Source organism: Arvicola amphibius, chromosome 12, assembly GCF_903992535.2.
Source record: "Arvicola amphibius chromosome 12, mArvAmp1.2, whole genome shotgun sequence".
Taxonomy (NCBI): Eukaryota; Metazoa; Chordata; class Mammalia; order Rodentia; family Cricetidae; genus Arvicola; species Arvicola amphibius.
The window spans coordinates 106,545,918-106,690,096 of record NC_052058.2 but is presented as its reverse complement, the minus strand read 5'-3'; positions in this window follow the sequence as shown (position 1 = coordinate 106,690,096).

Here is a 144,179-nt window from a genome sequence, read left to right as displayed (position 1 = left end):
TGAGCCATTGGCATGGTCTCAGAGTACTCTCTTTCCGATCCTGAGCGGACACACAAACATCCAGTCCCATAAAAGCCATTGAAATCCTGTAAAGCCAGAGTTTGCACTGGCGGCACAGCACCAGGAAGCCACATTTATAAAATGACTCAGCTTTTTCTCTGCCACTATTGCTGAAACAGGAAATCTCTCTAAGGCACGTCCTAGCAAAGAGCAAAAAGCTGGGTTAAACTCTTTCTCTCTCTCCTTTATTTAAAGCCCTCTCAGGTTTTTAAGTGGATTTAGGCCCCACATTGGGCACCAATCTGTAGATGGAACGGTGGGGCTGTGCCCGCCACCCAGCTAGCTTTACCCAAAATAATTACACAGAAACTGTATTCATTTAAATACTGTCTGGCCCCTGGCCCGTTATCTGTAGCTTCTTATTGGTTGATTCTCATATCTTGCTTTAACCCATATTTAGTAATTACATAGCACCACGAGGGGTGGCTTACCAGGAGAGATCTTAACCTGCATCCATCTCTGAGAGGAGAGGCATGGCGACTGCATATGGCGACTGCCTGAAGTGTTGCCCCACTGCCTGCTACCTAATTTTCTGTTCTCTTAAAGGGCCAAGGCACTTTTTTTATTAATAAAAGTAACACATAGACATTCCTCCATCAACACACACACACACACACACACACACACACAGCAGGTTGGGGTATATAAAGACATTCATTTTGACCAGCGACTGTTTATTAAGGACTCTTGTTCTAGGCAGTTGGCTTAATTACAGTTATGAAGAGACAGTGGGGGGAAAGTTGAGTAAGTTTTAATAAATAATAATACTTATTTTAAATTCAATCTTAAGAGATGGATGTTAAAACTGTGGGAAATTATGCTCTGGGAAATTACACATAAGTTGCTGAATGTTCTCTATGGTCCAGGAACCATATCTGATATTTCACCTGATCTCTGTGATATAAGGATCACAAGAGGCCTGAAAACCAGTGTGCGAGAATTTCAAACTGAAAACAGCAAACCTGCAGCTGAGAACTTAGTTCCTAATCAGCGTGACAGAAGAAAGTAGACAAGAATGTGATGGTAGTGTCACTAAAACAAGTCTTGTTATCATTTATAAAGAGTTTCTATGAGAGGCAGCAGCTGACCACCCAACGTTGATGGACCACTCTAAACAGTGGTGGGTGAGAGACAGATATACCATGCCAAGAGAGCTTGGGTATAGAGTTTATTTAGTGGATATTGTCAATGGTATAAGAGTAAAGGGTTATGAAAATGTGGGAAGAAGAGGAGAGAGAGAAGGGAGGACAGAGAAAGGGAAAAGAGAGAGGAAAGAGAGAGAAAAGAAGGTGGAAAGGGGAAAAGGTAGAGAGACAATAGTTATCTCTTCAGAAGTAGGTCAGAAAGAGAGAGCAGACTAGACAGGAGGCAGGAGATCTGCTTGCCAAAGTGAAAGGAGGGGAAGTAAAAGGAAAAGCTTGTCTCTTAAAGGGACAGGGTACCCAGGTGACAGACCAGGCCAACAGATTACATTTTCACCTTTCTCTTATAATAAAAAGGTGGGAAGTTAAACATGATAGGTTGAGGAAATTGGGGCAATGAGTTCTCAAGACTTCTTCCCACATATTTGTGAGTTTTGAAGTTGTTTTTTGGGGGGGGGGGTCTGAGAAAGCTGGGTGCTAGTCACATCTTGGGGTAGCTGGTCACTTTACTCTTGTCTCATTTGTGGTGTGGAGCTCTCCAGTGTCTTTTGGACCTAGGAAGGTATTGGCAGAGCAGAGGATGAAGTTAAGTTTAAGAAGAAACAAATTTTTCAGTACTAGGGAATTGAGAGGATTGTATTTGACCTGTTTAAAGTAAATCCTTTAATTCAGCTTCCTGGAACTCACAAAAATTCTTTAACTTTGTGAAAACATAAGTTATAGGCACATACATTGTATAAATAAAAACATATTTATACCAGAATGGCTGTGACAAACGTTTTTGAACAATGAAAAGTATAGAAATTTGATAACATACATTTGTCCTCAAGCCTTTATAACTTGCAGATACACACCTTAATAACCTGTATCTGTATATCTTAAAACACCTTTTATTTAGAACATGTTAAGAAGTTATACTGAACTTTGTTTGGAGAGGTTGTCCTTTTATATTGACAAAACCTTTCAACTTTTAAACTGCATCAGAGATCTTTGAGAAGAAAAAAATTTACTTGAGTTATTGATTTAAAGAATGACAGACAACTTACTTGATTGGCTACCTAGAGCCACTCCTTAGGATCCTGTATGGTCATTGAGGGCAGGGACTTTTAGAAATGTATTTGTCTTTTACTGTTTAGTGCAGGGCCTACCAGGTTTCAGAAGATCCTGTCCATTAGGAAATTTGTTGGAAGACAAGCCTACCTTGACCTGAGCAGCTAGGCTGTTGAGTCCAGCGAGTCTGTCCACATCTGGAGATCATCATGAATTTAGATAAAAGGCATTTTTGTCCATTGCTTAGTGTTTTCACTTGATGAAGCAAATTGTGAATGGATGTTGTTCTGTGTCCATCTGTCTTCAGTCTTCATTGGAGGAAATAGAGTTCTGCTGTTAGGAGACAACCTGTATCTCTGTTATGAAAAGTTTTTTAATAATTAAATATTTGAACGACATATTTCCCAGATCTCTGAGCAGTTAAGGACTGTTTATTGAATATAGCTAAGTTATAACTACAGCACAGAATCTGCCTGGAAAGCTGGGTCCAAACTTGACTGTACTGTTTTTTAACTTAACAGGTAAGATTTATACTTGTTAAAGACAAAGAAGAAAAAAAAACTGTTTGCAGTAGAAGTTTAATGGTAGAACTGACAATAGTGGAGAAAAGCTTAATTTATTTTAAAGCAGGGTTGAATCACATATACAGTATCTTTGTGTATCTTTGTATGAGATTTAAAAGTACATACCAATTAAAAATATGATTATGAGGCTTATTGCTTTTTTTAGTCTGTAATGAGACACAATGAACAGACTATTTAAAACATTTAACAGTAAGTATATGAACATTTACACACAGTTGAACTTAAGTTCTGCATAAAGTTAAATGAAAAGTGAGTAAGAGAACGCTGGCTTTTTTTTAAATCAGGAAAGTAGAGTTGTTGCAGGCAAGGAGATGCATTGCAGGTGAGTCTCCGAGTGTAATGTGCACCTCAGCGATGGCTTAAAGGTAGCTGGTCACAGGTCATGTAGCTGGAGGCAGCCAAGCCACTGCCCGAGTAAGGTTGTGAGTTAGCAGGCTGCCTGTACTGTTTGGTTAGGGGAGCATCATATGGAGAACCTGCTGCAGACACTCTTTGGCTAGGGACCTCTCTTTGTTAAGTTGAAAGAAAATAGTGGCAGTTAAGGTTATCCATGTGGTGTAACTCTTTACATTTAACCATCCACTGGCAGAAGTTTAAAATGTCAACGTGTTTTCTTTCCATGGGTGAGGGTTTGTTATCTATTCATTCACAAAATAATGGGGTCCAAGAAAGGACAGTCACTTGAAAGGCACTAGGCCAAAAGGGAACATTATCCTGAAAAGAAACTACAGATCTGAGGGACCCTGGGCCTGACAAATGAATGCACTCCTCAGGGAGTGCCGTGCTAGGCAGAGCCCAAGAATGCTGCTTGTGGGAAACCTCAGAGGTGATCTTACCAATTGTCTCAGCAGATGATGGAAAGTTGGAATGTGGGCTGGTAGAAGGTACAGGTTTAGGATTTTCACCTGCTGCGTAGCAGTGGCAAAAACAGGGCTCCGTGAGTGGAAGAGAGACAGATTCCACAGCTGCAGTAGGAGGCAGCACAGGGGGTTCCTGTGGGACAGAATGCCTATTATGCCACCAAGCAAGGACCTGAAGCAGAACCTGTGATGTGGAGTGGGGCCCAGCAGCAGCAGGAAAGTTTAGCATGGGTGTGATTACATGCCAGGATCAAAAAGTAGATAGAATAACATAGAAAAAGTAGGCTGCATTTTAAAGTAACAATCACTGGCAGACTATAAGCTGATAATAGGCAGCTATGTAGCTTGATATCTTGAAGGGGTGATTGACACAGGTTTCAGGAGTAAGGCAAGAATATCCAGAAACCAAACTCCAGCATCCCAAAAGTTTAGCATGGACTGTGTGGCTCAAGCTGACTTGGATCATCACTCAAAGATCAGGGGCTGTGAGAATGAGTGGGTACCAACTTAATCCCTACAACGTTGCATAGAGTCAGAGGCCCAAGAAAGGGGTTTTAAACCTGATGAGCAAGTGGTTGACGAGCACTGCACTGCTTTTATGTGGGGGAACAACTGTCGAGTAATTGAACACTCATGGAGGCATGCCCAGATGTGTGGGAAGAACCTACCATTTGATGCTGGATATACAATTTCAGTGATTTTAAGTTGGAAAAATTACCATATAGAAGAAGTGTTAATAGGTTACATAATTCCTCAGCTGCAAGGGATAGCCTGCAAAGTTCCTAACACCGATGTTAACACTCATAACAGAGGTGACCCAGGGTTGGTCCCATGAGGGGCAGTAGCGGGTCACACTTAGGCCTCAGCAGGTCTTCTGGTGGGTGGCCTGAGACCTTGATGGAAGAGAGACAAACATGCCAGGCAGCGAGAGCTGGGGTATAAAGTTTATTTAGTGTGTTATAGAGGAGGAAGGGAAGGGGAAAAGAAAAGGGGAGAAAAGGGAAAAATGAGAAGAGAGAGAGGCAGAAGCAGCATTTCCAGGAGAAGGGCAGAGAGAAAGAGAGAGAGAGAGAGAGAGAGAGAGAGAGAGAGAGAGAGAGAAAGATGGGAAGGGGAGAAGGTAGAGAGACAGTAGTTACCACTTCAGAAGAAGTCCTGGAAGAGAGAGTGGGCTGGAACAAAGGTAGGAGATTGCCTCAGCAGAAGCAGGGAAGGTTGGGAGTGGGTAGATCTTGCTCTTAAAGTGACAGGGCACCCAGGTAACAGACCAGGCCAACAGATTACAGCAAGTCTTTCCTGACTTACTGCTTAAGATGTATTTCAGAGGAAGTTGCCATTGGAAGAATCTTACTTAGGGGCTGGGAAAGTGGTTTCATGGGTTTAGTGGTTTCTGATGGAATTTCGGCCCTACCAGCCTTCTCAATCAATGAGCTCCAAGTTGAGGAAAAAACAAATCTCAAAAGCTAAGGGGAACATGATCATCTCATTAGATGCTAAAAAAGCTTTCAACAAAATACAGTATCCTTTCATGATAAAGGTCTTGGAGAGAGCAGGGATACAAAAAAAATACCTAACCATAATAAAGTCAATATATACCAAGCCAACAGCCAACATCAAACTAGAGAGAAAATCACAGTGATTCCACTGTAATCAGGAACAAGACTAGGTTGTTCACTCTCTCCATATCTATTCGGTATAGTTTTTGAGGTCCTAGCTAGAGCAATATGACACCAAAAAGTGATCAAGGGGATAATAATCAGAAAAAAAAGTAGTCAAACTCTCACTGTTTGCTGATGATATGATAGTTTACATGAATAATCCCAAAAATTCTACCAAAAACTTCAACAACTCATAAACACTGTCAGTAATATGGCAGGATACAAGATTAACTCAAAAAAAAATCAGTAGCCCTCCTGTACACAGATAGATTGGAAAAGAAATCAGAGAAACAACACCCTTCACAATAGCCACAAATAGCATAAAATATCTTGGAGTAACTCTAACCAAAAAAGTGGAAGACTTGCATGACAAGAACTTTAAATCTTTGAAGAAAGAAATCGAAGAAGACACCAGAAAGTAGAAAGATCTCCCATGCTCTTGAGTAAGTAGAGTTAACATAGTAAAAATGGCAATCATACCAAAAGCAATCTACAGATTCAATGCATTGCCCATCAAAACCCCAGGGAAATTCTTTACAGACCTTGAAAGAACAGTACTCAACTTCATATGGAAAAGCAAAAACCCAGGATAGTCAAAACTATCCAGTACAATAAACGAACTTCTAGAGGCATCACAGTTCCTGACTTCAAACTCTACTACAGATCTACAGTACTGAAAACAGCCTAGAACTGGCATAAAAACAGACAAGTGGATCAATGGAACTGAAACAAAAACCCAGATATCAATCCACACACCTACAAATGTCTGATTTTTGTCAAAGAAGCAAAAAATATAAAATGGAATAAAGAAAGCATATTTAACAAATGGTACTGGCATAACTGGATATCAACATGTAGAAGAATGAAAATAGACCCATATCTATACCATGCACAAAACTTAAGTCCAAATGGATCAAAGACCTCAAGATAAAGCCAGCCACACTGAACCTCATGGAAGAGAAAGTTGGAAGCACATTTGAATGCATTAGCACAGGAATACTTCCTTTAATATATAACCGCAGTAGCACAGACAACACTGAGAGAAACAATTCGTAAATGGGGCCTCCTGAAACTGGGAAGATTCTTTTTTTTTTTTTTTTTTTTTTTTTGGTTTTTCGAGACAGGGTTTCTCTGCAGCTTTTTTAGAGCCTGTCCTGGAACTAGCTCTTGTAGACCAGGCTGGCCTCGAACTCACAGAGATCCGCCTGCCTCTGCCTACCGAGTGCTGGGATTAAAGGCGTGCGCCACCACCGCCCGGCAAAACTGGGAAGATTCTGTAAAGCAAAGGACATGGTCAACAAGACAAAATGGCAGCCTACAGAATGGGAAAAGATCTTCACCAACCCCACATCAGGCAGAGGTCTGATCTCCAAAATATACAAAAAACTCAAGAAATTGGTCATTAAAAGAACAAATAACCCAATAATAAATGGAGTACATGCCTAAACAGAGAACTCTCAACAGAGGAATCTAAAATAGCTAGAAGACACTTAAGGAAATGCTCAACATCCTTAGTCATCAGAGAAATGCAAATCAAAATAGCTCTGAGATTCCATCTTACACCTGTAAGAATGGTCAAGATCAAAAATGCTGATGATAACTTATGCTGAAGAGGTTGTGGGATAAAGGGAACACTCCTGCATTGCTGGTGGGAGTGTAAACTGGTAAAACTCATTTGTATATCAGTACAGTGATTTCTCAGAAAATTTGGAAACAATCAACCTCAAGACCCAGCAATACCATTTTTGTATTTTTATGTACCTAAATGATGCTCAATAGTACCACTAGGACATGTGCTCAACTATGTTCATAGCAGCTTTGTTTGTTATAGCCAGAACCTGGAAACAACCTAAATGTCTCTTACCTTAAGAATGGATAATGTAAATGTAGTACATTTAAACAATGGAGTACTACACAGCAGAAAAAAATGATGACATTTTGCAATTTGCAGGCAAATGGACAGAGGTAGAAAACATCATATTGAGTGAGGTAACCCAGACCCAGAAAGACAATTATCCTATGTACTCACTCATAAGTGGTTTTTAAACATAAATCAAAGAAAACCAGCCTACATATCACAATCCCAGAGAACATAGACAATAATGAGGACCCTAAGAGAGACATACATAGATCTAATCTACATGGGAAGTAGAAAAAGTCAAGGTCTCCTGAGTAAATTGGGAGCATGGGGACCATGGGAGAGGAATGAAGGGGAGGACAGAGAAGGGGAGGGGAGCAGAGAAAAATGTGTAGCTCAATAAAATAAATTAAATTAAAAAAATCTAAAAGCCTAAGGTGATCGCGTTAGAGAAATACTCCTGACATCAACATATGTCCTCCACAGACACACATAAATCACAGAGGCACTCACATATACACACATAAACACTTGGTTTCTTATGAATATTTTTAACAAAACCATTTTCATCAAGTAGCTGCTAGTATTTCCTGTGTCTCAACAGCAAAGTATATAAGTTCTTCTCTCAAAGAATTACTAAAAGTACTTTCCATAGTAGCTTCATTAAATATTTGATCAATTCCTTCAAAAATCATGAGTTATTTATGACAATTTTATTTGTGAAGTTAACGAGGAAAAGGTTCACAGACATTTGTAGCAACATCAATCTGTCATGACAGCTATTTTTAAAAATAAAATTAACTCCAGGAGGTGGTGGTGCACACCTTTAATCCCAGCACTTGGAAAGCAGAGCAAGTGGATCTCTGTTATTTTGAGGCCAGCCTGGTCTACAAGACCTAGTTCCAGGACAGGCACCAAAGCTACGCAGAGAAACCCTGTCTCAAAAAAAAATAAAATAAACAAACAAATAAATAAAAAATAACTTCTAAAATTGCAGATTTTCACCAAAGTAAATACTTTTTATATTGTAGGTGGGCCTCAACATATCAGTTGAAGTTCACAGGAAAAACCAAACTAAAGTCACCCAAGGGGGTAGAAGGAAGCGGCAGGGCTGCGTCCCACCACCCGGCCGCCAGCTAGCTTTACACCCGAAATAATTACATGGAAACTGTATTCTTTTAAATACTGCCTGGCCCATAGTTTCAGCCTCTTATTGGCTAATTCTCACATCTTCCTTTAACCCATATTTAGTAATCTGTGTAGCACCACGAGGTGTGGCTTACCAGGAGAGATCTTAACTTGCGTCCATCTCAGAGAGGAGAAGCATGGAGACTCACTATGGCGACTGCCTGAAGCGTCTCCCCAACTCTCCCAGAATTCTGTTCTGTCTACTCCACCTACCTAATTTTCTGTCTCTTAAAGGGCCAAGGCAGTTTTCTTTATTAATAAACCAATGAAAGTAACATAGACAGATAACTCTCCTCCATCATTTCCCCTTTTTCTGTTTAAACAAAAAAGAAAGGCTTCAATTTTAACATAGCAAAATTACATATAACAAAACAGTTATCAAGCAATTATTACAGTTACAATATTTAGATCTATTTTATCTTTTATCATAAGTAAGGAAAGCTATAACTATTTATTTATTCTTCAACTCCATCAAAGACTCCAGAAGGATATAATATTACCTAAGTAAACAAGTCATATGCAACTTTCAAACTGTAGAAATAAGCCGGGCGGTGGTGGCGCACGCCTTTAATCCCAGCACTCGGGAGGCAGAGGCAGGCGGATCTCTGAGTTCGAGGCCAGCCTGGTCTACAAGAGCTAGTTCCAGGACAGGCTCTAGAAACTACAGGGAAACCCTGTCTCGAAAAACCAAAAAAAAAAAAAAAAAAAAAAAAAAAAAAACTAGAAATGACAGAGACAACTCGCTGCCTGGACAGTCACCCAAAGTTCCTCTGTACCGTTGGGGCATCCATCTTCAGCCTACAGGCCCATAAGTATCCAGCAGACATTTCCATGAAGCAGGAAATTCCAAAGATAGTTCAGTCACTTTCTGCTGTGTCCTGCAGAACATCTCACAGACTCTTTAATGAATCAGGAACCCCAAAAGGCCATCTCACCTTTAGGCAAGTGCAGCAGTCCTCTTTCTGTGGGTTCCTTGTGTCCAGTTTATGCAACAGTCCAGGCAAGAGCAATTTCTTGCCCAAATGGCTACCAAACTCCATAAGTAGCCTCTTCAATGCCCATCTTCCTCTTGAAGTAGCTGGTGCTGCCAGGAGCAGATATGTCTCATTGTCATGAAAAACCCTAAGTTATTAAAACATTAAATGCCATATTCTGCAGTCTTTGAAAGATATGAAGAATGCCTATCTGAAATATATCTGTGCACATCTAGAAAATCTAACCAACATGACTACAAGTTTGACTATTGAAAGATATGAAGAATGCCTATTTAACTAAAGTATATCTCTATATATCTAGAAAATCTAACTAATATGACTACAAGCTTGACTATTATCGATGATTATCCATTAACAACCTATATTTCCTAATTATACATTACAGTTTTTAAAATGAACTACACAATCAAAATAGCTTAATCAAGATCAGAAATACATATACATATAACAAATTGACCTTAAAATCCATACCACTGCAAATTATTCATCTCTATATCATATCCCCCTTTAAATGTAAAAGATCATTTATAAACAACATTTGGGAAAATGGGCACAGTTATTTCTCTCCAAACTGCTTCCTGCTGAATGGGGGCGCTGTTAATCAGATCTTTCACGATGTAACTTGTGTGCCAGGTTCATCTCAGTCGGCAGTTGAGTGAAGTAATTTTTTGAGGGTGTTCACAGCAACCTTTCAGGAGGGCATGGTCTATCATACCATATTGGGATAGAAGCAATCCACAAAGTCTCGTCCTCTGTGAAAACAAAAGAAGAAACTCTTTTCCAAAGCATCATGTTCTTAGATCCAAATCCTGAAGTCATACCGTTAAGATGTCCATTCTGGTCTAGCCTGGCAGCCTATATAATGAAATGTCTCTCTGTATTTAGCTCCTTTACAGTCAAAAATTTTAAAGAAAACACAATAAAATACACAATCCAGACTCTCTGTGAATTTTCCATTTTTACCTGGCTTATTTTTACTCTATCACTTCACTTTATCCTATCTCTTTAAAGACTTTACACTTTTTTAAAAGGCATTAACTTTATTTTCTATATATTTATTTTCTCTCTCTCTAAAGCCTACGTACAGTCATCCAACATTGTGACCCATATGGGGGGTCTTCTATGTCTGAATTTGTCCTATTGTGAATCTGTAATTTTTTTACTGTCGAGAAACATGTTTGATTCGAGCCTTTACATTGCTAAGTGCTTAAGACTCTGAGCTGTGACATTCCTAGGTCAAAAACAGGTACTGTGTGCTTGCCCCGCCCAGTCCAACATGGCGGAGCCACTTGTGACTCTAAATCAGTTGCACCTCTGAGCTGCAGAGCCACCAGGCTGTTCTGATGTTTGCTCCACCTCTCTCCAATTTCAAAATGGAGGATGTACCATTTTCTACTAGCTCTGGGGCTGCCAGGTAGGAGCCGCACTCAGCACATTAACTCTGAGACTGAGCGTGCAGCACAGAAACTCTTTTCATCCAAGTTACAGCCAAATCTGATGTGCAGAGCACTGAGCAGTCTGAAAACATCTCTCTGTATTGTGGCAGGAATCCGCCATGCTCTCCTGCTCACCTAAGCCTGATTCCGCCATCTGCCCAGGTGCAGGCAGGGAGCTCTGAGCCATTGGCATGGTCTCAGCGCACTCTCCTTCCGATCCTAAGCGGGAACACAAATATCCAGGCCCATAAAAGCCGTTGAAATGCTTTAAAGCCAGAGTTTGCATTGGTGGCACAACACAGAAAGCCGCATTTTAAAATGACTCAGCTTTTTTTTTCTGCCACTATTGCCGAAACAGGAAATCTCTCTATGGCAAGTCCAGGCAAACAGCAAAAAGCTGTGTTAAACTCTCTCTCTCCTTTACTTAAAGCCCTCTCAGGTTTTTAAGTGGATTTAGTCACCACGTTGGAGTGCCAATCTGTAGAAGGAAGCAGCGGGGCTGCGTCCCGCCACCCGGCCGCCAGCTAGCTTTACACCTGAAATAATTACACAGAAACTGTACTCTTTTAAATACTGCCTGGCCCATAGTTTCAGCCTCTTATTGGCTAATTCTCACATCTTCCTTTAACCCATATTTAGTAATCTGTGTAGCACCACGAGGTGTGGCTTACCAGGAGAGATCTTAACCTGCGTCCATCTCAGAGAGGAGAAGCATGGAAACTCACTATGGCGACTGCCTGAAGCGTCTCCCCAACTCTCCCAGAATTCTGTTCTGTCTACTCCACCTACCTAATTTTCTGTCTCTTAAAGGGCCAAGGCAGTTTTCTTTATTAATAAACCAATGAAAGTAACATAGACAGATAACTCTCCTCCATCACAAGGGAAAGTGACTTCTGCCTCTGGGATACCTTACAATTTAAAATGCAACAACTTACACCAGCATCTCTTGCCAGTTGGTCTACAGATTTCAGACTTATCAATTTATGCAACTGCAATAGTCAGTTCCTTAAAGCAATTATCTATCTGTATTTGTCTCTAGATTAACAGAACTCATAAGATGAATTTATATATATATAAAATATTTTGTTAAAACAGTTTACTTAGAAGTACTAGATCATCTGAATCACACCTGAAGGCCAAGACCCTGGAGTTTCTTGGTCCTGAAGCTAGTGCCTCAGACTGGGGGTACACCCATGGTGACTATCTTATGAGACTGGAGGGACCTGACAGTCCAGGAGTTGTCTAGTCTATGGGGCTGGGAGCCTCAACAGTCCTAATCTGATTCTGAAAACCTGGGACCTTCCTGAAGAGCCCTAGTCCTCAGTCAATGATGGAAACTTGGAAGGTTCTGATCAAAGAACCAGCAGTAGCAATACCAGGGTAGATCAAGCCAGTCAGATTTGGGAATAAAAATGAGCAAAGGGAATAATTGTCCTTTAGCCGTGCCTTTCTTATCTGGCCAGCTACCAGAAAGCATTATCCACATTTGAGGTGGGCCTTCACTCATCAATTAAGGCACCTGAGGTTAATTCCTCAACTGAAGCTTACTACTCAGGTGAACCTAACTAGTGGCAAGTTGACATTTAAGACAATCTCCATACTAGCTGTCACATTTATCTATCTACCTACCTATCTATCTATCTATCTATCTATCTATCTATCTATCTATCTATCTATCTACCTGTCATCTATCTCTCATTAGAGAATGTATACTAAAGTGCTAGCAATTTCCTTGGCTGTTATGGGATGGAATTTATACTGTCTAAATCTATTTCCAAAGAAGAGACAGCAGAAAAGAATATTTCTAGGATATGTGATTTTATGGTTCTGATATATTATTGTTGATACATAAAATACAAGATAAAATGATATTAGGTATAATTTTAAAACTTCATTCCATTTAATTTTTTAAAAATATATTCAAGACAAAAATGGATATAAAAACATGAATTTGTACTACTTTAGCTAATTGCTTGCTGTGGGAAAAAGTTATTATTTTCCAAGCCTTATCTTATTAAAAAATGTAATATAAAACAAATTATATGAAAACAGGTGATGGTTTAAATGCTATGGTATATGTGAGCACTCAAATAATTTGCAGATATTAAAAATCAAGTTGAGAAACATGAAGGTTATAAAACTGATGATTTAATAAATTAGAAGCCACAAACCACATTATGATTTTAATATGAAAAGTTGTGCACAGGATAATATTTTGAACACTTTGTCCCCAGCATAACAGCCTATTTTGAAGACTGCGGAGAGTTTATTACTTAGAGCATAGCTCACAGAATTAGGTCAATAGGAGTGGCCTTTGAGTATACCTACACTTGTTTCTAGCCTTTTATTCTATTTCTAGCCCTTTGCTTTCTGAGAAATTTTTGCCACATGCTCCTACTGTCAAGGATAGAGCTGGTCTGCCATGTCTTCTTCACTTTGATGGATTGAGGTGTCCCTGAAAGTATTAGCGTAAGTAAATCTTTCCTGCTTTAAATTGTTTCTATCAAGGATTTTGTCACTGCAATGAAGAAAGTAAATAATACCATCCAGAATGCAAATTCATGAGTCTTCAAATGATGTTAAGCATCTCCAGGCACTATAGAACTCTGTGCACCAAGATTTTTGACTATTTTGTTAGTATATTCTCTTTCTGCAATAATATAGCATGCATGTTACATAGTTCCAAATTTAAATAATATGATAATTAAAAATTTCAAAATAAAGGACGCTAATGTGTGAATTAGAAAAGAAAGCAAAGAGTTTCAAATTCTGTAGCATGAATGAGCCAAGGAAGAGCCTGTGATGGCCTTAGGCGCCCGTGGCTGCATGGGTAATGTGGTCATTACTCTCACTCCCCAAAACCGTGACTATCGGAATATTGCAGACACCATGATGGTGAGTTGAATTACAATGAGTATAGCATCAGTTGTACATTTCTACATCTGTGCTTGTGAAGCAATGAGAGAGAAAGAGAGAGAGAGAGAAAGAGAGAGAGAGAGAGAGAGAGAGAGAGAGAGAGAGAGAGAGAGAGAGAGAGAGAGAGAGAGGAAGATAGAGACAGAGATGGAGACACACACACACAGGTGGATCTTTTGTTCAAATATTTAATGTCCAAAAGTTAAAGTCAGTTCAAGAGACTGACCTGGAACCTCTGCACATGTGTTGCAGCTGCATGGCTTAGTCCTCTTGTGTTATTCTTGGCAGAGGCTGTGGTTGACTCTGTTGCCTGCTCTTGGAACTCTTTCTTCCTGCTGGATCGTCTTCTCCAGCCTTAATAGAGGAGGAGATGCTTGGTCTGGGGGCAACTTGATATGCCATGTTGGGCTAATATACATGGGAGCCTACAGTTTTCTGAAGGGAAATGTGAGGGAGTGGAGGGTAGGAGGTGAGGGGAAGGGTTAGGAGGAGTAGAAAAGGGGAGGGGAAACTGTTATTAGGCTAGCGTCACAAAATTATTAAATAAATTAATTGATTAATTAATAAAACACATCTTAAAAATAAAAGTTAAAGTCAGTATTCAGTCAAATCTAAAATCAAAACCAAGAGCAATTTAAAGCTTGCCATTAGTTAAACTTCTGCAGTACAAGATACCACAGAGAAAAATGGTGACAAACAAGGCATAAATCAGTTTTTCTATTTAAATATCAATGCCTAAGGTGAAGACAAAATGATCTCCATCTCGTACATAAGATTTGCTTGATGGCAATTGTGTGACTTCATTCAAATCATTTCACACACTGTAGTTTTTTGTACTGATTTAAAAAGAAAATGATGTTTGGATATTTTGAAAAGCAGACATGAAACTTTATTTTCTCATTTTTAGTTAAGATGTTTGTATATTGTGGTTTGAATGTGAACTGTCCCCAACAGGCTCCTATGTCTAAATACTTGGTCATCTGGTAGTGGTACTACTGGGGAAAGCTGTGGAACCTTTAGATGGTAACCTTGCTGGAGGAAGTAGCTCACAGAAGTGAGACCTTGAAATTTTATCACCAGGTCACACTTCTTGTTTTTTCTCCACCTCCTGAATTCAGTCACAACGTAACAGTCATTAGAATAGTTAATAATCACATGGCTTATTCACCTCTAAACTTGAAATCCTAAAAACATTCTTTTAGAATTATTACATCAACAATTAAAGTATTTGGAGTCAAAGCTATGAATGTAACTCACGATATAATTGAATTCAGAGATTTTACATATAAAGCAATACTATTTAAAGTATTTTAAATACTTTAAAAAAGCTATTGCTGTTTTGTTCATGAAATTTTCATGTTAATTAAGACTATTTAGTTGCTGTTTTACAGAAAATTTAACAACTGAATATTGAGATACAGTTCTTCAACATTCTTTTAGTTAAAATTACATTTTCAATTCTCATATACAAAGTTATAAGAATGAATGTTGCGCCGGGCGGTGGTGGCGCACGCCTTTAATCCCAGCACTCAGGGCAATATGCATATTGTATTCATATGTATGTGTGTGTGGTATATGCGTATGTATTATATACACATGTATGTAATGTATATGTGTATAGACAAATGTGTGCTATATATGTATGTGTGTAGTATATGCAAATGTGTGTAATTATGTTGTGAGAATGCAGATACATTTTTGTATAACATTGTTCCTGAGAAGACATTAACAAATACCTCCACATACCAGAAACGCAAACAAGGACAGATCAAATTAAGTGTACAGACAAATTTAACTTTCATTGATATTATTTAAGGGAGTATGGGTAAGGAGTTACTTACAGGAACCGAAGTTACTCAAAGACAGCTACGTAACCAAAGTTTGTCCTAGAATGGGTTATAGTTCATGAAAGCTTGAACTCTGAACCTCACTGCTTGAGTTGTAGACAGTTCAACACATCACAGAGTATCTCTTCAGATACAGTATCAGTCTTGCTGGTCTGAGCCACTTCTAGGCATCAGGGCTTGTCTGAGAGTGTCCCTTAGCAGTCCTTACTGCATATGTATGCCTGAGGAGGGACAAATCTAGTGAATCTGGTCGGTTTCAGCTTCACCCTGAAGATTTTGAGCTGTCTGCTTTCTGAATTTTAAGTAGTTTCCCTGGAGGGTGGGATGTTTTACATCTCCTCAGAAGATCCAGCCTCTAAAGGAATTTCCCTCCAGCATGGAAATTACTAGTCCACATGTAGGTGCATCGAGGTAAGAGAAGAATATAGATGTCTGATTCTCTTATGCTCCACTCTGTTCCTTAAAGACACAGTTTCTGGTGCTATACTGTAGTTTTGTTAGGATCTGGGAGCTTCCTAGTCCTGGCTCCGCCCTGCCCAGCCTCAGGGGTACAGGAATGTAGATGGCTTTGTAAATGTGTACTTGGGGTTCAATATTATGTCCTTGTAATTTGCATGACGCTCTTAACCACTGAGCTGTGTCTCCAGACCAGGAATTAATACTGTTTATTAATCTTTCCTGAATTAATATTAAGTATTAAAAGAATTGTTCAAGAGGATCAAATTATTCTTTAGAAAAGGTATCCAGTAGACAATATACTTGAAGTAGTTTCTTAATTCAGCAGGCTTTACATGCATTAATTTATCAATCTGCATAATAAAATTTGTACCTAAATCTAATACATATTCCCATAATTATTATTAGCTAAGGCATTTTAATAATTTGATAATAATTAATATATTATTTCTCCATATCCATCAACTAAGTATAATTTATTTCAAGATATGACTTCTTTTTCCTGTTTAAAGTTTAATCTTGAAGGGTTGGCTCAGTGGTTAAGATGACTTTCTGCTCTTTCCAAGAACAAAAATTAGGTTCCTACCACCTGTATGTCTCACAATTGTCTATACACCAGCTCCAGGGGATCTGACATCCTCTTCTGGCCTCTCCAGGTATTCACGTTCAGGTGTCATGCACTTACTCAGACATACATATATTCATATAAAGAAAAATTGAAAATATATCTTTAAAATTTAACATTGAGTTGTAAATAATAAATCAAGTCATTAGGTTGTTTACGATTGTGACTAACATAGTAACTAGACACGATGTTGTTTACATTATCACCATTCACGTATCATGTTCAGGGATGCGAAAGAAAAGAAACTTGTGATGTCAACAAGCTGGCTTTCCAAAGACTGAGAGAGAATCTGAAGCTGAAAAATATATAGAGATAGTAAGACTGAATCTGAGTTCTTATACAATGTGTACATTCACCAGAAGAAAGGACAGGGCCACATATTTAATAAACACTTGAACATTCCATATGGTCAATTGATATTCTTGACACACAAAATATACAAATTGAAACCTTGGTAAGGCCCTGTGCTCACACAGATGAGTACATGGGTGAAGAAAAATGATGGAGAGGCCATCTATTTTATGTGACTCAGAGCACTTGGCAACATTTCAAAGAAAAGTCTTGGGGGCCAGCATCAGTGCTCTGTGAATGATTATTCTTGGGTAAGAATACAGATAAAATACACACTAAGTGCAAAGAGAACAATGTTTCCTGTTTCTCAACCTTCAGAAGGCTGAAACAATCTTAATGTGAGAGAAAAAATGGTACAAGATTGGAGTGATGGGAGCTGGGATGGTGCATCATCACAGTCATTGTATAGATAGGCACATGGGCTAGTTAGCTGCTGCAGAGTTCCTTCACCTACCCAGTTAATGTTGACTGAGATGCATGAATTTGACTCATGCCAATCTAAAACATGAACTTTAATAACAAGAATACAGTGACCATATTGTTCATCCTTGAAGATCACTTTTACATAGAAGAGGGAAGGGTTTGATGGCTAAGTGACAGATGGGAGATAGGGAGGACAGTGAGTCATTGAGTGTGACACCATCCAAGTAAAGCTGAACCAATGTAATGAGTCATGTGCCCAGGGCATAGATTTGGAAGGTATCAATGAGGTAATTTCCAGAAATGTTCCAGAAGACTACGGAGACAAATTTATTGATGGGCAATGGGTTATATTGACATAAATGAAAGTGCTTGTGTTTGTATTCTTGATGATTTTGAGTTGTTTCATACAGGGTAGGCCAGAGAAGCAAGCTGTATTAAAGTCGATAAATTGCTAGAGAATCCTAGCTATTATTAATGTGTGTATGTGTGTGTGTGCATGTGTGCATGTGTGTGTGTGTGTGTGTGTGTGTGTGTGTGTGTGTGTGTGTTTCTTCAGGTACACTTGTGTGAAAGAGTATGCATGCATTTTGATGACAGCCCAATAACAACCTCACTTTTGGTTCCAGAAGCAGCAATTCACCTTCTGTTTTGAGACCGAGTTGCCAAGTAGGCTAAACTGATTTGTCAATAATCCTATGGAACATATCTACTTTTGACTTCTCCGTGCTACAATTGTCAACATACAGCACCATGTCCAGAATATTTCACATAGGTTCTGGTATATTAAAGTCGTGTCTTTAAGCTTTCTAGCCAAGTATAGTGATATCTCTACTGCTGTAGTGTGATTGAGTTTGCTTTTGGTTTTTGATGTTAGCTGTCTAATGCGGTTAGATACATACCATAGTCTGGTTAGGATGATATAACAGAAAGCAATGGACTGTAAAATTAATAAACAGAAATTTGCTGCAGCATTTGAGTCTAGGAAAGCTAAGATCCAGATGCTATCAGATTGTGTATCTCTTGAGGGTCTGTGTTCAACCCTTGTACCTTGGAAAAGAGCAACAGGCATAAATTTTGTGGACACAACCATACAGATCATAGAAGTGAATGGAAGCATGGAACAGAAAAAAGCTAAAGCTAATAATAAAGAGAGTGTGTGTCATGGTTCACAGAGAGCTAGTTTTGGTGTTTCCACATAGTGCCAGGAGACAAATCTATGGGGTCTCTTCTCAGAAGGCATTAATTTGAATCTCTTTCATAATGATTCCATTTTCTCAATAAGCTCTACCACCTATTGCTATCACCTTAAGTCCAAGTGTCATTTTTGATGCAATGATAAGTTATCACACAATAAGCAATTTATAAGAGAAAGGGGTTGTTTTAGCTTTCAATTACAGGTTATAACATTATTGTAGTGAAATCACAATGACAGACTCCTGAGGCATCATGTCCACAGTCAAGAACAGAAGGAAATGAAGACGTGTGTAATTACTGGTATGCCTTCTTGATTGTACACAGCTTGACTTCCTCATTCCTACGCAGCTCAAGGACCCCTGATTAGGAAATGTTGCTACCTATATTGGTCTGTCTTCTTACACAATTAGTGTCATCAATATAATCTCCCACAGATATGTCCTCAGTCAACCTTCTCTAACCATCATTCCTTGAAACATTTTTGTTAAGTGACTCTGCATTGTTTAAAGCTGACTAACACTAATAATTGCACCTTTGAAATTAGATGTCTAAGCATGAATTTTGGAAGCATAAACATGAAGACCATAGAAGTAGGTGGAAACATGGTACAGGAGACAAAATGGATCCTATAAAGAAGTCTACATAGCTGGTAGTGGTAGTGCACACCTTTTATTCCAGTACTTGGGAGGCAAAAGCAGGCAGATCTCTCTGAGTTTGAAACTAGTCTAGTCTACAAAGTGAATTTCAGGATAGCCAGGGTTGTTCTACAGAGAAACAGTGTCTGGAAAAAAGCAAACAAACAAACCAACAAAGAAAAATAAAATCTACATATGTCTACTATAGAAATTTTTCAAACATTTTCATGAATAATTATTACAGGCATCATACTGTGAGCAGAGACTGTTCGTTCATTTCCTGGCAACTCAGACCCAAATAATCACAGAGAAATTATATTGCTTACAACACTGCTTGGTCAATAACTTAGGTATATTCCAGGCTAACTCTTATCTTAAATTAACCCATTTCTATTAATCTGTGTATCGGCACAAGGCTGTGTTCTACCAGTAAAATTTCTGAGCATCCTTCTTTTTTGGCAGCTACATGGCATCCCCATGACTCCACCTAACCTCTCTTTCTCTCTTTCTCTGTTCTGACTTCTAGCCTGCCTTTACTCTGCTAAGCCATTTTCCCAAACAACTTTATTCATCAACCAATAAAAGCAACACATATACAGAAGGATATCCCACATAATCACACATCAGAGAAGACATGAGATCAAGAGATTTTTTACTCTTTTAAAAATATTTGTGTGTAGGTGTGCATGTGTGTGAGTGTGCATGTGTATTGTGTATTATTAATGTTCTTGTATATAAGTGTAAATGTGCATGTATCAAAGCTTATACCAAACTCTTAGATGTTGTTTCTTGCCTTCATTCTTGTTTAAGATAGGTTTTCTTGTTTAGAGTTGTGCATTTAGCACTATCTGGGTTATGTGTCTTGCTTTCATTGCTTCTCCTCACTCTGTCTCCTGTCTTGCTCTAAGAGTGCTGAGATTACAGACATGCACTACCATACCTCACTTTCTATGGGTGATGAGGATCTTCACTCAGATCTCCATGCTTGTGCAGCAAATGCTTTCCTCATTGAGCCATAGCCCCAGTCCCTGGGTTTGATTTTGAAATTAGGTCTTGAAATGCAGTACAAGTTTGTCTTATACACTTTGTTCCAGGCCACCATGTTAAACTTCACACATTGATACTGGCTATTCTTCGTATGAGACAAGACGAGCTTAGCACAAAAAACAACCTTTTTTCATCCTAATGCATTTAGTATTAAGGTTGATATAAAAAAAAAAAAGTATACATGGAAAGCATCCCCAATGGGACTGGGGAGAGCAGTTAAAGCCTTTACCATGAAAATGAGTTTAGATTCCCAGGAAATCATATAAATGCTAGGTGAGATTCATAGTCCAAAATACTAGCCTCCCAAATCCAGAGACAGGGTGTGGTGATTTGAATGAGAATGTCCCTCAGAGGCTTTGGCATTTGAGTATGTGTTCCTCAGTTGGTGGTGCTGCTTAGGGAGATTAGGTGGTATTGTCTTTCTAGAAGGATTATGTCTCTGGAGACAGGTTTTGAGAGTTAAAAATTCTCAGCTATGCTAGTTTCTTCTTTCTGCTTGTGGTTTAAGATGTGGACTCTCAGCTTGTTGCTCCAGAAGTTATTCCTGACTGATGCCAAACTGCTTCCCTCTAGTGGTGCTGATGCACTCTTTTCCTGTTGTTTTATCACAACAAAAAGGTAAAACACAGTAGATTCCCAGAGAAAACTGGATGGGAAGACTGGCCATGTCAGTGTAATCTGAATTTAAAGGAGAATCCATACTTCAATGAATAAGGTAGAAGAGTTATGAAGGGTGATTGCTGGCATTAACCTTGGGGTTTCCCATACATACACATGCACGCACACACACACACACACACACACACACACACACACACACATACACATAATGCACCCTCACATACATATACACATGTGTGCACACATATGTGAAAACACATCTGTACATATATGTGTGCATGACACACACATGAGTAAACTAACATAAAAAGGATGCTAGTTGGCTTTGTTTATTTCTATCATAATTATGTCCTTCTTTCTTTTCTATGAGTGTAAATTTAAAAATTGTCCTGAAGGAAGGAAATGCATTTGAGAGCAAATGATGTTCTAGAATGACTTCAGTGACATTCACTGGGGATAATGAAATAAAACTTCATCACATTATATACAAAATATGGTCTACGCGATTTTATGATTTGGGCCAAATTTCTTAGCATACCATAAGTCAAGCATCTAAGGCCAATGGTAAGGCAGTTCTGTTTGTGTCACACAGTTACCTCTCATCATCCCAGAGATTTTTGTATGTGTATGCAGGTGTGTGTGTGTGTATATGTTACACATCTCTGAAACTCTTTTCACATACACACATACACAAAGAGGTCAGACACTGGCCTCAGGATCTTCCTCAATTGTGTCTCTTTTTTGGGGGGGTTATAAAATTTTTTAAAATTTTTATTGCTTTATAAATAATACAATTCATGATCTCCCCTCCTCCCATTTTCCTTCCGCTCCCCCCTTCTCCATCCTTCCTCCCCCTCCAGTCCTAAGAGAGGGCAGGGTACTCTGCCCTGTGGGAAGTCCAGGCCCTCCCCTCTCCACCCAGGCATAGGAAGGTGTGCATCCAAAAGACTAGGATCCCAAACCTCAATTGCTTCTTTACATTGTTTTTTTGAGACATGGCCTTTCACTTAAGAAACAGTATGCCAATTTGGTCATCAAGTTCACAGGATCCTGTCGCCATGTCCCACCTTTGTGGTGGGATTATAGATAGAACAGGGACAATTTGATTTTATGTGGGTGCTAAAGATCTAGACTTTAGTCTGTGTGTTTTTTAGCAAGACCCTTATTCACTTAGCCACCTTTCATATTGTCATATCTTTTGTTGTTGGGTAGACATAGATGTGAGCTCTAGTTTGAATAAGTTTCTTGAACTTCCATGGCCCATGTATCTTTGCTACAGCCTGCTTTCCATGGGGCTCTAAAGCTGATTTTATCTACAATCTTTTCAGAGCTGTTCTTCCTACCTGAAGTTTCTACTGTGCAGAAATCACGAGACAGCAATGTAGAAACTTACAGCAAAAAAGAGAGAACATCTGGAATCAAAGGCTACCCAGACTGGCTTTCAAGTTTTTAAGTTGATATTATGAGCTACTTAACTGGAATTATTTCTAGGGACCTGAGGGATAGTCATTTCTAATTAAGATTAAAAAGTAATTGGTGAACAACTGTGAGGTTAAAATCTATAATGCCTGCGATCCATTTGATACAGTGTTTATATGTGATAATGACTTCATGTTTGATCATAATAATGTCATTTCTTTAATTAGTAAACTTAAGACTGCAATTTATATTAAGGTTTCATAAACATGTTTGTTCTCCAGATCCAAATACAGAGGGGGTACAGACCAAATATGACAACATGATAACAAGCAAGTGCAATTTGAGGCTGTCATGAACACAACCTTCTGTGTGAGTTTGGATGAGTGAGCTCAAACCCCACAGCACCTTTGTGTGTGTGCATATGTGTGGGCGTGAGTGCGTGCATGCGCTCGTGTGTGTGTGTGTGTGTGTGTGTGTGTGAGAGAGAGAGAGAGAGAGAGAGAGAGAGAGGTATGCATGTGTTCCTGCGAGTATATGAACCCATGAAGGCAGGTCCATGTGCACATATCTGCCCATGGAGGCCATTGGCCAATGTCTATGGGTCAATGTCCAGTATCTTCCTCAACTGCTACCTTATTTTTTTGAGACAGGGTCTCAGACTAAAACTAGAGCTCACCAACTGCTTAGGTTGCTTGGACAGGAAAGCCAAGGGACCCTACCTCCTGTGTTAGGATTATGGTTGCATACCACATTTCCTAACCTTTATGTGGCTTTTAAGGATTCAGTGCAGGTACTCATTCTTCTGCTGTAAGTATTTTATCAACTGAGACATCTTCTGAAGCTCCCCTAACTGCTCGAGTGGAAGTAACCTGCTATCCCCTAGAGTTCTACAAACAAATTTCCTCAAATTCTTAAAGAATGTCTTGAATTCCTTACAACGAAACAGAGGGCCTAGTACATCAGCTCTGTTGTGGGAGTGTGCATGCACGTGTGCATGTGTGCATGTGTGTCTGTGTGTGTGTGTGTGTGCGTGCATGCGTGTGTGTGTGTGTGTGTGTTTCTCCCTGCTTGCTTGAGCCTATGTGCACAGTACATATGAAGGTATCTAAAGCTGCTAGAAGAGAGAGTCAGAGTGCCAGGAACTTGATTTGCAGGTTTTCATGAGCTCCTATATATGGTCACTAGGGATTGAATTGCAAAGCAGTAAACACTCTTAACAACTGAACCATCTCTCTGTCCCATGCTTTAACTTTTTTATCTCCATCTTAGAATCTCTAAGCCCCCTCTATTTTCATATGTGTTGGGTACCTGACGTCTAACTTTTGATCACGTTCCTTTCCCATGAACTCCCTTCTCCTTTTTCTACAGTGTACAAACTGATGGATCTAACTCTCTGTCTTGCTCTTTAGCCAGCCATTTAATTTGCATTAATCGTCCCATTCTTTGTGTCTCTGCTTCTTCCTCAGTGCTTAAACACTTCCTTATGCTGTAGGTTTTTTACTTGCATAACTTTTCACTGGACTTCCCTGATTCTTGTATGCAATGTCTAGTGTAACTGATATGGCCAGATCACAGAGCTCCCCAAAACAACTAGGAGACTGAGTCCCATATGTAAAAGCAAAGAGCCTTTATTCTTTCACAAGTTTGCAAACTCAGACCCTCTGTGTATCCATCGTATTAGAGTGATTGGAGAGTCCCAAGCTCAGTTAGAGTTGGATTTTTATAGTGGCAAAGGTGAGTGATGTAGGTGTGTCTTCTATCTATTTGATGACTTCATTGGTTAATTAATAAAGAAACTGCTTGGCCTAATAGGTTAGAACATAGGTGGGTGGAGTAGATAGAACAGAATGCTGGGAAGAGGGAAGCAGTGTTTAAATGAATACAGTTTGTGTCTTGTTATTTTGGTTTGTTTTTTTTTTTTTTTCTCTTTTATTTTTGGTTTTTCGAGACAGGGTTTCTCTGCAGCTTTTTTAGAGCCTGTCCTGGAACTAGCTCTTGTAGACCAGGCTGGCCTCGAACTCACAGAGATCCGCCTGCCTCTGCCTCCCGAGTGCTGGGATTAAAGGCGTGCGCCACCACTGCCCGGCTATTTTGGGTTTTAAGAGCTGCCGGGAGCAGGGCAGAGGGAACGCAGCCCACAGCTCTACACTACAGGTGAGAGTGAGGGATTTCTAAGGTTCAGGACCCCTGATTGGCTGACATTTGTCTAGGCGTATCCTGTTGAATGTGTGCTGGCAGGTGATCTTATATATAATGGTTAGAATGTTAGGAATTTCCTTTGATGCTCTCTCCCTGGGTGGTGCCTGGGTAGTCTCAGTTCCTTGTCTTTCTTGGAACCAGAGTAAACTACTGAGACTCAGGCCTCTATTGAGCTTGTCATGGTTGGATCCTATAGTAACTGCATATAATCAGTCTGCAGGAGGACTTAATGAAATAAGATGAACAGGATTTCATCATTTTTTGTTTCAAGTGACAAAAGAAATACACCAAATAAATGTGATAAAGAGCAAAAATCTTGTATTTTATTTTTCTATTCAACTAAAAATGTCCATTGTGATGGAATCCAACTATCCCATTCTGAAATATATAAATTAAAAAGAAAAACAAAGTCAACACACGAAAAAGACCTAAGCCTCCATGTTTACCAGCATTCACAATAGCACAGAGATGGAGTCAGCACAGACGTCCATCAACAGAGGAATTAAAAAAGAAAATATCATATTAGACTACAGACATGTGTAAATCTATCATCCATTCATTATCTATCTTCATATGCATGTATATTTTTTACATTATTGAGGGAAAAGAATTCAATCATAAAATGAATGAAGTCCTATGTTATGTTGGAAAATGAATGGTACTAGATGAAATAATGTTAATGAATGTAATGTAGATTTATAAAAACAAATATCACACCTTCTCTTTCTTACATGTAGAAACTTTAGACATACGAAAGGAAAAGCAATGCCTGAAAATAGGAAGGGGACTATTTGGGACTATAAAACGGATGTGAACTGAGCGGATGGAGGAAAGTGTAGAAGGGAAGAAAATACAAGATGGAAGGGTGATGAATTAGGATTCTCTAGAGAAACAGAACCAATAGAATAAATGCATAAGATAATTCATTTCATTGGCTTACATGAAATACTCTGGGTAGCTCAACTACAGCTGTATACAAGCTAGAGAGGCTGAGAACTCAGTAATGATACAGTCCGTGAAGCTAATGATTCAGTAGTTACAAACTGATGCTGAAGGAGCTAGAGGATTCCTGGGAAGCTGCTGGTATTTGATCAATATTGGGGTGCAAAGAAACTGGGTTCAGGTGTCAGTAAATGGTGGCAAGTGCAGTGGAAAAAGAGGGGTGGATACAACCACAAGCAAAGGCAAAAGCACATAGGCAAAAACAAATTTTCCCTCAGACATTTTTGTCTACTGGCTACTGATGGATGATATTTTGTACTAGAGAAAGTGGCCATCACCCTTGGTTAATTCTTCCTGGTATTCACTCACAGACATATCTGTCAGTTGATATGATCAAATTTTCAATTACAGATGGTCATTAGTAACACACAATGTAGCACAATGAACCCCATTCGTTTTTCACTACTAATGAATGCTAATAATAATCATTTCAAAATTCTTTTGATTTATCAAAGATCAAAATACCAATAACCTGTCCTTTTTATTATTTTTTACTTTTATTTAATACTTTTTTTGGTTGTTTCGAGACAAGGTTTCCTTGTAGTTTCTAGAGCCTGTCCTTGACCTAGCTCTAAATAAAAAAAAAAAATCCAGATTCCCATTTCCTCCCTTCCTCCTAGTCCCCTCCCACTCCCTCCACCCACCTTCCCACCCTACCCCCTCCAATCTGAAGAAAGGGTAATGCACCCCACCCTATGGAAAGTTCAAGGCCCTCCCTACTACATGTAGGTTGGGCAAGGTATACATTCAAAGAGAATAAGATTCTAAGAAGCCAGTACATGCAGTAGAGACAAGTCCCAGTGTCACTATCAGTGGCCTCTCAGTCTGCCCCAACTGTCAACCCATCCTTTTAAGAGTTTACCCTAATGTAATAACATACAGTTAAGAATGAAATAGTAAACTGAGAGCAAAGGATATGACCCATACTGTGCAAGAGAAAGGAAAACAAGAAAGAGGAATGGAAGTGATATTGGAGTGTTCAGTCAGCAAGTCAACCCAGGTCCTCATTGTTGTCTATGTTCCCTTGGATTGTGATTTTTAGGCTGGCTTTTCTTTGACTTATGTTTAAAAACCACTTATGAGTGAGTACATATGATAATTGTCTTTCTGGGTCTGAATTACCTCACTCAGTATGTTTTCTAGCTCCATCCATTTGCCTGCAAATTTTAAGATGTCATTTTTTTCCTGCTGTGTAATACTCCATTGTGTAAATGTACCACATTTTCCTTATCCATTCTTTGGTCAAGGGACATTTCGGTTGTTCCCAGTTTCTGGCTATGGCAAACAATGTCCTTGAAACCACCATTGTTCTACTTAGTAAGCCAACTCAAATTTTGTCAACACCTCTTGACCTTCTGCTACACTGAATACTACAACTAAGTCAGTTTTCTCAATTTAATAATGCTATTACCACTTGGGTTCCTTTCTGTTCCTCAGAAATTTGTAAATTCCTGTAACAGCTATGCTTCTACTAAGAAAGTTCTCATTCTAGCTACCACTGAGTCTAACTGCAATGTTGTAAAATCAATGGGAATTATTTGTAATGTTTTGTTAGCACATATTAATCATAGAGAATAGGGGCCTGAGAATTAACCATAGAGAACAGAGAGATTGCCCAGTGGTTGTAGCTTAAACCACTCTTGCAGAAGTTCAAACACTAGTTTCCACCACGATGTCAGGTGGCTCATAACCACCTATAATTGGAACATCAGGGGATCTGATGTTTTCTTCTTCACACACACAATTTTAATCTAGAATAATATACATGATTGTTTCCATTAATGTGTGTGTGTCTGTCTCTGTGTGTGTGTGTGTGTGTGTGATTTTAAATAATCATCTTATGTAATTTTCCTCCACATTCTCCTCATGCTGTCCCTATCTACCATGAGACATTTACTGACTTTGTATTTGAGACATACATAGATCTAATCTACACGGGAAGTAGAAAAACACAAGATCTCTTGAGTAAATTGGGAGCATGGGGACCATGGGAGAGCGTAGAAGGGGAAGGGGAGAAAAAGGGAGGGGAACAGAGAAAAATGTATAGCTCAATAAAATCACCAAAAATAAAGAAAAGTGGTGGTTTAAATTTAAAAGAAAGGCAAAAGAGATGGCTCAATGGATAAAGCACTTGCAACATTAGTAAAATGATGGAGGAGAGTTATCTGTCTATGTTACTTTCATTGGTTAATTAATAAAGAAAACTGCCTTGGCCCTTTAAGAGAACAGAAAATTAGGTAGGTGGAGTAGACAGAACAGAATTGTGGGAACAAGAAAGGAGAGTGGGAGAGACGCTTCAGGCAGTCGCCATAGTGAGTCTCCATGCTGCTCCTCTCCGAGATGGACGCAGGTTAAGATCTCTCCTGGTAAGCCACACCTCGTGGTGCTACCCAGATTACTAAATATGGGTTAAAGGAAGATGTGAGAATTAGCCAATAAGAGGCTGAAACTATGGGCCAGGCAGTATTTAAAAGAATACAATTTGTGTGATGTTATTTCGGGTGTAAAGCTAAGTATGCGGGAGCAGGGCTGCAGGAAAGCAGCCCATAGCCCCTTACTACAGGTGGGACGCAGCCCCGCCGCTACTCCCACTACACAAAAGCTAGCCGGGTGGCGGGATACAGCCCCCTGCCCGTTCCTTCTACAGTAAAAAGTCCTGTGTTGAGATTTCTAGCATCTACATACAATTCAGGAATGGTGGATGTGTATCTGTAACCACAGAACTGCCTAAGGAAGTAGGGAATAGAGTGATTCCTGGAACTCCACGTCCTTCTAGTCTCACCAAAATAATAAACTCCAGGTTCCAGGAGAGACCTCACTCCAGGCAAATAAAGCAAGAGCCAGTGAGATGCCTCAGCATGTGAGAGTGCTCTGGACTCAAGACTGGTAGTATGAGTTTATTCTGAGATCTATGTGACAGAAGATGAGAGCAAACCTTCTCAATTCTTCTGGCTTCCACAAACACATTTGGCACATACACATGCACACACATAAACAAATAGATAAATATGGTTAATGTACTTTCACATTTCACATGAAACACACTCAAACATAGGTAAACACCACAAAAGCATACACACATACACAAAAATACACTTATATGCACACACACACACCCTCGTCTCTCTCTCTCTCACACACACACACGCACACACAAGCACACAGAGGGGAAAGGAACAGGAACAGGAAGAGGAGAAAGAATTACTTGAGGACCAAGAAAAATAATTCAGATGGTAGAATGATTAGCTAGCATGTGCAAAGTTCTAGTTCAATCCATATACCCTATAAAACCTGGCATAATGACATATGTTATTATCTCAACACTCAGAAGAATGGATGCATGAGAGTCAGAAGTTCAAGATCAACCCTGACTGTATTAAGTAATTTCAAGGCCAGTTTACAGTACAAGAGAATATGTCTGAAACCAAAGAAAAAAACAGTTACAGATCTATCAAGTTTGAAATTCTTGTCGGGGAATACAATTTAGGGTGCTGGAAAAGAAGCATGAAACAGAAATATGAACTTAGGGAATAATGCCATTTAAGCCATAAGATGAAATCTGATCAGAAAAAGAAAAGAAGAAATTACGGGCTGAACCCTGTAGAATAGAATCATTGAGAATGAGTAGGAAAAAGAAACATCAGAAAAAATGATGTGGACTTGAAAGTGCACTAATTTGAAATGAGCCTCCAGGGGAGCTCAAGCAATGGATCATGGAATATAAGTTGAATACACACCATTACAAAGGAGTGACCTCAGATCTCTGGGGTTGGGGCATGCAAGGATGAAAAACTGTTCTTTCTTTCTAAAAATGCATAGCCAAATTTGGAATTAAGATAGACAGATGGACACAGAGTATTGTAGCTGGTCATTAGGGTCATGGATAGCTCTCCCATTCTTATAACCACAGGGAAAGGTACCCCACCTGGCCCAGGAATCATTAGTGGTTGGTGGAGAAAGAATATTTCCTTTGCTCATACTACAAGATAGATGAGAAATAGGGATAGATCATGCCCATGCTTACTACTTTGGGGATGGCTCACCCACACATTGACCCTATTGTTTTGCCCTGGCAGGTAGAATGAACTAGTCTCCTGAGTACAACTGGGAATTTTTAAGTGAGGAATTAGTTTTTAAAAGGGTTTTTTTTTTCCAACAATAAAATAGAAAACATTACTGTGTTGAAGGGAGTTAGATTTATATATGGCTCCACAATGGGTGGTTTGAAAAATGAAATAATTAAATGAACTGATAACTAAGTTAGCTAGGATTTACATAATGTCAATTATAATGATCAGTTTGGTGATTTTTTTTGTGTTATCTCTAAAAAGTTGTTTGGTATTGGTGCCAAATATGAAAAGAATGATTGATAAGATACAATCCTTAGAAAGAACCACTAATGAAACTAAGAAAAATATTCACATACAGACAAAGAGATTTAGGACTGAAGCTACCACACCATTGCATTATGAAACTGAAGAGGAGCAACCAAATGTTATTAGGAAAATCAACCTTAATTATTCAGTTACCATTAAAGAATGACTACCAGATGATAGATACTTCCAAGGCTATTTCAAAGTTAATTTGGAGTCTATAAAAATGTTAGATGTGAAGAGATTTAAGGAAGCAATAGTTTCAGAAGGTATTAATTTGCATTTGTGAAACAGAAGTTAAATTCATGGGCCACTCAGAACAGAATTGTTCCACAAGATTGGAAAGATTTAATTAAGCAGTATGAAAATCTGGTCCTCAGTTACAATGGAAAATGTGCTAGAGAGATGAAACTAACGTCATAGAATAATTAGATAGGGCCAGAGGTGATGAGATATCCCAATACCAAATCCTCAATGAAAGCCACTGTGCTGATGTGGAAAGACAGATGACATTTGATAATTACCTTGGTCTTATGCCATATAGCAACAATGAATGCTTAAACAATGAGGAAAGAGGACTGAGCCACTTACCAAATTATACAAGGCTGATATTTTATAAAGGTTGACTTCAAATGTAAATAAAATGATATCAGATTAATACATTAGACAAATACTAATAGAATATTTGGCTTTTGAAAATGCTGATTTAAAATGCAAAATGACGATTAAGGCTTAAAAGGTAAGATCAGCACCCATAGATGAATAGATTAGAAATATTGCTCATGTTAGATCTCATGCTTATGATACTTGGATAGAACAAGTGATTTCTAAAAATTTCAAGAAAAATCCAAAGGTTATATGCATTAATTGTGGTAAACCAGGTGATTTGTAAAGTGATTATAGGCAAGGCATTCCTAAGAACAATATTTTTTCTAGAGATAATCCAAACAGAAAGCCCCAGTCTTCTGGAATATGCAGAAGGTATGACAAAGACTCATTGGAGTAATGAATGAAGAACAACATGGAACATGGGGCCTCTCACAAGCTCTGATGTCACAATGTTACATTTGACTCAATCATTCCCTGTCGGTATTGGGGAAATTCTTCCACAGAGCAATTAAAAGATTTAATGCCTATTGTGAAAAGCCATACTGCTCTGGATGACAGAACAGCTTTAGAAAATAAGAAAGTTTTCATGAGAAACCACAAAGCAAATATTTTGACAGGCTTCTAGAGATAAAAAAGATCAAAGTTAAAAATACAAATAAATGGCATTGAAATTGAGGGTTTGATAGAACCAGGGGCAGATGTAACAATAACAGCACCAGAATCTTGGCATCCAAATTAGCCATGTAAATTAGCTAATGAAACTAGGAATTAGAATTATATGTCAGGTAAAACAAAGAAGAAGGTGGGCCAAATTTATAGGTACAGAAGGACAGAGAGGAAAATTAAAGCCATATCTGTGTAAAATAGACATGAATTTATGGGGATGTAATTTGTTACAGCAATGGAATATCCAGATTAACATTCCTTCAACCTCAGCAACAAACCATAAAATGGAGAATGGTAATAAATCTAAGAGTTATAATAAAGTGAGTCAGCCAATGGGCTCTTTATAGCATCAAGTTCCCTTGCTGCCTCTATTACCTAAAGGATGGTGTATTATAGTTATTGATTTAAAAGCTAGCTTTTTCACTATACCTTTAAAAAATCAGGAGAAACCAATTTTAAACTCTTAATTTTCAAAAATTGCATGGAGATATTAATTGGCTATGGCCCATATTTATATTGACAACTCAAGAACTAAGTAATTAATTTCAAACATTGCAAGATGATAAAATCTTAAATAATCCAAGAAAATTATCAGACGAGACTGAAAGAAAATTTACCTTGATAAAAAAGAAGCTACACTCTATGCACATGTGAATCATTTGGATCCAGAATTTGATTCCTATTCTATAGAAATTCTAATGCTTAGAGAAGAGAATATCTCAGATTGTATATTTTTACCTCACAAATTGATTTAAAAAATTGACACTTTATGTAGAAATGGTTTCTGAATTGATTCTGAAAGGAAAATTAAGAATTCATCAATTAGCAGGAATAGACCAAGCAGAAATTATGTTACCCTTTACTAGTGCTGAAATTTCCACATTCTGGACAGAAAATGAACAATGACACAAAGTTTCCAGTAAATTTTTGGGAGAGATTAGCAACAAAAATTTCAGAAGCAGGAGACTTCAGTATGTAAATAGAACTAAGTGGATCTTTCCATACACTGTATGGGGAACACCAATTTCTTTCATATATATATATATATATATATATATATATATATATATATATATATATATATATACACATATATATATAAATATATAAAGTTTATGTTATGATCTTAATGGTCATTTACAATGCTAGATATAGGAAAAAGCTTAACCTTGCTTCCTATGCATGATTTTGGCCTTGAGTCTGAATCAAGTAACAAGGAATTAGGTTTATGTACTCCAGATATACTTAACAAATTGTTGTCCATTTATTTACCTCTCCAAGATCTGCTGCATATGATATTTAAAATGTTTAAGTTTTCTTCAGCGAACGATGACCATTCCCAAGAGTGACCTTTGACGTCTCCAAAAGGATAATAGGACCCCACCACCATGATTCTACTTAGATAGAGGTAATGCCACTAAGCTAACAAACACCACCCAAAGATTAGCTTTTGACTACAAGCTCCTTGGAACAATTTAAAGGTAACTAGTTGATATGATCCAGCCTCATGCAACTCCAGTCAGGATTTCAGATAAGACCTACTCTTTCCTGTTACACAAAGACTGACAACATATGATATAGCTAACTCTCCCAGGACTTGAGAATTATCTCGCTTTTTTTTCAGTATCCCCTGGAGATGTTGTTGCCCCCCACCCCAGGAAGAAATCTAGAGACTGTAACAGTCATATTCCCAAGAAGTGGGGTGGGTGATTTTTGACCATTCAGTAGGTTATGGCTATTTGTCATTATTTAGTGGGGTTGATTACAAGCTTCTATTGGTCATCATAAGGAAAAAAATCTGAACAAAGGAGATTAAATTCATAAATCTCCTCTTGAAAAGAAAAAGAGGACATAGAAATGATAGGATAAAAGAAGAGATTATTGACTCTACCTTTAAACTAAAAAACCAATTACTAGTCATAAACTGAATAAAACAGTAAGTTCTATCTAATCTATTGCTGAGGCAGAGTACTTAAAATCCTTTTGGATAAGGTATGGTTGTGAAGGCCTTGCTTTTTTATTTTATTCACTTACTCTTTGTGCTCTCTCTCCTCTGCACTCATGGCTGAGTGTGAGTGATGAATGTGCAGAGGTATATGCAGATATGTGAATCCTTCCATGTGTCTAAGGAAGTAGAGAACACTGGAAGTACGTCTCTGTCACTTTTCAGCATATTCATTTGAGACAGGGTCTTTCACTGAACCCAGAACTTTCTGTTTCAATGAGAATGGAAGTGAACAAGCCCCTGCAGTTCTGTTGTATCCTTGCACATAGTGCTGAGGTGGGAGGCATGTCTGCCAATACCTGGGTTTTTATGTTGATCCTGGAGAAACAAATTAGGTTGCATTCCTGCACAGTAAGAAATCAGAGTCACTGAGACAACCCCACAGCCTCTAAATGTAATTTATTGGGAAAAATTATTTCTTACATTTTGGTGGATTTTCCTTTTTTGACTTTGATGTTCAGTCTCCTAATTTACTGGAGAAGAAAAAAGAAAAGGGCAGTCAATTTTGGCAGCAGATAGAGGAAAATAAAACCCCCTACCAGAAGACGTGCTGGGTGTTAGATTTAATTTCTCTTAGACAGCTAAAGAATTGTAAATAAAAATCTGTCTAATTTCATTTTTGCATGTGTTACATAGAAAGAAAAAAATATCAGCCCAAAAGCCAATATGGTCAATTGATTTGCATGCTCAGACTAGATTGGCAAAAAAGTGGGAAAGGTTTCAGATAGAAATGAGGTCTGGGTGTTACATTGAGTGAGGAATGCAGAGGCATTAACAGGAGTTGTGTGACTCTATTCCTGGGGATACATTTACAAATGTCTACTCACCTCTAATAGGGAACCCAGCATAACACCAAAGTTCAATTTGGTAAAGCAACTCATTTATTTTTGGCTACTTATAGGAGTCAAAATGACTCAAAAGAAAGCTGCATTACCAGAACCCACCTCAGCATGGATGACAGACAGCTCATGAAAGTTGGGTACCTGAAGTCTACTTCTAGACATGGGTACCTCAGCTAGTTGGAGAGTATGTCTACTAGGCAAAACAGAGGTTCTGAGCTTTTGCCTGCCAGGTGCTCCAGTCTTCTAGACAGCTTAGCAGGTTGGTGTCTCTCAGTGGTCTTTATAACTTACGTAAACTTGGGGAGGGAGGAGCCTAGTACATCTGCTCAGTTTCAAGGACTTTTTCAGGTTTGAGTTGCTTGCTTCTTGCATTTTAAGGAGCTCACCTGTATAACATCCTGCAACTGGAAGAGCTTCCCTGCAGGCTGGACTGTGTCAGTCCCAGAAATAACTACAAGACAGAGGGATAGCATGCAACAACAAACAAGCAAACAAAAACAAAACAAAACATAGGTTAGAAGTTTGAGCTTTGAGTCTTGCCATAACTGAGTCACCTTCATTGCTTTCCTGGTCATACTGTCAAAACTTAGAGTACTTACAATGGTTTGAATGAGAATGTTCCCCACATGCCTATATGTTTGAATAATTTGCCTCCAGTTTCTTGAACGGTTTTGAAAGGATTAGGAATTATGTGTGACTGGCGGCAAACTTAGAGATTTCAAAGGCCGTTATTCACAGATAGCTTTCTCTACCTTGTGTTTGTGTCTTTAGATGTGAGCAGTCTTTAGTGTCATACATTGCTGCCTACAGTCATGCTTTCTACCATGGTGGTCCTAGGCTATAATCCTCTGCTGAAACTGGAAGCATTAACTGAACTCTTCCTTTTTGTGTAAGTTGCATTGGTCATGGTATTTGATGACAGCAATAGAAGAGTAACTATGACAGAGCCTCAATTTCTTCACATGTGAAATGGCAGTAAAATTAAGCCTTGCTTAAGTAACTCACAAGAATGCTGTGACTATCAACAATCTGAACAGTATTTGCCAAATGCAGTCTTCAGTAATTCTAGCCAGAAAACTGACATGACAGCATTCACTATGACAAGTCTAGATGTTATAAATGAATATTGCAGGCCATAAGTACCACCTAAGGAATAAATACATTTTCAAAAATGGAAACTAACTGCTAAAACGCAAATTGACACAAAACCCTACATACATTGTACTCATGAAAATCTGCCAGAGACAGAAGCAGTTCTGAGAGCACTGAAAATGCCACACATCCATTTAGCAAATTGAATGTTAATTCAACATTAAATAGATGAACAAAGTCTTTAATCCCTGTATTATTATTACTATTTTTGTCCATTTTACCAAAAGGAACTTTTGACAGTTACTCCACTAGGATTCCATTAGGAGGCGTTTTTATTGCCATAAACACCACCCTATCTGTCTCTGGCATTCTTGTGAATTTTCTGGCTAGAATTACTGAAGACTGCATTTGGCAAATACTGTTCAGATTGTTGATAGTCACAGCATTCTTGTGAGTTACTTAAGCAAGGCTTAATTTTACTGCCATTTCACATGTGAAGAAATTGAGGCTCTGTCATAGTTACTTTGCCACTGACATTTTTATGGTTCTGAATATTTGCTCTACCTTTTGGGAGGGTTGGGAAATCTTTGGAGTTGGAGCATTCGTAGAAAAAAATGTGTCACTTGGGGTGGCCTTTAAGGGTTTATAGCCTCTACTCACTTCAGAATCTCATGGATGAGGATAAAAACGTGATCAACCAATTTTCTGCCCGATTATCTTTGTCCAGGCCCTCCTGTCATCTTCCCTTTATCCGCACCCCAGAACATAGACTAAAATAAACCCTTTGCCCAGCAGATTCTGATCATGATATTTTATTACAGAAACAGAAAAATATCTAGCACACATATCCTTGATGATTTGGTTTTTCACCTTCCCAAAATAGGTTAAGAGAGATGTGTCCTGAAACATTGTCTTCTTGAAAATAGAGTCCATGTTTTGGACTCTGTTGTTTTGTTTTGTTTTGTTTGTTTTCTATTGGTGTATATTACATGGATATTAATACATGTTTAAATTATATAGTAATATCTGGTTTTACTGGATCATAATTATAATAAATTAGATAAAACACATAGACTTTCAGAACAGCAAAGACAGACTTAAGTATAGATGAAGAAAGAGCATCTTGGGAACTGGGAGATGCTTAGTGAGTAAAGTGCTTATCAAGAACGCATAGGGAAATATATACAATCCACACACTGTGTGTCTAAATCAAACATGCAATCCAATAGACACACCTAAAATAGCCAATCATGGTGACAAGAATTTGCAATCCTAGTTCTGGGCAGGCAGACACAGGAAGATCTCTGGGGCTTGCTGGTCAGCCTGCTTAACCAGATCAACAAATTCTAGGATAGTAAGAGATTATCTCATAAACCATCCTAAAGAATGATACCCGAACTTAACCCATGCTCCCCACATGAATACATACACACATGCTGGACCTGCATACATATATATGTACACACATACCAAAGAACTTTTCTATTAATGTGAAAAATTTACGCAAAATAGATGTTCATGCTTTATAAAGAATAAAAGGAGATCCTGATAGTTGTACAGCTTCTATTGTCACTAACAGAAAGCTTGAAGGTCAACTTTCTTCTTTATATGTGTGTGTGTGTGTGTGTGTGTGTGTGTGTGTGTGTGTGATTTCAGTTCACTTATAATTATTTTATTTTGTACAACTTTGAAACTCACTTTCAAGTTCTATATGAACGTTTCTTTGGTATAAACACAAGGAGCTAATGGGCAGTGACAGGCAGCACATTTGATGGACAAGCCCTGAGGAAAGAGATCAAACATGAATTCTACAAAGCAGTGTTTGAACACCATAAACATAATAAACAAATGCAGATGAAAGGTGAGTTCATGAATAATAGATGAGGAATACATTGAACAGTATTAAAGTATGCAGACTCTGATCACTGATGGATTCCAGATGGAACAGGTCCAGAAGACAGGTGAGTGAAAGGTGATGCTTAACGAGGAGAACTGATTCATTTCCAAGGAGAGAAGGTGAACACAGGGCCACACTGGAAAGCAGATTTCAATAATGCATAGTTAAATAAAATACCATTCTAGAAGATCATGTCCAGAAAAACAACTGCACAGACAACAGTAAGAACAGAAAAGGAAAAAGGAAAGAAAAGAAAGTTAGAGGATACAAAGTATGATATTAATTCAATCAGTGTGACAGGGGTCTAGAACCAATCACTTCGGCAGATGTCTGTAAGGGGATCTCTAGAACAGGTCAATTGAAGTGGGCAGCATCATTTCATGTGCTGAGGTCAAAAACTAAGCAAAGAGGATAACACAAGCTGAGAGCCAGCTTTTTTCTCTGTCCAGTTCCTGACCATAGGCTAATTTGATTAGGGGTCTCACATTAGGTCAGCCATGACTTCTCTGCCTAATGCATTATAAACCTTTGAAGTAAGAACCAAGAAAATACTTTCTTCCTTAAGTTACTTTTGTGATGTGTTTTGTGATATTTACAATAAAAATAATACATAAACTACAATAGATAAACAGTGCAAAAATAAATTGTTTTACTCAGTTAAATATCTTGAGGGTTTTTTGGTGGAGAAAAGCTGCCATTAGATCAACTACCATCTAAGGTTGATGTGTTGATTATGGATGCAACTGAAAAATGTGGACAGTTATTTTGAATTAGTTTTCAAGAAAAGTTTAGGAGACATTTGAAAATGAAGACTAGAGAAATACTAAACTGTAGTGGCATTTCAATTGTATTTTAATAAGCACAGCTTGCTGGGGATCAGAAAAATAAAATAACTACATTGGTCAGTCTTACGATCAGACATTGGTAACAACCACCTTTAATCCCAGTAACCACACTAGTTGCAATAGAAACTGGGTGGTGCATGACTTTAATTCCAGTGGTGCACACCTTTAATCTCAGCCCTAATGAGGAATATAAGAAGGAAGGAGAAAGCTCTCAGATGCTTTCTCATTCTGAGATTCCTGGACTGAGTTTGAGGTAAGAGTCAGTGTTTGGCTGTTTTACTTTTCAGATCTTCAAACTGAACCCCGATTTCTCCCTCTGAGTTTTTATTAATTGTGCTTCACTAACCACCTCTGAACAGATCTTAACAGATGATACTGCTGGTGGAGCCATTATGAAGCAAATAGTAGTAAAGAAACCAAGAAAGTGTGAATTGATGATACAGTACAAAAAAAAGAGACACCGGTGTAAAGATTTCACAATACTGAGTGATGAAAACCTCTGCAGTGGTGGGAGCTAAGTCTTTAGAATGGGGAGGCACAGTGTCTTGTACTATCATTAGCCATTTCAACTGGTATTCTCCCATCACCCAAACTCATGCACACGCATGCACGTACACACACACACACAACACACACACACAACACACAAACACACACACCATATGGCCTGACATCTAGTATGATTACTGTTGAGTAAGTCCTTATGGAATGTAAAGAACCCTACCTTCTCCCAATGCGGAGGCTAAGAAAGTCATCACACAAAATCTGTAGCATGTAGCAGTATCTTCCACACCTTTCTGTAACCTCATGTTCCCACCAATGTTTTCAAAAATCATCTTTATGACTTTTTGTTTTGTTACTATAAAAACTTCATACATTTGTTACCTTGTTGCAACACAGTCATTGACCTAATCTAAATCTGTGTTCCTAGGTCATGATTAACCATATTTAACTCAAGACTAAACATCTCTTATTCTTTTATTTGACAAGGTTTAAAAGTATAGGTCAGGCAGTACTCTGTGGAGAATGTGGTATAATATAGCAAAATACACAGGCATTTTGCTAGCTATTCCTGGTATTGCAGAGAGTTTATACTTAGCGGTGATAGATTCCCCTAAATGGTAGTGGAAATTTCTAGTTAAGCCAAGAACTTAAGATCTAGCTTTGGTGTACCTGGTTAACTTTAGTAGTAAAAAGAAACTGGGAAGATTTGAAATATGTGCATGTTTTAAATTTTTTAGAACATACTTTAGGAAAATCCATGGTCTTATAAATAAAGAGATAAAACATTAACAACACAATAAGAATAGCAGTTATGGCTTGGCCTGCAAGGGGACCTGAAAGTCTGCAGGAGGATCCATCGTTCTTTGGGCTCAGCCTGTTTGGGCTCTGGGGACCCGGAATTGAGTGCACCCAGGCCGGTGGGAGGTCCCCTCCTTCATTTGACTGCCCGGAGCAAGATAGGCCTTTGTCTGAGAGCTGCTTGGCCTGCAAGGGGACCTCACAGTCTGCAGAAGGATCCATCATTCTTTGGGGTGAGTGAGGAGTGAGTGCCCGAACCGCAGCAGCTGCCCGGAGAGGGACCACCGACTCTCCACAACGCCCCCTGCCACCAGCACACTTCCTGCTCTTCCTGCAGGGGTTATTCTCCCTGGATACCGCCTCTCTCTCCCTGTCCCTTCCCAGCTTGCACCCAGAATCCCCCCCCCCCCCCCGTCCCCCTTCCTCATCCTCCCGTCTTCGGGGCCACAAAATCCCACAGCTCAGCCTGTTTGGGCTCTGGGGACCCGGAATTGAGTGCACCCAGGCCGGTGGGAGGTCCCCTCCTTCATTTGACTGCCCGGAGCAAGGTAGGCCTTTGTCTGAGAGCTGCTTGGCCTGCAAGGGGACCTCACAGTCTGCAGGAGGATCCATCATTCTTTGGGGTGAGTGAGGAGTGAGTGCCCGAACCGCGGCAGCTGCCCGGAGAGGGACCACCGACTCTCCACAACTCCCCCTGCCACCAGCACACTTCCTGCTCTTCCTGCAGGGGTTATTCTCCCTGGATACTGCCTCTCTCTTCCTGTCCCTTCCCAGCTTGCACCCAGAATCCTCCCCCCCTCCCCCTGCCTCATCCTCCCGTCTTTGGGGCCACAAAATCCCACAGCTCAGCCTGTTTGGGCTCTGGGGACCTGGAATTGAGTGCACCCAGGCCGGTGGGAGGTCCCCTCCTTCATTTGACTGCCCAGAGCAAGGTAGGCCTTTGTCTGAGAGCTGCTTGGCCTGCAAGGGGACCTGAAAGTCTGCAGGAGGATCCATCGTTCTTTGGGGAAGAGATGGGCAGGCGCCAATGCAGGAGCTCCTCCAACAACATGAAAGGCAACATGACATCACCACAAGCCAGACATCCTGAAACAACAAGAATTGAACACCCTACCCCAGAAGATATAGAAGAAACCGACATTAAACAGTACTTTATAAAAATAATAGAGGACCTTAAACAGGAGGTAAAAAACTGCCATAAAGAAATGGAGATGACAAACAAAAAGGTAGACGAAATAAATAAATCTCTCAAAGATACCCAAGAAAAACAAGAAAAACAAGAAAAAGCAATCAAACAGGTAAGGGAAACAGTACAAGACCTGATAAATGAAATGGAGGTATTGAAGAAAACACAATCTGAGGGACGACTGGAAATGGAAACTCTGAGTAAACGAACAGAAACTTCAGAGACAAGTATTTCCAACCGAATACAAGAGATGGAAGAAAGAATCTCGGACTCTGAAGATACTATAGAGGAAATAAACTCACAGATTAAAGAACTAAACAAATCTAACAAATTCTTAACACAAAACATTCAGGAAATCTGGGACACCATGAAAAGACCAAACCTAAGAATAATTGGGGTAGAAGAAGGAGAAGAATTACAACTCAAAGGCCCAGAAAACATATTCAACAAAATTATAGAAGAAAACTTCCCCAACCTAAAGAAGAATGTTCCTATGAAGGTAAAAGAAGCCTACAGAACACCAAATAGACTGGATCAAAAGAAAGCATCCCCACGCCATATAATAATCAAAACACAAAACATACAGAATAAAGAACAGATATTAAGAGCTGCAAAGGAAAAAGGTCAAGTAACACATAAAGGGAAACCTATCAGAATTACACCTGATTTCTCAATGGAAACCATGAAAGCCAGAAGAGCTTGGATAGATGTGCTACAGACACTTAGGGAACATGGATGCAAGCCTAGACTATTATACCCAGCAAAGCTTGCATTCACCATTGATGGAGAAAACAAGATATTCCAGGACAAAAACAGATTTAAACAATACGCAGCCACAAATCCAGCCTTGCAGAAAGTAATAGAAGGAAAATCACAAACCAAGGAGTCCAACAACGCCGACAATAACTCAGGCATCTAGCGACCCTTCACCAGCACAACTAGAAGAAGGGAAACACACAAACTCTACTACTAAAAATGACTGAAGTTAACAACCACTGGTCATTAATATCACTTAATATCAATGGACTCAATTCACCTATAAAAAGGCACAGGCTAAGAGACTGGATACGAAAACAGAATCCAACATTTTGCTGTTTACAAGAAACACACCTCAACCACAAAGACAGGCACCTACTCAGAGTAAAGGGTTGGGAAAAGGTTTATCAAGCAAATGGCCCTAAGAAACAAGCGGGTGTGGCCATACTAATTTCCAACAAAGTTGACTTCAAACTAAAATCAATCAGAAGAGATGGAAAGGGACACTTTATACTCATAACAGGAAAAATCATTCAGAATGAAGTCTCAATCCTGAATATCTATGCCCCTAATATAAAAGCTCCCACTTATGTAAAAGAAACACTTCTAGAACTCAAGGCAGCCATCAAACCACACACACTAATAGTTGGAGACTTCAACACTCCTCTCTCACCAATGGACAGGTCAATCAGACAGAAACCTAACAGAGAATTGAAAGACTTAATGGAGGTAATGAACCAAATGGACTTAACAGACATCTATAGAACATTCCACCCAAATAGGAAAGAATATACCTTCTTCTCTGCGGCTCATGGAACCTTTTCGAAAATTGACCATATACTTGGTAACAAAGCAAACTTCCACAGTTACAAAAAAATATTAGTAACCACCTGTGTCTTATCGGATCACCATGGATTAAAATTAGAATTCAACAACAATGCTACCCCCAGAAGGCCACAAACTCATGGAAACTGAACAGTCAACTACTGACCCACACCTGGGTCAAGGAAGAAATAAAGAAAGAAATTAAAGTCTTTCTTGAATTTAATGAAAACAAAGACACAACATACTCAAACCTATGGGACACAATGAAAGCAGTGCTAAGAGGAAAGTTCATAGCACTAAGTGCCCACTTAAAGAAAACGGAGAAAGCACTCATTGGTGACTTAACAGCACACCTGAAAGCTCTGGAAAAAAAAGAAGCAGACTCACCTAGGAGAAGTAGAAGACTGGAAATAATCAAAATGAGGGCAGAAATCAACAAAATAGAAACACAGAAAACAATCCAAAGAATCAATGAAACAAGAAGCTGGTTCTTGGAGAAAATCAACAAGATTGACAAACCCTTAGCCAAACTAATCAAACGGCAGAGGGAGAACACGCAAATTAACAAGATCAGAAATGAAAAGGGGGACATAACCACAGACACAGAGGAAATTCAGAAAATCATTAGATCTTACTACAAAAGCCTGTATGCCACAAAATTGGAAAATGTAAAAGAAATGGACAGTTTTTTAGATAAATACCATATACCAAAGTTAAACCAGGACCAGGTAAATGCTCTAAATCGTCCTGTTAGTCGCGAAGAATTAGAAACTGTTATCAGAAACCTCCCTACCAAAAAGAGCCCAGGACCAGATGGTTTCAATGCGGAATTCTACCAGAACTTCCAAGAAGACCTAATACCTATACTCCTTAAGGTATTTCATAATATAGAAACACAAGAGTCACTGCCAAATTCCTTCTATGAAGCTACAGTTACCCTGATACCTAAACCACACAAAGACTCAACCAAGAAAGAGAATTACAGGCCAATCTCACTCATGAACATGGACGCAAAAATTCTCAATAAAATACTGGCAAACCGAATCCAAGAACACATTAGAAAAATTATCCATTACGATCAAGTAGGCTTCATCCCAGAGATGCAGGGCTGGTTCAACATACGAAAATCTATTAATGTAATCCATCATATAAACAAACTGAAGGAAAAAAAACCATATGGTCATCTCATTAGATGCTGAAAAAGCATTTGACAAAATTCAGCACCCTTTTATGATAAGGTCTTGGAGAGATTAGGGATACAAGGGTCATTCCTAAATATAATAAAAGCTATTTACAGCAAGCCGACAGCTAACATCAAATTAAACGGAGAGAAACTCAAGGCCATCCCACTAAATTCAGGAACACGACAAGGCTGTCCACTCTCTCCTTATCTCTTCAATATAGTGCTTGAAGTTCTAGCAATAGCAATAAGACAACATAAGGGAATCAAGGGGATTCAATTGGAAAGGAAGAAGTTAAACTTTCATTATTTGCAGATGATATGATAGTATACATAAGCGACCCCAAAAACTCCACCAAAGAACTCCTACAGCTGATAAACTCCTTCAGTAATGTGGCAGGATAAAAGATCAACTCCAAAAAAATCAGTTTTCCTCCTATACACAAAGGAAAAGGAAGCAGAGAGGGAAATCAGAGAAGTATCACCTTTCACAATAGCCACAAATAGCATAAGATATCTGGGAGTATCGCTAACCAAGGAAGTGAAGGATTTATTTGACAAGAACTTTAAGTCTTTGAAGAAAGAAATTGAAGAGGATACCAGAAAATGGAAGGATCTCCCCTGCTCGTGGATTGGGAGGATCAACATAGTAAAAATGGCAATTCTACCAAAAGCAATCTATAGATTCAATGCAATCCCAATCAAGGTCCCATTAAAATTCTTCACAGAGATTGAGAGGACAATAATCAACTTTATATGGAAAAACAAGAAACCCAGGATAGCCAAAAAAATCTTATACAATAAAGGTACTTCTGGAGGCATTACCATCCCTGACTTCAAACTCTATTACAGATCTACAGTATTGAAAACGGCTTGGTATTGGCATAAGAACAGAGAAGTTGACCAATGGAATCGTATAGAAGACCCGGATCTTAAACCACAAACCTATGAACACCTGATTTTTGATAAAGGAGCCAAAAGTACACAATGGAAAAAAGAGGGCATCTTCAACAAATGGTGCTGGCATAACTGGATGTCAACCTGTAGAAGAATGAAAGTAGATCCATATCTATCACCATGCACAAAACTCAAGTCCAAATGGATTAAAGACCTCAATATTAATTTGAACACATTGAGATTGATAGAGGAGAAAGTGGGAAGTACTCTACAACAAATGGGCACAGGGAACCGTTTCCTATGCATAACCCCAGCTGCACAGACTTTAAGGGCAACATTGAATAAATGGGACCTCCTGAAGTTGAGCAGCTTCTGTAAAGCAAAGGACATTGTCACTAAGACACAAAGGCAGCCTACTGACTGGGAAAAGATCTTCACCAACCCTGCAACTGACAAGGTCTGATCTCTAAAATATATAAGGAACTCAAGAGACTAGACGGTAAAATGCCAATTAACCCAATTAAAAAATGGGGCGATGAACTGAACAGAGAATTCTCAACAGAAGAAGTTCGAATGGCCAAAAGACACTTAAGGTCATGCTCAACCTCCCTAGCTATCAGGGAAATGCAAATCAAACAACTTTGAGATATCATCTTACACCTGTCAGATTGGCTAAAATCCAAAACACCAATAATAACCTTTGCTGGAGAGGTTGTGGGGTAAGGGGCACACTCATCCATTGCTGGTGGGAATGCAAACTTGTGCAACCACTTTGGAAAGCAGTGTGGTGGTTTCTCAGGAAATTCGGGATCAACCTACCCCAGGACCCAGCAATTCCACTATTGGGAATCTACCCAAGAGATGCCCAATCATACAACAAAAGCATATGCTCATCTATGTTCATAGCAGCATTATTTGTAATAGCCAGATCCGGGAGACAGCCTAGATGCCCTTCAGTGGAAGAATGGATGAAGAAACTGTGGAATATATACATGCTAGAATACTACTCAGCGGTAAAAAACAATGACATCTTGAATTTTGCAGGCAAATGGATGGAAATAGAAAACACTATTCTGAGTGAGGTAACCCAGACCCATAAAGATGAACATGGGATGTACTCACTCATATTCGGTTTCTAGCCATGATTAAAGGACATCGAGCCTATAAGTTTGGGATCCTTGAGAAGATAATAAGAAGAACCTCCACCTGACGATAGATGAAGAAAATGACAGAGCCCCACCTTGGAGCACCGGACTGAGCTCCCAAGGTCCTGATGAGGAGCAGAAGGAGAGAGAACATGAGAAAGAAAGTCAGGACCGTGAGGGAACCTCCAGCTGGCGACAGATGGGGAAGGTGACTGAGCCCCACATTGGAGCACTGGACTGAGCTCCCAAGGTCCCGATGAGGAGCAGAAGGAGCGAGAACATGAGGGAGAAAGTCAGGAACGAGAGGGGTGCGTTCACTCATGGAGACGGTGGGACAGAACTAATGGGAGATCACCAACTCCAGTTGGAATGGGACTGATGGATCATGCGACCAAACCTGTCTCTCTGAGTGTGGCCAACAGCGGGGGCTGACTGAGAAGCAAAGGACAATGGCTCTGGGCTCTGATTGTTCTTCATGGACGGGCTCTGTGGGAGCCTTCTCAGCTTGGTCGATCACCTTCCTGGACCTGGGGGGAGTTGGGAGGACCTTGGTCTTAGCATAGAGTGGGGAACCCTGATGGCTCCTTGGCCTTGAGAGGGAGGGAGGGAGGTATGTGGTTGGAGGGGAGGGGGAGGGAAGGGGGAGAAGGAGGGGAGAGAAAGGGGAGAAGGAGGGGAGGGAGGGGGGAGGAGGAGGGAAGGAGATGGAAATTTTTAAATATAAAAAAAATAAACCATGAGGAAAAAAAAAAAAAAAAAGAATAGCAGTTATATTTTACTAGTGTTTTTCATTTCTTAAATATTTTCTGAACTTATTTAATCTGTCAAACAGTTCATTGAGTTCAAGGTCAATTATCCTGAGCTGTAGAATAATTGCCCTAAGAGGAGGGGGGGGGTCACTCAGCTCATAGACTGTGGATCTGGGCTTTCTTTCTAGACAGATCTAACTCTAAAATGGCTTTGGTGACACCAAATGTGTTATTTTTCAGAAGATAAGCAGTTCTTAACTTCTGAAAACTTCATGGTAATAAGATACAGAAGGCTTCAGGAAATAATCTGAAAAAAAGATTATTTTCAGCGTGATTTCATTATAATCTCATTTGAATGCTAAGTGACAGCCCCCAGTGTTATGACAAGTAAGAGCCGCCATGATAGGAACAAAAAGTACCATGAAGGACTGAAGAGGTAGAGACTGAGTTCCTGAAACCTATGCCTAGCTCTAGTAAAGACATGAAATTTCCCACTTTTATGACTCTATCCCTCCCCTGATTTATTTTACTCTATCATAGTCTCCAAACCTTTAGTAAGTGAAAAGGTTGGTTTTAATTTCTCTCCCATTTCTTCTATCATTTGTTGTTTGAGAATAAGTTTCTTCTTTGCTGCTCAGTTGACCCTTGGCATCTCTACTGTTTACTCATATGAGTATGATAATATGCATGCATTTGTGGCAGTATTTCCTTGAGTAACCCAGGCTGGCTTTGACATTAACAACCTCCAATGTCTTTAGTGCTCTTCTGTGTTACTCTTAGGTAGTTAGAGAGATGGAAGTGTTGGCAGGTAAAGTCAGTGAGAACGAGCCTCTCCCCTCTACCTCACTGTTCGTTCTGCATTCCATCTCCTATTGTTGGAAAGAGAAATCATCACAGTGCCTCCCTAGGACTTGAAATACCATTACATAGGGGGTGGGTTGCCATAATTAACACTCCCTCACCCCCTACCCCAACACACTTCAGGCTTCAGTTGAATACATGAAAGGATAGCTAGATATTGTTATGGTGACCCCACCAGAGATGACTGTTAGATGGTGTTTATAGCCAATTGAAAGGCTTTGTTCCAACCTTCTGGGACTACATTCAGGTATGGTGGTATTAGGTGTATTATCAAGTGTCCAGAGCACAGGGTTTTTGAAGGCAGATATTACATCCTGGCATCTTGCTCAGTGTTACAGGTGTGGATCATAGCCTAGAAGAGAGCAGCTATTGCATTTCCATGTTCTTGCTTCCAGAAGAAATAAGAGGACTAGGAACACATTAATAGTCATAGAAATGGGGTGGGGTGATGGAGGAGTGTCTATGTGTTACTTTCATTGATTAATAAAAAAACTGCCTTGGCCCTTTAATAGAACAGAAAATTAGGTAGGCGGAGAAAACAGAACAGAATTCTGGGAAAGAGGGGGAGACACTTCAGGCAGTCGCCATAAGCAGTCACCATGCTTCTCGTCTCCGAGATGGACACAGGTTAAGATCTCTCCTGGTAAGCGATCCACCTCATGGTCCTACACAGATTACTAAATATGGGTTAAAGCAAGATGTGAGAAATTAGCCAATAAGAGGCTGAAATTAATGGGCCAGGCAATGTTTAAATGAATACAGTTTCTGTGTAATTATTTTGGGTAAAGCTAGCCGCGTGGCAGGACACAGCCCCGCCGCTCCTTCTACAGTGGGGTATCAGAAAAGAAAAGATACTATACAGAAGGGTGGTGGGCTGAAGAGTTGGGCAGGTTGAGGATGCAAAGTCCAGAAACATGCCTTTGGACTGTCTACGGGTAATCCATGTGCTCTGTTCCTGGCATGTAGCTGAAGGGATAAAGTTCCTACCACATTTTCTTTCTTTTTACTATGTTAATTTGGTGTCTATTCCTAGCCATAGCAGGACTTTTCTGAGACTCGTTAAGAGAAGGCTATTTTGTCCAGGAAAAGGCCAGAGGCTACTGTTCACTTAAGCAGGAATATAAATCAATAAGAAGCATACCACTATTCCCCAGAGTCTGCGTTCCAGAACTGTTGCTGAATATTTCTCTGAGGGAAAAGCAGAGTATAAAGATAGAGCAAGTATGTTCTCCCTTAAGGGTCTTGCCTTATTTAAAACATAATAAGAGGAATTTCAGGTCAAAGGCACTATAAAAAATAGTGATTTTGACAGGAAGCCAGTTAAACCACAAACTTACCTATTTTACCTGAGGGAAATAGGCAAAGCTCTCTTATGATGAGAACAAGCGTAAAAGTTGATGTAAACAACTATCCCCTCAAAATTTGTGGTTAGAATTTTAGCCACGAGTATTGTTGGAATGCCAAAGCTACCAAAGATTATTAATGAAACTTCACAGCTAAGTGTGGTCAGGAGAAAGAGAGGGACACGAAACTGTTAATAACACTGTTATAGAAGCCCAGGTGTGCAAACACCCATAGTATTTACTGTGAGAAAAGACACACTATAGAGTGAACTGTGTCTATGGTTAGGGAACAGAGGTTAAGTTGCAGTGGCCTTTGAGGGCATCAAAGCTTTGGACGTACCTCTCTGGGAAAGTATATACTAGCTCTCCCACTTCTGAAAATTTAAATAGCCATATATAAAGTATTTGTAGGAGGAGAGAACCACTTGGTTCCTGGCTACTTAGCCCTAAAATAATCACACAAAAACTGTATTAATTAAGTCACTGCTTGGTCCACTAGCTCCAGATTCTTCTTGGCTAACTCTTACATCTTAATTTAACCCATATCCATTAATCTGTGTATCACCACGTGGTTGTGGCTTACTGGGTAAAATTTCAGCATGTCTGACCCTGGAAGCTCCATAGTGTCTCTCTGACTTCGTCCTTCTTTCTCCAAGCATTCACTTTAGTTTTCCTCACATAGCTCTGTTCTTTTGCCATATCACAGGCCAGGACAGTTTCTTTATTCATTAACCAATGAAAGCAACACATAGAAGAACCTCCCACACCATAAAGGTGAAGGTGTCTGGACAGTTTCCTTCAGGTAACACCCAAGAGCATAGATGTAGGCTTCTGAAGACAAACAATGGCTCCATAAAGACAATTTTAACATAGAACAAGACTAAAGAGAATGAGAAATTCTTGGGAAAAATATGTCAGATCCAGGTGTGAGTATGGGTTCCTCAAGAAAGAGTTTTAATAAGTGGCTTGGATATAGACATATATACCATTTGGGTGGCTTTCAAGTTACATTTCAATGGGTTAATAATTAGTTTTTTTCCTTTTTTTCCTACTTCTTGAGAGTGAGATTACAGGGTGGTTCTAGAGGTACCTTATATGGGGTTCTAATCTGATCATGTAGAAAACAAACTACTGGGTCTGCATAAGGGCTTATTTTAATAAGATTCCTAGAAAATTGAATGTTTTTAGCTGGGAATGAAGAAAGATCTTAAGCAGATATTAATGGCCCTAGACTTCTTCATTCATGGCTGGCAATAAACTTTAAGCAGACCCCTTTCTACTTTCCAAATTCCCTTAATTTTCCTCGTCTTTCTACCCTAACTCAAATGTCATTAAAATTTTGCATCCGCGCCATACAAGCACATGACCCAGAGGCTATACACAAATGTGATAGTGTGTACTGTGGTGACCTAGATCCTTCTAACTAATCTTTCTAGACATGGAAATGTAGGTTTACAAGCTTTGTTATATCATATATATCTATCATATGTACATGTTACATATATATGTTGTATGTAATAATAAAACCTATACAAATATATAATTTCTTTTATTTGCATAAGTATAAAGACTTAAAAGATTCATATAGTTTTTTTTTAAATAAACACCCATCTGAATCCTAATAAAATATAATGTATTATGGGAAATAAATGTAATCATTGTAGTAAATCATTTTTATATACTAGAGTCTGCTTATACTTCTGTATTGTTTTCCATTTTAATTATAATGATTTCCTTAGTTAATTATTTTTAAAATTGTATAATGGAATGTTACTGACTTTCTAAAAAGCTCTTTAAAAGAGATTGAGTAATGATATTGAATTCTATAATTCCATTCGTATTTTATCAGAATAACTAGACACTTGTTATAGGTTTTGGGGTTTTCTATGCTTAAAATGCTATCTGTAAACAGAAACGAATTATTTTCTTGCCTATTTAAATATATTTTGTTTGTTTTGTTTTTAAATTTTCCATTAGAATATTTAATCTTAATCCATCTTAGGTTCCCAAAACTGGGCACCCTTGCCTCACTCCCAACTGCAGAAGCAGCATTTGTACTTTCACCAGTGCATATTCAGCTGTGAACTCCCCATGTTTGCCTTGTAGGTGTTGGGTGTTTCACATAATTACCATGTTGATTGAAAAGCTTTAGCCATGAATGGTGCTGGATTTTGGCACTTTTTTTTTTTCTGGGTCAGTGGATCTGATCATACAACTTTTTTCTTTTCTGTTAAGGCAGTATACCACTTTTACTCATTTGCTTGTGTTTGAAGACAGGGTCCTTCTATTTAGCCCTGGCTTACCTGAATCTTGACGTTTCCATGTAGTAATTCATCAGTTTCTTCTGGGGCACTCAATTTTATTCATTGCAATATCAAGGTTTCTCTTAGTTCTTTGATATCAGTTGTTTCTTTTATTTATAATTATACATTTTGGTCTATTCCATCTTTTCTTCTGAATCCAGGTAAAAGTATGCCAATGTTGTTTTAAAAGGAGGAACACTTGTTATTTTCATTCACTTTTAATTGATTTTTATTGAACTCTAAATTTTTCTCTGCTCCCCTCCCTGCCTCTCTCCTTCCCTTCAATCCTCCCCCAAGGTCCCCATGTTCCCAATTTACTCAGGAGATCTTGTCTTTTTCTACTTCCCATGTAGATTAGATCTATGTAAGTCTCTCTTAATGTCCTCACTGTTGTCTATGTTCTCTGGGATTTTGGTTTGTTAGGCTGGTTTTCCTTGCTTTAAAATAGACCCATATCTAGCACCATGCACAAAACTCAAGTCTAAATGGATCAAAGACCTTAACATAAAGCCAGCCACACTGAACCTTATAGAAGAGAAAGTGGGAAGTACACTTGAACGCACTGGCACAGGAGACCATTTCCTAAATATAACCCCAGCAGCACAGACACTGAGAGAAACAATTAATAAATGGGACCTCCTGAAACTGAAAAGCTTCTGTTAAAGCAAAGGACACGGTCAACAAGAAAAAATGACAGCCTAAAGAATGGGAAAAATCTTCACTAACCCCACATCAGACAGAGGTTTGATCTCCAAAATATACAAAGAACTCAAGAAACTGGTCATCAAAAAAAAAATGCAATAAAAAAATGGAATACAGACCGAAACAAAGAGCTCTCAACAGAGGAATCTAAAATGGTTGAAAAACACCTAAGGAAATATTCAATATCCTTCCTTAGTCATCAGAGAAATGCAAATCAAAACAACTTTGAAATTCCATCTTACGCCTGGAAGAATGGCCAAGATTAAAAACACTGATGACAACTTATGCTGGAGAGGTTCTGGGGTAAAGAGAACACTTCTGCATTGCTGGTGGGAATGTCAGCTGGTACAGCCCCTTTGGATGTCAGTGTGGCGATTTCTCAGAAAATTAGGAAACAACCTTCTTCAAGACCTGGTAATACCACTTTGTGGCATATACCTAAAGGATGCTCAATTGTGCCACAAGGATATATGCTCAGCTATGTTCACAGCAGCATTGTTTGTCATAGCCAGAACCTGGAAACAACTTAAATGCCCCTCGACTGAAGAATGGATAAGGAAAATGTGATACATTTACACAATGGAAAACTAAACAGCAAAAAATAACAATATCTTTAATTTTTCAGGAAAATGGGCAGAGCTAAAAATATTATTTTGAGTGAGGTAACCCAGACCCAGAAAGACAATTATCACTTGTGCTCACTCATAAGTGGTGTTTTCATTCATTTTTTTACATACAAATACCTAAAACTTATTTATATTGACAAAGAAGTATTAAAATAAAAAAGAAAATGTCCCTTTACAATAGGGACACAATTCTCATAAGCCCCCAGTGAGGAACTATCTGTCAGGGTTCCACATTGGGGCAACATCTGTCAGAGTCCAGCCTTGATGGGTTCATACATTCGAGGATAGGGGAGTGTGGATTAGAAATACCAGGCAGACAGAACAGAGATACAAAAGAAATAGACAGAGACACAGAATAGATTTGGGAGGGCCACCGAGTTAATACTGAACTCGCCTGACTTTATTTTCCTATGCTTTATAAATCCCAATCAAAAGGGGAGGGGGAGGCAAAAGACTTATTTGCCAAGATTCAAAGAACAAACAAGCAATGACTTTCAATACCTGAAACATTCTGAGTTAAGCATTCTGTTATTTAGGCAGGACATGCAGCAAACACACCCTAGGCCAAGTATCTGGTAGGCAGTCACACCCTGGGTCAAATCTCCTGTTGTCACCTTGAAAGAGCAAGAACTCTCTGACCTTTAGTCAAGGTAGAATGATTCCACATCAATGGCTCTGACACACAATGATGCAAAGTTTAAGGATAATTGTAAGGAAGTACAATCTCGGTCTAAAAGCATACTTTGAATCAATGGTGAGGAGCTGAGGAATAAAAAGCCAGGCAGTGGAGCTCCAGCATCAGAACAGCTAATGTGAAATTATCCACACTGATAGGAGCATCATACCAACTCCTTACATCAAAGAAAAACTCCACATTTATAATTTTGGGAATCGGATAACAATAATTTTAAAATCGCAAAGAAGCCCGACAATAAAACTGAGTTGGCAAAGAATCTTGAGTAAAAATAATAAATCCTGGATGTCGGGTTATAGGAAGCCAAACACCATGGAGTTGGTACAAAGACAAACACACTCTGATGAACTGGCCAAACTCAGAAACAAGTCTGCCAACACTCAACTGATATTTGACAAAGGTTCTAAGAGAAAAAAAAAGGAGAAAGTAGCATTTCTTCACTAGATGGTGTTTGGAAAAATGAATATCCAGAGGCAAAAGATTGAAATTGAACTTTTCTTCACCTCATATACAAAACCCAGTGCAAAAGCAATTGAAGATATATATGCCTGAGACCTTATGCTGTGAAATTACTATGAGGAAATACAAAGAAAAAGCTTCTCAACACTGGTCTTTGCAAAGTATCCATATATATGACTCCAAAAGAATAAGAAGAGGAGTAACATATAAAATAAACTCCTGGGATTGTGCTGAGAGGTAAAGCTGCAAAGCTCCCATGCAGCGGAGTTATGCATACTCTAAAATACTGTCTTTGTCTAGTTCTCATGGTCTAGGTTCCATGGCTTTAGAAAGTATTATGCAAACTGTCAAAGGAGGAAGCAATTTACTTGTTCTATCCCAGCTGAAACACCTATGAACTGTGAAGATTGCCAGCATGGCAAGACATGTATAAAAGAGCAATAAATGATACCACATATGAGTGGCAAATACAAGCTGTCTGATTGGAGTCAAGACCCACTCAGCAGGAGGGGAACCATCCCTAGTACTAGAAACATAGCCAGTTTTCCAGGGTTAGTGATGTCATCAGCTTAAATATTAAGAATTAGCAGTCCCCCTGGGCCAGGTAGATGGCTCGGCACTTGGAGGCATTTGTCTTTTAGGCTTGCTGATCTTAACTCAATCCTGGGTTAAGATGACATCGACTGTCATCTGACTCTCACGTGTACACAATGGCACATGTATACCTACACAATAAACAGATATACATACAAAATAAATGAAATATAATAAAACATTTTTTAAAAGAACAAGCAATGCCATTTGAAGGTATAACCAAATTTCAATTAAAACATTCATAATTCCATAGAGATGCTTTTATACATGTGATTGTCCCTTTATTTAAAAGCGTCCAATGGAATTCAAGCAACTATTAAAGTGGGAAGCAAGCTAAATGTTCTGTCCTCTAATTGGAAGTTAGATGGATTGATACAATGCAATATCTTCAGTTGTATAAAAATGAATTGTAGGTAGAGAAATCATGATCACAGTGTTATGCTAAGGGAAGAAAATTAGACACAAAATACTGCACATCACTTGATTTCAATTAGGACATTTTAAAATAACGGTATATGTTTTAAAATGTTGATCTTACTGTTTTTAATGATGTGTCTGTACCTCGCTGCAAGGCCATGTGGATGTGAACGGAAGTGCCCATGGAGACTAGAGCTATCTGATACCCCTAGAGCTGGAGGTGCCTGCAGTAGTGCGCTGTAAAACACAGGTTCTCGGCAGAGCCATAGAGGTCCTTTGCTCACAGAGAAGTGCTAAGAGAAGCAGGAATGTTACTCATACAGGGATGTTTCCTCAATGGTGCAGATACAAAAGGAGATACAAATCACATACCTGCGTTCCACCCAGAAAGCTGAGAGTGGGGGCTCTTAACAACCTGGTGACCTATTTGCTCTCTGAAAGGACAGATCTCACCTTAATTCCCCACAATGATTATCCCAGACTCTTCCCTTCCTGGACCATTGCCCATCTTTAGGGTAGGTGTCACAAGTATTTTATGGCCTGCTGAACTCTATGCTATCAGAGACCACACTAGATTCTAAGTCCTTTAGCTCTAGAACTCAGCCTCATGGCCAAGTGTACTATGTAAAAGGGTTTCTATATACTCACAGCAAGCTTTTATTGTGCACCTGGAATTGGACTGATTGAACTGATTGTTACCTGGAAATCTTTTCCCAAATTGTTCTGTGTTCTAAATATGCTGAAAATTAACTGCCTGGTATTAGATTCCATGAGGTCTGAACCAGGATGAGGAAGTCAGTCTGCCCTCAGTTTTCATTATCATCTCTGGGAGGCATTCACTTCCCTGCATGACACCTAGAGGGACCACTGTAGGTTCTGTGAATAGAACTCAAGTCTTGTTCAAGAACAGTATCTGCTTTCAATCACTGAGTTATCTCTCCAGCCACTAAATATATTTTTTATTTATTCTTTGACAATTTCATATGCATGCAATGTATTTTGACCTAATGCATCTTCCATTCCCATCTATTAGTTCTTCCTAGGCTCCGATGTCAGTGTCCCCATCATAAGGCCACATCCTTCTATCTTTCTGTCTCTCTTTCTCTGTTTTCTCCTCCCTCTCTTTCTATAACCTACTGGATCTCATTAGATCCAAAAGTGTACATATAGGTATGGAGCATCCATTGGAGCATGGTGGTCATACCAGGAATCACATCCTTTAAGAAAACTAAGTTGTACTTTTTAGGAAGCTGTCAATTGCCAATAGCTCCTCAGCTGATAATGGGAGCTCAAGAGACATTGACACATCTGTGCAGAAATGTTGATTGGCTGTATCTTGTCTTCTGCTGTGAAGCACAGTTGCTAAGAGTTTTTGAGTATGCTGGTTCTATATACAGAAGATGCTGGCTGATACAAATTCACACTGACTTCTGGCTCTTAAAGAAAATGAAAGACAGATTTTCATGATACATGCTTTCTTGGAATGATACATTGATGCATCCAAAAATCAAACTGTTTCAACACATTGTACTAAGTATCTGGAATTAGAACTCTAAGGTTTATATCCTAAGTACATGTGGTCATATATGTTTGACAAAAAAGCTGTCATTTATATATCTTCAGTCAGGTAAAAAATGTTATTTTTACAGTCAGAAACCTTTCTTGTTTGTACCTCTCATTTGTACACTGAGTAATATCCATAGTTTCATCATAATCTATTGGTCTAAGAGCATAGGATACTCTGAATTGTCTTCTATTCAGGCTCACCACAAAGCATACAACAACTTTAACAGGGAAGGGAACACATGAAATTTTTTTTCATTGTGTTTCATTAGCTCAGGCTGCCTCCAACACTTATGTAGCAAATGATGACTTTGAACTTCATATTCTCATGCCTCCATCTTTTTTTATTATTATTATTTTTCTTTTGGATAGATTTCTTTTTTCCATTTTTATTTTTTTTATTTTTTTTCATGGTTTATTTTTTTATATTTAAAATTTCGATCTCCTCCCCTCCTCCTCCCCCTTCCCTCCCCTCCCCTCCACCCATACCTGCCCTCCCTCCCTCTCCAGGCCAAGGAGCCATCAGGGTTCCCTACTCTATGTTAAGACCAAGGTCCTTCCAACTCCCCCCAGGTCCAGGAAGGTGATCCACCAAGCTGAGAAGGCTCCCAGAGAGCCCGTCCATGCAGAAGAATCAGAGCCCAGCGCCATTGTCCTTTGCTTCTCAGTCAGCTCCCACTGTCGGCCACATTCAGAGAGTATGGTTTGGTCGCATGTTCCATCAGTCCCATTCCAACTGGAGTTGGTGATCTCCCATTAGTTCTGTCCCACCGTCTCCATGGGTGAACGCACCCCTCACGGTCCTAACTTTCTTTCTCATGTTCTCTCTCCTTCTGCTCCTCATCAGGACCTTGGGAGCTCAGTCCAGTGCTCCAATGTGGGGCTCAGTCATTTTCTTCATCTATTTCCAGGTGGAGGTTCCCTCACGGTCCCGACTTTCTTCCTCATGTTCTCCCTCCTTCTGCTCCTCATCAGGACCTTGGGAGCTCAGTCCGGTGCTCCAATGTGCGGCTCAGTCATTTTCTTCATCTCTCGCCAGGTGGAGGTTCTTGGACGCGTCTCGCCCCACCCTCAAGTTCCCAATTCTTGCCTGGTGATCGTGTCTACTTCCAATATCCAGGAGGATTACTATATCTTTTTTTGGGGGGGAGGGGTTCACCTTCTTATTATCTTTTCAAGGATCCCAAATTATAGGCTCCATGTCCTTTAATTATGGCTAGAAACCGATTATGAGTGAGTACATCCCATGTTCATCTTTTTGGGTCTGGGTTACCTCACTCAGAATAGTGTTTTCTATTTCCATCCATTTGCATGGAAAATTCAAGAAGTCATTGTTTTTTGCCGCTGAGTAGTATTCTAGCATGTATATATTCCACAGTTTCTTCATCCATTCTTCCACTGAAGGGCATCTAGGTTGTTTCCAGGATCTGGCTATTACAAATAATGCTGCTATGAACATAGTTGAGCAAATGCTTTTGTAGTATGATTGGGCATCTCTTGGGTAGATTCCCAATAGTGGAATTGCTGGGTCCTGGGGTAGGTTGATCCCGAATTTCCTGAGAAACCACCACACTGCTTTCCAAAGTGGTTGCACAAGTGTGCATTCTCACCAGCAATGGATGAGTGTACCCCTTACCCCACAACCTCTCCAGCAAAGGTTATCGTTGGTGTTTTGGATTTTAGCAAATCTGACAGGTGTAAGATGATATCTCAAAGTTGTTTTGATTTGCATTTCCCTGATAGCTAAGGAGGTTGAGCATGACCTTAAGTGTCTTTTGGCCATTTGAAATTCTTCTGTTGAAAATTCTCTGTTCAGTTCAGCGCCCCATTTTTTAATTGGGTTAATTAGCATTTTAAAGTCTAGTCTCCTGAGTTCCTTATATATTTTAGAGAATAGACCTTTGTCAGTTGCAGGGTTGGTGAAGATCTTTTTCCAGTCAGTAGGCTGCCTTTGTGTCTTAGTGACAATGTCCTTTGCTTTACAGAAGCTGCTCAGCTTCAGGAGGTCCCATTTATTCAATGTTGCCCTTAATGTCTGTGCAGCTGGGGTTATGCGTAGGAAACGGTCTCCTGTGCCCATTTGTTGTAGAGTACTTCCCAATTTCTCCTCTATCAAGCTCAGTGTGTTCAGATTAATATTGAGGTCTTTAATCCATTTGGACTTGAGTTTTGTACATGGTGATAGATATGGGTCTACTTTCATTCTTCTACTGGTTGACATCCAGTTATGCCAGCACCATTTGTTGAAGATGCCCTCTTTCTTCCATTGTGTACTTTTGGCTCCTTTATCAAAAATCAGGTGTTCGTAGGTTTGTGGTTTAAGATCCGGGTCTTCTATACGATTCAACTGGTCAACTTCTCTGTTTTTATGCCAATACCAGGCTGTTTTCAATGCTGTAGCTCTGTAATAGAGTTTGAAGTCAGGGATGGTAATGCCTCCAGAAGTACCTTTATTGTATAAGACTTTTTTGACTATCCTGGGTTTCTTGTTTTTCCATATAAAGTTGATTATTGTCCTCTCAATATCTATGAATAATTTTGATGGGATCTTGATGGGGATTGCTTTGAATCTATAGATTGCTTTTGGTAGAATTACCATTTTTACTATGTTGATCCTCCCAATCCATGATCAGGGGAGATCCTTCGATTTTCTGGTATCCTCTTCAATTTCTTTCTTCAAAGACTTAAAGTTCTTGTCAAATAAATCCTTCACTTCCTTGGTTAGAGTTACTCCCAGATATCTTACGCTATTTGTGGCTATTGTGAAAGGTGATACTTCTCTGATTTCCCTCTCTGCTTCCTTATCCTTTGTGTAAAGGAGGGCGACTGATTTTTTGGAGTTGATCTTGTAGCCTGCCACGTTACTGAAGGAGTTTATCAGCTGTAGGAGTTCTTTGGTGGAGTTTTTGGGGTCGCTTATGTACACTATCATATCATCTGCAAATAATGAAAGTTTAACTTCTTCCTTTCCAATTCGAATCCCTTTGATTCCCTTATGTTGTCTTATTGCTATTGCTAGAACTTCAAGCACTATATTGAAGAGATAGGGAGAGAGTGGACAGCCTTGTCGTGTTCCTGAATTTAGTGGGATAGCCTTGAGTTTCTCTCCGTTTAATTTGATGTTAGCTGTCGGCTTGCTGTAAATAGCTCTTATTATATTTAGGTATGACCCTTGTATCCCTAATCTCTCCAAGACCTTTATCATAAAATGATGCTGAATTTTGTCAAATGCTTGTTCAGCATCTAATGAGATGACCATATGGTTTTTTTCCTTCAGTTTATTTATCTGATGGATTACATTGATAGATATTCGTATGTTGAACCAGCCCTGCATCTCTGGCATGAAGCCTACTTGATCGTAGTGGATAATTATTCTAGTGTGTTCTTGGATTCGGTTTGCCAGTATTTTATTGAGAATTTTTGTGTCAATGTTCATGAGTGAGATTGGCCTGTAATTCTCTTTCTTGTTTGAGTCTTTGTGTGGTTTAGGTATCAGGGTAACTGTAGCTTCATAGAAGGAATTTGGCAGTGACTCTTGTGTTTCTATATTATGAAATACCTTAAGGAGTATAGGTATTAGGTCTTCTTGGAAGTTCTAGTAGAATTCTGCATTGAAACCATCTGGTCCTGGGCTCTTTTTGGTAGAGAGGTTTCTGATAACAGTTTCTAATTCTTCGCGACTTACAGGACTATTTAGAGCATTTATCTGGTCCTGGTTTAACTTTGGTATATGGTATTTATCTAAAAAACTGTCCATTTCTTTTACATTTTCCAATTTTGTGGCATAATGGCTTTTGTAGTAAGATCTAGTGATTCTCTGAATTTCCTCTGTGTCTGTGGATATATTCCCCTTTTCATTTCTGATCTTATTAATTTGCATGTTCTCCCTCTGCCATTTGATTAGTTTGACTAAGGGTTAGTCAATCTTGTTGATTTTCTCCAAGAACCAACTTTTTGTTTCATTGATTCTTTGGATTGTTTTCTGTGTTTCTATTTTGTTGATTTCTGCCCTCAGTTTGATTATTTCCAGTCTTCTACCTCTCCTAGGTGAGTCTGCTTCTTTTTTTTCCAGAGCTTTCAGGTGTGCTGTTAAGTCACCAATGAGTGCTTTCTCCATTTTCTTTAAGTGGGCACTTAGTGCTATGAACTTTAGCACTTTCCTCTTAGCACTGCTTTCATTGTGTCCCATAGGCTTGAGTATGTTGTGTCTTTGTTTTCATTAAATTCAAGAAAGACTTTAATTTCTTTGTTTATTTCTTCCTTGACCCAGGTGTGGATCAGTAGTTGACTGTTCAGTTTCCATGATTTTGTGGGCTTTCTGGGGGTGGCATTGTTGTTGATTTCTAATTTTAATCCATGGTGATCCGATAAGACACAGGTGGTTACTAATATTTTTTTGTAACTGTGGAAGTTTGCTTTGTTACCAAGTATATGGTCAATTTTCAAAATGGTTCCATGAGCCGCAGAGAAGAAGGTATATTCTTTCCTACTTGGGTGGAATGTTTTATAGATGTCTGTTAAGTCCATTTGGTTCATTACCTCCATTAAGTCTTTCAATTCTCTGTTAGGTTTCTGTCTGATTGACCTGTCCATTGTTGAGAGAGGAGTGCTGAAGCCTCCAACTATTAGTGTGTGTGGTTTGATGGCTGCCTTGAGTGCTAGAAGTGTTTCTTTTACGTAAGTGGGAGCTTTTATATTAGGGGCATAGATATTCAGGATGGAGACTTCATTCTGAAGGATTTTTCCTGTTATGAGTATAAAGTGTCCCTTTCCATCTCTTCTGATTGATTTTAGTTTGAAGTCAACTTTGTTAGAAATTAGTATGGCCATACCGGCTTGTTTCTTAGGTCCATTTGCTTGATAAACCTTTTCCCAACCCTTTACTCTGAGTAGGTGTCTGTCTTTGTGGTTGAGGTGTGTTTCTTGTAAACAGCAGAATGTTGGATCCTGTTTTCGTATCCAGTCTCTTAGCCTGTGCCTTTTTATAGGTGAATTGATTCCATTGATATTAAGTGATATTAATGACCAGTGGTTGTTAACTCTGGTCATTTTTTTGTAGTAGAATTTGTGTGTTTCTCTTCTTCTAGTTGTGCTGGTGAAGGGTCGCTAGATGCCTGAGTTATTGTGGGCGTTGTTGGACTCCTTCGTTTGTGATTTTCCTTCTATTACTTTCTGCTAGGCTGGATTTGTGGCTACGTATTGTTTAAATCTGTTTTTGTCCTGGAATATCTTGTTTTCTCCATCGATGGTGAATGTAAGCTTTGCTGGGTATAGTAGTCTAGGCTTTCATCCATGTTCCCTTAGTGTCTGTAGCACATCTATCCAAGCTCTTCTGGCTTTCATGGTTTCCATTGAGAAATCAGGTGTAATTCTGATAGGTTTCCCTTTATGTGTTACTTGACCTTTTTCCTTTGCAGCTCTTAATATCTGTTCTTTATTCTGTATGTTTTGTGTTTTGATTATTATATGGCGTGGGGATGCTTTCTTTTGATCCAGTCTATTTGGTGTTCTGTAGGCTTCTTGTACCTTCATAGGAACATCCTTCTTTAGGTTGGGGAAGTTTTCTTCTATAATTTTGTTGAATATGTTTTCTGGGCCTTTGAGTTGTAATTCTTCTCCTTCTTCTACCCCAATTATTCTTAGGTTTGGTCTTTTCATGGTATCCCAGATTTCCTTGATGTTTTGTGTTAAGAATTTGTTAGATTTGTTTAGTTCTTTAATCTGTGAATTTATTTCCTCTGTAGTATCTTCAGAGTCCGAGATTCTTTCTTCCATCTCTTCCATTCAGTTGGAAATACTTGTCTCTGAAGTTTCTGTTCGTTTACTCAGAGTTTCCATTTCCAGTCTTCCCTCAGATTGTGTTTTCTTCATTACCTCCATTTCATTTATCAGGTCTTGTACTGTTTCCCTTACCTGTTTGATTGCTTTTTCTTGTTTTTCTTGTTTTTCTTGGGTATCTTTGAGAGATTTATTTATTTCATCTACCGTTTTGTTTGTCATCTCCATTTCTTTATGGCAGTTTTTTACCTCCTGTTTAAGGTCCTCTATTATTTTCATAAAGTACTGTTTAAGGTCGGTTTCTTCTATATCTTCTGGGGTAGGGTGTTCAATTCTTGTTGTTTCGGGATGTCTGGATTGTGGTGATGTCATGTTGCCTTTCATGTTGTTGGAGGAGCTTCTGCATTGGTGCCTGCCCATCTCTTCCTTCAAATGGAGCTGGGAGGCGCTTGGTGTCCTAGACCAATCTTTGCTGTGACTGAATCTGGTTGGATCTCCCCAGTACCAGAAGATGACCTATTCCTTGCGTCACAATCTGAAGAAGCCCACACTCCCTTGCAGGAATCCTCAGACCTGCGTGGAGGCCAGTGTCTGACCCCTTTGGGTGGATGGCCTTAGTACAGGAGCAGGACACCTGAAAACACTAGGGAAGGCTTGGGAGAGGCAGGGTCATGAGAAACAAAGACAAGCCTGCAGAGGGAGCTGGTGGGAGGGGGTCTGTGCTCTCTCCCAGGGCAGGTTGCCCCAGGGTTGCAACTCACTCACCAGTCCAGATGAAATTGCAGGGCACAGGATCAGGGATTCCAGGCAGCCCAGGGATGCTGCCCAGACAAAAGGGCCTCATGCCTCCATCTTAAAAAGGTTTTATTACAGACCTATTCTTTCAGGCTTGGTTTATCAGGTACTGGAGATTAAACTTACTCAGGGCTTGTGCATGCTAAACAAACATTCCACAAAATGAGATATATGAACAGCCTGACCACAGATGTTATTCATGTTGCTCGAATACTGTGAAAATTTCTTTCTAAAGTAATGCTTCTTCCCTCCCTCCCCCCCACCCGGTTCTGTCTACTGGCATTTCAGCACTACTACCTTCCTGAACTACACAGCAGGAGGAGGTGTTCTCTCCCTCACTAGTATTTGTGCATTATCAACATACCTCAACAAGCCCACCTGTGCATTGCTGGGGATACAATAAATACTCAGTCAAAATATGTGATATATGAATCGATATGTTAATGAATGCTGGTAAGGCTGATAGCAGCAGGCAGAGGGAGATAACAGTTTAACCCAGGGACAAAAGGAAAGAGTCCCTAAAAGGGACATTTGGGAAAGCAAAGCTAGAATCTGAGTTCTGCATACATTAATGAAAATCAATAAATAACAATAGCTTTGTTAGAACGACAGAAGCTTGGGTTAAATCAATTAAGGATGTTGTCTCTATGTAAATTAGAAACATCAAATAAATTAAACTGTTGAAAGTGGAAGATTAAAGGAATATTAATGAACTGATGGAAACTTGATAAGACTTCCAAAATAAATGTTTCTTTTGCATGTTAGTTTTACTTCAATAAGAGCCAAATGTGAGGAAAAGCCATTCTCTGGTATCTCCTGCCTTCTTTATGTCTGGCAAATATTCCTTGTCAAGAGCAGGGCCTAAGAACCTTCAACATCCATGCCAAAATAAAGGACAATTTGAGCTACTTTGCCTTCATTTTCATCGGTGATTTTATGGGATTCTTTTATGCATGTATGTCTACATGTGTGTGCACGTGTATATGCATGTGTGCATGTACACATGTGTATTTCTGTGTACTTGTGTATGTGTGTGCACACCCTTTCTTTCGCATGGTAATTGAGTCAGATTCCCTTTCACAATATGCTCTGACCCTCTGACCTTACAAGTGGATGATCCTGTTAGACTGGTTTCCAGGCTGGAATTACAGATTGCACCACTATTCCTGAATTCCTAACGTGTTAGGCATACAAACTCAGGGCCTCTTGTTTGTATACAAAACACTTTACTTTGTCAATTGGGACTTCTCCCAAGCTTCCCTGAGGCACTTTTTCAAAGGAGTCTCTCAGACTGATAATCATACTTCAGTGTGGCAGGCCCTTTACAGTAAACTGCTAATGTACCACTTCTGCAATGATCAGGGGGAATCTGTGTCTTTCAATTTTTTTTTTTTTTTTTTTTTTTTCTTCCTATGCTCAGTAACAGACCCCAAGAGAAAGCTCATCCCATCTAAAACCCTTTTTCTTGTCCCCAATCATTACATCAGACCTCTTACCCACAATACCTTTCTGCGGGGTGTCAGTTTGGGGCTAGGGAAATGCTAGGACAGATTGTCCTTTGAGGTAAGAGATTTATTAGTGGAGTAATTAATAATATGGACATACATCTTAGAATACAGGAGGCTCTATGCTCTGTTGTTGATAAGAAATCCACAATGTGTGCTAGTTCCCAGGCTCTCCCTTTTTCCCTCCCTCCTTTTCTCCTTCCGTCCCTTCCTTCCTTCCTTCCTTCCTTCCTCCCTCCCTCCCTCCCTCCCTCCCTCCCTTCCTTCCTTCCTTCCTTCCTTCCTTCCTTCCTTCCTTCCTTCCTTCTTCCATTCTTTTCTTTTCTTCCCTGTCTCCCTCTCTTTTTGAGTTTTCTTTTTCTTTTTATTTTATTTTTTGCTTTTTTTTGTTTGTTTGTTCTTTCATTTGTTTGAGAGAGTGTTTCACTGTGTAGCAACCTTGGCTGTCCTAGAACAAGTTCTTTAGACCAAGCTCACCTTAAACTCACATAGAACCATCTGTCTCTGTTTCCTGAGTACTCATATTAAAGGTGTATGCCACCACTCACATGCTGGCTCTTTGATTCTTAAGGGAGGAAGATATTTTTATTGAGAGGAAGTGATGTGTGACCATGAAGGTGTGGAGGAAGGGGACCCAGGGGAAGTGATTCCTTCAGTTATTGTGTATCTTTATTGTGTATGTGTCATGTAACCCAGAGCTCCAGATATCTTAGAATCTCTTACCTTTCAGAGTGTACGCAGAATCAACTATGCAGCAGAAAGAGACACACTCTGTGTGAAGGCACACATGCATTCACATGCACATACACATTCACAAAGAACATACATATACTTACATGCATACATGTACACACATTCACACATGCATGTACACAAATTTACACTCACATACTATTATGCACACACGCTGACATGCACATTGTTGTGAACACACTCATATGCATACAGTCATGTGAAAACACACACATACATTGCACACATACACACAACACGTTTATATGCATACTTACATGAATAGACTGTCACAGGCAAACACACTCAGACACAAGCTAAGATATAAACATGCACACAAGAATGCATAGATACTCACAGGCAGACACACTCACACAGATATACAAACTGTATCTTTTCTCATTTTTTTATAGCCTTTACCTCATTCTTAAATGACTGAATAAGTATATTTTATCTACGATTGCAGGCAACAACTGTATTCTCTCTTCTCACAGATGGCAAACTGGCACTGGGACTGTTACTGCCACAGTGCTGAGGAGATGAGTCAGTAGGTAAGACTGTTTACTGAGTTATCTTGAGGCCCTGAACTCTTGTTTCCAGAATCCACATGAAAAGCCGGACATGGCCTCACACTTCCCTATAAGCCTGGTGCTGCAGCAAAGTGGAGAGACCAATACTTGGACCTGCTATCTGCCAGTCTAACTCCATATTCACACAAAAGTCCGTTACTAAGGGCGTAAGTTAGAGAATGATGGAGCAGGACACCTGACATCCTTCTCTGTTCTAAATGTATGCAACCCCTCACACATTTTAAAAATATTGAAGGGGTAGGTGAAAGAATATGATCAAAATAAATCCTACAAAATTTTAAGTACTAAAGTGATAAAATAAACATATTTAAAAAGAAGAATATTCAAATTTTCAGGGGATCACTTTTTTTCTTGTACCATTTCAATGCTTATACTCTATGCACATGCAGCTTGTTTTAACCGTTCAAGACAAGCTTCAGATGTACTTGGAGTTGTCCATTTTCCATTGCCTGGCAGTACAGTAATCTATCATTTCTCATTGAGCCTAAATGTCATAGCTTCTTGGCTAATATTACTGCACTTTGCTTTTTTGACCCAGAGACATCTTTCTTGCAGCAGCCAAAGAGCTCTGTGAGTCAGATCCTGTCACTCCATGTTCTATGCACACCCAGCATTTCCCACCAAACTTAGAGTTCAAAGACTGAATGGCAGGCTGTGGGTACTGTTGAGTGTCTCTGGAATCTTGTGTTTCCATTACTGTTTTATTCATAAACTAAACAGGTTAGGACTTCAGAGTTTCCAAAGCTGTCTCAAATGACCATAGCATAACCAAAGTATGTCATTACAGGGGCCACTTATGTCTTTACATAAAGGTCATATTATCAGTTTTGTTTCTTTAATGAAGGTATATAAAATTCTAAAATTGGATTCTTTAGAGTTTTCATCTTAATATTCAAATGTTCTTTCATAATGTCTTAATTTGCCTTTCATATTTTTGCTTATTTGCATGTGCATATGTGCAGGTGAGTGTGTATTGCATTTGTGCATGTGTATGTCATTCATTGGGAGTGTTCTCGCACAACTGTGCAAAGGCCAGAGGTGAACCTCAATAGTTGTGTATTAGGAGCTATCCACCTTGTTATTTGAAATAGGGACTCTCATTGATCTGGCCCCTGCTGAATCTGCTAAACTGGCTGGCCAACGAGGATCATGAGCTGCCCATCTGTGCTTCCCGAGTGCTAGAAGGGCAGGCTATGTGGGTTTTAAGAAATGAACTCTAGGTGGGCAGTGGTGGTGCACACCTTTAATCCCAGCACTTGGGAGGCAAAGGAAGGTATATTCTGTGAGTCCAAGGCCAGCTTGGTCTATAGAGCAAGTTCCAGGACAGGCTCCAAAGCTACACAGAGAAATTCTGTCTTGAAAAAACAAACAAACATAAAAGAAAACAAACAGAAACAATTGAACTCTGATCTCCTTGCTCATCTATCCAACATTTCACTCACTGAGCACTCTCTCTCACACTTATCTATCCACTTTATTAGAATTAAAACCATAGACATCACTGTTGTATGCCAGGCTCATTGGGAATCCAACAAACATTTGTATTGACTTAATATCATCTTCTCTTACTGGCATCTTCTTAATATGACTTTTCTTAACAAAGACACACAGACAGGCTGTCAATAGGGTTGTAAAGTGTGTTTGGTGCATCGAGACTCCAAAGCCTTGGATTGTTGACTCCATTTACAATTTTCTTTTCTCAGAAGTCCCTGTCACTTTTGATGGTAGGCAAATATTTCCAAGAGGGCCATGGGTAACAAAAAGAGCACTAGGGAAACATAAGTGAAAAGTTTTTTGGTTCAAAGTTCTTGAGGACAAGGAAGCCATGCACTTACTAAGTGGCAGGTGCAGCAGGTTTTGTATGCAGTAGAAATTCACTGTGTGACTACTGGATAATTTCATATATTCATTCACTCATTCATTCACAGCAAATACAAATGAATGATAAGTGTTGTCCTGCTAGTGGGATATGTAATACCTGATCCAAAGACAAGACAAAACAAAACAAAAACCACTAGAACTGACTGATCGTAAAAACAATATAAACACAAAGTTATAAACTTTCTTCACATTTACACCAATATACACATTACAATTCCAAATCATATCTTCTTAATATAAAAGTATATATTAAACACAATATGTTATGGTTATCAAGTTTTAATTTTTAAAACAATGAGGTTATATTTCTCCATTTATTCTGGTTCTCCTATTTTTGAACACAGGCCGAGACATTACAATGAATAGATTAATCAGATGGACTAGTTAGTGGGTGGATATTTTGGTGAAAAAAAATAATTTGCAATGATAGCAAGTCCACCCAAAGTAGCAATAAATTTGAATCTCTGAGTCTAGTTCAATTCTATTTCTAGAGTTCAGGCTGAAAAAAATGACAGAAAAGCAAGTTGAAAAGTTTTCAGAGGGATTTGTAGCTAAATAGGTTTCCTATGAAATTATTTACTGTACTATGAGTATTCCTGAGGCTCAGTGCTCTTCAGACTTATTGATATTCAGCATTGTATGTTACCGTGGTTGAGAAGTGATTCTATCTTCCAGAGTAGTGAGCCACATTATCTGATCCCCATGTGGTGCTGATTCTATCTAGAGCTCAGCAGATCAGAAAAAGAACAGAAAACCTTGGGTTTAATCCACAACCACAGGCTATCTATCAGCAGTGCTTCACACCAGCAGCTCCAGCAATCAGGAAGTGCAAACAAGAGGATCAGCAATTCAAGGCCATCCTCAATTACACAATGATTTCCACAGCAGGGCTATAGGACACTCAGGTACTGAGGCCTGAAGAACTCTGTGACACTCAGAAGAATGAACTCTCTCAGCTCTGAATTGAACAAAATATTCAAAGATGTAATTAATAAAAGTATGCATTTTCAACATCAGCTTAATAGCCAAACCAACAAGATAATGAAGAGGACCCATTGTGTGGACTGTCTTCACAGGGTCCAGTATGGAAGCGTGCAGACAGCTTGGTCACAGGTATATAGCATCTCCATTTGAGAATTGTGTCTAGACACAGTAGGCAGTTCCCACAGGTTTCCCACAATATTTGGCCTGAAAGCATATGAAAAGAAGGGATAATCAGGGCAACAGTTTGATCATGTGGCCATGAATGGCCTGTGCTACCCAGAGATGCTGCTCTCCTGCTTTTGGCAGGAATGAGGCACTCATTCATGGTCTCTCCTTTCCTCACTTCCAAGCCCATCTGTCCTTCCTGCTCACAGTGTCAGCTTCTTGTCTTGAAAGATCTTGCTATCTTAGTTGCAGGGAGCTCCCAAAAGTCAAGGGTGGTAAATAGGCAGTCAGTACTCCAGTAAAACTGCTGTGAGCCTTCCTGTCAGGAGACAGTAATCAAATGGTTCACTCCCAAGGTAGAGTCAGGGCACAGTGACAGAGAATGCCAGTGCACTGAGAACAAAATGCATGGTAGGAGCATTCACCACAATCTTAGTGTAATTCTTTTTAAATATAATATTAGGCAGAGGCTCAAAAGCAACAGAAATAATATAAAATATAAACTTGTGTACACATGCATATTGATATATATTATATTATGTGCATATATATGTATGTATGAAACTAATTGGATGCATTTACTTACAACTGGTAAGGGATGGGTGCATCCTGAGAATTCTAGAACTGCTCAATCCATGAAGCTAGATATCCCAACAATTCAAGGCTGATGCTGAAGTCCTGAAAGATTCCTCGGGAGTCTCTGATTGTTAGTTGAACTTGAAAAATCTGGATATGAAGTCGGCAATATCAAGAGGTGAAGTCTTCATGAGTCTTTCATATGTTACCACTGTGACCTTACTTCTTTAGCCCCTGTGCTTTCTTTGAAGAGAAACACAGAATGGTACTTTCTTTGATTGTTGACAGTGAGAAATTCAACATATGATTTTGTTCTTTGATTAATTTACAGTCCAGCATGTTTCCTAACGGCATTTTTCACTCATATTTATCTTTGGCTGACCCTCTTTTCTATACCCCCTTTCCCCATCTCTCTGGTCCTGTACCCAGATTACCTCTTCCGTCTTTCATATTCTGCCTTTTGTGTCACTTATGATCTATTGCTCTTCCTGTCTTTATGTATTTGGTTTTTTTTTTCTTTTTTGGGGGGGATGCGGTGGTTGCAAGTCAGGGTTTCTCTGTAACTTTGAAACCTGACGTGGACCTAGCTCTTGTAGTCCAGGCTGACCTTGACCTTACTGAGATCCGCCTGCCTTTGCCTCTGCCTCCTGAATGCTGGCCTACCTCCTTCCTTCCTTCGTGCCTCTTTTGTCTTGTTTTTGTGCTTCTTTCTAGTTTTCTGACTGACATATAAACACTCACTCCCACATAAATACAAGTATATGACAGAAGCTGTAATCTGCATGTAAGATCGTGCACACAGTGTTTTTGTCTCTAAGCCTGGGTTAGCTCACTTAATGTAATACCTTCCAGTTCCATCTGTGACCCTCAGAATTCCACCACCTCACTTTTCTTCAGGGCTCAAAAATCTTCTGTTACTTTCATGTACACATTGTCATGGTGAGTTCATTTGTTGATGGACTTCTAGGTTGATTCTCTCTCTTCGCTATTATAAATACAACAACAATAAACTGATGTGCACTCTATCTCTGTGAGCGCCCCTCAAATGTGAGCTCAGCTACAGTTGGTTCATATGGAAGTTTTAATATTAGTTTTTTTTTTTAAAGGAAAATTCCACACTTATTTTCCACAATGGTTCGACTAGCTGCTTGTCTGTGCACCATGACTTCAGAAGCCAGAAGAGGGTATCAGAGTCTCTGGAACTTACTTACAGATGAATACGAGCTGTATTTGGGTGTTGGAAACTGAACCCTGGTCTTCTAGAAGAGCAACCAGTGCTCTTAATTGTTGAGCCATTTCTCCAAATCCCTTCAACTTATTTTGGAATGCATTATTTTCTTATTTAGTTTTCAAAAGTTATTTATATATTAGAGATGTTAATTAACTCTTTATCAACTATACAGCAGACAGAGATCTTCTCTGAGGAACTAACATATCAGAGTATACTGGTGCAGATGAGATGCATGAGGCTCTGCAATGACCGGGTACAGTGTAGCATAGGCCTGCTGAGTACATGTCATGCCATGGTTTTGACCTCCCAATACGAAAACAACACTGTTTAGAAGTTTATGCTATGTTCATTTTATAGGGAAGCAGCACATGGCCACTGCAAGACTCCCACTGTGTAGAGATTAGAAGACAAATTATAAAAGTTGTTTACTTCATTCAACCATATACTCAGGAATTGAACTCATATCCTCAGGCTTGACAGCGAGAGCTCTTAACTGGTAAGCTGTCTAACTGACCCTGGTTTATTTTAAAACAGAAACATTAAGGCTGGGCATGGTAGTACACACATTTAATCCCAGCACTTTGAGGCAGACCAGTTGGACATAGTTTGTTACAGGACCATCAGGGATATGTAGAAAGACTATGTATCAAGGGAAAAAAAGAGGGAAAAAAAAGGAAAAGGTGGAAGGAGGAAGGAAGGAAGGAAAAAGGAAAAAAGAAAGGGAGAAAGAAAGGAAGGAAGGAAGGATGAAAGAAAGGAAAGAAAGAAAGAAAGAAAGAAAGAAAGAAAGAAAGAAAGAAAGAAAGAAAGAAAAAACAATAGTAAATGTCTTAAATTTTGGACTTAGGGATTTTGAAGTAAGAGGTGTCTTTTTATTTATTATTGTTATATGCTTAAGAAACATCATTCTTGGTTTTGTTTCTTCATGTATAGAAAGGATAAAATGACTTGAAAATTATAATGAAGATTAAATAAGGCTCATAAATTGTTTATCTCTTATAACCTTGCATGTACAATTGCTCATGCAGGTGGATACTTACTTGCATGCAGTATGTAATCTGGTGTCAAGGAAATGCTGGGCCCTCCTGATTATCAGCTTGGATGTTCACTTGTGTTCCTCCAGAAAACAGGACTAACCGATCCAATAAGTGTTCAATTAAAGATCCCTGGACAGCTGCTGACTGCAGGGGGTGGGAGAAATACTCTTTGGGTGCATGACAACAGGTATGGTTCCCATGTTCTAGCGGGTGGTCCCACACTGAATTATTTATAATTAACTGAGTTAATTATAAAGAGGAGCAAACATGAAGATGAGAAGGGGTGCCAGGGCAGCTCATGGGTGCAGGAATGGAAATCATCCTATCTCACTGTAGTGTGTATAAAATCCCAACAAAGGTTTTAAGGACTCAAATACATGAAAAAAGATTCCCTAGTTTTCATTTAAGCTGAATATTATGTAACATAGCCACTTACTTTCAGAGCAGCTTTTAAAGCCTTTACTTCTATCACTTGGAAGGCAGAAGCAGAGAGATTTCTGAGTCTGACAGCAGCCTGTTCTACAAAGCAAATTCCAGAACAGCAAGGTATGTTCCACAGAGAAACACTGTCTCAAGAACAAAAATAAAATAAATAAGTAAAAAGAAAGAAAAGAAAAAGAAAAAAAAAACCCAAAACAAAAAAAATCGGGGGTCCGGAGAGTTAACCTCAGATTTTAAAAGTTCTCCCAGAAGTCCTGAGATCAAATCCCAGCAACCATGGTAGCTCCAGAGCTAATGGGAGCTCACTGACTCTGGACTGATAGCTGGGGAACCTGCATAGGACTGAACTAGGCCCGCTGAATGTGGGTGACAATTCTGTGGCTTGGGCAGTCTGTGGGGCCACTGGCAGTGAGACCAGGATTTATCCCTAGTGCACAAACTGGCTTTTTGGAGTCCATCTCCTATGGACAGATACCTTGCTCAGCTTCAGGTGGGAGTATCCTGGTTCTGTCTCAACTTGACATTCCAGATTTTGTGGACTCCTCATGGAAGATCTTATCTTTTTTGAGGAGTGAATGGGGATTGGGTGTAGAGAATGTGGGGAAGGAGGGAAATGAGGGGGAACTGTGGTTAGTATGTAAAATGAGAAAAAACCTTTAAATAAAAAATTAAAAAAAAATCACAGAGATTTTAGACCTTTGTATTTAAAACAAGAGCAAAATAATTTGACAGATGGCAGATTACTTTTACATGATAGTGTTTATTTTCCTCTTATTTATACACATTAGAAATGATGGTAAGCCAGCTGTGACCCCAAATATGAACACAGACAAGTACCAAAGATGAGGATTTTGGAGTGCCCTCAACTCTTTAGTATGATAATTACATGAGAGCCAGATTCCAGTTGAGCATTAATGTCACTTTCAGGAGTGCAAGCTCTAACAGACTGTGGAGAATTTCCTGAGTTGAAACATTCCACCCTGGAGGGAAGCAAAAAGACTGAGTCTCAGGAAGTCCCTCAAATATCAGATTCACAAGGTCACACAAACACTGAGGACGACTGACTAAGAAGTCAGAGTCTGACGTCTTAAGCCGCCTAGCTGTTCTGCAGAGAGCTCCAGAGCTCCAGCTTTCAGGAGGACCACACACGCTTGGGTGAGATTTCAGCGGTGCAGTTGCCTTTGAGTCGGTGATGCTGATTAGTCTTCACTCATACTCAGGTAAGCAACCCCACAAACTCATTGGCTCACTGCGGTGGTTACTTTTGTCAGCTCAACTAAAGAGCTGTCTGGGGAAAAAGAAACCAAATCAAGAACTTGCCTCCACTGGCTTGCCTTTGGACAAGTCTGTGGGAGATTTATCTTTATTCATTATTGACATGAAGAGGTCCATACCACTGGATTGGTGCCATCCTGGACAGGTAGTCCTGGCTATATACAGACACGGGCTGAGCAAACCATCGAAAGCAAGCAAATAAGCAGCATTCCTTCCCCATCTCTGCTTTAGCCCTGTCCGGAGGATCCTGCCTGGCTTTCCTTGATGATGTAGTGTGACCTGAAGGTCATAGCTGGAATCACCATTTTCTTTCTCGAATAGCTGTTAGTGGTTGTCTTTATCATAGCATTAGAAAGCCCACAAAGATACTCACCATTTGGATTTGATGGTATTCGTTCTTTTGTCTATTGTTCATGTCTCCTCCGGAATAACATCACACAGCATAAGAATAAACCACCTCCATGGCTATATCGAATGTGTACACGAAGAGAAGTACATCACCCTCGTTCAGAACTTGAATCTCAGGTTGGTTTTCCTGAGAGGAGACATTTCAACATAACTACTTTGCAGGGTGGTAACAAGAAGGCAACATGAGCCTCAAGAAAGTGAAAGTAAACAGTGTAATTTCTGAATTATTTATCCTCTAGCTTTTCATTCCCCTTAATTCTCTTTGTACTAATTTTTAAGAGAGTCCATTTTAATTCAATAATCCATCTTTCATCTTATTTATGGCCTATTCTGGAGTACTTTAGACATGCTCATATTAAACCATTGCTTTCCTCACATTTTAACAGAGTGTTCAGACCACCACTCCCCTTTCCTCGTTTCTCACCATGGCACTATGACTCATGAATACTAATCCATAAACAAAAGCACATTTACCTAGTACAGAAGCTCAGCAATCCTGTTCTTGAAGGTGTGAATTCATTCTAAGCAAAGCAGCTACGGGCTGACAAGCTAGTTCTTTAAATACAGTGATTGCTGCCAAGCCTGTTGACCTGATATTGATATCTGGGCCCTCACACTGTGGAAGGAAATAACAGACCCTGACACATTGTCTTATGACTGCCACATGCACCACTGGCATGAGAGCACGCATGCACACATTCATTAAAGATAAAAGAAAGAATTTTAGCAGAAAGAAACGTAGCTGTGTTGTAGAGAACTTTTCCTCTTTATTCTTAGATAACTCTCTCTCTCTCACTCACACACACACACACACACACACACACACACACACACACAAATGAATTTTGTCATTTTCATTCCTCCTTTGCCCTTTCTCAACATGCTCTCTTCTGAAAGCTTGTCTTATGTCCAAGGATCCCCATTCTTACTTTCATCTTTGCCTCGAGTGACCCCCTGAGTTTAATTAGCATTTCATACTTGAGCACAGGAGTCATGTTATTTACAAGAGCAGGAACAACTTATTAGTCTGGCAGCAGAGGAAAAGCTCCATCTCTTCCAGCAACCACCAACTACTTCTCAAGCTCAGGAAACATGTGGTTTCATGAGCCTCTCTCCTTCGTGAGGGAGTGGTGAAGGAACTAACTGTCTTCGTGCGCATCTTGTGCAGATAATCCCCAGTGTTGGGAGGTGTGGAGTGCAATAAGCAGGGCATGTTCAGAAGGCAGAGTGTGTCAAATTTCCTCTCATGTCTCAGGGACTTCCTAAGATTCAGAACTTTCACTTCATCAGCCTTAGAAGCCTCCCTTTTTACAGCCTTATCAATCTTAATGAACTTCCTTCCGTGATGCAATATTTCAAGTCAGAGGCAATTCTTCATAAACTATAAGATCACACATTCTCCTCGTGTCTGCATTTAGAAATTTTTGCCCCCTCTTCCAAAATGTCTCCTGAGCTTTGGAGGAGATGGTGCAGATGTCCTGTGAAGGGTTGAGCAGAGAAGTTTGTCATACAATTTAAAATATGTTCATAAACTTTAATTATTGTTGACACAGGAAAACAAGCCTTGCCTCAAAGAGTGTAAAAGATTGTTTATTCTGAAGCAAAATATGATTAACTATTCCTAAGATCAAAGTTTTAGGTTATTTCAAGGCCCATGTTTCGATACTATACCATTTAATGGCTTTTATAATAATGGAACAAAGAAAGCTATAAGGCATTGTTCTTAATTCACTGGTAAAAACATCAAGTTAGTGTTTACTGCAAAGAGGGGACCCCTTTGTTATAGGCCTCTGATGCTGAGCTACTCGTAGCTTTTGTTTGTTGGGTTTTGGTAAATTAATCCATTTCAGAAGTTTTGTTAGTCACGGTATGTCAACTCAGGGGGGAAAGGATTGCTCAAAGCAAATACAGTTTGGCTCTGAGCCTGCAACACTCCAATCTCTTCACATCATTGAAGTTTAACTCAGTTAATCAGTCTTGCAGACAGTTCAGGGGAAAGTACAGCTGCTTTTCTTCACAGTACGGGTGTGTGTGGGTGTGTGGGTGGGGGTGTGGGTGTGTGTCTACCCCCCCCCCCCCGTGTTGTGTGCGTGTGTGTATCTGTGCATAAACTGTGACTATGAGTGGAAAGGTCAGAGGAGCTTATAAAAACTTGCTCTCTCCTATCTCCATGTGGATGGTCAAACTGGACGTGCTCTGTCCCCCTGAATGATGAATTCTCACAGATACTTTTCGGGGGAACTTTGGAGACATCAGACACTAATGAGAGGAAGTCAAAGATTACATAAATTGGGGAAGATCACCTTGTTTGTCCCAGGAGATCTTGGGGAAAGGTTGATCTGACCTTCAGAACTACTTGACATGAATGTACAGGTAAAATGGGAGCCCAATTGCACAGACTGTGGTGGACGGCAGGAACTGTGTGGTGCTGTTTTCTCTGAACTAACTAGAGAGTTTTTACTACTGTCTAATATGCTGACTGTAGTAGACATGGGTTGTTGCCATGGACTCACACATCTGTATTTATTTGGAGTCTGGGAGAACAACAAAGCTGGCCAAGTTTCATTCATACTGTTCTCTAGTAGGTTTTACAAAAAATTGTAATCCAGGCATCCTTACAATGAAAGTACAAGTTTTGGGTGGATGGGGTGATGTTACAGGTTTAGGGAAAGAGCCTGGGCCCAGAGAACCGTAACAAGCCAGGATCACACAACCAGGATTTTTACACACACACACACACACACACACACACACACACACACACACACACACACACAGAGCTTCAAGCTTCTCAAGTTTTTATAACAATACAGTCCTGGTCAAGGTGTGATCCTTTCGGCCAAAGACCTATCTTCTTCTCCACTGATCCTCTTTTGCAAGGTCCTCTGAAAAGTTGTCAGCTTTAAGTGAATTCTTTCTGGAACATAAGTCCCTTTTCTAGATGGTACCAGGTTTCAGTCTCTCCCTCTCCTCATCTTGAAATTCATAACAGAATTCCATTTTCTTGCAATCCATTATGCTAATAGTTCACTACCCAAAAGAAAATACATGGTATTGCTTAGAATATCTTCATTCCAGCCAGGACGGTTCTTGTGACTTGCTTTTATTTATAGAGTCCACCTTGAGAACTGAGAAACCAAGTGGGGTAACGAAGGAGAGTTATGTCATGCACATTCCTAGTGTGCTCCTGTGTTAGGTGTCTGATGTCACCAGTTACAGCCCCTTATCACCCCGAGGGCAGTCCTCGGTCTTATTCCTTGGAAACAAAGCTGCACCCTTCTCTTTTGCCCTCTTTTAAAAGGCACAGCTTAACTCACAGTTCCTTCTGGGTGGACCAGACAAGTTTAAATTCCTTCTCAGCAGAAACAAAGGCAAGGCAAACTTAGTTTCAAGTGGGTTATATATCTCCTTTATATCCCCATAAAATGCAGGTGCTGAGATGCTCTTTCAGTACAACACCTGCATTTTATAGCGCTTATGATATAATATATTTTATTTGTGACTCCTTAAAGTGGATTGAAATGCAAACAGAAGAAATGGGATTCATTTAAAATGAAGGGCAGAATTGGTGATATGTTTATCTGGACTAATAATTTTAAACACCTATCAATCCAAAAATGATTAATCTAAGCTTTAAAAGACAAACACAGATAATCTTATGTGCCCTTCATTTCTGCTTACTTTTTTTATTATATCTTTGAAATGGCGGGTATTCATAGAACCCTCAAATCTGAAAACCATCTGCTGAACAGAAGTACAATAAAAAAAATATAGAGATCTCTGTTTCTATGACTCAGGTCTTAATTACTCAATTGAGGTGATAAAAATACCTAGGTGAAGTTGTTTGTCCACCCTCATTTGTGAGTTTCTCATAATGTCAAAATCATGTGAAGCCTAAGAATTCATTTTCTTTCCTTTTTTCCCATTTGAAGATATAATCAGGAATCAAGAGTTGAAGAGTATATACTCTAGCCTCAGGGCCGGAAAACTAATAGGAGGAAGGAGATAAGAAAAGAGGGGCATGTTCTGTTCCAGCACAGCACAGATATGCTGAAAAACACCCTTCAGAATCAATTGCAAATCTCTGGAGAAAGTGTGCCTGTAACCCACTCTGCTTTCAGGGTGATTCATAAGAATGGGAACCATGGCCAACATTCAACTTCATACTTCAGGTTCTTATCATTGCAGGTATGTGTGCATACTTATGTGTATGCAGGCACATGTGGACATGCAGGCACATGTGTGCAAGTATGTTTGGAAGTCACAGATGGATGCTGGGGATCTTCTTCAATCACAATCACCTCATTGTTAAAGACAGCTCTCTTCCTGAAACTACAACTCACTGATTAGATCAGCTCACCAACAAGCTCCATAAAATCCTCTGTCTACACTTTTCAAATGCTGAGACTATAGACACATAATGCAGTGCCTGGCTTTTCAGGTGGTTGCTCTGTATTTGAACTCAGATCCTTATGTTTGCACAAAACCACCTTACCATGACAGCCCTCTTACCCTAATGTTGTTATCTTCAGGCTTACAGACACGCAAAAGACTGTAGCATCAACAAAGTTAATCTGTCACTAGACATTATGTGATGATCCAGTCTGGCCTTACAGGACTGTGGTTTCAATTTCAAGGTTCTTTATTTTAGAAGGCCCTATAAGGAAATGTTTGTTAAAATAATACCCTACATTAAAGTGGGCCTTGAGTCATATATTAGAGGCAAGTTTTCTTGAAGTTACATTACATGTCTCAACGAAATGATCTTACATTGAGAATAAGTATAAGCAGTAAAATCCACTCTGAGAACGTTTGGTAAGCAATGTATGGAAATCTTCCTTGCTCTTTTTTTCTTTTCTTTTCTTTTTTAAACAAGACTCTGTGTAACAGTCTTAGTTGTCTTGGAACTAGCTCTTCTTGACTAGGCTGGCTTCGAACTCACAGAGATCTGCCTGCCCCTGCCTCCTGAGTGCTAGAATTAAAGGTGTGTGCCACCAGAAAGTAGAAGGGGAGAAAAGAGTAAGGAAGGGGGTAGGAAAAATATACAGCTCAATAAAAACAATAAAAAGATCCATTCTAAGATAATATCTTTCCTCTGCATTAAAATTCCTGTAGGGGACAAACAATCCTTACAATATAAGTGTGTGAATCCCTTCCTGAGAAGCTGGTTGACCCTCTGGCTTGTAACAGGCATCAGCCTTTTTATTCTCCCAGCGTGGAATTCCTGGAGAAATTTTTTGGTGTCCATTTTCTCCATAGTGTGATAGCTAAGGTGGGCTGGTTATCACGGTATGTCTGGAGGACCCTGATCCCTGCCAGTGTGGCCACTTCAGTGCGGATTGCCTAGAACCTGTGAAGGGTAGGTTTGGCTACTTCCGATCTGCTGGCTGTTGCTTATAGCTGTGTGGTGTTAGAGATAACTTCAGAATTTCAGTCTCCCCATCTTTACGGAGAGTTATATTTGAAGAATACTAGAACACCAAGGCCCACTGATGTTCTTAACTGACTTCCTAAGATGTAGTTACCACAGTATCCATAAGACTTTTAACAGCACTGGGAAAAAAGTGAAAAGTAATCATCTTTACTGCACATATCAGTTGTCCCCCTTTTTATTTGGTTTAACCTTATAAGTTGGCAGCCATATTTCCTTAATTAGAAGGTTTTATTTTACAATTGGTTTGATTGTTGCAAGCTTTGCTATGCTAAATATACAAGTAGCTGATAAGATTTGTTTCTTTAATAACGTATTAAAAGGAGAACTTGGAGAAAATGAATAGTATAGTTCATCAATAGAAACAAATGGAGCCAGTGACAAAGCTCAGGAGATCTCAAGAAAATATGAAAGTTGTTACCAAATTAATAATACTTTACTGAAATCTGGTCTAAACAAAACCCAAATTGGGATTTCAGTCTTCATATTCTTTGTTCCTTTAAACCAGTGGCTCTCAGCCTATGGGTTGTAACCTCTTTGATAAACCTCTATCTCCAAAAATACTTACCTTGCAGTTCAAAGCAGTAGCAAAATCATAGGTTTGAAGCAACAAGGAAAACAACTCTATGGCTGGGAGTCAGCATAACATGAGAAGCTGTATTATAGGGTCACAGCTCTAAGAAGGCTGAGAAGCACTGCAAACAAAGGCTTCAGCTCAACTTTCTGCTCATTCTTTACATTTGCTTTCAAACTATCAGATTTCAGAGAAGAGTGGTGCAGCCGGCTTGCAAAGCCAAAGCTCTGCTGGTGGCAACAAAGGACCAGGAGTCCACAGTTATTCTCCACTAAACAATTAGTTCAAGGCCAGGCTGGACCAGAAGTTCAGAATGATTCCCCACTGCTCAAGGCCAGTCTAATTGCATGAGACCCTGTAACAAAATAAACAAGTACATAAATAAAGAAGTGAAATTAAATAAACAACAAGACTTAAACAGCTCTTTCAGTATTATTTTTTAAATTGTATTTATATGTCCAGGTATGAGCATATTCTTTCAGTGTCTGTAGAATCCAGTAGAGACGATGTTGGATGACATCATGCTGGAGTTACAGGTACCTGTGAACTATTGGATGTAGGCATTGGTAAGCAAACTCAGGTCGCTTGTAAGAACAGTGCATGCTCTTCAACACTGAACCAACCTATGTGGACCAAAACAATCCGAACCTAAAAAAAATATTTAATCATAAGATTACAGCAACAAATGATAAATATCAGAGACTAGAGAACACCGAAATATGGTGGGAATGAGCAGATGAAGGAAGATTATGATCTTTGGATCCATTTAGAAACGTTTGTGAGATTCCCACTGTCTTTCTGGAATCATCCTTCTTAAGTCATCTTTCATCTCAAGCCATATTGGTTTCCCCTGCAGCTGTGTAGCAGATGGGCACGGATGCAAAGACAGGTGAAGACCCATACAAAGCTCCGCATGGCTATACTTGGCATTTAGTAGACAATTAGAAATACCCCCTTTCTTTATTTCCAGTAAAGATAGACTGTATACAAGAATAAGATATAGGTCCCAAGAAAAGTCTAGCAATTGCTTGTTACAATCACCTGTTAGTCATTTGATAAACATACAGTCTTTTTATCGGTTGATCTGATAACAGGTGGGCAAACATTCACCTTTTCCAGTTGAGGCAGCACTGTGCATAACCTTTTTCCAACAGTATTAAGATAGAGCTCCCAAGATGGCACGGTGGATAAGGAAGCCTTCAAGTCTGTCAACCTGAGTTTCACCCCTATAACTCACAGAAATGGAGAAGGAAAGAACTGGCTCCATGGAGTTGCCCTCAGCCCTACATATACACTACATTCACAGCTGCACACATATGTCATGAACACACACAATAACAATTAAATTTAAAGCACATATTAAAAATGGGCTTTTGGACTGAGTGACCTATCAAGTATTTGATTTTTCTTGTTGGTATCTAGTCACATATGGTGTTTTACTTTCTTAAGTTCCTTTTAAGTCTCTATGCTTTCAGCACTTTTGTAAGCTACGAAAGAGCTATGATATGGTATTTAGATAGAGCCACGCAACCTTTAAAACAGCTCGTTTCTATATTCACAGGTTTCATTAAGGCTGAGTGAGCGGAAAAGTCTACTTCAAAACTAGCCACCCACAAAAAATGGAAAGATACGCAGAATTAAATATTTTTATTATGTGATCAAATTCATGGAAAACTCACTGAAGTGAGATATTCCTAATGCCCCTCAGGGTGAATACCCTTAATCTAAATGGATTAGCAAGCATTTTTGTTATTTAAAACAATTTAGGGAGTGAAGGCTAGACAGATAGTAAGTGCACAATAGAGACATTGACTCGTCCTAGAAGTGATCACAACAATGATGTTTCCAACACAAAACATCCAGCTCTCACATCATACACAATAAAGAGTTCACTCTGAAGGAAAATATGTGTCACCATGTCCCAGAAACACAGACTCTTGTTACTTCAAGCTCCATGTTCCAACATGGCTGCAGAGTTGTAGAGTTTTTATACTAAGTCAACAAGACCAAGCCCCTGTGGGATTATCAGGCAACTGGTAGCAACAAACTAGAACAAACTTTGCCATAGAATGACGATGTTATAAAACTTTTAGCCTTTGGATGTCAAAGCAGAAGAGTATGTGTGTGCATTTACATAATAACCACAAGGATGTGTCACAAGCACAGAGAGAAAGAAAATGAATCAAAAAACAATCCCCCCAAAATTGTGGCTTCTGTGAAACTTGAATTTCCCATGATCAATTAATCAGCTTTGTAGAATGTTTACCACAGGCATGGCTTCCTTACCTCTCTCATTCCTTAGTCCAAGTACCAAATGGAGACCACATGCTGCCAACATTTACATAACCTCCTCTATCTCAGGAGGGAGCAGATGGTGACATCTCACTCCCCTACCTTTCTGGGCTCCACAGACTCCTCAAGCAACTTGAGCATGGGGCAAAGAATGACTAGCATGGGTCTGTTGTAAATGCACCAGCAACTGGCTGCTGGCATGGTGAGAAGAATGGCCACCCTGACCTTCCTCATGACATCCTCTTTGGATCTGTCTTCTTCCTCCTGCCCCACACAGGCGTGTGTTAACACCCTTTGGACTTGCTGCCATTTTTAGTCCAGAGTTTATTACTCTGTGATTTCAGTTAAGGCACCACTCTCCAGCAAATAGTCTTTATTTTAGAGGAAGTCTTTACTGAAAGTATTTGATTCTCAAGCATGTTGTCTTTTATTTCTAATATAATACCTCAAAACCATTCTGGGACACTATTGTCCCTGTATATTTGTCATCTTTAAGTTATGATGGACTTCCTCTTGACTGGGTGTATTCTGGAATAGTTCTTTGCAAAAATATTCTCTGGACCCACGTATTAAATACTTGTACTTTATAATAAACAGAGGATGGCCACCTAGATGGATCAAGGGTAAGAGGCACTTGCCACTAAGCCTAGGCATGCCAACATTTTATCCAAGGGATCTTCTTGGTGGCAGGAAAGAGCTGAATTCCTTTCATTGTCTTTTGACTTTCATATGAGTACCCCACACAAGTAAATACATGAATGTAATTTTAAAAAGTTAATAGTTAGAAAAGATGGCTTAGCAATTAAAGAGAGTGTATTCCCAGCACCCGAGTCAGGCAACTCCAGCTCCAGGGAGATCTCATGCCTCTGGCCTCTCTGAGGCATCCTCACTCACATGCACATATACATATCCAGACATACAGTCAGAAACATAATTGTATACATGCTTTTCATAAAAACAAATTAAAGCAAACCATTTAATAGAGCAATAAAAGCAGGTGAGTAGATAAGTGTGTATGCAAAGAACTAAAGAAGTGAGAGCCCAGATTGACAACACTGCTTTGTGTGCATTTTCTCCTCCATCATGCATACCATTTCTTCTTTCAGAATTTGAAGCTTCAAGGCTTGATTTTCTTGAAACAAATTCTCAAACTTCTGAGACATTTTTTGACGTGTGCTTGTTTTGCTTTCTATGATGTCTCATGTAGCCCATGCTGCCTTGAATTTAGCCTGTAGCTGAGGATGTCCTTGAACTTCTGATATCCCTGCCGCCCTTTTCATATGCTAGTGTGGGTATCATCAGGAGGAGAACCTCCATACCTAGTTTATACTGTGCTGGAAATTGAATCCAGGGTCTCATACCTGTATGGTAAGCTTGTGACCCAATGTGCTACATCCCAGAACAAGAAGGTGATTATATTGGAAACAAACGAGACATATATTTCACATAAGATTTTTCCATCCAGTAAAAGTGTATCCAATCTCTAACCTGACTTTTGCAGGAAATTATTTGAAAATAACTTGCAAACTCTCAGACACAATTAAACTGATGTAAAATAAATTCCGCTAGAATAAGCATGGACAGAAGAATGTAAAAAGAAAGATAAAGCTATAATTACTAAAACACAAACTACTAGTGAGGACAAAATAACATGAAAAGTTAACAATGCAATGATGGCAACCAATACCACCTTTCAATAATAACTTTAAAGCCGGGCGGTGGTGGCGCACGCCTTTAATCCCAGCACTCGGGAGGCAGAGGCAGGCGGATCTCTGTGAGTTCGAGACCAGCCTGGTCTACAAGAGCTAGTTCCAGGACAGGCTCCAAAGCCGCAGAGAAACCCTGTCTCGAAAAACCAAAAAAAAAAAAAAAAAAAAAAAAAAATAACTTTAAGTATCTGTGGTCTTCATTCTTCAATACAAAGACAGATCAAATGAATGGATCAACAAACCAAATCCAGCTATCTGTTGTCTGTGGGAGCCAGTCATGATAAGCTAACTATGGGCAGATCACCCGAAGGAAATTCTTTACCTGCAACCATTATCACCTGCCAGAGTAGAGCTCAGCCATTGATAAATTGAATAAGGGCCTGAGTCTCAGTAGTTTATTCTGAACCAATACCTGGCTGCAGGAAGAACCACAAACTGAGATTACCCAAGCACCACCCAAAAACAGACCATCCAATGAAAATGCTTAGCATTCCAACCGCTGTAGATAGGACCACCTGCCAGCACACACTCACCAGGACATTCCTAGACAAATGTCAGCCAATCAGGGGTCCTGAAACTCAGAAACCCCTCACCCCATCTTTACTACTATAAAACTCAATTCTAACTTTGCTCAGGGCTTTCTGTTTATTCCAATATGGTGGACATGCGAAGAGACTGAATTTGCAAACTTGCATAAAAATAAAGGCTCTTTGCTTTTACATATGGAACTCTTACTCCCTGTTCGTTTTTGTGGGGACTTTGTAGATTTGGGCATAACATTGTCTACAGGAAACTCTTTTTATAGGCATCTTACAGTGAAGAAAATTGACAAAAGTACCCCAATAAAATGGGATCAGAGAGCAAACAAGCATAAATATCCTAAGACAGATTAAATCAGTCAAATTATACAGTTAGAGGAGATAAAGAGGGATGCTTTATTTTAGTCAAGACAACAGTTAAGCAAGAAGATGTGAATATTCCAAAAAACATATGCAACAGGTGAAAGACCTGGATAAATCCAGACTCCCCAGATGGAAAAAATAGAGCCAAAAATCTAAGCAGGGAGAGAAGAATCAGAAATCTAGGATTAGCCAGTTCAGTTTCAGGAACTAGCTCAAGATAAAGTTAGACTGTAATCTTGAGTATAATCTTGAGAAACAGGGAGTTGCCTCCTTGTGATCAACACTGGTATTTTTGGAATTTTCTGTGCCGCCCTCCCTACCCCTTTCAGATTACTGGGCTGTGGTTTCTTCCTTTAAGAACCCCCTCTCCCTGTTACTCGGGGTCAAACTCCTCCCCTGCATGGGTTATGAGTCTCAGCCCCAGTGCACTGGTACCTGTCAAATAAATCTCATGTGTTTGCAGCAAGGACGGTCTCTTGTGAGTTACTGGGGGTGTCTTGTTATCCCGAGACTTGAGTGAGAGTCTCCTCATACTGGGGGTCTTTCACAAGCACTAGGCTACTAAATTATATTTTAAAAATATTACTGTTAGGTTTAAAAACACAAATTAACATCAGCCCATTAACACCAGGTGATTTCAATACTCTACTTTCTATAATAGTCAGGTTATCTAGACAACTAATGAACAAAGAAACATCAGAATTAATTAATGACATATACTAAATGAACCAGCATTTATCTATAAAATACTCCATCAAAACACTAAACAATGTACAGTCTACTCAGCAGGAAGCTTTTCTAAAATAAATAATCCTGGACAACATGAAATACATCTTAACAAACTCAGGACAATAGAAATGACTTTGTGTAACATGACTAACTATAATGTAATTAAACTTAAATTCCACAGCAAACAATTTCTAGTAAGTATACAAACTAATGGAGAATAAGCAATTCATTACTAAAGGATGTCTAGGTAAAAGAAGAATTCAAAAAAGCAAATAAAAAATTCCTGGAACTAAAGCCGGGCGATGGTGGCGCACGCCTTTAATCCCAGCACTCGGGAGGCAGAGGCAGGCGGATTTCTGTGAGTTCGAGACCAGCCTGGTCTACAAGAGCTAGTTCCAGGACAGGCTCCAAAGCCACAGAGAAACCCTGTCTCGAAAAACCAAAAAAAAAAAAAAAAAAAAAAAAAAAAAAAAAAAAAATTCCTTGAACTAAATGAGAATAAAAGTAGAACAGAATAAAAGTCCCAGGACACATTAAAAGCAGTCCTATGGGAGAAATTTATAGCTCTAAGAGATTTTGTTAAAACTCAGAAAGAGCACAAATAAATGATTTAATGATGAAACGTGAAAAGTTGGAAAAAAAACTACAAAAAATCCCAAATTAGAGACAAAATTAATAAAATAGACACAAAGACGATATAAATAACTGAGGAATGTAAGAAAGGGTTTATGGGGAAGATGGGCAAGATTGTCACACTCTTGACCTAACTCACTAAAACAGAAGAAAGAGAAGACACAAAGTCATAGGGTCAGAAATAAACAAAGAAGCATTATAACAAACACCAAAATAATCATTCAGAATATTTCAATTGAACATGTTGAAAACCTGTACTCCTTTAATTTGGAAACTGAAAATAAATGTGTGAACTTTTAGATTCAGCCTAACTAGTAAAATTAGGCCAAGATGAGCTGAATAACCTAATAACTCAATAGACCCATAACAGATATCAAGATTGAAACAATGGTTAAAAAAAAATCCTTCTAATAACTACAAAAATGTCTTGGCCAGATAGATTCACAGCAAAATTCTATACTTTCACTTTATTTTTAATTTCTTCTTATTTATTCTTTGTGTCTTTCTCATGATGCATCTTGATCCCATTCATTTCCCTGTCCGTGTGTATCTGGGCGCCCACTGCTTTATCACCTCCCCACCGCCAATGAAATAAAAATTTAAGAGAAAAAAAAAAAACAAGAAAAATCAATCTTGTCATGAAAGTTGGGACCCCTTTGGATATCCTTTTACTACCCTATGTCGTGGAGATACTACAGCTTTGTGTTTGCAGGACCTGACACTTCATGTACTCTAGAAGATGTACTCTAGAAGATGGGGAGGATGTTGGGGTGGGCCAATTCATAATACTGTTTGGGGGGCCTGGGTAGTTGCAGGGTTGGTCAGCCTACCAGCTCTCTCCTGTCCATGCTGCCACATGATAGATGAAGAGGTGAGGACGAGGTAAGGGGGACAGATCTCCTGTTCTCTGACCTGCTCACCCTCACCCTGTAAGAGGATTAGCTTTGCTGTGCTGCCCAGACCAGAGGCAGAACCTGCTCTCCCTAGTGTTGCAGCTGGTAAAGGGAATAGGGCTGGGCTCATCCTCTGGTCAGCTGGAGGTGGTAGGACTGAGTGGAGGGCACCTTTCCCTTGCCCCTACTACTACACTCAAACAAGGAAGGAGGGACAGGCTATGCCCCTCTCACACCCTCAGGGTGGGCCACCTGTGCCCCTGTTTAAAAATGTGTTTTCCTGTGGTGCCCAGGTGAGGCATAGAGCCAGTTCTCCTGAGAGCTACGGTTGGTGAGAGGTTGGATCAGATTCCTCCAACCACTGCAGGAATGAGGGGAGGCATCTTTTCCTCACCACACGGCAGGCATGACCTCCTCTTCCATTCTCATGCTCTCAGAGCCAACTCACCCATGCCCCTCTGAACTTCATTGTGCCACCCAGTTGAGTTGTAGGACCCTCTTTACAGAGTGCTTCAACTAGTGATATTGCAGCCAGTGAGGGGCAGGGACAATGCTGTGCAGCCCTTTCCTCTGGACCTTCAGTAATATCAAAAGCCTGGACAACAACACAGACTGCAGACATGCAGAGCCACCCAAACATGAGCCCAGGAAACAGGCCCAGACCATGGCCTTGAGTGGCAATCAAATCGCACACCTCAGCCAGCTCCTCACCACTTTCACCTCTACAGGTATGTCCCTGTCCACATTCTTTCTCCCCCTTCTCTCCCATTTCCCATACCATACCATCTATTTGTCCTCTGGAGTCCACCTGGCCTAAAAACACCAGAAAGCTCATGGATAAAATTCTTCCTGTCTCAAGAGTGCAGTTGTGTTTGTCTCCTGAAGTCCACTAGGCCAAGATACACTAGGAAGCTCACTACTATACATTTAAAGAAGATATATAGCTATACTTCTTAAACTAGTTAACAAGAAATAGCAACAAAATGAGTACTCCCTAAGTCCTGCTATGAAGCCAATATCATTTTAATACAAAATCCTGTTATAGACACATACATACGCACACACACATAGAGAGAGAGATAGAGAGAAAGAGAGACAGAGAGAGAGACAGAGAGGGGGGGGGAATTGAAATTGCAGGCCAGTATCCCAGATGAAAATAGATTTTTAAATACTCAGTACATTACTTGAAATCAGAATAAAGAAATACCTCAAAAAGCATTATCTGTAACAACTAAGTTGGCTTTTTCCTGGAGATACAGGGATGGTTCAAGAGATGCAAGTCAACAAATGTAATAAATCACATAAATGAATTTAAAGACAAAAAATACATAGTCATCTCACTGGATGCAGAAAAAGCCTTTGACAAAAATTCATAATGGTTTCATGATGAAAGTCCTGGAAAGCGTATAACTAGAGAGAACATTCCTTGATGTAATAAAAGCTTTTTTTGGAAAAGCCTACTGCCAACCTCACCCTATATAGAGAAAAACTTGAAACAATCCAACTGACATCATGAATAGGTTAGCACTGTCTACTACTCTCAACAGTTTCAAAATTGTGCCCAGAGTACCATTTTGAGGGAAGAAATGGAAGATTTGGGAATTGATGTAATTACATAGTAATTTCAAAATTTAAAAACTTGTGATAAATTTATCCAATCCTTATCATTCCAATTTGTATAAATTGTCACCTTTAAGAAAGGTAGCGGATGAGCTCAATAAAAATCAATAAAAAGAAGAAAGATAGTGGGTAAAATACACAAGGTGATGGGTGTTGAGGGGGTTGCCCACTAGAAAGCCAGCTGAGGCATGTTGCCCTTTTCCATTTGGTCCTGGAAAGACATGTCTTCCTGTAGCTTAGAAAGTATGTAACAAGGGCTGTGGCCATAGCTTAACCCATGTTCCTGCTGTGTAAATATAAGGACCTGAGTTAAGGTGCCAGTGCCCACATAGAAAGCCAGACATCGTGGTTCATATCTGTGACCCTAACTCTGAGGGGTAAAGTGCAAGACAGAAGCTTTCTGTGGTTCACTGAGCAGCCTGCCTAGCCAGCTGGTATGTTTTGGTTTCCCTAAAATGCTGTATCAAATCATTCTGTGGAGAGTAATGGAAAAGCTACCTCCATATTCTTCTCCCCTCCAAAGGCTATAACTGTATGACTTGGGTATACATTCAAATGCCCACATAAGCACTCAAAAAATGAAAAACCAAATAAGAATGTGAGAGAATAAACAGCTATCCAAAGAGGCTGCTCCAATTCCATTACGCTCTGCATTTGTTCTCCTTTGGAGTCAGTAAGTCCAGAGTGAGTACTTACTTCTAGGCTGGCTTTTCTAGGCTCTCTCCTGTTACCTACTATTATATTTCACATCAGTGTGAAGTTTTTACTGTTTGAAATGCTAGTCTCCTATGGACGCATTGTGTGAGATGAAAATGTTTTTACGATACCAGTGACCATACTGTAGTAGCTTGGTTGAACTCCTACACCTGAAAGAAATAGTTTTAAAACACTTGTCATTGTGGAGCCAGGGATGTAACTCAGTGGATAACCTCTTACTACAAACATGAGAATCTGAGTTAAGATTCTAAGATCTCATGTGAAGGCATATGTTTAGTAATGGTTCTAATCCTAGCATTTGTGTGATGAGATGAGAGAAGACACTAACAATGAGGAAGCTTTTGAACAGTTGGCTCAGCAGATGTAGGGTGAGGACTGACCAGCTGGCTCGGCAGATGTAGGGCGAGGGCTGACCAGCTGGCTCAGCAGATGTAGGGTGAGGGCTGATCAGCTGGTTCCACAGATGTAGGGTGAGGGCTGATCAGCTGGTTGGGCAGATGTAGGTGAGGGCTGACCAGCTGGCTTGACAGATGTAGGGTGAGGGCTGACCAGCTGGCTCAGCAGATGTAGGATGAATTATAAGGGACAGAGAACGCTCTCTTAAACAATGTCAAAGGTGAGGACTAATATCTGAAGTTGTCCACTAGGATTTTATTCATGTTAATGCACTAGACTTTACCCTGTTTCTGAGGGTTTAAACTAAGATACTAGTACTTGTAGGAGAAATGATTTAACCACTCGGTCATCTCTCCAGCTCCAATAAATTTATTTCCTAATTATCAAAACAGCATTGATAAGGAATTTGAGATTGTTTCATTGTTTAGATTAGAACCCTGAAAAAGCATGTAGAGCTCACTCAGCTTTTGTTAATTATGGAACATGAGGATTTAAATGCATGGGGGGCTCATGGATACTTCACCACCTTCCAAATCACTACAGTCCAAATTAGAGAATCAGAGAGAGGCACAGGAAGCAAAATATATCTTGGCATATGAAAAAAAAATAGTAGCAGTGACTCTGAAGTAAGGAAAGTTATCCTGAAGGAAAAAAAAAGAAAGAAAACCCCATTTATAATGTATTTCAATCGGAGAAGTGAGGGTGATAGGTCATTGGCTCCTTTGAGGACTTCCTTCTGACCCAATCCCAGGTGAACTAGGGCAGCACCAATCAAGTTGGTACCATGGTAATTTGCTATCCATAAAACAAAATAGTAAAGTATTACTTGCATACAGAGTCAAAAAATAAAATAAACTTAACTGAATATTAGTGGAGTAATATAAAAAAGACCTGTTCTGATTCCCCAGCTTTGGCCCAATAAATGTACATAGACCCATCATGGGACTTGCTCATGAAAATTTTTCTATTTTTTTCTGATTCTTTATAGATAGATAGATAGATAGATAGATAGATAGATAGATAGATAGATAGACAGACAGACAGACAGAGATGATAGGTAGATAATGTTAAGTCTGGAACATAGCCACAGCCCCTGGCATCTATCCCAGCCCCCTGGCCTGGGAGTTGCATTAATCTGAACTACAAATCCCAGCATGTCAGGTCCTAACTCCTTCCTGGGGGAGGCTTAGGACCACTCCCACAGGGTATTTAAATGGGATCCAAGAGGAGAAACATGTGGTACAAGGTTTGCATGTGCTGCCCACTTTCCCGTCTTCCCGCCAAGCACTCGGCTACCTGAGAGTACTGTATTTAATAAAACGATAGGCATTTTAATTTAGTTTGATCAGACCTAATTGGATTGCTCTGCGTCGACAGAGCCACCAGTCTTAGGATTTTTTCCTAACAGATAACATAAAGAAAACAGCTATGATATATAAACATATAGGCATAAAGAGATTTCTAGATTTTGACTACAATGCATTCATTGCTATATTTCTCTCTCTTTCTTCCTTTTTTCTATCTTAATTTCATTCCTGTTGTTTTAATTATAGAAAAATATCTGACAAAAGGAACTTTAAAAATGAAAAGAAGCTGGGTGGTGATGGCATATGCCTTTAATCCCAGCACTCCGAGAGGCAGAGGCAGGAGGTTTGTTTGAAGCCAGTTTATTCTATAGAGTGAGCTCCAAGACAGTCAGTAATACTCAGAGAAACCCTGTCTTAAGAAACAGAAAAAGAGAAGGGATTTACTTCATCTTATAATTCCATGTTAGCATCTGTCATCATTGGGGCACTTAGGAGGACCTTTCAACAGCTAGGTATTATATCTACAGTCCAGAGCAGAGAAGGAGTACATGAAATATTTCCTTGCTTCCTTTCTTCTATCTTATACAGTTCAGGATTCCCTGCCTAGGGGATAGTGCCACTCACAATGGACTGTATTCTCCCATACCGATCAACTTAATGAGAAAGTGCCCATGGACATCCCCACAGTCACTCCAGTGTCAACAATACCTTATTAATACCCCCTTCCAAAGTGATTGTATGTTGTATCAAGTAGACAATTACTACAAGCCCATGTCAACTTGATATGCAAACACATTTCTTTTAAACCATAACTTTCAGCTTCTTATTTCCAGTCCCATTTTCTTCATAATATAAAGCATGGTTCTACCTTTAAAGCCCAAATCTCTTTTAAAGTCTAAAGTCTATTAAAGATAGATTTTGACAAAATTAAAAACAATTTATATACTTCTAGCATATGATGACACAGCATAACATATTTATTTCCCCAAAGGGAAGAATTGGAACATTATGAGGAGCAATCAAATTAAATAAAGTAAAATCCAGCAGGTAATTATAAAAATCCTGGGACTTTTTTTTTTCTGGGCTTCAAAGCCACAGCTTACATGTTGAAAATTCCCTGAAGGTCTATGTTTTAAAACTTTATCTTAGATATTAGAAGGACCTGGAGACATTAGCACTATGTGAGAGGCCTTTCAGTCATTGAGGATAACTCTACAAGGGAAACTGTGGGAGCCTCCCATTCCCCCTGTCCTAGGAGGTCAGCCCTTTTCTCTGCCAAGTGTTCCCACCAAGATTTTCTGATTCATGAGTGTTCCATGTTGAGAGACAATATAATCATGGAATGAAAAACTCAAAACCAAGTTTCAAATATACCTATAGTTTTACAAATTGTCTGTCATTTCAAGACAGCAATGAGAGCTAATACCTCTGATGATTCTTCAAGTTGACTTAGTATGTTGAACTGGGCTCTTTGTAATTCTGCTTTGCATAATTCTGTATGTTATGACCCTAAGCTGATTTCTCCTTCTGGTCAGCTCTACCATGGTGTGATCTCACCATTTTGTTGGAGAAGTGAACATTTTCAATATACTATACAATTGGGCTTCTATGTGTCTTTGCACACTACTCTTCAGCTCTGAGATTATCTCTCTAGTTCTTCTGAGGTGAGATCTGCTCCATCCACAGCTGAGATGTCAGCCTTCTGTGGAAGCCCCACCAGCTCTCAAATTGGATGAGCTAGAGGTCCTTAAGTTAAGTCAATATTATTGTTCATCATTCAATTACACTTATTTTGGATGCATAACATTAGTACTTACTCAGATTATGGTTGCCCAATCTGATGAACAGAAAAGTTTAAGGATTTTCTGAGTCCTAATATCATTTTTTCTTTAGTTCTTCTACAAAAACACTCTTGAGTTTCACAATAGTAGCAATCCATTTTATCACCAAGGTGCCAATCAGAAGACCAATAAGAATCAGATTGGCTGATTCATAATTCTACTTTCTCTGCATCTTCTACAAGGGAAATCAGAACTGGTATCTTAGAGGCATTCAATTATATTGTTCACATTATTCAAACACTAAGAAACTGATGAATGAACCAATAAATTAATGCTAATGTTTTAGTAAAATTTTATGAGATCCAGTGTTGTATGGTGTGCCTTGCCCTCATATATAATCTCATGCATCTTGGTGGTTGCCTTAGCCATGGAAATGAGGTTGTACCAATATAACCTCTATTGCCCTATTTTAATTGTGCAAAATTGTTATTTCTAATACTTGACAAATGACAGACAATATACATACCATAGAATCTCATTCATCTTCAAATACCCACATTCACTGCATTGGCAATCATACTCTTCCAAATAATTTTAAGAAATTTAGATGAGAGACTATGGGTCCATCTTCATAACAGATCCTGACCCTGGATATGGAAAACAATGTGTAACATCCAGCAGGAAGTGATAGTTCTGTCAGTCACTGGTCTTATGTCCCTTTTTCATCTTGCACACTCTCTGGGAAGACTATTGATCTATCATCTATGAGCCTGTGTTTTTTTTTTGTTCAGATTCTCAGTTCATAATGTGTAGTAAAATATGATTATTGTTTTTTCTTCATAATATTAAACTGTTTTCTTCACCCTTACTTATAGAAAACACATTTCTGATTCAAAGGAAAAGGCTTCTTCAGTTCCTCTTATAGCTCTCAAAACCCATATTGAAAACTCTGATTCATTTATAATACAGTACACTTTATATAATGGGATATGAATCATAACTTCATATCAAACAGAAAATGATTTGACAGTTCAAGATGGATTTTTTGAAGTATATGCTCGGGATATTTCTGTGAAAAGAAATATGTTTTCTTAATCACTTCTCTTCAGGTTTGTTGCGGGGGGGGTGTCCCACATGCACAGTAAAACTGTTAGAGACAACATGACTGAAATTTAACTCAAGTGGAGTGTTGCTTGCCCTGGGCATGGGGATATTATGATAATGATGGATTTTATGGCATACTTCTTATTTGTGAATTCTTCTCCTCCATTACTTTTTCTGCATTAAATTTGTCATTGAAATTCTACTCTCTTCTCCTGCTGCCGCCTTATGTACGATTTAGTGTTTATATGTACAACCGCAGAAATTTTATCTACCTGAGGGAATAATCACTAAAATCAAATATCCCTTAAAAACCACACTTGGCATGTCAGATTCTGCTTATAAAACCATAGGTCAAAGGATCCGATTATCAGATAGCTAAAGTCACATCTTTTCAAATAGAAGCTCAGGGTCACAGCTAACATGTCAGCAATGATGTCAGTATTTGTTAGAGCTGGGGTAAAGACCTTACAGGTGGTTTTTATTTGCCCTCAAGTATCAGTGTAATTCATTAAATCACTAGAAATTTCTCCTGCAGCTTTTCTAAAGCAGAAATAAAAGGTTTGTGGTAGCTCTAGATCATTTCTTACCATGAGAACATGATAAACATAAAATAGATGCTAAATCTTGGAAAGCAATCCAAGAATCCCACTAGCCTGATTATCATCAAACCTTCTGAAAGCAATTGATACTGTGCCCATTTTGCAAAAGAATAGTGGAGTTCCTCTTAGGGTTTATTACCTCCCATCCCATAAGTGTCTGACCAGATTCAAAGTACCAAGAAAGAATTCCTCCAGTGTATCAGGCTTTACTTCCAAGCAGGAAAACATTTGGTTTCCCCCAAACAGATGTGCCACTAATGGACCAGCGGGCCCATCTTGCCTGGTAGGTTGGTATTGTACATGTGTAGAATGCAGTGGGCCACAAACAAACAATCAAAATGACATAAGTATAGGAGGTAGACTTTTAGAGTTGGGGAAAAGGTCTTAATGAAGCAAGAAAGATAATTGTAGGGAATAATTTCAACGTACATTATACATAATCATGTACACATAAAGTAATTTTCTAAGTGCCTGATGATAACATACTATAAGCACTGTTATTAAAAACAAACAAGGAAGCAAACAAACAGAAAACAACTTCCAGCAGAAGGGGAGGGTGTCCATAAGTGCTGAGCATGTAAGGCTATTTAGATGAGGAATTTTTCATGGACACCGCTGAGTAAAGAGGCACATTTGCAGAACACATTATCATTTAAATTAGTTTCACTCCCTATCAAAAAAAAAAAAAAAACACACACACACACACTAAAGAAGTTTCAACACATGAGAAATTGAAGTTAGAGGATGTGATAGTGACAGCGGTTCCTAATATTTCCTAATATTTCCTCTCCTGGCACATGTGCTCAAGCATGCCAAGTTGGTGATTGAATGGCTTGTAGATTGTTTCAAAAAAAATAATAGCATGATTATCTTTGGAAAACAACAAAAGCCTGCTCAATTTCTAAGGTGCTTCCACTGCTTAAGAAACACATTTTCAGATTTTATTTTACAGCAAGGCAACTGCTAGTGCTAAATATTGAAACATATATTTTATATACTAACATTTGTTTCACTGCTGATTTTTATCAGTCAAATTTCATGATTTATTCCAAATCAGTCAGCCTTTTGTTCATAGTTGTTTTTCTTCTACAAAGGTAAAAAAAATACGGCTTATTCAGTAGCTCATTTATAGCTAGGGTCTAGAAAATCTCAGACAAAGGATGGAGACCAATGGTGACTCCCAGTGCCTGGGTCATTAATCTATAGCAGTGACTGGAATTAAGGGTATATGCTGTACTTTCTTTACAAAGCCACAAACATGAAGTTAATGCTGAGCTCCACTAATCTTTCTTTTAATTTCTATGACTTTAGCAATCCAGGATAGAAACAGCTAGGGAATCACAGATGCTTTTTTCTGTATTGGCAAAAGTAATGGAAATTTGTTATTTGTTTGCACTTTTGTGTTTAGATCTTTAGGGGATTTGTAAGGGAGTATCTAAAAGGAAGTTCAGGCAAAGCATTTCTTGTATTTATAAGAAAATAAATAATATTAGTGTCAGAAGGCCGACCAGGCTGCAGCTCTGGGGGCAGAAGTTTCTTTCTTCTGTAAATGAAGTGGCAAGCCCCCTACTGGAATTCTCTTCCTGAATCTCTAGCCCATTGGCCAAATACAGGTGATGTTCTTATATTACTGTGGAAGCTTATAGACTCCATATTGCCACATTTTGGGACATCTGAGGGCTACTGGCAGCAAGCTATCTTCCCAGGTGTATAGTGGGTACTCCTCGACTAGACATGTCTAACTTTCTCATTTCTCCCCAATCCAGGGAGTCAGACATTCTTTCCTGGCAATGCAAGACTCTACTCCCATTTCCCTGCTACCTCTGAGCAAATCAGATGGCCTGAGTATACAAAATTCCCCTTCATCTGACATCTCTTAGGAGGACCTATCCAACTTTGTCTTGTGGGGCTGAACTCAGATCAGAGCCCCTGCCGAGCTGTCTGTCTAGGACATTGTACCTGAACTGTCCTGAGTGCTTAGACCATGCTGTTTAATCAGTCTCTCCGTAGTATTAAGAACACTTCCGCCAAATTTCTTGCATAAATGTACTTCTGCCTCAGTGACCCCTTTAACATAAAACCTGAAACCTTTCAATTCGCAAAACAATAATAGGTGGTTTCCACATTGGAAGGGAGGGGAAGTCCAGTGACAAGGGAAGTGACAGTCAGGCACAAAGACACAGCTCCTTGGAAGATCGTGTTAGGACAGAAGGTAGCATTTGGAATGCCCGTCACACCAGGGCCTGTTACATTTCCATAAATATCCCACCAATCTTGACTGGGTCAGCTTATGAGTTAGTCTCACGTATCTGTCTAAACTGTCCCATTGGGGAAAAAAATCAGTCAAATGAAATTAAGCATAAAGTAGTTATACCTAGATATCTAATTAATACATTTATGCAAACAATTAACAATTAATTTTTGTGTTTCAGTTCTGGTCAAGAGATTGATAATCAATAGCCCTTCATTTTAAAAGTAAACATCCTAGAATGGCAAAGTCATATTCTCCAAGAGTGGCTCCTTTTCCCTCCTAGGTGTGCTCATTTTAATGAAAATCCATTAGCGATGATGTTTATCCCTGAAGAGGATGCCCTCAGAGTAGAGACTTCCAAATCAAATTCCTCTCCCTGCCATAAAGGACAATGGTGAGATCGAAACTATCAAACCCTGAGAAAAATCACTATGCCTGCAGTCAACAATTTATTATGTAGATTCTTGCTCTTCCTACCCTGATTCAGATAGCCTGACTACAGGCAGAGACTATGGCTACTTATCAGTATATGACATAGAACCTCCACCTTCAGAGACCTCAAAGAAAGGATAGACGGTAGCTGCCACCACCATCACTCTGCCACAGGGGCCTGAGCTCTCTTCAGAGCCCCCACCATGCTCCTGTCTGTCTATCTGTGATAATCCTCCTGAAAAAATACCTCCAAACAAAATGACAATCTGCTTCAATGTTCCCATTGAGCCCCAAATCCAGGACCCTTTTCCAATGGATTCATTAAAAAAGGGGAGATTTTACAAAAAGGACCCAACAACACATTGTCTCTGTTTGTAAAAGTTACTTCTTTACTTGAAGGCGACCTAGTGTGCCTGCTGTCAGAGCAGTTTATGAGCATTTCATCATATTTATATACCATAATTCCTAGTCTATTGATTTACAATTTAATAGTTTCTAGTTTTTGCTGTTACACACAGTGCTGTAAGGAGCATCTCTTGCACATTACAGTGGCAATATCACACAAGGAGAAATGGAAAATGCATTCCTAGCAATAAGATTGCTGGGTCAAAGTTTGTGTGCATTCGCTTTTTAATAGGCATTGCCAAATTGCCCGCCAGAAATTTCACACCAGCTTAGATTCCCATCAACTTTTATGAGAGGCCTTGCTGCTTCCCACACTGGCCGGTGCAGAGAATCATTAAGCACTTTCATTTTTATTTTTTTGAATAGTGCAATCCACATGCCTGAAAGGAGTGAGGATATTCTAAAGGGAAACGGTGCCCCTCCATTTGGCTATTAGATCACTGAAACAAAGCAACCCATGGAACTGGAATTTCCCCGTTGGAAATCCAGCCTGTGGGAATGGAAAGCCTGAGCACTCCCACCCCTTCTTCTCCAACCAGAGGGTGAACTCGTCTCCTGGCAAGGGGAAGAAATTGAAATTTCATGCAGTACCCACAAGATGATTGTCTGATCATTTTACAGAAGCCATAATGATGGGTCAGTAACTGGGCAGACCCCCACCTTGATGACTGCTTGATTATACGTATCTCCTGGCCTTTATTTAAACCTAAGCCTCATCTAATATCCAGAAAGTGGACTTGGACTCTGGATCTCTTTACCCTCTTCCCAATGTGTCCCCCTGGAATATATCTCCCTTTCCTGCCTTGTACTATTAATGCGGTCCTTTTATTGGCATAAGGAAGCTGAGTAACCAAGAATAGCTTATTAGGGCTTCGGGAGGCACAACATCTCACCACATTGCCCAGATCCTTGAATCTCATGTGAATTCCTTGAGAGACAGCTGATTTTGAACATCTTTCATATGTTTGTTAGCAATTATTTTGAAATTTTGCTTATTTATATGTTTGGATAATTTTAATCTCAGATTGTAGATTAATTAATTAATATAGATTATTGATTTTTCTTACTGATTATATATTATTTTAAGTTAGAAAAATTGCCTTTTATCTATCATTATAATATAAGTACACATTACTGATTTATATTTTGTGTTTTGAATTATTTTGTGTCCCATAGAAAATAATAGGTAATATACTATCTGCCACACCCTCAGGGTGTGTATTACAGCTCTGCCCCTTGAGGAAGTGGTTTAACCCAACAGTAGGTAAGTTTTCTTGTCTTGAACTGGCTAGCTTTCATAGAGCCATGAAGCATCCTACAAGAAGAGAAAAGTAATCATCAGCCTTTCACAGCTGTGAACTCTGTGAGCTACAGTAGTGATTGCCCTGGAAAGACATGACCACTATACAAATATCACAGAAATAGCCATCTGCTTTCTGCAGGGATTTAAGTTCCCCCAACAACAGAAAACCCATAACTGGCACCATCTTCAGATCAAGAACCCATGGCTAGACACTTCATAAGCCCTATGGAGGGAACCTATTAATCTTATTTGCTAACTACACAGTGTTAAGCCAGTTCCAGTGGCTTATTACGCCAATAGATCAGAGAAGCTTCTATCTTCAGCAAATGTTCAGTAACCCAGAGACTCTCATTTGGTTCAAATGCAGAGAATACTGCTTAAGATAAAATAAAATATCTGCATTTCACTCAGTTTCCCCGAGGTTAAGAAGTTGCTACAGATGGGGTGGAAAGGTTTGTAAAAGCCAGAGGAAATGTAAAACCACAGGAACATTGTCTGGGAATAACAGGACAATGGCACCCATGAACTCATGGCAATACACACATGGCTTCAAACCAGATAAAATCTCTGAATAGTGAGGGGAGGTGAGCACAATGTCTTGCACCTACTGAAGAGTTACTGGCAACTAATAGCTTTGGGGAGAAGAGTCTGTTTTTGTTAAGAGTGTGCTTCCTGTTTACCCCACTGGGCTCTAGTAGAACGTCATATGTCCCAAAGCAGAACAAATCAGACTAGGTAATGTTTTTAAAAAGGAAAGTAAGGATACAAAGTTAGGTTGGTAGAGAGATGAGGGTAGATCTGAGATGAAGGGATGAATATAATCAAAATATATTGTACAAAATTCACAACAAACTGGTAAAAATTTGCAAAGGAATCATAGTGAATTGCTTTTAACACATCATTTAAGAATCTACATATTTGAAGATTATAAAATTGAAAAATAATTCTACTGAGTATAGATAGGATGGTTCAGTTATTAAACTGCTTGGATTACATACATACATGGTAATTTATGATTGATCACTTTAAAAACTACATATGGCAGTATGTTCTTTTGACCCCAGCACTGGGGGAGGGAAAGATGGGGAACATAAGAAGATTCCTGGGCCTTGCTAATGAGCGAATTATGCTGGACAGAATGAACTTCAGGTTCAGTGAGAGCTCATGCCTCAAAATATAAGGTGGAGAGTGAATGACTGAGGAAGACATCAGAATGCAGATTCTGACCACCACATACATGTTAACACATGCACAATTATACCAATACATAAACATGTGTCTATTACATGTAACACACAGACACTCTATACACAACATACACATTACAATGCATAAAACACTAAGAAGATAAACAACATGTTCATGGGGATTAGTAAATATAAATGAGTTATTAGTGAGAAAACTACAGACTTTGTATGATATTAATTTCTGAATGTTAGTGTTTGTGTTATTCCTTGCTGGTCAAATTAATTAGGCCCTTTCTTTGTGATTCTAAACTTTCATTCTGATTAAAATTTAGGACATTTTCAGATGTAAATTACAATTCATGAAAATCTAGCAGTAGGAAAAGTGACTGCTCTCAGATGTTTCTGGTTTACTATTTCACTCAAACTAATTAGTGAAAAGCCTGTGTGAATGTTTGAGTCTTTGATGTCCTAACAACTTGAAGTGTTTCAGCCTTTACACATATAATAAAGAAAAAACACATGAATTATTTATGTAAGAAATCATATTCATGGTGGGTTTTCTGCTGATGGTGACATTTTAAGGACCTTCTTGCTGATGTAGTTCTTCTTGTGATGGCTCCAAACAACCTGTGCAAAGAGATGGAGCCATCTTGAAGTGGCCTGTTGAAAATGGGTGACTGACCCCAGCTTGCGGCACAGGTTGTGGCCCGAGTTTGATGATACCAGTGCCGGGATAATAAGAATATTTTTAACATTGATTCTAGATAGCCGTCTCAAGTCCTCACCCTGGTGTAGCAAGCATCTTACCCATCGACCCACTATCCCAGCCCCAGTCTGGTACTTTTTCTCCTCATATGTGTGCTGATATGAAACATAGCACTTTAAGAACAGTATTGGATAGTGGGATAGGGGATGTCAATGGATGTAAATGACATAGCTTATGGGTTCATCCTGTTGATGCTGCTAAGTACTGTTGTATAAAGAACAACCAGTTCACAGATTCACAAGGAGGTCTTTGATTCCAAGAAATATTTAAACATTGTCAGAGGACAGTGCGCCAGTCACAAAGATTCCACAGGGACTTCACAGGTGTTGCGGCTTTTAGGGAGTTCTTCATCTTCTCCATCAGGAAGGAAGAAGAGAAGAGAAGGTTGTCAGGAGCGTCCTGAAGTCTCATTCTCACCTAACCCTCTGCTGGCTCCTCACCTCCATCAGGAAGTTATGCCCTGAATTCTGAGGGTACAATGCTACTCTTCCAAATGGTCCATTTAGAGAGTACCCTTGGAAAAGTTTATATTGAGGGGATACAAAATACACAGACTTTACTTCAAATTTTAATATTTTAGGTGTTTGACTTAAAAAATATTAATCATTCATTGATAATGAATGTATGATACTGGAAAAATTGTTTTCCCCATACATAAGATTTTAACAATTAGTTCAAATAAGACTATGTGCTAAACAGTATCTTATAGTAGCAGGCATAGACTCGGAGATTACTTAATCTGAAATAAATGTCACTGACACCATCTGTAACAAAGTATGTATGTGAGGGAGGGGGCTGCAGCAAGGTTTGAGCTAGTAATACAAAGGGTATTCAAGTGGGTCACTGATGCAGATTGCCCTTTTGGGTAAGACTTTTATTAGGTAAGTTCTTTTGAAATTTTTATTACTTTATTTGTTATTTAATTCTCTTTATTCATTTATGTTTTGTATGTGTAGTGTTGCATGTATGTGGATGTGTGTGCTATGGAATGTGAGTAGATGTCTAAGGACTACATATGGAAATTGGTTCTTTCCCTCCACAATGAGGGTCCAAGAGATCAGACCTACGTTGTCAGACTCAGCATAAAACAACTTTACCCTCTGAGCCATCTGGCTAGCTGTAATAGCAGAGTTCCTAACACCATGGACAGACAGCTTGAGTGCTCTGGGGAGAGTTCTGCCTCTCTGGACAAAGCTGCGGTAACCTCTTAAAGTATGAAAGAGTTGGGAAGAAACAACGCCCTGTAGTTGGTGCATAGTCCAGCACTTGCTTGAAGTCAAGCTGTGTCAACCTTCCAAAAGCACGGAGCAGGGAAAGGGAAAGGTCTGGTCCTTTGTGGCAGAAAGGTCACAGTAGCAGGCTTATCAATTTCGTAGTTTGGTGACTTTTGGAGTCTGCTGTACTCTTTTGAGAAAGTGAAGGCATAGACTCAAGACAGTCACAGCAGGCACTCTGCCATGCTGCAGGTGAGCACAGCTTGAGTATCCCTCTCATACTGCCCTTTCTCTGTCTTTGGGGAAAAGAGGAAAAATCTCATATTTTGAATTGCAATTTCATGTAGCTGAAGTTGTCTTTGGACATGCTATGTAACAAGGGATGACTTAAACTCCTGATCTTCCTGCGTCCACCTGCCTAGTGCTGGGATTCAGAAATATGCCATTCAACCAAGTTTATGCAGCCCTAGTAATCAAGCCTATGGTTTTATCCATGCTTGGCAAATACTCTACCAACTAAGTTCCTTTATAGCTCACACAAATATGATGTTTAAAAGTGCCTAGCACTGAGTTCATAAGTATGTTACTTATAAATCTGTTTTTAAGATTTATTCATTTATTTTATAGGGTTTTGCCTAATATCTGTCTGCAGGCAGAGGACAAAAGAGGGTAACGACTTCCCTGAAATTGTCGTGACAGACAGATTGACAGTGAGTTTCCATCTCGGTGCTCAGGACTGAACTCAGAGTCTCTGGAAGAGTAATCAGGGCTCTTAAACAAGGAGTCTTCTCTCTAGTTCAGTGTGATTCCTTTCAACATCAATGGTGAGATAACTGTGGTGACAAGCAGTGGCCAGCTCAGGAAAAGAGCTGACAAAAATTACCCTTCAGAAAGAACCTTATTAGGAGAGAAGGCCTTGTAAAGGGGCATCAAAGGGGGAAAGGATAGAAAGGAAAGTCCTCAAAGAAATTCCATGAACAATGTGAATATTTGATTTTTATAACTCCTGTCACTTCCAGGAAAATCCATATCATGTGCTTTAGCTAAGAGCTAAGATAGAGCTCTGAAGCTGAATGATATTAAGACAGTGTGTCATAGCAGAGGTGGCATGAGGAGATCTTAAAGAGAGACTTCCCTTTATAACCTAAAGATGAGCTTTATTATGAGATTATTAAGAGAGAGATTAAAGTAAAGAAGTATGAGATAAAGAACGTTGAAACTCATGGTGAAGAGACATGAAGAAGGAGAAGAAAGGGAGATGATGCTCAGAGAAATTCCATGAACAATGGGGATATCTGACTTGTATATTTTCTGAGACTGGCAAGAAAACCTATACCATGTGTCTAAGGGTTTTCTATCACTGTGATACATGTCAGACCAAAAGCAACTTGGCGGGGAAAGAATTTACTTAATCTTGCAGCTCTCAGGTCACACTCCATCTCTGAGGGAAACCACGTTGGGAATTGAGGACAGGGTCTTAGAGATGGGAACTGCTGTGTAGACCATAGAGGAACACTGCTTACTGATTTCTCTCACAGGTTGCTCAGCCTGCTTTCTTATAGAATCCATGGCCACCAGCCCAGAGAAAGCACCACTCATGATGAAGACCTGGCCCCACGTCAATCACTAATTACCATACGGACTGTAGTTTTGTCTAAAGGCCAGTTTTATGGAGGCATTTTCTTAATTTAGAGTCTCTCCCTCTAAATGATACTAGCTTCTGTCAAGTTGACGTAAACTCAGCCAGCACAACCTGAAGAGGTGTTAGTGGGTATAGCCCACTTGACTCCACATGTGGAGCCACACTGACTACAAGTTTCTATTGCATTTTTGAGGGGAAGAACTTCAAGGTCAGAACAGCATAGCTTCCTTTTTAAGCTTTCAAGTTCTATTTGTGTGTTTATGCATGTAAATATTCATGTATGTGTGTAATGTATTTGATGCAGTGAATCTGATGAGCTTCAGAACTTTTAACTACAATAGTCTGTGCATTTATTTTTTAAAAAATATATTAAAGAGGTTAGGGAATAAAATTCAGCCTGTAACATATCAATGTAAATGTACTGTGGATGTGCGCAACTATCTCATTGCTCGGCCTGTGAAAAATAGTGTGCTGACCTAAGTAAGTTTGGAAATATATAGAGTTTGTAAGTGAAAAGGCAAAATGGGCCACCGTAAACAATGAACTTTAATTAATAAAATGATTTCCCATAGGGCACAGGTTAATAATTTATACCCTGATATTCTTGACTACTACAAGGAGCAATGAACACACCTGCTGCATATATCTTAGTTTCTTGTATGCCCCAGTATAAAGAACTGCAGCTTATAAATTTAATAATAATGGGTAAATATTAGTTCATAAATTGGAGTAGATATTCCACATTCAGGTGGTGGGTATGAGATCCATGGAAATCTTCAATATCTTTGTCATGATCTTTCCAAAGATGAGGAGCTACTCAAGGTGAAAAGTCCATTGAAAAAGAAAAGAAGATAGGGGATAAATGTACTTAGGTAAACTGTCAGTGCATCCTGCCTATGTGCTATCATAAAATTCATCCTTCATTACATTTTATCAGAAGGGTAAAGTCAACAGAATGTGAATTTGCTGATTGGAGGATTTGTCTTAAGAAAGCATAACCTGTGTGAAAAGAAAGGTGAGCAGTATTTCAGCATAGGCGAGCTCTGTCATGTTTATTCGGGAAAGAGCCCATCCTTCAACACAAATTACAGCCCTTTAAAACACAACGTTTGCACATAGACACAGAGATGGGCTCAGCACCACAGAGTAATTACATGCTGCTGGGTTCAAATCTCCATCTTCAGCATTTTAGGACCCGAGAGATTCTCTCGGTTGTTCCTTTTTCACTAAGAAAGGAGACTTCATGGCAAATGCAGAATCCACATTGTGGGGTTAATAAAGAATAGTGTTTCCTTCTCTAAGATAGATGAGCAGTTTCACATAGGCACAGATATGTAAACTGGCATTTTGTTTTAGACAAACTACAGAAAAGCGATTTGGTATGTATTGCAAGAGAAATTGTGAACTCAAGAGAAACAATTTTTATAATGAGACTTGTTTTTAAAGTGTGGGTCTTCTAACCACTCTTTTCTCAGTTTTACAAAGTAAATTTATTGTTTTCTTAACAGTGAAAATACAGCCTTTGAAGAATAATTTGTAAATCTAATTTTCACTGCACAGTGTTTTGTGAAAAGTGAGAAATTACAGTAGCATTCTTTAGCTATTGTTATTTATTACAGGTGAAAATTGTTATTTTACTTAATAAAATAAGATTGTTATAATTATAATAGTAACTATAATATGATATAATTATATATATAATTGTTATAATTATTACTATTATTATTTTTTGAGAGAGGAGCTCATGTACTTCAGACTGGCCTCAGGTATGCTATGTGTTGGTTTTTGTAATTGAGGTTGACCTTGAACTCCTTATTCTTCAGGCTCTACCTCCAAAGTGTTAAGATTAGAGCCATGTGCTATCATGTCCAGTTTCTCAGTCAGTGTTCCATTTCTGTGAGGAGATACCATGACCAGAGTAACTCTTATAAAAGAAAACATTTAATTGGTGTTTGCCTATAGTTTCAGTGGTTTGGTTAATTACCCTCATGGCGGTGCAGTAGTTGCACAGACAAACACAGTAGTCGAGAGTTCTACATCTAGATCTAAAAGCAACAGGAAGAGAGTCACCGGATCTGGCTTGAGCTTTTGAAAACTCCAAAGGCCATCCCAGTAACATATTTCCTGCAATAAGGCTACATCTCCTCATCCCTATTAAGTAACACTACTCCCTAATAATAAACAATTCAAATATATAAACCTATGGAAGCCATTTCTACTCAAATCACCATATCCAATTTTAGCAATATTGGGCTACATGCATGTTATGCAAGCATTCCATACACTTGTGCTGTACTTCTAGCTATAATTATTAGTATGCAAAGTGCATATTATATAGGTAAGAACATGTAGGTTTTACAATTATTTATTTGATGTGTATATGTGTGTGGGTAGTTAGGTGAATTCATACAACAGTGTACATATGGAGGTCAAAGGACTATTGTGGGAGATGATTTTTCTCCTTATACCTGGTGGATCCCTGGGATTGAACTCAAGTCATTAGACTTGGTAGCTGGTATTTTTATCTACTAATCGGTCATCTCATGGGTCCAGCATATACAACTCTTTAAAGACTCTGAAATCTAATTTTTAGAAATGGAACATGATCTTTTTACCCAATCCTTAGTTCTTCATTGAAGCTACCTTCTAGTTTCAGTAGTTGATGATAAATTGGAGCATTCTGGAGATTAGAAAGCACTATTGTGTTGCTTCTGTCTAATGAGTATGTCTTTGCTGGTGACTCCCCAGCCTCTCCACTCTTGTGGCTTTGATGATTCATACCATGGATTTTGCCATATGGTGAATGCGGCTCATTCATGGAGGTTCCTGCGTTGTGAATCTCGTTACCAGAGTAGGAGAACTGGACAAAGTTATAAAACCTTTAAGGAAAGGAATCCCATAGAGTTTCTTAATTTGATTGTGTATGAATATGTCCTCAGAAGCAATTATGGTATTTTTAGTGTAACTCTGGTTAATCCTTCACCAAGGGGTCATTGAAAGTCTGAGTCTGCACCCACACAGCCTCTCTGCCTTCCCTTGAGATGTGATTTCTTTCTCCTACCAATGACATTCACTATGAAGTGATACATCCACAGAGGTCTCATCATCAGTCTGATCCATGTTGTCTGACCTTGCAGTCTCCAAATTGTGAATCAGAATCTCTTCTCTTTATTTATGATATTAGCCCAATGCAAACATTTAGTTACACTGCTGAGAATGTGCTACTGCACAGTGGTTTACAGACTCCTGAGAATATGCTACTGCACAGTGGTTCACAGACCTTCTTTCGGTCCTCTCTGTACAAAACACCATGATCCCTTTAGAATAAGCAGTTGACCATATTTGCTTCTCTTCCTTGCCCTACCCACTTGGTCCTAGTCATCTCCTGTTACAATACATTTAATGTGACCTTTAAGCCTAATAAGTGGTTTGCAGTTTACTAAGTGATCTATACTTTTCTGTATGTTCTTCTTAGAATGATTTGTTTCCATGGAAAATCTAATTGTGTATACAACTAAATACCATGCAGCATAGCTAATAAAATAATCTTTATTCCCCTCTCACAGTGATAGTTCCAAACTTTCATCTTCTTCAACTTGCTTGGGTACTCCAAATTTAAGGAGCTTAATGAGGCCAAAAGAATAAGAGAAGAAAACCACAAAAGTCTCCTACAGCTTCCAGTAAATAAGATCATAGCACGAAGCAGAAATGAAGAAATTAACATGATATTATATAGCATGGAGACTTCAAAAGAATAATCAAACGTAAACAAATAAAACCAAAAGTAAATGACAGTGTCCAAATAATACACCTTGGATTTAAAACCATGGTGGCCTGTGGTCTGCACTACAGTTCCGCCACTGGGTTGGATTGTACTTTCCTGTCCACATCATCCAAGACTGCCAGCCTGGATAGTGATATTTTGACAAGAGTGCATCTCTCTAGAGCCCTCCCAATCCTGTAAACCTGCTGTGAAGAAGGCTTTGATAAAATCTGTAAGTTGCTTTTGTAGAAGGCTCTAATTGATGGTGAAGGCATGGGATGATATTTCAGCAGTCTGCAGCCCAGAATTTGGGTTAAATTTCATAGGTGAAATGAGGATGGCAGTCATAGTGCACATGTCCTCTGGCAGTGCTGATACCCACAAAAGTTGTACACTGTTCACCACAAAGCTCTGGAAAGAAATGACATAAGACTTCAGAAATTCCTATGAGCTCCCTTTGAGAGTTTTGCCTCATTAGACTTCTGTGAGCAGAGTAACATAGAAAGCAGAGTAACTCAACAATGTTCATTTTGACTTTTTATTTAGTGGTTGTTTATTTGTGGAGTGTATATGCGCCGGTGGTGGTGTGCACATGGAAGTCGTAGAACATCCTGATAGTACTTGGTCCTCTTTTTCTGTTATGTATGACCTGGGAACCTAACACAGCTGATCGGGTTTGGCGATGAGTGCCTTAACCTGCTAAGCCATTCTGTTGCTTAAAAAAACAAGATTTTTTGGGTTTTAAAAATATGATGAAGCAGAAACATGAAGAAATATCATGCTTCTCAATGGACTTGGAAAGCAAAGTCCTTTATGCTCCCTCTGGCCTGGAAAAAGAAATCTCATAATATACAAGAGACTTTTCTTTCTGACCCCTAATTAGTAATGGGTTATGGTGGTTTGACTAGGTATGCCCCCCATAGACTCATGTTTGAGTGCTTGGTCCATAGAAAATGGTACTATTCAGTAGTGTAGCCTTGTTGGAATAGGTATAGCTTTGTCACTGTGGGGGTGGACTTTAAGGTCTCATACTCTCCAGTTACACCCAGTGTGACACAGTCTCCTTTTGCTGCATTGGATTAAGTTGAACTCTCATCTCATTCCCCAGTACCATGTCTGCCTGCGTGCTGCCATGTTTTTCCACCATGATGATAATGAACTAAACCTCTTAAACTGTAAGCCAGCCCCAATGAAGATGATGTTTATAAGAGATGCTGTGGTCATGATGTCTCTTCATGGCAATAGAAACTTTAATTAAGATATGGGTTAAAAGGGAACCTACTAATGGAGCGCAAGACAAATAATTCATTGTGACCTCTCCTTAGATGGTTTAAAGACAAGCCTGAGGAATGAAAATAACTATTAATTATTCAGAAAAGATCTTTCTTTCCTCTCTGCCTCCTATGTAAATGTATTTGTGTGCATGAGTGTATGTTTGTGTCATTTATGTCTACATGCAGGTAGAGGCTAGAGGTTGACCTTGGGTGTTGTTCCACAGGAGCCATCTTACCTTAATTTTGAGGCAAGGTTTCTCACTGATATGGACTCACAGATCAGACTAGGTTTGCTTGAACCTGCATGTCCCTGGCATGTAATACCAGTGCTGGCATTACAATCATGCACCTTTAAGTTTGGTCTGGGTTATGGGAATCAGACTTAGATCATTGTACATTCAGAAAAAGCATTTTATTAACTGGGCATGCTTCCCAGCCCTAGGAACTTTTTTTCATGTATGTGTACCAGAAAACACAATAGTTTACTCCTGGTCTAGTTTTACTTTTGTTGCTGTGATAAAGCAAAACAAAACAAAACTCTCAGCAAAACCAATTTAGGGAAAGGAAGGGTTTATAAATATAAATAGTTTTCATATCACAGTCAATCAGCAAAAGAATTCATGGCAGGAACATGAAAGCAGGTCTTTTTGCTATTTCACACATTACCACCAACCTGCAACTCACTCCACAGATAACAAACTACAGCAGGAACCTGGAGAATGTTGGTGACTGGCTGGCTCTCAGATCCATCACTAGCTATTTTATACAGCTCAAAACAACTTGTCCTGGGAATGATGCTGCCAACGGTAAACAACATCACCTTCCAACCAAGTCATTTCTTCACAGACATGTTGATCAATCAATCTGATCTACACAATGAGATTGTGTAGATTTTCACTTCTCAAGTAACTTCCAGAATTTATCAAGTTAAGCTACCTATGACACTTTTGTTATATAAAAAAAGAGTTTTCTATTAAAGCATGTAGAAAAATGTCACCCATTCTGCTGGTGGCTGTCAGAGGAGCAGCAGGTGGCAACTGAAGTTGAAGGTGTCAACCCACCAGGAGGAAACTCTCTGATGGGTCAATCTCAGACAGACAAGACCCTGAAACCACAGTAGATCCCATTGACTGTATTGTAGTGTGTTTATCTCATGGGAATATCCCATTCTCCTGAGCAGTTTCACCCGTGGATTGTTATGAAGATGATTCTTCCTTAAGCTGTTCTATTTAATTGATAGTAATAATGTTAGCTTATATGGAGTTTCAATGAATAAAATAAGTACAAGAAAATGTTATACAGCCAGAGTCTATGATTTTAGCCTAAGGAACTGCATTAGATCACAGCTCAAGTTAATGATTAAGAAAAACAGTTGCGTCCCAGGTAGCCCAGCTAGCTTAAATTCTTTTAACCTTAATGTTGGGAAATATATTCACAGGTTTCAAAGTGTATAATTGCTGAAACAAAATCTTGAAAATAATTTCAAATGAGACTAAGATATTTTGTCAAATATCTTTGAGGTGAAAAATGCAAGGAAATAATCTAAAGTTTTGGAAAGGTGCATAGTTTAAGGTCAAGAAATGAGAACAAAGCAGCCCAATTATTACTAGCTGACATATTTTCTTGTTAGGATCTTTTATTAATATATGGTTTATTTTTTTATATTTAAAAATTTCCAACTCCTCCCCTTCTCCTCCCCATTCCCACCCCTCCCCTCCACCCATACCTCCCCTCCCTCCCTCTCCAGGCCAAGGAGACATCAGGGTTCCCTATTCTATGTTAAGATCAAGGTCCTCCCAACTCCCCCCAGGTCCAGGAAGGTGATCGACCAAGCTGAGAAGGCTCCCACAGAGCCCATCCATGCAGAAGAATCAAAGCCCAGCGCCTTTGTCCTTGGCTTCTCAGTCAGCCTCCACAGGATCTATTGATGACCAAAGATGGTAATGAAGTCTTTATCCCCATTTCTGCCCTCAGTCTCTTGATTAAAAAAAAAATCTGTTGATGAGTAGATATGTACCCTAAAGATTTAAAGTAGAGCTGACTGATTCTCTTTCCTAAATAAAAGTCTAGATTTGTGATTTCTTTAAGATTTCTCATAAGATTACCTTTCAAGGTGAGTAATAAAGTAATTGACTATTTGTTTATAGCTGGAAAATGCAGTCTTCCAGTAAAAGACCTGACAGAGAAGAATACTTTGCTTACCCACAAATTGCTTGGATATGAATGTACATGGGTTTTTGGGATAATTTTTTTCACTTGTAATACATAAAATGTTTAATCATGTAAGAGATATGGAAAACATGCTTTTTCTACTGTTTGTTTAGTATTCATTACAATCATTCATTTGAAAAACCGAATGCAACCACACTGCAATTTTTATATTTCCTGAAAGATTTTGCTGGGCTGTATAAGCTGTAAGAGAAAGAATAAATATAGAGTTAAAATGGGTTAGATGAAAAACATCAAGAACGAGAGATTTAAAAGGGAAACATCAAGAATGAGAGAAGGAATAGAAAATGCAAAAGAAGAATAGAGAAAAGGTTTGAAGGAAACCATCAACAGAGTGTGTATTTTTCCCATAATCCCCTCAGACAGAAAAGTCTTAGTATGTGCCACTGCCTCAGGCAGCACTACCACACCTGGTTAAAAGTTAGTTGACAAACATACCCAGAAAAAACAAGTTGAATGAAATTATTTGATATGACATTGAAGCATTCATTCTAATTGTGTTTCACATGATAAATATGTGGAACAAAATAAAAACAGTGTATAGAAAGCAGACAGAAAAAGAGGAAAACTGAATTTCTAGGCATAAAATGGAAATAGCAGGGGATAAAATTCACTGGAAGAAATCAAAAGAAAATCAGATTATGGAAATAAATCACAAATTATATCAGAAGGAAATCACCCAAGTAAGGCACAAAAGAAAAGGAAATCTGATAAAATGAAGATAGCTCTGTCTCCCTTACTGTAGCTCCAAGATGATTAGCTTGGACTGACTATAGAGCCCTGAGGAAAAGGGGTGAGGAAAGGGGCAGAAACTAATTTTCAGAAAATAATAGTGAAAGTTTTCCATTTTAAAAACATATTTTATATGAATACATTCATATGCTTGTTTACATAATGGGCGCACATGTGAGGGTATACATGTGTGTAGAGGCCTTTCTCTTGGTCATTGAGATGGGGTCTAACAAGTCATGTCGGGTCTTCCAGTGGATCCCTCGTCATTGGAATTACAGAAGGCCCTGGACACCGACTCAGTGTCCGTGTTCATTCTTGAGCTTCAGACTCTATTTAGTCTTCACACTGTCACAGCACAGACTTCATTCACTGAGCCGTTTTCCATTTACCATTTTTAATGAAACTTCTAAGCACAGAGTAATGAAGCTCAGTGAGCCTCAGATTCATTACAACAGAAAAGGCGAACACTGAGGCACATTACCATCCAGTTCTCAGAGAATCTGATGGAGAGAAAATCTTTCTGGTTTCTGGCAGAGAAACTGTATTTCACACACAGTTGAACAAAGATAATGATTATTCAGGAAAAAGGGATGGAATTTATCAAGGTCCTATGAAGCACAGTTTCCACAGCAATGGGTGTTACTAAATTTGGGAATCCTTATAATTATGGAACCAATTCATCAAGAAGATGAAGTATCCATAATGTGCCCAGGCTCCCAGTGGAAGAGTGAGATGTAAAGCTGGCAGGATGAAGACACGGACAGAGTCAGCTGGTACAAGACCCCCAAACTGCAATGCTGCTTTTCTTGGTAATTATTTGATGGAGCTGACTGAAAATCTGTAACACTGTGATGATCTCAGACACCATGACTCAATGACTCTATAGGATACTCCACACAAAGACAAACCAGCTGAGCATACACCAGATCAAGTCTGATAGAAACGTAAGCATATTGTCACATTTCGGTTAATACAATAAGCCTTCACCCTTAAAATGTGCAAAGTCAGCAGGGCAGTGGTAGCAGCACACAGGGAGGCAGAGGAAGAGGCAGGCAAATCTCTGTGAGTTTGAGGTCAGTCTGGGGGCAAGCCAGGTCTACAGAGTGACTTCCAAGGACAGTCATTATACACAGAGAAGCCCTGCTTTGAAAAACCCAAATAAATAAATTAATTAAATTAAACAAATAAAAGAAATGGGCAAAGTCATATTGAGATGTTGAGCTTAACAAAATTTAATCAGATATTATTAACAGAAATTTATTTTGAAATGTTCAATGGGGGCAAGTAAAAATCATTACAGTGCTCAATTAAATGCATATAAATTCATCAACATACTGTAAACAAAAACAAATGATGCTATGATAAAATCATGAGTGCTATTAGAAAGAGACTTTGAGTTGAATAAAAAAGTAAAATGAAATCAAAATTGTTAAGGCAGAACAAATGAGACACTTATAGCATTAAATATGTGTTTAAGAAAGAAATATTGATTTTTGAGCTACAGCGATGGCTCCATCCTTCGGAGTATTTGTGGCTCTTGCAGAGGAACCAGATTTGATTCTGAGCAGCTGTTGATTTACAAACATGTATTAACTCCACCTTCAGGGACTGTGATACTCTCATAGGATCTCCTTTGGCACCAAGTTGGCGTGTGATACACATGCATGCATGCATACATACATACATACATACATACATACGTACATACATACCAGAAAAGAGATTGTAAACATAAAATAAGTTTTTAAAATTATAATTATCTAAATGTGAGTTGACCTGCATTTCTACCTGAAAAAGGTAGTAAAGGATGAAGAATGGACAAACAAAAGCTGAAAATTGAGCCTGGAAAGATGGCTAAATGTTGAAGAACGCTTCTGTTCTCATGAAGGGCTGGATGCTGTTCCTAATCAGGGATCTCAAAGTAACCTTTAACTCCAGCTCCAGAGGATAATTCTTGGGTTCGCCTCCCAACAGATATCATTTACACACACACACACACACACACACACACACACACACATACACACACACATATCCCAATTGAATAAATATTTTAAAAGCTAAAATATTAAAGCTGAGAGTAAGCATTTAAACAAATCATAAAAAGAAAAAAAACCCAGAAAAATTGATTAAACACGTACATGCTACTTCTGGGGGAGGGGGGCGGGCTCATGGAGCACAGGATATCCTTACACTTCTATGCAATTGACGATGTTTAACTTGAACTTCTTATCCTCCTCTATTTGTTGAATACAAGCATTACAGTCGTGTGGTGTATACCTGATTTATTTGGTGCCAGGTCTTCTTGTATGATAAACATGTACTCTACTAACTGAGCCACAACTCCAAACACACAGAAATTTACTCTTCAGGAACAAATTATTTTGCCAATATCTGTTTAATTAGATTTTTTAAAAACATAAGTGCTTAGGGTTATGAAGCTGTGGTGGTCATTGCTGTAGTGGAGTGGCCTCATACTTGGATAGGACTAGTGATTTTTTCCTCCCCTGGACACTAGCACGGTTCTTGTCCTCCAGTTCCTATAACCAATATGCATGGTCTTTTTAGCAATAAGGACTTATCTTTAATCTCTGAGTGGCAACTTGGCAAGTGAAGGCATTAGCTGTGGAAATCATTTGAACAGTCATGACATTTGTGGTGTTTTTTGTTAAACAATCTAAGGCTCTGGAGGAGAGCATTGTCAGTTCAGGTAAATAAATTTAACTTACACTACATATGTATTTTTTACACAGACTTATCTGTATTATATGTAAAATTAGGTAATATACAATGTCTTTTGACTATTTCAGATGTGCTTTCTTTAACAAACCTTTTTTTGTTTTTCCTTCCTTCCTCTTTTGTGTTGATCCTCCCTTTCTAATTAAACTCCTTTTCAACTTCACACATTGCTATGCCCCTCTCCCTGTCCCATATTTTCCCTTTCCTACTTTCCTAGTTTCTGCAGTTACTCCAGGTTACAGACTTATATCTCAAGATTAAAGACTATGAACAAGTGATGAGAAAGAATTCATGATGTTTTTCTTCATAGTCTGGGTTACTATTTTATATAAATTTTCATGTTTGATCTTTTTAGCATTTAAATTTTATGATTTGACTTTTCTTTGTGTATGCATAGTTTTTCATAATGTATATGTATAACATTTTTATTATCCATTTCTCAGTTGAAGGATATATGGGTTGCTTACAATTCCTAGCTAGTATGAATAGGACGGTAATGTAGATGAATGAACACGCATCCTTGGAGTAGAGTGTGCTATTTTTGAACATATGCCAATGAGTGGCATAGCTGTGTCATATGACACATTGATTATTTGCACGTTAAGAGTTCTCTACACTAATTTCCAGAGCAGCTGGAACTCTAGCCTTAGGAAATCTGCTATCTTCTGGCTTCTGTGGCCATACACATACCTTGACACAAACACACATGCATATACATAATCAAAATAAAAATATATCTCAAAAAGAAAGAAATGAAAGAAGGAAGAAAAGAAGCAAGAAGTTGACAGGCTGGGGTGCTGAGAAGATCAGTGGGTACACTGTAACTGAGATGGCAAATCTGAGCTTGGTACCTAGGACCTACATAGTAGAAGACGAGAACTGACTACCATAAGATGACCCTGACCTCCAAACCTGCACCATGGCATGAATGTTTCTCATATACAAACAAATAAAGAAATGAATAAATGCAAACAATAAAAATTGTTAGTTTCATAGTAAAAGGAAACTAAAAGTAAAGGGTTGATCCATGGTAAGGGGGCAGATAAGGGGCTAATAAGATGACTCAACAGATAAAACTACCTTCAAGCCTGAGGTGCTGGGTTCCATCTCCAAGACTCATCTGACGGAGAGATGCAAAGCCTACAAGTTGTCTCCCAACTGCTACATGAAACTGAGACACATTCACACATGCACTGAGTAAGTCTATAATGTAAAAGCCATGACATGGTGTATCTAAAGATGTCTTTACATGAGATAACGAACAAGAATAGTCAGAACAATAAAGTGTCAGACCTCAGGGATGAACTGACAAGACAGATGGACAAAAAGGAAGAGGAAGAGGCGATACAACAAAGAGGAGCCTCTGTGGCACAACCCCAGCCAGTGGGAGCAGGGGCAGCAGAAGTCTCACAGGGATGGTAAATCTGGGGCCTGCTAGAAATAGGGACCTTGCACCCATAAGCCTCAATCAAGGTTTCTGGTGAGATAAGTTTACTTTCCTGGGCCAGGCACAGAGAGGAGATCTGTTTACCATGTCCCACTTAGTCAGGAGGAGCTTCTGTGAGAAATATGTAACTAACATTAACATTTCAATGATCACAAAACATTGCCCAGTTAGCATTGGGAAGCACCAGTAATTTTACTCCAAGGCATTACCCAGAGAATGGGACATATTTGCATATTAGCTAACTACATATGGAGCTGGATGTAAGGTCCAAGGTGGGCCCAAACAATGGCAGTGCTACTGACAGTGTCTTAAGTAACTGTCTAGGCTAGTTTCTGGCTGGACTCAGTTTGGGTAAACAGAAGGATTGCTACCTAAACTCAAACTCAATATCCCTCAGAAATCTTATAAAACAAGTTTCTGTTTGTCAAGAAAAGCCATCACCTTCCTTATCTGCTGTCTACAGCCAACTACCTCCAGCAAGGGTATCCAGTTTCCAATTAACTCCAACAGGCTTGTAACAGATCGAAGTCCCCATGCTCATTCACAAGCTGTTCTGGCCTACACTGCACTTCTTGCTGCTCTAATTCCCAGGCTGTTCTGGCTCACACATGCTCCCCACCTCCAAATGTTCCCTTTAAACTGGGAAGGTTCTTTCTATGATATTATTGCCCCTGCTCTAGCCATTTGATTCTCCAATCAACCTTTCCTTCTGTCTAGAGAGTAGTCTATTTCAGTGGTTTCACAGCTCTCTCACATACACTGGAGAGATGCCTCATGGGTAGGAGAGCTCACTTCTCCATCAGAGACTGGCACTCAAATTCCAGCACCCATACTTGATTACTAGATGCTTCACAAACAACTCTACCTCTCAGTCCAATGACACCCAATTCCAGTCTACATGAGCAACCTCACTATCACCTCCCTCCCCTCCCATACTGTTCACAAATACAGTTTTTAAAAATACATACAAATATTAATGTACTGTATTCATAGTCACTAAAATTGTGCTCTAATGTCCTTCACCAGATGGATGACAAATTGACACATACTTATTGTTGTAGTAATTTTTGTTTGTCAACCTGATTTGGCTTAGAATCACCTGTAAAGAGAGTCTGGATAAGAAATTATCTAGGTCAGTTTGACCTATAGGCATCTGTGGGGAATTGTCTTGACTGCCATAATTAATGGGAGAGAATTCAGCCTGAATGTAGGTGGCATCATTCCCTGTTTGGGCGCTCTGGACTATATAGGACTGGAGAAAGTAAACCCAGTACCGTACATGTGTTCATTTATTTCTCTCTGCCATCGAGTGTGAATGTGATGTGTCCGGCAGGTTCAAGTTCCTGCTTTGACTATCCCCGATGACAGCCTGTAAAGGTGGATGTATACACCAAATAAACTGTCCTAAGTTGTTTTTTTGTCAGAGTGTTTTATTATAACAACAAGAATAAAACTAGGACACATATGTTAGACAGAGAAGGCTGTGACCAGGACCCAGATTCTCACTGCTACAAGCAGGATGGACAATAATATCCAACGTTCCAGCCCTTCTGGGTTCTAGATAGCGTGACTATGTCCAGAAAGACTTCTGCAACATAGTCTAAATCCACTATGCCCCATACCACAGCAAATATGTTAATTAAACATGCTTCCTTGTTATGTGGCATCTTCTAGTTTTCTTTTTCCTAGCAAAAGGACTATCTTGGTTTGTTTTGTTGTCAAATAGACACACATTCAAAAATGAAATATCAATTAAAGAATTGCTTTAATTAAGGATGACTGACCATTTGGTATTGGATAACTAATTGGTGTGCTCTTCCCTAGGGGAGACAATTATTTCTCTGTCAGCATTCCTTACTTTCCTGTATTTCTCTACATCTCAGGGCCTTTCTCTGGTCCATGTTGTCAGATCTGTTGTTGTTGTACTTGTTCAGCTCATGTTTAAGTAGTCAGTCATGCAATACCATTATACAGACTGAGCAGATTGTATTTTTGTATTTAAAATTATATATGTGTATACATACACAAATGTGTGTTTTACTGTAATCAATGAGGAAAGAAACCGTGAATTTGAAAGAAAGTAAGGAGAAGTATATGGGAGGCTTTGGAGAGCAAAAAGGGGAGAGGGAGATAATGTAATTATAGTACAATATAAAAATATAAAATAAATTATTTTAATATTATCTCAATTAAATTGGTCTCTGAGCATTTCTATCAGACATTTTATTAACTGGAAATTATTGCAGAAGGGCTCAGCCCACTGTGGGTGGTGACATTCATAGGCAGATGACCTAGGCCATGTAAGAAAGGTAGAAATGGAAACCAGCAATTCATATTTTTCTATTGTCTCTCTTTCAGTTCCTACCCTCAGGTTCCTCCTTGAGTTCTGTAGATGGTTGCTTTGTTTCTGTAAGTGAAATAACACCCCCTTCCAAGTTACTTTGGGTCATAATGTTTATCAGAGTCCTGGAAAACAAATGAGCACAGGGAACTTATAATGAAAATACTTTACTCTGTGCCTCAGTCCTGAAACTTTCTGCTTTCATACCCCTGTTTATACAAATTATCCCATTGTAAAAGGTTTATCCATCTTGATACATCTTGTGAAAATATTCTTTCTTCTTCCCAAAGTCTGGCTCTTAAGATTGTCATCAATACCAAAAGGAATAAAAGACCAGGCACACTGTAACTTAGGCAAACTCTTAAGTGGTGCACTAGTGAAGGAAAGAGACCCTATATACATTAGACAGCATATAATTACACTGATTTTAAATTTTGGGAAAGGATCAAGAATAAAGAGATTTTAGCTCTCCATCATCATTGCTGGTGGGAAAGCATAGTAAGAGACATCTGGGAATCAGTTCCATATTGACAATGGTGTTCTAGAATTGCATACAAAAAGCAAATTCCTATAACTGTATGTCAAAAGCAACATTAATTTTACCTTCTGTAAACTTTTCTAAAAAGCTAAAAATCTACTGAAAGCACCAAATGCTTGGACATTTCACAGAAAGAAATAAATGCCAGGAATTACACATAAAAATAGTTACAAATATTGTCTATCAAAATTGGTCATTATACTATTGTAAGTTAAAGCCATTGTGCTATATAATTGCATGTCAATATAATAACCCACAAACCAGCATACATACAAGCAATGAGAAGTAGAGACAACAATAGTTTGTGGTTGGTCTTTCAAAATAGTACATTAGCTATGAAAAATACTTTAGCCAGTTCTATTAAAACATGGTATTCTTTTATCATATCAACTTAGTAGCTGAACTCATGCATGTGCTGGAGGAAAATGAAAACATACATTCACCCTGTTAGGATCTGGTGATGATGGAGGAGACAGGAGTTCCATAGAGGGCTGCAGTTCCTTGCTTGAATCATTCCGTGCAACAGTCAGGACTGGGAGAAGTGGGGAAAGCTTCAGTCTTGACAGATAAAGCAAGGAAGGATTCTATGGGAAGAAGCTTTGTATTCTGAGGAAGTACCCTACCTTAATATGTGACATGCTAAATGACCAAGGTAGGAGGGTAGAGCATATGAGACTTGTGGCTTAGGCTACTTGACACTGGTAAGGACAGGAGATAAAATCTGAGCAGGCAGTTTAGAGCAAGCCCTTATAAATGTTCTTATTTCTGAATGGAAATCCCAATATACTCTTGATTCTGTTTAGGCATGAGGACAGGTATGCCAGAGGGGATCTCTGGCTTCTTGATATAGTGATTATATTGATAACACAGAGATGAACACCCCATTTAGAACTTGCATGTGACTGAAAGTGAGGGTCACTTAGACAGCATATATCTGAGTTACCTGGACTGGATTGACACCTCCTAAATCTTGCCAAATTCCCTCCCATAATTCCTAGAAACAGCCTCTAGAATAGTGTCAATGGAACCCCATTTTGGAGAACCACTCTTGCTATACAAGATTTCTGCCTTTTCTTTCTCTCCTCTCTGGTTCACTCCTTTCTAAACCCCCCTGATATTATGTTTAAATCACCCTGAGAGTTTATGAGAAAAAAATCCAGAAACAACTAACTTGACATGATTGTGGCAACCGTAGCTCCTCAAGGTCTGTAACCCCGAGAAAAGAAAGCTGCTGTATCTCCTAAGGAGCCATGCTTCCGATATCAGCACAGGCAGTTTTCTTCATGAGTAAGGCTTAGATAACATGGCCTGTGTGACATGTTCGTAGTCAGGCTGACATCAAAAACTGAAAGCAAGGAAGAAAGACATATAAGTTTTGATGCTGAGAAAATAATGTCCTATTTTAAGTTCTTTGCTTATTTATCTTAACTTTCCTAATTTCCTTCCTAGTTTCTTTCTTTCTTTCTTTCTTTCCTCCTTTCTTTCTTTCTTTCTTTCTTTCTTTCTTTCTTTCTTTCTTTCTTTCTTTCTTTCTTTCTTTCTTTCTTTCTTGGAAAACATTGACAAGTCAGAATTGGAGCCTGGAGATTAAACTGGGATGTTTTCTTTGTAATAAACAGGAAGTAAAATGCCCATTCTTTTAAAGCATGGTGTTCTCGAAGGCAGTGATAGATGCAGCTTTTCTATTCAGAAAACTCATCGTCTTGCTGAGTTTATTTAATGGTACATTAAATACTGAGAATCCAGAATATTTTTCTTTTGATGAATCCAATAGAACTGTTCTGGGGAAGTTGTCCTTGAGAAGAAATACAGAAAAAGAATAGTGAGCCTATATGCAGATAACATAATATGTCAGCCTGAGAAATGATCTTTGTGGTGGAAGGCATTTCTTCAACAACGGAAATCAACTAAATATTTGTCTATATAATACATTGTAAAATAAGACTAGACAGAGACAAAGAAATTGAATTAAAAATATCTCCAGGAAATGATAACAATCATATTTGGCACTGGGATACCAATGGGGCAGCTTTTTCCTTTACTTCATCTTTCCTAATGTCAATGCTTTCAATATTGACTTCATATATGACTCTTAGGAGTACTGATGACCTACTAGTCACGTGCTATGCACTTTGTGTTGTGTTAGAAAGGTGTCCCAAGAACCCCGAAATGAGATACTGGTAGCATATTCAAGGTCACAGAGGGCTCCCAACCATTCTGCTTTCCTACTCTGTATGATCACATTGTGGTTTACTACCTCCAATGTCCTACAAGTATCAGAAATCCTCTAGGTCTTAGAAACTGTCATACAAAATGTGGCAGAACCCTATTTGCAATACATTTCCAATTACATTTATATTAATAACAATGATCTTGTAAAAATGATGTTTACTTCTCCAAGTGCTGTCCTTGGCCACTGGCTGTCCCTGGGCAGGAGGAAGATGAGGTGTAATTGTATATGATAGCTTAGAGAGAGAGAGAGAGAGATCACTGCAGAGTTGGAAACCAATCCTGTGGAGAGGTACATCTCTTAGGCTTCTGGAATATTGTTAAGAACTGGAAGATTTCTTTGGATCTTTCTTTTCCCACAGTCTCTGCACCATATTGTTTGAAGAACTTGAAATGGTCAAAATTTTAGTGGATTATTATTTTTATATGCTATTTTATAAAATTTGATAATGTTTTGCATAACCTAAGTTACAAAGCAGACAAGATTGCCAGCCACTGCCTTACTCCAGACGGTCCTCTATTGAGTGCAATATTATCTGCTGATTTCACAAACACTGATCACTTTTTAATGATCTGTTCATTCATCTGATCACCTAAAGAACATCTGGGAGTCGTTAGTGGTATTTTGTGAACAAGAATTGTGTGAGACACAAGGTGAGAGAGGGAATGGTCCATTGATTCTGGCTCAGAAACCATTCGTATATTTTAAGGCCTAATTTTCTACTTTAAATTAAAGCCTTGAAGTCATCTCTGTGATTTCTAAGACATGAAACAGCCTCAGATCTGGAATTGAAACAAACCCATGAAGTTTGTGGGCCCCCAAGTACCTAAAGAATAGATGGAATAGCAAATGAAGGCAGCAAACACAAAGGGTTTAGCTTCCTGGGAGGCCTGTCTTGAAGATGGCACATGGAGAGAAAAGTCCATTCCCAAACTTTGCTTCAACCTAAGGATGCTGCAGTAGAGAAGCATTGCCTCCTGGAGAGGTAAGATTCTTTACTTCTGGAATAAGGCAGTTCAATCATAATCCGTGGCTTTGCCTCTCAGCCAAATAACCTCAAATGTGGGCCTCTGAATACTGAAAACATGAAGTTGGAAAGAAAGACAGGGTGATCATGGAGAAATGGTTAGGGAAGGAATTTCTTATCTAGAATGGGTTTGCAGTCTCCATCCAGTTAAGAAGTACGAGTCCCAGCATAATCAATATGAACGGTGCAAGTTGCTTACAGAGAGACAGTGTTGCTTTTTACATAAGTATTCAATGTTAAAGTACAATGAACCAAGGCCTATAAAGCAGCTTTGTAAAAAGAACTTTCTGCAAGCCTGAAGGAATTCTGCTCCCCAGAACTTAGTACCCACATGGTAGAAGGAGAGATAATGCTCCCAGAAGTTAGCCTCTGACCTTTACTTGAAGATCGTGGCATATTCCCCCAGTCATAATGAACAACATACATATTCAATTAAAAATATGAGTTTTTCTTCTGAAATATTTTACTTTCTGAAATATCTTAGTTTTGTCTCTATCACATCCAAGAAAATATTTTTGATTAATCTTTGAAATCTCATGCATCACATATGTCTGTTATAAGTTATATTTATATTCTTCACAATCATAATTTGGGAGTATAAACAAATCTGAATCTTGATGATTTGCAAAGCCCATGCCAGGTTCTCTGTAGTTTTTGAAGATTTGAATTCATTAGTTATTATTTAGCCTCCCCCCACAATGGTTTTAATTCCTTTCACACTGCTAGTTAAATCAAAATTGTGTCCTTGTTAGCTATTCTGTTTTGTCAAACAACACTCTAATCATTGTCTACTGAAGTGGAGGTAGCATGGCACCTGCTGACTCCCTAGTACCTGCTGTTCTTCAAGGCATGGGAATGCCCACAACCACACACAAACATTCAATCCTGAGTCCTGTGCTTAATGAACAGCTTCTCAAGATTCTCTTCTCAGTTATTTGGTCTCTGGGCAAAAGCCATAACAGGCAGCCACACTGTGAACAAAGAAGCTAAAGAAGGCTGTGTTCTCTGAGTACTGCCTGCTTCACACATTCTTATCTGATTTCTGATAGCCATATGCTCATAACAACCTCTTTGCATTTTCTGTGCCATTTGAAAGTTTTGCTGTACCATGTATTTGATGCCATATATATATATATATATATGTGTGTGTGTGTGTGTGTGTGTGTGTGTGTGTGTATATATGTACCCTACAGACATGTAGCATACACACACACATATGTATATATATATATATATGTATATATATATGCTACATGTCTGTAGGGTATTTGCATGTACATGTCTGTGCATGTGCATTAGAGCATTAGATGAGAAGAAGACATATCATGGTCTGTTTTATCACTTTCGCCATATTCCTTTCAGTTAAAGTGTCTCAGAAAATCCTGATGTGGGATGCCCTTCTGTATGCTGTGAATATGTTTCATAATCATTGGTTAACAAAAAAGTTGATTTGGTCAATAGTCAGACAGAATAGGGCCAAGTAGGAAATCCAAACACAAATGAAAAAGAAGGCAGAGTCAGAAAGATGCCAGCAGCTGCCGGAGATGCAAAATGTGAGGTAATGCCACAGCCACGTGGAAATACATAGAATAATAGAAATAGATTAATTTAAGATTTAAGAACTAGTTAATAATAATCCTGAGCTAATGGGCCAAACAGTTTGTAATCAATATTAAGCCTCTGAGTATTTATTCAGAAACTGGCGGGAGGGAGAGAAACATCCAGTTACAGAATCTGAAGCTGTGCTGACAGCCAATAATCCTCCATCATCCATCCTCCTGTTTTCGATTCCCACCACAGTGATGGTTATAAAAGTACATGGATTTCTGTTTATTTTTGTGGGGGTATTAGGTAATCAAAACCAGACCCCTTTGCTTTGAAGAAAGCTCTCTTATCTACTAAGCTTTATCCCCAACCTTGTCTGGCTGCTGAGACAACATCTGGCCATGTAGCCCAAGCTGCTGTTGAATTCACAATCCTCTTTAATGTCCCAATGATGAGATTCAGGCTTGTACCACCACATGTAGAACATCATTCTTTCCTTTTTGTTAAAATTGTAAATTCTGTGATACGAATGCTCTACTGATGACTTTATTTTCTATTTTTCTCAAAGTATTAAGTCAGCAATAATTTATCAAACATCTAATGAGCCACAAGTAACCCTTCTGGGCCTGAGTATTCAGCAGTGAAGCCCACAGACAAAAAGCTCCACTCATTGATCAGGTTGAACTCTAAGACATTTAAAAAAATTAGAGTGTAAACCCAACTTTGCTAAATTCTACCAAAACCAAAAGAGAGGAACGGAAGGATAAAGGTATCAATGGGAGGAGTGAAGGAAAGAAGGGAGAGAAAAGAAGGAAGGAGGGACATAAGGGAATATAAAGAAAGAACAACAGTAACAGTAGGCAGGAGAAGTGGTACTGAGCAAGTGGTGGTGAATGAAGCAGTGTCTAAAGTGTGAACTACCTAAAAAATACATCATTCAACTATCCTTGTAAAGGAAATACAAGTACATGAAGGAAACCAGAGGAGAAGTGCTGAAGTCAGGCATACCAAGAGTGAGGTTGGGAAGAGCAGAGATGCAGTCAAGAATGAGCATTTGTGAAAGAAAACAACAAACTTTAACTGTCTTCAACAGCAGGTTTAGAGGGTTTTTGTTTGCCCCACCCTCACACCAGTATGTTACAAAAGGAAGCCAGAACTGTGGGCATGCTAGCTAATCACTTGATCATTGAGTTAAATATTGAGAACGTTTTCTTTAGAATGATGTTAAAATGAGGTGTGTGTGTGTGCGTGTATGTATGCAAGTTTGTACACCACAACATATGAAGACCTGAGACAGTCTCTGGTGTGAGCTCCCACTCCACACCCACACAGCCCTTTGAGACAGGCTTTCCTTGCTGGTTGCCTAAAGGACACAAGAACCTCCTGGTACTTCCTGATCTCCTCACAGTTGCACCAGAGTTTCAGATAGAATATGTGACCACATCCCAGTTTATGTGGATTCTGGGAATTTGAATCCAAGTACATAAGCTATCCTAGCTAGTATTTCCTTCACTGAATCACCCTCAGTTAGCTTTAGTCTAAGCCCATTTTACCAAAAGCACTGTAATCCTGCAGTAGAGACTCAATTTTTCTTTCACTATTTCTTCATATAACATATGCTAATACTTCAAATGCATCAAGAAGATATTTTTGACCTAGGAGCAAAGGGTTTCTACTGCCCATTCACAAAGACATGGCACTGACTCAAAGATCTGTCCATGAGTTTCTCAACGTCATACTAAAAGGTCTTCCTATGCTGAATGTGCTACTAAAAGGCTTTAATCCCTTCACTTAGCACTTAGGTGGCAGGTGCAAGCAGATAAGTTTAGGTTTCAAGCCATCCTGGGTAACACAGTGAGACATTATCACAAAGAATTATCATCATCATCATCATCATCATCATCATCATCATCATCAATAGTAATATCTTTCTATTAGGTCAAACATGGAGCCAAATAAATAAATTTAAACTTTTGTTCTGTTTCCAGACATAGTGATTTTGGGACCTTTGTCACACTACTTGGCTACACTGTCCTGTCTTGATCTGAGGGTTTGAGCCTAGTCTCATTTTAACTTGTTATGCTGTTTTGAGTTGCTATCACTGAGAGCTCTGCTCTTTCTAGAGGTGAAATTGAGAGGAAATGGATCTGTAAATGTGGGGAAGCTGGGCAGAGTGGAGGGAGGGGAAACCGAAGTTGGGAGGCATTGTATGAGAGAAGAATAAATTTTAAAAAACAAAGAAAAAAATAAAATTTGTCTACTGACTCCGAAAAAGAAAAGGATGTTTTCTTCCATTTGTACATAGTTAAGTACTTCTATTTATTTTTTTTTGGGGGGGGGGGGCAGCATGTGCATGCCATGCCACACGTGTGGAGCTTAGATAACAGCTTGTAGGCAGTGGTTCTTCCTCATACATTTAAAATCAAGATGGTCATTATATTCTGGATCTGCAGATATACAAAAGCCTCCTGAGGGACTAGCTCTTCAATATCTTGATATTGTGCTTTTATTTCTAGTCAAAGAGACAAGATTTACTGGAATTTGTGATTTTCTCCTTTAGTCTGCATCTAAAAACATATTATACTTTTATTTTTATTTTAATGAATATTTATAAAGGTGGAAAATTTGGAGGAAAAAAAATCTTTGACTTAGCTACAACAACAACAACAAAACAAAAATCAAAAACTGAAACAAACAAACAAGCAGAGAAACCAACAAAATAAAAACAACAAAAAAGACCACAAAACAAGTCCAATAGGCTAAGTAACTAGCTCCATTATTAAAGTACCTGCCATGCATAAATTAGGACCTGAATTCACGTCCCTGCACTCATGTAAAAGGAAGCCTGGTAACATATGTCGCTATTCCAGCACTGGGGAGTTAGAGACATTGAGATTCCTGGAACTCTCCAGTACAGCTAAGTCAGAAAACTCCAGGTGCTGTGAGAAGTCCTTTCTCTCAAAAGAAAAAAAAAAGAAAGAAAGGAAAAAAGAGAGAGAAAAATAAGATGAGGGAGACAGCTGATGCCGATTACTGACTTCCCCATATACACACAGGTATGCATATGAATCAGCTGTACATATGTGCTCACAAACCCAAATTATATTACATAAAATCCCTAGGTCCCCCATGTGCTGGACTCAGGGTGTCTTTCCTCATACATGAGCCCATTCTGCATTACTGTCAACTGTCACAGAGGTACCATCAACTCCATCCTCAATTATAATACACTAAGGTGAAAGGAAGATGGCTCAGCCCTTGTTGAAGAAGCCTGTGAACCTCAGTTCAAATCCTCAGCACCCACAAAACATGCCAGGTGTGGCTTTATGAGACTGTAACCCCAATGGGGAGCACAGGAGGATTGCTAAGATTTGCTGATCACCAGTCTAGCTCCAGTTACAGCAGAAGATCCTACCTCAAGTGAATAAGGTGAGGGGAATAGAGCAGAACATATAAGGTTCACCTCTGGCCTCTGCACACGAGCTCATTGTATTCATACCTATATACACATATATAGATATATGACACAATCACCTAGAAAATAAGTAAATAAATAGAATAGTTAATTTAAAAGTGCCAATATATTGCTTACAGAATTCCCACAAGGAAACACAGAATAATTTCAAACACACTTCCTAGCTCTGAACACAGTGACATTCATTATGAGCATCTATTGAAACACTTAAGCAATTAATGATAGCAATCTCTGCTTTACATAAATATACTATCTAATGAGAAATAATCTTAATATGTATTCGGTAATACTGTGTGCATTAGGTATTTTCATTACATTACGGAATTCACTTTTTGTTTTCAATAAACCGCAGTTGCAGATTAACAATTGACAATATGGTGGGGTTAATGGTTTGCCAACACCCTAAAGTTACAAAATAGTAGAAGTTAAATTCAACTAGAACTGCTCATACCATTTCTTTTCCAAAGAATACCTACTGATATGCACATCTTAACCTCTACTTCTGCCCTTTGGGTGATAAGGCCAGGAAAGCAGTCCCTTTGGGCTGACTTACAATTTCCTGTATATATGATCAAAGATATTAAGAAAGGAACAGTCATGATTTTTTTCAAGATATATATTTAAGTCACTTATTCTTCATAATCAATAGATGAGAGAGATGAGAAGCAGTAGGGAGAGAAAGGGGATTCTTACAAACAAAAGAGTATTATGCAAATAAACTCAGAAGGCAGTGACAGGCTCTATGAGATTTAAAAGCATAGGAAAAGGATTTGTCTAATTTTGTTTGGGATAAAACCTTGCTCTGCCCCTACTTCATAAGGGAATGGAATATTTCAGAAAATGCATGTATCTTCAGATTCTCATATCATCACCATGGAGCTTAGCAGGTGTTGTGACCTTCGCCTGCATTGGAGGTTTTCATGATATATGCTCTGTCAATGGAAATTCAGGAGACCCAAGGAGATGATAAATTATAGCTAAGTGATTCAAAGAGTAAATATTAGGTTCAATGCCTGATTGCCTCATATTTTAATGCCTCTTGCATGACGGGTCCAGTGTAGAGCACTCACTATTTACCAATGCAGCTTCACACAAACACCTTGGCTCCATCATTCAAAAATGCATATGGTCCTCCTTAAAGTAATGGGCTTTTGATGACAGTAATAGACGAATCTTGCCTTTGGATGCTGGAGCTATGGCCATTTTCAGATAAACTGGCTACAAAGGACATTTCTTTCCAGTAATTATGTGATTTTTCTTAGTCAGTGTTTTTCTCTGAGTTAAGCTAGGTAGGTTGCTTTTGGGGAAGAGAGGACATATTTGTTCCCTATCAAAACTGGAAGTGACTTTAAGAAGGCAGATTTAGGGGACAGACATATACAAAGAATGTAATTTGCAGAAAAATTGATGAAACTAGAGAGAAAGGCAATACGACAGATTGAGATCAGAAAATGTGGGTTGGGTGTTACAGAAGTCAAAATTCCGAGATGTGGGCTGTTGCCATGGCATACGGGTAAGATGGGAAGCATGTGGGATTGATCTGGTTTGAAAGGTCAGCTGTCTGGTATGGAGGGCTGCCATTCTTCCGTTATCTTCCAATTAGTTACTAGAACAGAGTAGGTAGTAGGGGTTGGAAGATAGGAACCTTTACACAAGGAACAATTTCTCTACCCTCTGTGAGTCTACTTTTCTAAATGAAGTGACCCAAGTGCTGAGCAACACGATGGAAATTGAGCAGTGCTTGTGGACTTTAGATCTACACCTTCTGGTTTCATAACACTTTAGATATTTTCCAAGGGGGGGTGTCCTAGTTTGTTTACTGAGATTTTTTAGATGTATATTATTGTTGTGACAAAATCAACATAAAGGAGGAAGGGTTTATTCCAAGGATCACAATTGAAAATATAGACCGTCATGGTAAGGAAGTCACACGGAAGAAATATAGTCAGTCACATCTCAGGCACAGTCAGGAAGCAGAGTGTGACCAAGGCAGACTGATGCTTAGCCAGGGCATGGTGTCACCATGCTAACTGGGTCTTAGCTCCTCATTTAATGCAATGATGCAGATTCTCACTGAAATGCTCAGAGACCCATTTCTCAGCTGATCCTAGGTTCTGTTAAGTTGACAGCTAACACTAACCATTGATGTAGGTTTTTCTTAGGAGTCGGGCACACTGCAAAAAGCAGTATAACAGCCAGGGAAGTGCTGTGCTAGGAACCTGCAAGCATGTGGTCTTTGTTTTTAATGGCTCAGCTTGCCACTGACAGTTACTATAAGTTTTGAGAGGATCCAACTTCTTTGGAATGCTGTTTCATACTTACTGAGATTTTTTTAGATGTATGTTCATAGCACTTAATGGCCACTTAGCACAATCTGGCATTGTAATTAACCCACAGAGAGACCTTGAAGTACCATTCTTTTCCCATTCCCAGTTTTAAAATGACAACACAGATGCCAAAACAGTTTTAACATTTCTTCAAACTCAACATGGCTGATGGGTCCAGAATTTAAATAACAACAACAAAAATACAACAAATGGCCTCTTTCAAATACTTTTGCTAAGACTTTGAAGTGATGCTGAGGGCAGGGCAATGTTTTATGTCACTAGTTTTAGTAAACATAATTGCATAAGAGTCTCTATGTATGGAAGCCTGTAATATAGCAGAACATTGTTGTACATTTTAATCCAGGAGAAGGAAAAAAGTCTTAAAAAGAATGCATCCTTGTAGGTGAGAATGGAGACACAGTCCTGGGCTCCCAGTGCCGGAGAGGCAGAGGCAGGATCATTATAAATTCTGTGCTAACCTGGACTAACTTGCAAGTTTAATTTCATGCTGGGCTAATGCGGTATTATCCTCTTGGAAGACAAAAGGAAGTGGCACGAGAGTCGAATGAATGAACAGTATACATCAAATGTACATATATTGCTTACCAAGAGCAACTGTACTTTATTGATACAAATATAGCCAGTATTCTGGGGATGGATGAGGATATTCTAATGAGGCACTTGTGTCCCTGTTACTAAAATTCTTTCCCTCTGCCGGGCTTGAACAATTCAACCCACTCTTCCTACAGTCCCAGATACAAGAGGAAGTACTGTTAGACCAAAGTCTACCTAGGCTGCCAATGGATTTATTAGACTTCTTAGGAGAGAGAAAAATAAGGGGCTAAGACTTAGGGAACTGGAGTTTTCTTTTGGAGTCTCCTTCGGGGAGAAGAAAAGGCTGATGTGCTGGAGGTGTCAGGTCAGGTACTTTTGGCACAGAAAGGCTCTGTTTCCTTGGGAAAGATGTACAGTTTATCTATCATGAAAAAACAGGAAAGACCATATTTGGAAGGATTGTTTAGTAGGCACATTTCCCTGTCTATTTAGATTCTTTATTCACCCTAGGATTACCAAGATGGCCTCAGGAATCATTGGACACTGGATCTCTTTGTCTCTCTTACCAACTGGCCACATTGAATAAATCTTTTCAGCTGATGTTTCTTACTTTAGCTCATTTATTGGGTTTATGAAGAATGGGTGGAAGAACCTGGCTTGCTGAGTTATAAGCTGTGACCCGAAATCTGGGAACACAAACGCTTTCTCCCCACCCACACACACAAACCATAACTCCAGAATACTTAATATATTTTGTAAGTAAGTTTCCATCTATTGGAGTGCTGGGAATCAACTCCAGTCCTCAGCAAGAGAAGCAAGGACTCAAGCCCTGTGCTATCACCAAACCCTGTGCTATCACCAGTCTGTTTTGCGTAATCAAGGTTTAGAAGACTTAACTGTAACTGAAAAGAAATTTTTACCTTTACTCTCATGTATATAAGTCACCAGAGTTTTGATAGGAAGACACCCAACCCTGGAAGCCCTAACAAACTAGGTTTGGCCATTCTTTCCCAATGTGACAAATAAGGATGCTCATTCAATGTCTCCACACCAAGGAATATAAGAAGGAAATATGTGTAGCTGCGGTAGGAAGGTAAGGAGGTATCAAGATTAACATGGGAGAACTTAGTGGACAGGAAGGCTAGAATCCCTTCCCCAACTCTGTTACACATAATACACTGTGGACAAGACCCTAAGACACAAAGACTAGAGATGGCAGACACTATGGAAATGATGTATACTGCTCGTGAGTCTGGTGGCCCATGCTTTCAGAGTATGTGTTAGGCCAAAATTATCTCAGGGCCTGTACCTCGAGGCATGTGGGACAGAGAAAAGTCTGACAAGTTTGAAGGATAGTCTCAAAGCTACCAAGTGAGGATGAGACAGCAAAATCTAGGTAGATGCCCCTCCAGGCAGAGGGAAGGCATAGTTTTCTCTTATTGGCTGGAGGTACCACCACATCACTCAATGTCACTTAACCTATATAAGCTGATGCTCAGAGTAATAAACTGAGTTCCTGCTTTGACTTAACTCCCTATTGCATCTGATTGTTCTGTGTTGTGGGGCTACAGAATGGGAAGATAGGGCACTTACCTTTCCATAAGAAATAAGGCTAAGGGGCCCTGGCAAGTATGCTTTTCCCAGTTCAGGGCCAGGTCCTATTCTTGGGTGTGGTGGTTTGAATATAAATGGATTCCACAAGCTCAAATATCTGAATGCTTTGAAATTAGGGAGTAGTACTACTTGACAAGCATTATGTATGGCTTTGTTGGGCTAAGTGTGTCCTTGCTGGAGAAAGTGCATTACTGAGTGGAGACTTTGATGTTTCAGAAGCTCAAGTGAGGCCCACTGGCTCTCTCTTCCTGCTGCCTGCTGATCAGGATGAAGAGATATCAGCTTCCTCTTCAATACCATTTCTACCTTCATGCCACCATGGACTTTGCCATGATGACAATGGACAAAACTTCTGAAAACGTAAGCCCAAAATTTAGAGTTGTAATGGCAATAGTGTTTCTTAACAACAATAAAACACTGACTAAGACACTAGGAGTGGCCTTGTATTTCTTAATGGGTTGTGTCTAATTTTATTACTATCTATGAATCTCTGGTACAATTGTGCCTGGACACAAAACTCTGGACTTCAATTTCTGACTAAGCATGGTGAACTCCACAAGATAACAAGTGAAGTTGAACCCATCAATTGCCCATTTGTTCCAGTCATTTCTTTAGAGTGGCCTGAGAGTTATAGGAATTGTATAAATCTTTATTTATGTAGCTTCCTCTATAGCTGTCACCAAGGCTTCAGCCTTTCTCTTCCATAAGCACTGGATTCCTGGGGAAATTTTAATTCTTTCAGGTCCATTGTTACTGTAGTCTTATATCACAGGTATCTCTCTTTAAAATGTCTTCTTTCCTGTCAGTATAGTTATATATGTCCTTTCAGAATGACTTTAATATGGATTAAACAAATATGATTTTTAATAGGCCTTAACTAATTGAAAAGAATACATGCTTGATAGCAATATAGATTAATGACTTGGGGGTATTGGACTATGGAAAGAACAGAATTTTCTATTCCCATGTCAGTAACTTATCTCAGCAATAAAAGTAATAGCTGATAAGAATAAAAGAAAGAAATGAGCACTTTAAGTGTCTAATAAAATATAAAGTTATATCAGCAAGACAGATGTTTGTTTTAGTTTACAGTTCTCAAAGATGTGATTCTGGATGGTTACTTTTCTATATAACGTAGAAAATGTACACAACTTAATAATAAGGAAAACTTTAACATTGTTCAAATTTATCTGGGAAACAGAATTCATGAAAGAAAATTCAAAGGCTTTGGAATCTAGTCCCATAGAATCGCCAGCACTCTCCATAACCAACATTGAGGCAGCTCATGCCATACCATTATAGGCCCATTAAAAGAAACCTATTTCCTTCTGGTGAACTTCAGTCTGTCTCTGGGTGGAGGCATCCATTTTTTCCTGCCTTAAGTCATAAGACAATTTAGCTGATCAATCATCTGACTATGGGGCCACCTCTCAGAAAGGCAGAGATAACTTAAATCATGCTAAAGAGATATGAGAAATCATTACCCTTTTGCTGAGATAATGTGCTTTTCCTTTCCAACATGGAGATGTCTTATGCAGTCACTAAAAATTGGCCTTTTGGTTCTGTTAAGCCTACATACTTTTCTGAGTCTTCAGATGAAAAGAGGTCAGGGGACCAGAAGATACTAAAATAATGATAACTGGGGCAAGGTCTTCAATAGCCACTGTCTTAGTTATGGTTTCTACTGCTGTGAAGAGACACATGACTGCAGTAACTCTTATAATGGAAAACATTTAATTGGGGCTGACTTAGTTTTGAAGGTTCAGTCCATTATACTCATGGCAAGAAGCATGGTGACATGCATGCAGACATGGTTTTGAAGGAGCTGTGAATTCTACATCTTGATCTCTTTGTAGCAGAAAGAAACTGTGCCTGACACACTGGGCATAATTTGAGTATATATGACAATTCAAAGTCTATGTTCATAGCGACACACTGCCTTCAACAAGGCCACACCTACACCAACAAGGCTGTATATACTAAGAGTTCCACTCTTAATTGGCCAAACACTGAAACAATAAGTCTATGTGGGCTACTTCAATTTGAACCACCACATTCTGCTCCCTGATTCCCATAAACTTATGACCATATCATAATGAAGAAAATGCATAAGTCTAACTTCAAAAGTCTCCGTAGTCTGTATTAGTTTCAAACTTGTTTAAAAATACAAACTTAAATGTCTCTTCTAAAATTCTTACAATCCCTTAACTGTAATCCCTTCTAAAATAAAAAATGAAAATCAGATCACATACTCCCATCACACAATGGTACAGGATATATATTACCATTCCAAAAGGTAGGGAAAGGAGCATAGTGAGGAAATACATATTGGCTAAAGCAAGATCAAATACAGCTGGGAAACCTCCAAACTCTCCATCTCCATGGATGATGTCAAAGCACTTTTCCAAACTTTAACTCCTTTCAGCTTTCTTGACTGCATCACACTTCTTCCTCTTGGGCTGGTTTCCACTCCTTGTTAGCAGCTTTCCTCAACAGGTATCCCATGGCTCTGGCAAGTCCAACACCTTGAAATGCCCAAGGGAAAACAGAGTCAATTCTAGCTGTTTTGAGATTTTCTCTGCCAGTGGGATTAATCCAAAACTTTTCACTTTAACCCAAGGCAGATACTTATGACAAGGGCAAAAGACAGCCATATTCTTCACCAAAATATCACAAGTAACTTCATCATTTTGTGTGTGTGTGTGTGTGTGTGTTTGTGTGTGTGTGCGTGTATTATGGGTTCACACACATGACATGGCTCCTTTGTAGGACTGCTTTACAAACGATCTCCTACTTGGATTTAAGAAATCCAACTAAAGCTGTCAGGCTGCTGAGCTGCCACTATTCTTAAATGCCATTTTTTCTGTGTGTCTTTTGGCTGACTTCTTATGTGCAATTATCTGTCTCTTAGTTGCTTCCTGGAGCTGAGATTCTTCTCTCCTCCAATCTACATGTGTGTTCTGTCCTAGGTAGCTCAGTCATCTATAACATTAAAATCCAATCTTAAGTCAAGATTACTCCCCTATCCCACTTTCTTCAGCCCTTTCCTATACCCAAGCACAATGATGCTAACCATAGTCCACCCCACCCTTACTAAATTTAATTAGTTAACTTGGAAGCAGCAAATTATCGTGATCAGCTGTTGACAGTGCTAGTTCATTGAATTTCATATTACTCTTTGTTGCACTTATGATCTGAAATCAACAAAACTAACTGATGAGCATTCTAGAAGGGCATTTTCTATTTATTGGCTTGCATGCTGACTAAATCAACTTAACATAAGCTATAGTCATCTGAGAGGTGGGAACCCAAATGAGAAAGGGCTTCCAGAAAATCAGACAAGCCAACAAGCATTTCTTAATTAGTGATTGATATGGGCAGGCTTCACCCATTGTGCATGGGGCCATCTCTGGGCTTATGAGTCAAGCTTCATGGATGTTCATGGTCCATGCTGCTACTGAAAACCATGTGGAATTCTATGATGCATGCTGCTGATGGTTGTTATTGGCAACGAAGCTTCTTTTGTGGTGGTTTTGATGTTAGAAGACTCCTTATTGAGAATGAAAGACACTAAAGGTTTCTGTGACAACCCCACACCACCCAAGAAAAAAGAAAAAAATAGCCTAGACAGGTGGAAAGAATCTTGTAAAAATTGTGATAAAGATGCTTGAAGTGTAGCTCTTCACAGTGATAGCTTCTGGTCAGGGAAGGGTGTGAGTATATAATATCAGTGAGAGGCTGGCTAGATGCCTCTGAGGATAAATGTGTCTTGTTACCCAAGGTTCAAACATGAATTCCATTCCCAGAACCCATGTGAAGATGGAAGGGGAGAAACAACAAAATTATCCTCCGACTATCACATGTGCACTGTGACATACCTCCACATTATACATGCACAGTATTAATAGTAAACACCACCACAATTATTATTATTATTATTATATTAAAAAGTAAACAATTTAAAATATTTTAAAATGTTTTGATATGCAATGCAGTCTAAAAGATCAAAGCTAAGCGAACAGATGTAAGATGATGTCTTACCAAGGTATGAACTTGAAGATCTGAAATAAAAATTTTGTATTACTTGTTTTGTTTCAGTTTTTCATAAAAACACCAACCATTGGCTCAGCAGTTAAGTGCACTGATAGTTTCTGCAGAAGACTGAGATTCAGTTCCAAGCATCCATGTATTAGGTCACAGCTAACAATAACTCCAACACAGGAACCAGATGTTTCCTTCTGACGAGCATGGGCACCAGACGTACACATGGTGTGTATACATAATTACAGGCAATACACTCATACACATAAAATAATAAATATTAAAATCTGATGATTTAGGAGATTCATGATTATCAAATAAATTAGATTTCCACAGAAGATTTAGTTTGAGAGACAGTGAATAGCTATGTAAGCCCCCTTGAGTTTTTAGCTGGTTTCCTAAGTAGGCATACACACACATCAATTTTCAAATGCTATTTAAGTAGTTATATTTAGACATTGGCACTTAATGTGTACTAAATCTTAAAGTGTGTAATGTAACATTTCTGATCTTTGCTTTTAAAGCTACACTCATATTCATATAACAATAAAACTAAGATGGTCTTCTGTGCAAATTTTGAAATCACATCACTTTTTAAGAAATTTAAGTACCAATTGCTTTTCATATGTCAAGTGACGCAACATACCAAATCAGACTGAGAGAACATAAAGTAGGTTACCATGATTTCAACTTGTAAAATATCAGTTCATTTCCTTTGATTTAACTTTGGGGTTCATCACAGACTGACAGTTTTAGATGTTATAAAAATGTCACCTCACCAGGGCAAAGAAGCTATTTAGCCAAATGCCTTTGAAATGGATCCAACTACAAGGTCTCTGTTCATTATTTATGAGGTACGGACTTGTTCTATGAAAGGCAACAATGTCTCCTATATTGTAGGAGAGAACTGGAAGTTTTAGAATTCAGTGGTTTGTAAGTCTTAGACTTCATCATGCAAATAAAGACACAGACTTCAGTGAGTGCAAAAAATTCCACATGTGAAAACATATCCACTCATATACCAGACACCATTCCTCCATGCAGAATGTAAATTCTTCAGTAATCATGTTTCAAAATGGTCTATATATTAAAAATAAGAAACTAATCTTCAAACGCTTCCTCAGTAGTCTGAGTTCTTAATTTTCTACTAAATTCTTCCCAGAGCTCTGTTTTAAGGGAAAAAACAAATCTCAATAATGTTATCAGAGTTTTTTTTTCTTTTTCTAGAGATTTCAATCTTTATTTTTAAAATCATGTGTATGCCTGTGTGTCTGTTGTTGGGATGTGCACATGAGTGCTTGGGGGTTAGGAAGTGAGAGACTTTGGATCCCCCTGGAGCTGAAAATGTAGACAGTTGTGAGCTACCCTATGCATGATGGGAATCGAACCCTGGCCTTCTGCAATAAGTGCTCCTCACGCCCAGCCATCTCTTCATCCGCTCTCAGTGACCTCTTACCATAAGCACAGAAGGCAGCAAACTGGTGTCTACAAACTGCTGAAAACAATAGAATCTTGACAAGACTTTGCTGGAGCCAACAAACAGTCCTTTGAAAAATTAAGGAAAAAGAAACTATTTTCTGATAAATAAAAGATAATGGATTTCTGTGCTGTAGGAAATGTGAAGACAGGCCCAGCAGGTTGGAACTGTAAGGTGCTAGGCAGTGTTTCAAAACCACATGAAGAAATAAAGAAATAAAGTTCCATGACAACAAACAGCAGAACAGTCAACATGGCAGCTATTGATATGGAGACTACATGTAGCTCTAGTGTGTGTGTTTTCTTTCCTTCTCATGTGACTCTGTGTGATGTACATGTGTTTGTACATGTATGTATAGGCACATGTCTGAGGTAGTGTGCATGAGCATGAGAGATCCACAGTTGATGCTGGGGAATCTTCCTCCATCACTGTCTACTTAGTTCTTTGAGGCAGCCACTCATTTAAACAATTATCACACAGGCATGACTAATCTACCTAGCAGCTTTGCCCCGGAATGCTCTGCCTCTTAATACAGGAATTACAGGGGGACTGCCCCTCATCATTTAACTGAGTTCTGGCATCCAAACTTGGGTCTTCATGTTTTCTGCTTGCTCAGCAAGTATTTTGACCACTGAACCACCCCGTCCCAAATCCCCTATTTTAGCTTCTCATGTGGTTTAAGAGACTAATATTAAAACTTGTTGATATTAAAGACATCATTCTAATTTCATTTCATAGGTTGATATGTTTTTCTGCATAAGTCAAAAAATGAGCACATTTAAAATGCTAGCTTATTTTTTATGGCATTTGTTAAGATAAAAATTTGTGTCTTCCATGGATGAGAATCTTACAATGTGTAACAGAACAGAAATACATAAGTTTGATCCCCAGAATCCATATGATTTGAGAAAACGAAGTGCTAGTTTGTTGTCAGCCTCTGGAAGAAGTCACCCTGGTTGAAAAGATCCCTCTATCTGATTGACCTTCAGGTAAGTCTGTGGGGTATTTTTCTTATTAATGATTGACATGGCAGGACTGAACCCACTCTGGGTGGTCCTTGGGTTATATAAGAAAACAGGCAAAGCAGAGCAGTTAGCAGTATTCTTTTATGACTTCTGCTTCAGTTCCCTTTTCAGCTCCGCTTCTCACAGCAAAGAAGGCAAACAAGGACAGGGTATTTAGTCTCATTATTAAAAGATTTCAAGAATGAACTCAACAGAATGTTACCATATAAAAGAAAACCCCCAGCTCAAGCAAGCTACATTTACTTAGCAAAAGAAAATGAAGATGATGGAGCCTCAAAGCCATGCCCTTTGAGTTCAGTGGTCATGGAGGGCAGCCACAGGGTAGCCAAGTAGCTACATAGCAGAGGTGGGGATTTTCAAGCCTGCAGTGCTAAGGCAAACACACTTAGAAGAGAGGTAGAAACAAAAAAAGGAAAAAAATGTGCATTAATGTGTAATTGAGAAAAGCAGGCTGACTCGAGAAGCTAATGGCTATGAGAAGCTAATAGCTATGAGGGAAGAAAGTCTGGGAAGGAAAAGCCTCTTGTTCCATTAAAGGTTTGCTTAGTCCTCCCGGACACGTGACATGACTTAACGTGGACTCAGACTCCAGAAGGATAGATAGGCCTTTGCCCTGCTGCAGTCACCTGCACAGTCAAATTAACTCTTTGATATTTTAATGTGTTTTTTATTGACTCTGAGAATTTTACATCATGCATCCCAACACCACTCATATCCAAGTTCTTCTATGTCTACCTTCAACCCATATAGCCTCCTCCTTCTCAAACAAAAAGAAAAAAAAATTCTTCTCCTACATATTTCCCACCTCTCTATTTTATATTCTTTTGTTGTAGAAGCCTTGGGAAATTCAGTGTGTCACACAGTTTACCATTTGAAGAAACAACTTTATTTACAAGTGTATTGAAACAAGTTGTTTGTCTGGTCCAATGCCTCTGGCTTCTGGTACACCATCAATACTGGACCCTCACTGGAACTCATCTTGGATATCTGTCTTTTGCCACAAATCACAGAGGCCCTGTGGTTATAGTTTCACAAAGCCAGTCTGTTTACATTTTCAGCAGGTCATAGATGGGATAAAGTTGGAGTCAAGTCTAAAGCCCTGGATGGGGGCCTGGATTGTAGCTGAGTTGGTCAATATGGGCCTCCACCAGGACTGCCTCCCTCAGACAGAGGTTCAACAAGATTATAGAAGAAAACTTTAACAAGCTAAGGAATGAGATCCCTGTGTAATTCCAAGAAGCACACAGAACAACAAAGAGACATGACCAGAAAAGAAAATCTCTAGGGCATAGCCTCCTAGAAACAATAAATATACATAACAAAGAATGTATATGGAAAGCAACAAGAGAAAAAAAGCAAGTCACATACAAAAGAAAACTTATCAGATAACAGTTGATTTCCCAATGGAAACTTTGAAGCAAGAAAGCCTCAAACAATGCCTTCTAAGTCCTAAAAGACTGTGATATACAGAGTAGAATAGCATACCAGAAAATCTACTCCATAATTAAAACAGAAAGAAAGCGAAATAGCCTAAGAAACTTTGGCTCCTATAAGCCAAACCTAAGAAATACAGAAAGCATTATTTCAGAAGAAAATGTGGAAAGAAATATGAACCATAATCATTAAAACTGAGAACACAAACAACAACACCAAACATCAACAATATGATGACTGTATTTAACAAGCATTTCAAAAAAAACTAAATATCAATGGCTTCAATTCTCCAGTACAAATGCAGGCTAATGTAATGGATTAAAAACAAAATCCATTTATTTAACTTTAAAGATATACACTACCTTATAGTAAAAGAAGAGACAAAAGTACCCTAACCCAGTGGGACCAGGAAGCAAGCAGGCATCAGTATTGTAATTTAATAGATTTCAAGGAAAAACTGATCAGAAGAGATAAAGAAGTACAATTTATACTAATTAAGGAACCAGTTAACCAAGAAGACCTTACTATCTTAAACATACAAGCACCAAACTCTGTTGTGCCAAATTTCACAAAAATGTATTACTGGAATTAAAGACATAGATTAGTATCTATCTAATAAGTCATTTTTAAAAATTCCCCATTTTGTCGAATCAACAGGTTATCTGGACCAAAAAGAGAGAAATAATCAAAATTATTTGATGGTGTATACCCCACCCAAAAACCAAAGGATGGACAACCTACTCATCAGGAAGCTTCCCTAAATAGATTATACCTTGGGAAACAAAACAAATGTTTACAAATTCAAAAAGGTGGAAATAACTCTTTGTATTCTATCTAACCATAATACAGTGAAATTTAAACTTGACAGCAAACAAATCTCTGGAGTGGGGGAAGGGGTGAAAGGGAGGGGAGGGAAGGGGGAGGAGATGGAAATCTTTAATAAAAAAATGAGAAAAAAATTTAGAGAAATAAGAATAGACTCATCCAAACCTAGTCAACAGCAAAAAGTATTAAAATCATAACAGAAGCCGGGTGGTGGTGGCGCATGCCTTTAATCCCAGCACTCGGGAGGCAGAGGCAGGCGGATCTCTGAGTTTGAGGCCAGCCTGGTCTACAAGAGCTAGTTCCAGGACAGGCTCTAGAAACTACAGCAGGGAAACCCTGTCAAATAAAAAAAAAAAACATAACAGAAATCAATAAAATAAAAGCAAAGAAGATAATACAAAGACTCAATAAGTTTATAAGGTAGTTCTCTGAAAAGATAAAAAAAGATTGACAGACCACTGGTATAAGAAATATGGAACCAAAATTAACAGAATCAAAAATAAACAGATAAATATTATTACTGCCACCAATGATAGCCAGAATGATATAAGGGATTATTTTAAAAGCTGTACCCTCCAAATCAAGGAAATCAAATGTAATGGATGAATGCCTATATTTCCCAAACCACAAAAACTGAACCAAGAAGAACTAAAGAACCTAAACAAAACAATAACAAATGAGAAAATTGAAATAGTAATAAGATGCATTCCAGATTAAAAAGAAAAATGTTCAGGGTCAGATAGACTCTACCAGACAGACAAAGAAAATCTACAATCAATCCATATATATATATATATATGTGTATATATATATATATACATATATATGTGTGTGTACATATATACACACATACATAGCATATATATTATATATTAGAAAGAAAGGAAGGAAGAAAGAAACGGTATAATACGGAAAGCTGTTACCACTTGTTGGCAGAGGTTGCTCATTTGTTTCCTACCTTCCCAGATCAAAAATAATCACACAAGAACTATTAATTGAAACTCTGCTTGGCCAATTAGCCCATGTTTCTTATTGGCTAGCTCTTATATCTTAAATTAAGCAATTTCTACTAATCTGTGTGTTGCCACATGGTTGTGGCCTTACAAGTGAGGGCTCAGTGTCTGGCGTGTGTTGCTTGTGGTGTGATTCTGCCTTCTTTCTCCTCCTCTACTTGCTTGAAATGCCTGCCTTGCCCTTTCTGTGCTGCAATAGGCCCAAAGCAGCTTCTTTATTAACCAATGGTATTCGCAGCATACAGAGGGGAATCCCACATCAACCACTCTATTACCAAAACCAGGCAATGATACAATAACAAAAATTACAGAAAGTAAAACAGGCCAATATCCCTTGTGGACATAGACTCAGAAATGTTCAATAACATACTTATAAAAAAGAATGCATTCATACATATAAAAGATTATCATAATCAAGTTAGCTTTATCTCTGAAATGCAAGGATAATTCAATATATGCAATCAGGAAATATTTGGAGGAAAGAAGGGGAAAGGAGAAATATTGTAAATACTATAATCTCAAACATAATTATAAAATGCCCAAAGGTCTATTTTTTAAGTTAACATTACAGAACAGATTCAGTTCAAGAAATTTATTCATGAGATATACAATATGTCTTTAGAGGAATTAAATTTATCATAGATTGGGTTTAAGAAAAGATTGATGTTTCAGGAGGCCCTGAGACCCAGAAGAAATTTAGAATGCTATGACCAACAGTATATGAAAAGAGAAGTGATCAACAGAATAAACATGGCTAGTTACAGCTTAGTCATCACCTTCTTTGCTCTAGAGAAGTGACGCACTGGCCATGTGGTCACTGTGGTCAAACAACTGGAAACCTGTCATTGCCTACATTGCAAGTTCTGTGGTTGACTGAGGGCCAGCTTTGTTACAGATATAGAGTCAAATTTATTTGGAGTTTACATACCAGATGATGTTGTAGCTCCTTAACCACAAATCTCAAATATGTATGTGTTCTCAGGCTAAACATGATTGCTTCTAACAGTGATGGTGGAGCTCCTTTTGCATAGAGCAAGAAGGCATAAAGGAAGGTCTCATATTCAAGTTGTTCACATTCGGAGTCAAGTGTTAAAAGAGAGATTAAGAACTGGCACAGTAAAGTCTGGAACACTGCAGAAGATGAATAAGAGGACTTATGGCTTATGAGATGACAAAACTTACATATCGAAAGGAGGGATAGGACTCTGAGCAAAGGATGCCAGACTGCTGCCGCTCTTGTCCCCACCATTAGCCCTTGAGGCTAATGTTTCCTTATAATGTTTTCCTTATAGTCTTTCTTGAAATTCAGTTAGATTTTAGGGACTAAGTGAAAAGAGTCCACATACTGTAGGAGACCATCCCAGGCCATTCCACAGACAAGCAGCAAAATACAAGGTGACCAAGAAACATTACATTTATGTTTTGGTGGTTGTGCAATGTAAAACATTAAGATGGTTAGGTAAATGTGAGATCAAAGGTAATCAGCATCACCTGGGATACAGGTCAGAGGAGGTGTTATCAGCCAGCGACTGACAGCCAATAGACTCTCAAGACCAGCAGCTATCAAAGTAGAAGGTAGGGATGAGCAAATGGTGACTTTGGCCGCTCCAGTCTTGGTAGGCAGCTCAAGCATGGCTCTTGAACATCTCCCTGCAACAAAGAAAGTAGTTCTCAATGTTCCTAAAGTCTCCACCCTTTTCACACAGTTCCTGAGGCTGTGGTGATCCTCAACCATAAAATTATTTCATTGGTACTTCAAAACTGTAATGTTAATACTTTTATGAATCATAATGTAAATATCTGTGTTTTCCAATGGTCTTAGGCTATCCTGGGAAAGGGTCCTGCAGACAACAAAGGGCTCACAACTCACAGCTTGAGAACTCCTGGTCTGGTGAAGGAGCATGGATAGAGTGTGTGGATCTTTGATTGGCTTGCCCAGTGAGAGCTTATAGCACTATCTAAACATATTAGAAATTACCTTAGCTTTGCCCAGTTTCTTCTATGGTCCTCTAAAACTCCTAGACAATAAAATTTGATATTCTTTTTATTTCTTGCAAACCCTCCATTCTCAGAAGTATTAATTCTGTCATTTTTCCTTAATTCCTCACTTTCCCTCAATAATTCACTTTTCTGTAATAATTAGAAATAAATCCCATTTCTCCTTTGCATACTTCCATGAAAGTCCATGTCATTAATCTCAATTCACTCTTTGAGGATTGGGAGTGTACAACACCTCAGGAATTTGAGGCATGTGCAAATGGGCTGTGAATTCTTGTTGCTGTCAAACCCCTGGGCACTGATAGGCTCTATGCTGTAGAGGTTCACATGTGAGACATCCCCATATATTCTGTGTTAGAACACTTGGCTGCCAGCTGGTGGAACTGCTTGGCAAGTGTGAGCTAAAGAATAAATCTGCATAGGCTGTTTGACTGATAAGTTAAATTACTACTCAGAGCATAGAATGATGCTAATCTGGTAGCCTAGTTACAATTTCTCTCTGGCTATACTGAACCTTCTAAAGAGCTATTCCTGGCTTACCTCTGTATCAGACACACCATAAAAAAACAATTAAAACATTGAAACTAAACCCAATGCTGTTCACCAACTGGAAGGGCTAAAAATGCTATAATGCAGCTTCTAAGGCCTCTAGTTAAGATTCTCTTGTCCACCTAATATTTCCAGTGACATATTTTTAAAATGCCTTGATTTATGTTATTTTTATCTGTTATTATAAGAACTACATGAAACTTCTTCAACATATACACTTATATTTCTAGAGATCTGAATTTGTGTTCCTGGGAGACAGTCACTCAAATTTAGCTTCAGAATAAACTGTTCTTCATTTCCTTTATAGGGAAAGATCTGATATAACCTCAGTGGAAGATTATAGAGTCTGTAGGAGGTGGAATATTATTGTAGGACGTAGGTAATGGGGAGAGGTGGTGGATGTTGCTGTTTTATCAACCTGGACCTATTTCCTATTCACTCTCTTCCTATTTACAAAGCAATGTACCAGCTGCTTCCTCTTCCCCCTGCACCTTGACTTCCTTCTCTGCAATGATGCATGGTACATCTTCAAACTAGAGGTGAAAATAAACCTTTTCTTTTAAAATTGCTTTTGCTGAGGTATTTTATTTCAGCAACAGGAAAATTGATGTTTATTGCTCACCCAGTGACGATGAATAGCAGCAGTGTCTCAGACCAGAAGAATGAGAGGTTGCTAGAGAGGAGCCAGGTGGTGAGGAGGTGGCCACTCAAATAGACAAAGACAAAAGAGAAAGAAGCTTCTTAATGGCTAAGCTGGAGGTTGCTGAACTGAACTTCCCAGACAACACTAAAGCACAGGAAGTCCATACTTCTCCACACTCATGGAAAAATCTTGAATTGGGATAAATTTGATAATTGAGGACCTGAAGCATTATCTTGCTTCATGAAAAGATGCTGCCTTCTAAAGGGAGGGATTATCCTCATAAGGATGTTGGATAGATAGCTTGAGGAAAGTGGCATCAAAATTGATCCCCAAAGGGGAGGACCAATATCGTTGATTCTTGACACTAAAAATCTCATGGAAGACATGTGGGCAGACATAACACATACATTGTAAGATTTTTGGAAAATTATACATTAGAGCACCTTGTTGTGGCATGCTACAGTTTCTCAAAGGATGCTCATACAAGACGGGACCATTAAGCTTCCCTTACAGAGGAGAGGAAGGACTCATGAGGCCATGTTCATATGCAAGGGTT